Below are 121,896 nucleotides of genomic sequence, written 5' to 3'. Positions count from 1 at the left end.
GTTTTGTCTCTTTTACTACTGCTGGGAATAAAGTAAAGTACGCTTCACTGCTGGAATCACCGAATACTTATGAAGCACTATGCATGTTGATGAAGAGGTAAACACAATGCGAACATATAACATATATTTATATTTAAAGCTACTATTCAGTGGGCACATTAAGGACGGTTCATACTTTTCCCATCCACGGGAAAGCTCTTGCTTTCTGTGCATGTGCAGCTCCGAGCATGTGATCCCTCGCTGGCTTCCCACCTGCAAACACGAATGACAACGTGCTTAAAAAAAAGGCCCAGAGGTCAAAGTTACAAAGCCTTTGGACATTTCCGTCGTTTTTTTTTCAAACCGTTAAAATCATTTTACAACAGAGGATTAATAATATATTCATTTTTTATTATTAAATTATACGTCTATACAATAGATCCTTAATAAAACTGCAGCTATACAAATCAATAAGAAGTACCCACGCGATATTATCCATTGTAATATAACCTAAACACTCTGAGAGGTAATGTATTCATTGTCTGATACTGGTGATCTAAAGACGATCAACCATTTGAATGTTTTCACCCCATTGACGTCATAAAGCATGACCAGGTCATTACAACACCAAAGACAGATGCTCCTGTTTCAATAGTTAGTGTATTTAATATAGTAGGTAGCGTTTTTAACCCCCACTAGTTTTCCCTAAACCTAATCAAGTAGTTTCTGTCCTAACGATGACAATTATAGTCTGGCACATGACAAGAGCCTACAGAGCTGACTAGGAGGTGCTAACCCATATCTACTCTAAATGATAAGTGATATTTGCCATTTTATGGGGTGATAACATTCAAAGCATCTTGAGACATACTTAGATTACAAGAACATGCACAGATAGAGTCCAGAGGCTCAAGACCCTATCTTTCAACCACAACCACTCTCATGTGTCCCTTTCAGTCACAAAATCTTTAGTCATGGCAGCTGTTGGGCTGCAGTGAGGGCGATATATTGTTTGTCGGCCTTTTCATCCATCAGTCCATCGGAGTATTGGTCCAAAAATCGGAGTGAAACATCTTCACAATAGCTAGATTGTTTTTCTTAAATTTTTGTACAGATATTTAGGATCGCAAGAGAACTAATTATAATGACTCAACCAACACTTTAGTTCATCACAGAACACTTAAAAAAAAAAAAAAACACTACTGCATCTCTGTTAGGGTCAGATTGAGTTTTTCTTTGGGCTTAACCCTTGTGTTCAACCTGCGAAGCTCAACCTGCCTGTGACAATGAGCTCAATCCCAAGCTCGGTTTGAAATTCAGCAACACTGGTTTTACTCTGGCACTACCTGCAGGTCAAACTTAGTATTTTTGCTCCACTAGTGGTAAGGATCTAAAACACTTGTCTCCATTTTTTTTTTTATCCGTGCTGTAAATTTGTTGTTTGATGTGTGATGTGCAGTACAGGCTTCCAGGATCTATAGGTGTATTTTTTTTTTCTCCCCTCTGGATCTGTGTCAGTGTATATAAAAATTATTCTGCTTGAAATACATAGAAAACACCACTTATCCCTGTTGTCCAAATAATAAATAAATACATAAATAAATGATGTCAGGTAACATAGTGGCCTTTGCTTGGTTGCACAAAGCTCTAAGCACTGCTGGCTGGTGCTGTAGAATAACGGATGATCTCAACTTTTGGACCAGATCTTTTTGAGTTTGGTATATGCTGATTCTACACTGGTCTGTGAGCCTAACGCTCAGTGAGCCTGACTGCAAAAAGATGGACTTTTTTTTGTCCCTGTCAACTCGGCCTACAAACAACACACAGACTGCGGTCGAGTAGGTCGTCACTCACGTTTTACCCCGAGAGCTCGGTGTAGCTGTACAAGCCCCAAACACTTGCTGCTGTGACTGTTTCATACTTCCGCAGTCTTGGCTCAAACCACATGAAGGTTACATTCTCCTAACTTCTGTAAGAACCTGCTGCATCCAGTGCTTCCTCTACGTACACTTACCAATCTAAAACTGTGGCCAACACACCAAACAACTCCAAAGATACTGTGTGGGAGCTTTGTGGCTGCTCGTAGACCAGTATCCATAAATATATGCAGTGGTTTCCAGCCTTGAGATGCTATTCCTGGCTCCTTGCAGAGTTTGGTGTCACTCACGAAGGCAGTTCGGTTGATAGTTAAACCCCTTTTGATGTATTTTTTTAATGGATATACTACAATCCTCTCCTCTAATTTCTTATCTCTGGTACAATATACACAACTGTTCTTAGATTTCTATGCACTAGAAAGAAATACACAAAGAACTTGCACCATTAAATAAATGATTTCATAAGTTATCAGCTAAAAACAGCCATTGATTTTTCACCGTTCAGGCCTACATGTGGACTGGATGGTGAAATCAAATTAGTGAAAGAAACATTAGTGAGATGGTCAACTGGCGGACGCTGTGCATGACTGGGAAATTCCAATTTCCTTTTATTCTGTTGTGTGGGTTGCAGAACTGAATGACAATAAGCTCATCTCTATGTAAATGCAACTGCCTTTGTGCAGATCACATGAATAAGTTCTAAAATGTTAAAATAAAAACTCATATGCAAATTAGGCACTCATACAATATAGGCAGTTTTGACCCCTTTTTCTTCTTCTACGACATTCACCACCACTGAAAAAACAAAGACAGCAGCGAATGCACGCATATCTTACAGGCCTGGCCTACATTTCCTGACTTGCAAGTACAATTTAGTGAGTCCCGCTGAAATGTGGACAAATTCAGCATTTGGGGGTTTCAAACAAAATATCTGAAGTTGTGCGCATTCAAGATGGACAGCAGCGTTTGCTCATCGCACTCGTTGGGTTCCTCTGTCCGCCCATCGCGAACAGCAACCTTTTTCTTTACACATTTTGCGACGACAGAAACCACAGCAGCTGGATTTGGACAGTTTCACCAACATCAAATACACGAACAGCTGTAAAGGTTCAGCCACTTGCTTGTACTTGAGCTTTAAGAGAGTGGACTTTTTGCAGTGTTCCTGCGAGACTTCCAGGGCACAGAGATGGTTTGTTGTATGAAAAGCTGCATCGGCACATCCATCTGTTAGTCCTTCGTAAGAAAGAGGTAAGTTTGCCACTTGGGCTCACAGAGTGCACACTGTATTCAGATGTAGTACTCCTTCATGTTGTCTCTGACTGAGTTGTGGAGGTGCAGCTCTGTCCTGTAGTCTGTGTACATGCTGTGCCTGTGCTCCTCTTTGATGCTGCTGCTGCTCCTCTTGGCCCGCCGCTGCTGGTAGAGGAGGCGGCTTATCACAGCCAGAGCACACACAGCGATAAAGACCACAGCTGTGACCACACCTGAGAACACAGCAGAGAAAATGCATCAGTAGGTATCAGTGGACAGTGCTGTCAACCAGGGTTACTCTTTTTTTTTGACCTCTGCGCCTGAGCTGAATTGGTTACAGTCGACCTGGTTGTTGCAGAGTTTTAGTTGTGCAAAATTTAAACCTTTACAGACAAAGTCCAGGGAACAGATCTGAAGTACCGGCCTCTACGTCACATGCTACCTCATAAGTCGTGCAGTGTTTAGGTGTCATCAGACACAGAGTTCATTAAATCAGTGTCAACATTAAATCAACATGTGCTTGTAAACACATCTTGTTACTCTGACAAGCCGCCTAGCAGAGAAGCATAATTGGTAATCATTCCACCACTGGCATACAGAGGGTCTGTTAGTTTATTTAAAGTGGGGCTTATTTTTTATGTTAACAATGTAATTGCAGTGGACTTCAATGTACTCCATTTAAGATAATTACAGAAAACACAGAAGAGATAAAATATCAAATGTTTGGCATACAAATGCCAAATGAGGCACGAACATACAAATCAAATATCAAAACAAATGAACGAGTACTCGGGCTAACACATCCATTTTGAGGATAACACAAAAAAGCTGATCAAGATCCAATAACGTGGCTGTTTTAAACGTAAACACCACAGGTTGGTACCGAAATTAAACGGTGAGCCAATTTAGATCAATTAAAATATGCCTTGATCTAATCCTTGGTGCCGAAGAAACAGTTTGGAAATGTGCTCAGTACATGTCTTGCTCCAGTTGCATTATAAGATTGAGAGCACACTCATGTCTTCATGGAAGATATGGGGGCCAGTTACTTCGTCTGAACTGGTTGCCTGGAAACTGGTCCCAGTCAAAAATACTCCTGCACATGAACCCCCTAAACACAGGAAATTTTTCACTTTGGTTTTTCTTAATTAAACAAACAGAGTCTAAAGTTTAAAGGTGCTGGTTGGCTAATTTTGTAACCGGCTGGCAGTTTTTCCTGGTCCTATAGAAAACCTCTCTCTTTTGGCAAGAAATCAAATAAGTGTTTTTAAGTGACAGTATATTGCTCTTATCAAACACATGCGACATTAAACAAAAATCCATGTTACATCTATTCACTATGTTATAACAGCAGGTACAATGTGTAGGGCTTGGAGGAATCTTTCTACAGTAGCCCAGAATGGACAAACCAAACCCTGGCTCCAGACTGGAGCTTCTGTTTTAAAGCATATTTTCCATATTGCACCGTTAATGTGTTGAAATATCACAGTGTTGAATGGATATTCACTAAAGCAGCAGGTTGCAACTCTTCACATGTTTTAATTCAAATTAATTATTGGGTTTTGATTTGTGTAGACTAAGTGTACTTTAACCTATTCTGGGGCCCTGACCAAATAAATTTCTGCCTGGACATCAGTCCATTCATCAGGTCCTCAGGCTGAGTGATGAAAACTAGTCCCCCTTCCCCACATATATGTAGTATATTTATGTATCCTCACATTTGGGGTTAGATCTGAAGTGTGTTTACCTGAATTGACAACCTTCCTTAATCTGTTCCTTTAAATGAGTTTACTGGTCTCATACTGATCTTTCAAATGAGCCTGGGGCTTTGCTATTGTCAATAACAATACAGTTCAGACTTAAGGAGGAGGAAGACGCTAAGTAAAGGTCCCCTGCTTTGACAGCACACAGAAATCATTGAAGATTGTCATTTAATTTCACACAGAACTGCAGTGTCGCTGTGAAATGATGAGCTTCAGCTAAGACTTGAATTATCAAGACGACAGAAAAAATAATTAAAACCGAGAAATACAAAGACAATGACAAATAAACAGCTGGGACTCATCTTCAATTAACCAAAGAAAAAAAATAAAGCAGCAGAGAAGAGAGAAAACCAGACCTGCTATCACAGCCAAATCCTTCTGGGTGCCACTGCCATGCTGCTCCTTATCTTTATTGGCTGTTACGGCTTGATCTGGACAAGCAGAAAGGAGAAACAGACAGATCTGTTAACATCACTATCATACAGACAGTACAAGAATGATGTCAGATCTCCAGAATCTCTGGTTGCCACTTTTATCAGTGAAGTGTGCTTTAATACCTTCACTGCTAAGCTGCAGCTTTAAACAGCCAATTTATTACCTGTTATTACAAGTTCACTTTCAGTTCAATTTCTCCCTCTCATAAGCAACAGCATATCTGTTGTTTTACTCTCTCTACATTTTCTGGTTCCTTAGATGACATTTAAATGTCATCAGCATCATTAGATCTCAATATCTTTGATTTAGGTTTAAATCCCTATTAGAGACCGGCGGCCACTCAAAGCCAGGCTCAGTCCGGAGGGTGGTGATGTGTGTTAGCCCACGTCAAAGCGGCTTCGTGTGCTGGGCGTGAATGAGGCTTGAAATAAGTGGCTGACAGTTGCATGTTTCCAAAACTACATAAATAAACAAATACATTTCAATAATCCAGTGGTCAAGAGAAACAGAGCCAACTCCACCTGCACAGAAAAAAATTAAAATTAGATTTCATGTTGTATTTTTAAATCCTGTGTGCTGTGAGAATATGGTATAAACTAAATGTGGACAACACCCAGAATCGATCTGTTCCTGAATTGTCTTTGCTTACCCTAATGAAGATGCATATTGCACCTTATTAAAAAAACTCTAAGCATGACTGTGTGTGCTATTATAGTGCTTCTTTCAAATAAAACAACACAATTATACACAACTGTGTATAATATAAAAACAGCGTGAAAACATTTGTGTTGCTGTTAGGCAGCTGGTGACAGCTCCATCAGTAAAAATAGAAATAATGCATCTGTTCTGTCAGTAAGAGGGCTGGAAGAACAGCTGACATGCGTCTGCTCTACACACACTGTGTTTTCCTTAATTTACAAGTCACTAGTTCAAAGCAAGTTTTAAAAGCAGTAGGAGTTAAACAGGAAGCGGGTAAGACTGATTGTTATGCTTCGAGGTGAGATGCTTATTTCCAGCCTAGGGTCTGGGTCAGTTTTGAGGCTGAACTAAAGTTTTTTTTTTTTTGCATCACAAAACCAGATCGCTGTCAAACCAGAATTCACCACAGTACCTCATAACTTATCCAAAAGATGATTCAGTGTAAGCAGTGGGTTTGGACTTTAAATGTGTTTTATTGAATCTGAATCTTCCAGTCCAGCAAGCTAAACTAATTAACGTGTAGTTTCATGAAAACATGACTGAAGATATGAAATGTTGATTGTTGTAGCTAAACCCGCTACTCAGTCCAAATAACGAAGGATCAGGTTCAGAATTATGAGGCTCTAAATATTGATTTGATATTTTTATGCATCATTTATGCAGCACCATGTGTACAGAAAGCTGAACTTGGATTCTCCTGCATTTAATGTTGAGAAGAGTCTTCACTGTGTTTCAGTAGAAAACAAAAACCCTCTCATGTCTGTGGAGTGATGTTGGATGGAGCACATTAACCAACAGACCGTGTTGCTCTTAAGAAAATATTAATTAGCTACAGCTGATGTATTGGACCGTTGGTGGCATTGGTCATTTTAATTGCTGAAGTCAACAGTCAGTGCGAGCTATAAATAAAAAAGCCTGCAGACTGGTCAACTCTGGTCTTTGCTGGTGAAAAATAATGAGCAGAGAGAAAAGGTTCAATAAGAGATTTGTCAGTTTAACAAATCTTTTCTCCATTGTAAACAAGCCAGCTTCCAAAGGCGTGTCTTCATGGTTCTGACACAGATAAACAAGTGGCTCCACTAGATACTATCTACAAGATCTACTATCTACAAGAAATATTCTGAGACCCACACCTACAGGATTGTTTCCAAGAAGCACAGCAACAATAATACAGAGGCAGTGATCATCATACACCGAGACAACGTGCGGAAAACAGCAAAGCAGCTAAGTATTAGTGACAAGTGTTGGCGAGTTTTATTGTATGATGTAAGTACTAGCCCTGCCATGTTTGTAGTTTTTCTTTAAATGGAGATGTAGTTGTTTTCTGTTCTCACAGAGAAATTTGTTTAACGTTTCTTAGAAACTGCTGGGCTGGATGTCGGTTCATCTACTGCAAAGTAAACTCCAGGAACTTTTGAGAAAGATTGATGAAAGAAACACTGAAACAGCAATGCAATTGGAAAAGATACAGATCACAAACTCTGTTGTTTTTTAATGTGCCAGCTATTCTTTGATTAATTGTTATGTCTATAAAATGTCAGTCAGAAGTTAAAATCTCCAAAATACTGAGTGACTAAATTCAGTTTAGAGATATTTAATGTAGAATGATACAAAGAAAAGCAAAAACATGACATTTTTGGTGAGCAAAGAACTGGAAAGACCAATTAACTGTGAATGATTTATGCAATTTGTCATCAATTAAGAAAACAGAGCAGTGTGTGAGTCTTTTACCTTGCAGAGTGTGCGAAGTGGACTCCGCCAGCGCTCCACAATTCGATTGGACCAATGGACCACGGATGGTGACCAATGAGCTTCCACGGTTTGTCAACGCTGCCTTCAGAGGAGCCACGTGATTGAACTGGACCGAGGACAGGCAGCCAATGAAACCTTTGGAAGCAGCTTGCATTACGTCCTCACTGAAGGTCTCCCTTCCTACACAGAAACAGTTGACCGGTGAAAACATACGTTGTTATTGACGGTGACATCTTTGATTTTTTTTTGGAATCACGTTAATGACACGAGAATGACGGCAGGAAGTGATTAATGGTGGGACAAAAGCGCCATAATGGGGGGATGACATGAGAATTTTTCAGCAATTTTCCAAACATCATGGGAGCACTTACTGGTGACTTTGCCCAATGTCAAGGATCTGATTAAGATCAGCTCTGCATCAGATGACAGCATGTACTTTCTGTGGATGTCCTGGTCGATCTGGTTGAGTGGAGAGAAATCAAATAACAAGCCAATTACAAGAAATGTGAACCGCGGTAACACCAGCAGCTGCAGCACATTTCAATACATTATAGATTGAGAATCGTGTCCTCTGAAGCTTTACACCAAACCATATCCGCCCACGGTTAGCTCTGAAGTGGTTTAGACCTTTGGCTCCTGCTCCACCATGCTGACTCAGATGGAACACTTAACTTGATGACATGCAATTGTTTCTGCAGGATTTTGGTTACGTCCACTGCTGATTATAAAATGCCTGCAGAGGTACATCTGCTGACCAGCTGATCAGCCTCTTTACTACTGAGTGTTTGGATCGCAGGTAGAATTTAGGTCCGTGCTGATGTGGCATGTCGTGTCATTACGATTTGTTATTATATGTGTTGCCTATTGTTTGTTAAACTTCTTTGTTGTTGGGTTTATTAACCTAGTATCTAGTAGACCTTCCTTTTTTTTTTTTAATAGAAATTATATGAGCTACATTGCTCATTTCACATAAAATATTTTATTGCTGACAAAAGCTCACATCTATCAAACATGACAAAAATATTCACTCAAGCCTTCCATACAACTTATTATCATCTCTTCTTATTCTATGATCAGTTTAATTGCTCATAGTCTTTTTCTCCGTTTTGTTGTGTTTCCCATATTATTTCCTTTCGTATTAACTCATCAATCATCTGTAAAGCACGTCGAATTGTGAAAACATGTACAAAATGTGCTATATAAATAAAGTATGACTTATTGATGGATTGATATCTAATGGTCGTCATCAGCAGATGGAGCTCGCTCAGCTGTGGTGCCTGTGAAACTTCGGGCATGTGATAACAGATGGTCCTGCACGTAATTTCCAGTCCTCATGGAAGGCGTCATGTGTCCTTTCTCACCTGTACATAGAGGTTTTTTCCCACCCGGTGGATTCTGATTCGATGAAGACGTCCATCTGCCAAGTTGCCGAGGGCAGGGCTGAACACATCCGGACTCCTGTCTGTCTGAAGCTGATACCAGATCTGGAGACTCCCTAGATACAGAGCAATGAATGATGTAGTTGTCTCCTTTAAACAGATCTCCAAACAGAAATCCCCATCTGAGCTCTTTAGGACAACTGATTCAATATTATGCTCCAGTCCAGTCCACTACTTAATAAACCCATATTAAAATAAAGATATTCTACTTAGATTACAGGTCTGTACATTGCGTTATAAGCAAACAATAGTATCTATTGAAATGATGTGGCTGCTTATTTATAAATAAGTCACTATATCTAAACATGTTCGACTGCCTTTGACATATACACATATTTATCTCTTAGCTCTTTACACCTACACTGAATAAGTCAATATGTGCTCAGTGTTCCCCCCCACACACACACACAGCCACCAGATCTAAGAATCAGAAAGCTATGCATTGTCAAGTGAGGCTGGGTCAATATTACAATTCCCAGTCTGTAGGTGAAGGGCTCTGTGCTGTGATTCATTTCAAATCCTGTGAGTGCTCCTATAAGATGAAGGTCAGTGTGGATGAAGTGTTCCTTCTGCCCTTCTGTGTTTACACAGACCTGAGGAATGTGGGCGCTCAGATTTAACACAAGAGGGTAGTAGGATACTGACTCTGGCTAACAACTGCACATTGCTGCCACTCAGTGTGATTCTCCAAAGTTTGGATCCAGCTTGAAAGCTGTCAGCTTAAAGCTTTGAGGCTTTTTTTGTGTCAGAAGCTGAAAACACTGAGGCACCGTACTGACAGCAAGAAATATTCTGTAAAGTGTCTCAAATGTGAGGCCCTTTTTCTGAGCATCTCTCCAATTTAAGTCTTCTTATTATCTTCTTCTTCTTCTTCTTATTGTTATTATTATTATTATTGCATAGGACAGAGATTTACCGCACTATAAGACAATGAAGAATGAGTCTTCTCAAAGATGCAGAGGAGGAACCGAAGTGTGGAGGGTATACAGTATCTGTTCATTAGCCTATAATCAGCTTGCACAAGGTTGTGGGGGAGGCTCCAGTTTTATATTAGTGCTGCTAATATAAAATGTATTAGCTGCCTGAAAATAAACTTGAAAAAGAAAATACATAGTAAAAATTTGCTTAATTTAAAAAATAAGTAAAAATAAGATCCTTATATTATTATTATTTTCAGGTCAGCATCCTGATAATTAAAAAAAAAGGTACTTATTACTTTTATGAGATCTTTGCTTCCACTAGAAAAGTTCTATAAGGTGCAGTGTTGTTTTGAACGTCTCCCATGGGCGACTGTAGTGCCGCTCATGCATGATAACATCACAGAACAGGACATTCAGTTTATTCAAAACACATTCTTGTACCAATGACTCCTGTCACATAATTCTCGGTGAACCATGTCTCTGTTGGGAAGCAGTTCATAGTCAGACAGGGGAGGTTAAACACAACTGAACGGTTCAGTGCACTCGATAAGCCACAATAACTTCTTCTATATTGGACTCTTCGGCTTCCTGTTCCCTTAAAGGTCAGATGCTGCCAATACAGCTCGTTACTGGCCACTGGCATCGCACCAATTCCACATGTTTTGCATACCACACCTCTCCATACCTTTCTTCCTGTCTCTCTCGTCTGCGACTGTCAGATTAAGGTAAAAAATGGTCTTAAAAACAAGAAAATGATCAAAAATTGAGCCATTACCAATAAAACCTTAAAAAGTGGTTTTAGCCAGCGAGCTCGATGAAATGATGATTGCTCACCCCACATACTGGATGAAACCCTCCAAAACAAAGCAACACGTCGTGATTTTCAGTATGTGCAGCCATATAATGATGTGAATTATACAGCATTTTATAGGATTTTTACATTTGATGACCCATGGTCAAAGAACTATGCAGGTATTTGGGTTGAGATACATGTATTTATGTAAAATCTGTGTGTACCGTTCTTGGCCAGGATAACAGCGATATACTGCTGGCTGAATGTGCTGACAGTCAGCAGCATGGCCGGCCTCTGGGAGGTGGCGAAGCTGAAGGCGATGTCCTCTCTGGCCCTGCTGCTGCTCTCTGTGGAAACACTGGTGGCCTGTGAACTTCTGTTCTGCATCACTGAGAAGGGCTCCTGGAAGGTGTAGGTCACTGAGGACTCTCTGTCGAAGGACACCGACACCTCTGCACACACAGGGACATAAAAAGGTGTCAGTGAAGGAGGCTCTTCCTGAAACTAAATTTAAAAAAACAACAAAAACTGAGCTCACTGCTGATGGAAAGATTCTATCTACACCGCTAGATAGAAAGATTCACACAACCGTTATCCAAAGTAGGGTGAAAACTGCATCCTGGATACAGCTGTCATTCGACTGAAGGTTTTTAACACTGAATAATGTTATTTTGAATGTCTCATTAGTGAATAAGAAACCATTTCTGCACAGGTGCTGTTTTTTCCATTTATTCTGTCATTCAGAGCAGTGAGTGCAATGTAATCGCTTTGCTAGATGATTTATGTTGTATTCACTATCAACAGACCCCACCACTATCAGAAACATAAAACAGTTCTCACCGTCCCCACGTGGTAACCCGTTCACACCAAAGCCTGAATGTGCAGTTACATTTTGCAGTAGGTATAAAATTGTAGCCTATTGCATGCACAAAGCAGCCATAGGTATAATGTAACCTCTTAACAAAGAAGTATAAATCTAGCCTTAGTATCCAGGTCTCAGAGCAAGGCTGCAGCAAAACGTGTTACAGTATTTTATGTTATCTGTGGTGTTTTCAACACTTGAGGCAGTTTATCAGACTTCACACAGCTCCCCCTGAAGTCACAAAAGGCTCTACACACCTTTTTTTTGCACTCCCCAAGACCGGTAAACAGACTTTGATGTGTAAAAAGTGGTGGAGTTCTCCTTTAAGGCAGCCTGTCCTCCCAGGTAATCATACCATCATAAAAGAGCACCAAGCCTGTGAAGATGTGATGTCCTACGGATAGACGCCAAGAACAAAGTCCTTCCCTTTTCTCCACGTTGTTGAATATAAAATGTAAAGGTATGTTTAAAAAAAAACAAAAAAAAAAAACTACATTCATCTGTGAACACACCTCTACACACACACACACCGAACTGCATGGTTAAACTTCATCAAAGCTGAAAACAGTGACAAGCTGCTGGAAGAGGCACCTCGTAGACAGCAGTGACTTCAGTTCTGTTGATGCCACTCAAACCACTTTTACCTCAAATGGTGCTGAGATGTAAAATTTCCTTTACAGGCAAGCTGGTCATCTGTGTGTTGATGGGTGAAAATGTCATTTTTCTAACTTTCACATTAAATTCTGGGGGTTAATGGAGTGTGGGCACGATGGAAGCCACATTTTGCCAACAGACACCATTACACCAGTGTCTTGCTTCACACTGCTGAAACAACACATTCACAGAGAGTGCCTCGATAGTCTCTGGTGGTAGCACATCCAGTGAAGCAGGTAATGTCTAGGCTACTGCAGCTCAGCTGTATATCATTGCTGGGTGCTTTGTTTTAACAAAGCTGTTTGACTTTTGTAGACTCTTTTCAACATTATATCAAAGCTTTAACAGCACACAGCTTTGAAAATACAACTAGAAGCGTTTATCTAACGTCGCATTTTACTCCTGAAATTCTGTGAAGTTCGACCTGCCTCAGAGACCTGGATCCAAAGCCATAAAGAGTCCATAACCTACAATCCATTGTGACTCTGCAGCACCATTACGACACAGCTGACTGGTGAGATCCAAGTTGTATTAAACCAAAAATATCTTCGAACAGCAGTTGGATTAAGTGTATCCTGGCTTGAATGCCACTTTCATGTTTGATGAACTGAGCAAGAGGAAACAGTGTAAATAGCACAGTGTGGACAGCCAGATTTCATCATCTTCAAACTATTTCTCTCTATAAACAGTATATATGTGGCTGTTTGTTCAGCCTACTGCTGTTCTATCCGCACAAGTGTTGCACAAGGTGGGTTTGTTTTCTGTTCTGTGCTCACATATTCCAAGAGATAATTTGGTCTAATGCATTTTAAATGTTCTTGGAGTCTGGAGTCAGGACAAGTATTAATTGCCTCTTGCATTACATGCATTTTTATTGGTGCGCTGTAATGGAATAACCTTGACAATGATCGATTGTTTGTTACAATCAACATTAATCTATTAGGAGAATTACATAAAGTGCAGCTTTTGCTTAAACACAAATTGCCCAGGACTCACCTTGGTTACAGGTGGTTCCTCCGTAGGCAGACTGGGAGCAGTCGCAGACGTAGCCGTTGCTCTTTTCTATACACCTCCCTCTGTTGTGGCAGAGACTGCTGGAGCCGCTGCAGTATCCTGGACAACCGGAGCTCACCCCCGGCGTCATCTTAGCCCTCTCCTCCAGGTCGAAGCTCACGCCATTGACAGTCAAAGTCCTGATGCAGCCCAGGAAGCCTCTCTGCTGGGAAGCCGTCCCCCCTGGGAAGAGGATGAGCTTTAGTCACATCTAATGCTCACTGGCTGTGCTAAAAAGCATCTTTGATGACTTACAAGCATGATTCCCTTCAAGGCTGATGCGGATTTACGACAAGCATTTACTTAATTCCAATGTGCATCTAGGGCAACTCAGCAGGCACTTAAGCATGTGAAACCTCATTAAGACTAAATATACAATGTAATGGACTGGACGGGTTTCCAAGAATCGTCACTGTAAGATGCACATAGGAAACAATGCCTGTTAGCTGCTAATGCACGTTGCATAGAGCTGGAAGACTTCAGATGGAAAATGCATCATATTGTTATCCCTATAATTGATAAACAAACCCATAACAGGTGGGTATAATAATAATAAAAGAATGAATTATTTCTTTGGCCCCTGAGGCTCTTAAATAATGCTTGTTAAATCCTGTATTGTTGCAAATGAAGTGAAGTTTTGCCTTCGTACGTTGCAGGGATGTTTAGCTCTTGCATTTGACATCTGATACTATATGTGAAGTGTTTTGTATATTCTGATGGCAAACACAGTGGGGATTCCACATGCACTAATGGTGTGACCGGGAACACCTAGCAGGAGAGGTCTACTGTAAGAGGGTCTCTGTGCTCTTAATCCCTGCTGGGGAAAAAAACTGGCTATCATACATACCAACATTACTCGGGGTAATATATAGTGTGAGGGTGGCTATTAACCTGGGAGGCACACAGGTAATTTCTCACTTGCTGAAAGAGCTCATTTCGTGTAGTCTGGGTTAGTGTTATTAATGCTGCTAGATGCTGTTTTTCACTGAAATTGCCTGTGTCATGTTAGCTAGCTTTAGCCAACAGATGTCTATCACACTGCAGGAGTTTGTAAAAACCTTTTGGAAATGTTCAGGCCAGGTCAAATTTACTCCTGAAATGAGGCATCTTCGTTCTGACTGTGCATGCTGCAGAGTTACGTCTGCATTTGGTTGGTTGCAAACCTGTCTATATGTGGCGTTGAACACTGCTCGGGGCTCTAACCTTTTAGTTTAATTAAACTGTAATTAAACAGAAACATCTGGTACCTGTAGTAAATGGAGAGTTTTTAAAATAAACAATAAAAAGCCCATCTGTGTTAAATAAAATACCTCAGATCTGCTTTATTTTCAGCAAGATCTCAGCTATAATCATATGTCTTAATGTTTGTTTGGTTTCCTTCCAATATATTTGATTTTCACACCAGTTTTTCTGCTTTATGGAAGTACGTGCTAAACATCCTGAGTTAGATCAAACAGATGGTGGAAGCAGCACAATGTTATTTTTGAACCTGTGTGGTCAAGACAAATGTTGATCACAGGCAAAAATCACATAATCTATATAATATAATGTGTTGTCTTATACATAATTTCAATCATCTGTAATTTTACCCGTTTCATTTGTGAACTGCATTGAAAGAGTCTTTTTTGAAAGCCTTTATAAAGCTGTGGTTTATACACTTTGTGTTTTATAAAATATAGTGTTCCTCACGGCCGATTAGTCAAAAAAAAGTTTGATTTCCAACAGTTCTTCCATGAAATGACACCTTTGTACCTTTTTATGAAATTTAAATCTTCACCTAATGACACATTTTTCAGAGAATTATTGCTTCCATTAGTCATTTCATTCCTCTGATAAATAATTTCTTAAAGGAAATGATCCATTAAGTGCGTGAACTATGGCCTAAAATGGGAAAAACATGAAAAAAAACAAAAAAAAAAACAGTTTTTCTCCCCTGTATCTTCCACAGGGCTGGTGTATTATTAAAGAGACACATTAAAATATCAGAGGGGAAAGGCCTGTGAAGAAATGTGACCAGAGCAATAATGAAATAGCAGCTTAAAGGTTAGATTTGTATTTTTTTGAATCTACATTAAAGAGTTAGTGTTAGCTATAATCGCATGCGTCTGCACTGTGAAGCAGAGATGAAATCCATATTCTGTGCTAAAACGCACTTTAAAGTAATATTAATGCCATTATAAGTTCATGAAGCATTTGTTTTATTCCTGTAATGTTGCATAACAGACACACAGGACTCATCTGGATGATGTAATGATCCTATGTACAGTATTATTTCAGCTTTGCCACCACTGGCATGGAGAAGAGGTCAGAGAAGGACATTTGAAACACGTATATTAACATCTCATTATATTTAAAAACAAACCTCCACTGAATTTGCAGATTTCACCTAAAACTGGCCCCAAATCTAAACGTGACAGCTCCTCTCACCTTGTAAACTAACTCTTCAAATCACAGTATATAGCATATAAGCATTGTGTTAAAAATCTGAGCCATTTTTAAGAGCTACACTAATTAATAGTTTTATTATAATGGAATAAATAAATAAAAATAATAAAAATAAATAACTAGGTGCAGCTTTGCAGCACCCTTTGCTGTCTTTAGGTCACTGTTTTGGTTCTAACAGTCCACAACATAACTGTTTTGGTTCACCCTTATCACTTTCATCAATTTCATTTCAGTCAGTTTCACCTCAGTAAATAAAACCTCTTACAAACCTACTCTACTATATCTCCTCAGCACCAACAGCCACAATACCCAGCAGTTAGCTGAACACAGTGGATCCTCTCGTAGATAAAGAGCCAGAGTTTGCCCTCAGGAGTTGGAGACCAAAATGGAGAGTCAATATTTGATTAACATTTATCAGGAAACTGGAAACAAACTCATATTTCTGGATGAACGCTAGATGTGTAAAGAAGGCACATACATATGGTAACTTGTTATCCACATTGAGCTTAAAAGGTGAAAATACGTCAATGTTTTGTTTACGACTTGCTGCACAGCAGCCAACAAAAATCGATAGATGCAGGTTTAACTAAAGCCTTGTTAGTGTGGAGGTGCAGTGAGTCTGATGATGAGCCCACCTATAAAGAGCTGGCTGCTGAGCCGTAAGCGAAGGTGTCCGTCAGTCGGAGCCTCCAGGAAGCGGAGGGGAAGCTGGTCGACCTGCAGGGAGGCCTCCTTCACGTTGCGCTCTGCCCTCACGTAATGCCACTGTCTGTCATTCAGCGGGAGGTGGGACTTTACGGACAGGGTCGCCGGACCGTTGCCCACATCAAAGGAGAAAGTCACCACCGAGGGAGCTGGGACACACACACACACACACACACAAACAACAGCTATGACACACTGAATATGATATGAGGTTTCTTATGTTCCTCTCCGTCCTCGCTTTCTGATGCAATGTGATACAATGCTGCTGGGACCTGAATAGATTTATGAGAGGGCTCAGTTGACAGCTCGTCAATATTTCACAACGTCCCTGATGCTGCAGTAATACGTAATGGCTCCAAAAACCCAAAGAACGTCTCCTTCAGGTTTTTGAACAGAACACACTGTAATCAACAATTTCACATCTTTTTAACACCTGAAATAAATGAACCTATCAACTGCAGAGTGAACTACCACTCAGTGGAAATCTACTCCATGCTTTTCAAAAATGCAAAACAAAAACCAGAGAGTGTTACTTTATTGGTACTCATGTCAACAAGCAAAGAATTTTATCTAAATTTATCTTCCCTGCAGCTGCTTTTCTGTCACAGTAAATCTACAGGGTAATATGATTATGTTTGGCTTCTTTATCCACCCAAGGACTTCGTCTTCACTACATGGGTAATAAGGAAATGCTTTTAACATCCCCTCCTACAGCATGACATCGCTGTTGACTGTGTCATTAGGATTACATCATGCTGCGCAGACCTGACAGACCTGCTTCTTGAAGAAATTAAACTGTCAGCTACAGTACAGATGGCATTTCCATCTGAAAAACCCAAAAATATATATATCTCGACAGCTTCTGTAGGTGTTCTCACATATGCCTCTTTTTTTTGCCCCCCTCCCCCGCTCTGTGTGCATGTCATGTCCTTGTCATGTACTTTCTGCATGCTGTGTTTGTTCAGGTCTGAATGTTGACTCACAGCTGAGCTCCACTCTGATGAAGTCCTTGAGGCCTAGGTTCTCGAGGAAGACTCCTGAAGGAGCGCTGGTCTTGAAGTAAAAGGAGATATCAGAGGCGAGCTCGGCCTGCAGGGTGGGGAAGTACAGGTAGGAGGATTCCTGGTAGAAAGACGCTGCATTCCAAAGAGACTCTGAAAGAAGAGGAAAGAGAAGAAGGGCTAGTGAAGTAAAAATGAAACACTCATACGAGGGTGTGTGTCGAACATGGAGAGTGTCATTTGTCTGAACTTTATTCTTATTTCTCTTATTTGCATCTTTTCCTCACATTCGCAAAGATGAAATACAAGAAAGGAGGGCTTCAGTGAAACGTGACATCAGATCTGTCAGCAATATATCAAAAGCAAACTGTGATCTCTGGTGTCAAAATTTGTAAGCCCAACCGTTTGTCTCGACCTCCTCCCCGAGAGGTTTTGTGACGGTAGAACAACATCACTCTTTCCTTTTCCACTGAAAAAGCATGGCCATTATTCACAGAACTGCAAGACATCCACTGTCAGCAAGGATCTCGTCATAAGTTCAGGAGGTGAATGAGAAAAGTAAGAAATAAAGAAGTTTTTTGGGATGATTTAAAGAAGGTTTCATCGCTGTGGCTCTTTCATGACATTGCTGAGTCGTGTTTGAGCAAAGTGAAAGGACGGCCACAGAATCACAGGTGTGATTTACCTGCAGCAGATATATAATTCAAACAGCAGCACACCACCTACAGCTTTTAATGCATTTATTTTCTCATATCATGCTTTTGAAAATACTCAACTTCAAATATAGAACAGTTTCTCTGATTTATATTAATTTATTGTAAAAACTCAGGTTGAAAATCATGATGGAGCTAATGGTTTCAGGCAGCAAATAAACACACAACTAATTTGTGCTGGCAAAGAAAAAGCCACGTGATGGTTTAAGCTTTTTAACTACTAGAAACAACAACCTGTGCTGTTGTTTTTCTATCTAACATGAGCATTTTCACTAGATGCCTGTGAGCACATTAAAAACAAACTTTCATTAGACGAGCTCACTGCTGTGGGGGCACTGATACCAGGGTTAAATGATAAGGTGAAAAAAAAACAAACACAGTTATAATAAAAACAAAGTCATATTTTAAGATAATACATTTTTTCATTTACAGAATACACATTCAGTACACATACAGTATATCAGTCCAGAATGTGATAAGAGTGTGGAATAATTGGTCAAAACTCTTTAAAGATATTTCACGTCATAGGTCTGTTGTTTTTGGAAATACTGCAGGTGTCTTCTACATTATTTTATTATCCATAATTTAGCCTGACATTTTGGTGACATTAGGAAACTTTAGTATCTCCACTTGAATTTAAAACAAAATCACGGGGGACTGAACTACATTTGAGTGCAGATAAGCTGCTAAAAATTCCCTGCCCTGTGCACGAGGCTCACTGTGGGACACGAAGCAGTAAATATCTACACTCGCTTTCATGTTCCACTGTTGCTGTCCAGCTCTGCCCCCCTGAGCTTCCCCCAGTTCTGGCGCCCCTGCCTGGGTCGGTGAGGACAGACTCACTGGTGCTGTCGGATCCAGCAAATTTTTAGAGGTTATGATAGTGAACACAAACGGTGTCAGACTTACACAGAACAGATGAGGTTTAACTCTTTATCTATGGGTAAACACGAAGGAACGAGCCATAACTACATCATTTGAACATGGTTTGTCTCTGATCAACACTAATCCTCCATCTGCAACCAAATCTGGCATAGCAGCTTCATCACTGAGGTGATCACCTACTGTCTCCATAACAACGCAGAGGACCGATGCTGTAGACGGCCTGAGAACCCGTTCTGTTGGTGTCTCCAATCACTATCTGGCTCACTGGTAGGTGGTCTTTATAGGAGAGGATTCCTGTGTCATTAGTCCTGCGAGAGACAAAAAAAGAAACAAATAAATAGCAACACAGAGCCCTTGGGCCTGGATGCCGTTATGGGGGTCCAGATAAAGGCATCCATTCTTCTACATTAGCACAGAACTCAGAGTAAACACATTAAAAAGGGAGCAATTTATCACAATGCAGACAACTGCCTCTGGAAATATGCAAACTGAGCTGAATCCAGAGCTGTGGACTGGATTAACACACAGAATGCAAAGACTTTCAGAATGTCTGAAATTGTAAAGCAGTCTTTGTTTCTTCATTTCAGTCCTTAGAAATTATGTTTAGTGTGATCATAATTGTAAATCACAATTCTTATTATAACTTGTAATAATAGGTATGAGCTCTAATTAATCATTTCGGAGCAAACGCTGAGAAATGAAATCATAAACAGAACCAGTGAACCCATCTTCAGAAAAACAGATGATGAGCCCTAAAGGGGAGTGGGAAAACAACAACAGTAAGACACATACATTTTCATATAGAGACTTTCAGAAACATACTGTTTGGGTCTATTGTGTCTTGAATTCAAACAATGCAAACGAAAACCACTGCAGTCTTGGCTGCTCTAAGTGCACTGGGAGTGATTTCAGCAATTTAGTGATATTGATTGTTTTTTGTTGAACACCAATCAATGCAATAACTAATTAGTCATAAATTATATTTCTCCTGTCGTTCTGTGGATTGCCTTATTGCAGTAGTTCATGGATATATCACAGAGCAACTATGGCAGACCATTGATGTTGTTGATCTTTTTTTTCTCTCTTTTGTTTCTTTTATAATCCGGACGGGCAGCCTGTAAGTGTGGATTAGATATGTACTCAGTTGCCAGTTTATTAGTTAGAATAGTTCCCTCTAATAGAACATCCCTGTAATAAATCCCCTCTTTCTGAGGTTTATAATGTTCAGATTTTGTTAGAACCATTTCAGAGGTGATAATTCAATTCATCGTCAGGATGTAATTTGTGGTGTTGTTAAACTAGACTCCAGTAAACAGAGAGCTCTTTCTGTTATTTCTCCTGCAAAAAGGGAAAGAAAATAATCTTCCTCTACTAGATCTGTCAGTTTGCATGTGTTTATGTTATGTACCATGTGTCTGTATCAGCGTCGCAGTTGCAGAAGTAGTTCATGTCCATGCAGTTCTCCTCCAGGCTGCAGGAGCACTGCTGGACTCCAGGCAGGAAGCCCCCCCAGTAACTCCTCCTCTCTCCTTCCCGGTCCAGCCACCAGGACAGCGGACTGCCATCTGCAACAATACACCAGACCGTCAGTCACTGCCACTGCTACAGCCTGATACCTGCCAGTGCCAGTGCTCTAGCTCAAGTAGGTCAAGGTCATGTGTTATATTTGGAGGATTGCATTGTGCTGCTTCGCTGGCTTTATCCTAAAATACGACAAGAATGGAAGTGAACTGAAGAAATAGATAAACACCGCCAACCCGACAATAAATACGTTGAGGAATACTCTTCTGTCAGAGGTTTAAATATTATGATACATGAGCAAATGAAACTGGGAATAAATGAGTAAAGAAAAACAAAGGGAAAATTCAAGTCTTTACATTATTAGGATTCAGTCATAAGTCAACAGATCAAATACTGGGAAGCAAAGGGAAAAAACAGATCAAGCAGACTTTGTTATTTTGTTCTTGCATGTAGAGAAATGAACAAAATGTAATATGCACATGGAGACATTCACTTTAGCTACACACACACATGTACAGAAAAAAGCTTCCTGTCAAACTCAAATCAAGATGAAGACTATACATTACATATGAATAAATGTATAAAGGAATAGCAAGTCAGAGGCACAATTTATTACCTCCCCTGTGAGGTTAAGTGGTTCAGCTTCAATCATCTGTCACACAGCGTGACCCTGCATTGGAGATGAGGCCAGCGAGCAGGGAAAAGCCCATTAAGCTACATGTCACCATACATAATCAAGTGTCACATGCTATGGTGCTTTCCTCCTACTTGTAAATTACAGCTGCATTAGGCAAAAGTTTCTACATATGGATACACACATCACACTAGTGTATGTCATATTGTTGGGCTGAGACAGCGAACGATGTCAGATGCCATCAGTTCATCAAACAATGCTCACTGGAAATCTCCAAACAGTTTAATGCCAGTCAGGTATTATTATCACATTGTATGCAACAGTGAAGCAGAAGCATCAGAGGAAAAAAAACAAAGCTGACCATCTAACCAACATCTGCATTATAAAGGCTGAAAATAATACACACTTTATTTGTCCTTACTCCCCTACCCCTGTGCCTGCACTCACAAAGCACACCACATGCCTTCTCTTCTGCTGCGTTTTTAAAACCACTATTCAGCCACTAAACAGGTACACAAATAAGAAAAGGCAACAATCAATACTTCTTGAAGGAGAGGTCAGTCTCACTCTCTCCCTTAAATTGTCTGGATATTGACAGGACTTATTCACAGCAAGAAAGCAAACGCACCGTTCTCCCTCCTATTTTATTTTTCACCTGCTGCATAAAAGCCATGCCACCAGCCACAGCACAAAACGCTGGGAACAAAACACAAGGTTGGTGCTAGAGGAGCACTCATATGGTTAAGAATTGAGTTTCAGTTGATAAGTAAGATGTAACATGACAACACTTTTGTCCAAAGGGATTCACATTAAGCGCTAAGGTAAGAGCTAGGTGTTGTGAAAACCTGGCAGTGCAGCGATCCCAAACTATCAATTAAGAACGCCACAGTCGGTCTTCTTCTTTTGGGAGACACGTCTCAAGAGCCACTGGTTGCGTAGGGCACCATCATCACTCTTCTGGTACGCCGCATGTCCAGCAAAAAAAACAACAGTGAAACATAAGCACGAGATCTGTTTTCTAATTCTGTCGCTGTCATTTTGAATAAACCACAGCCGACCGGGGCAGTCAGGTGGACAGAGACGAGTGTGTTGGGGACTTTAATTAAGGTTTTTCCAAATGCCAAGTTTCTTCATGCAGTTTTAAATGATTCATGCAGAAAAAAAAAAAAAACTGGTTTCATGTAGACATGAACCTGAATCGGTGACCACAGAAAACACAAGCAAACAGACAAAACATAAGCAAATTAAGACGAAAAGAAAAAACACAGTGCAAATACTGAAAACACAACCAATTAAATAAGACTGACAATAACAAACAAGACTGAAGAATGACCATTATACCACTGCAATCTTCATTACTGCACTGCAGTATTAAAAGCAAAGCATTATCTCTAACCAAATTTAATTCTTAATGTCTGTGGCTGATTTGCGTTGATAAACGACAAGGACATTAAGTGACTGAACATGTGTGAACAGTCGAGACTGACATGAGGGAGATCTTGGCATATACCCGCATCAGGAAACCCAGTTGGCTGCTGTTGTTGTTGTTTTTCTCTGTTAATTAGCCTGACATGTGTAATTCCATCCAATAATTTAGTGGAATATACATTTAGGTACATTTGTTGTCAAAAGGGATATTGTTTGAATCTACACCCTCAAGAGAAGTGAGGTGCAAAGAGACATTTGATCCTTTTTCACAGAGGTCTGTTCTCAGACAACAAAGGGTAACCATGAAAAAAAAACCCTGTTTCTGCAAGAGTCATGCAGCCATAAAATAGCTTGCCTTCTCTCTTTGAAGTCTGGTGTGATAATGAACTTGTTTGTGCACGCATGGCACCCAGGGAATGGTGAAATCTGGGACTTCATGAATGTTTCATGATTTAAGAGCAAATGTTTGGATGTTTGGGACACCACAAATGCCTGAGCAGTTCACGATGAATTTGCACAAAAAGATTGGAGACCGCCTTTCCAGTATTTATGAAAATATGACAAGAAAGGCGAAGCAGAAGGTTGGGGGTGGGGGTATTGATGGGGCAGCAGCTCCCAATGCGATGAGGCTCAAATAACCTAACTTTCAATTTACAATGCAACCGCAAACACTCCCCTGATGCTGTACTCAAGCTATGTTCAACCTGACTTCACCCATGAGTGAAAAAACAGCCTCATCACTCATATGAATGTGGTCAGTGTGGCCAGGGCAGAAGGTTTCATAAAACAAAGGGGGGTCATAGAACCCACTTTTGCCCAGACACATCACAATGTCATTTGGAAAGGCACTAGTGTGACAAACAAGCTTGTGCAACTGCATATTACTGTTAAAGTACTTTGCAACATGAATACTGAATTTCTGCTGCCACCCTGGTCACTTTCAATCTCAGTACTATAAAATTTCCTCATAGTGTCTGTACCACGGGGGGTTTTTTTTTTTTTTAAGGCCGGGCTCTCTTTGACATTTAAGATAATAACCTTTTGTATTAAAGAGACGGGACTTCCTGCAGTTGTACACCACGTCCTGTTGGCACTGCTCTGACCCGGATACGATGGCACGGAGCTGTGCGGCCGAGGTGCTGTAGTTGAACGTCATGATGTGAGGTTTCTGAAGAGAGGAGCTCTGGACTGTGACTGGAGCTGTGCTATTGTGTGTCAGCACTGTCCACACCTTCTCCTCTGAAAGAAAAAAAAAACTGTCTGTTAGCATAAACCCCCTTTTCAAAATACACACACCTTGTTTATCTACACTAGATAATCCATAACAAAGAGAAAATGTGTTTGTAGAAATCTTTGAACATGTATTCAAATTTAAAAAACTTAAATCCACAAATTTACAAATATTTAGACCCTAAATTCAGGACTCTGTAGAAGCCCCTTTGGTGCCATTTACAGGTCTGAGTCCTCTTGGGTAAGACTATTCCAGCTTAGCACACCTGGATTTCAGCGGTTTATCCCATCCTTCCTGCAGATCCTCCCAAGCCCTGTCAGACAGGATGGGGTGTGTCTGTGACCAGCCATATTCAGGGCTTTACTTCAGGTCTACTCAGACTGTGTGTGTTTCAGGCTTGGCTTTGGCTGGTCTGCTCTAGGACGGTCAGAGACATCACTCCAGCACTCCAGTCTTCACTTCAGTCCCAGGTCATATGCACTTTTGTCCAAAGTGTTCAGACCTGTGAATCTTTTTCCTCATGCTGTCAGAGTCCTGACTGATGGACAGCTGCTGACAAGGTCATTCACTTGGCAGCTTCTCTATCAATGAAGAGAAAATCTGCAACTTCATCAGAGTGACCGCTGGATTCTTGTCTTCCTCAAGGCCCTCTTTGCCCGGTAACTCAGTTTGTCCAAATGGCCAAATCTCAGAAAAGTCGTGGTGGTTCCAGACTTCGTCCACAGTTACTGAGGCCCTGTGCTCCAGGGAACAGTCAGAGCTTCTCTGATCTATGCCTCACCAGAGTTTGATCATGGAGGTCGACAGAGTTTCTTCTTCATGCAGTGTGAATTCTGGTACCTTATATACACAGGTGTGTGTTTTTCTGTCAGTTCACTTTGTCACAGGTGAACTCCAGTCAAAAACAAACAGGATGCACCTGAGCACGATTTGTGTTATAGGAAAGGCTCTGAATACTTTTGCAGATGAGAGATTTCAGCTTAGGACTTTTAGCAAATTTATCAAAATGTTTTCACTTTGGCATCATGGGCTATTGAGGCGCAGTGCAAAAATGGAAGGTTTTCCTATTTAGAGATAACTCTATAAAAAGGTTTGAGCAGCTTCTGAAATCCATGTTAATGGCATCTTGAAACCCACAGTTCATGCTTTTCACTCTAAATAGAAAAAAGTCTGATGGCCTGTTAACAGACCCTGAGGAACACAATGTCCTCACAATGTCCTCTAAACACAAAATGCAGTTTGTTAGCATCATCAGTGCACCAGCAATTTGTAAACACAAAACATGTCCCTCTGTTAGCACACTGCCTACATCTAATACAGAAAAATTGTGACAACAGGTCTGTGTCTGCAGAGAAGGTCGTCTGGCTTGGGTTTCTCTGCTGGAACCTCGAAGTTGCTCATTTACAATCTGAAATTCTGTCATTCTGCTGGTCCGGACTGTAAATCTTCCACATGTTTTGTGCACGACATCTATTGCATGTCCATTCTGGAAGAGCGATGTCTCCTCTGCTGATCTACGAGGGCCTAACGAGCGACGCTGTTCTGTGCTGCACAGACTGCAGAGTGAGTCAGTCAGTGAAACCAATGGTGTTGATCTTTGAAATTCTGCATCACTGCAAACCTCCTCTGTGCTCAATATGTGAACATCCTGGAGGTAAACCTTACAGTTTCACCAGACACGGCAGCACGGCTCTTTTTGCATCGGTGGCTTCCAGTATGAGACACTTGAATTTGAATGGCTGTTGATTGACTGCCTGATTTTATACATTTACATACAAAAGGGAATCAAGAGTTTATGCGATTAAATCAGATGGAGAATCCATCCTTTCTATCCCCAGCCGTTTTTCATTATGTGGACGTTTACCCTGCCTTACAGTAAATCCCTCTCCACTTTATGATTATTCACATTAGGTTGTGAGGCTTAGAGTTATTTACATCTCTAATAGATTCCTTAATTGAGGTCGAGTTGAGGCATAGCTGCTGCTGGTGTGTGTGGGGAAGACTAAAAACGCAAAATGCCAGAGCCAGACAGCAATGGATGGCAGCGCTCTCCTCTGTAATGGCATCCTCAGTACATTAACCTTGCAAAGGACACAGTAGCTGGGAAAGTTGTGACAGCTAAATGATGAATATTGTCTCCTGAGTGTCAAAACTTAACCGAATATGTTTTGTCCTATATGTCACCAGGACTGTGGATCAAGTTGTGTCCCTGTCCCTGTCTGTCAAATGTCACATCTCAGGCGACAGTCCAGGTGATACAGAACTCCCTGTGTTCAGATTGTAATGGTACAGCAGGTTTGATGGAGCGGGTCTCCACACTGAAAAGGCTGTTTGTTCTTCACCAGTAACATGAAACTGGTTGCAGAAATCCAGCTAATGAAATTGGTATGGATGTACATGCTGCTCAGAGCACAATTTGCAATGATTTTACTGACTCCTTATGCTTTGCCTTCCCTTAGTCAAAAGGTCAATAAATTCTCCCTGAGCAACACATAAATATCAGTACATGGTCTTTCTAAAATCAATAGGCCCATCTCAGTGTAATTCACTGTGGTTATTCCTGCTTGCAATGTGATGAATACAAACATTTTGGGGGAAAATTATTAAAAATTGACTTTGGCACCACAGTCAGGTCAGAATCACCACTTTTACACTTATGATTTCCTGAGGATAACAATGACATATTAAATTAGTTCAAAATGTCAGCCTTGAACAGAAAACTTCTACCTTAATGGCATACTGCCATGAAATTTACTGAGCAGATTAATGCTACCAGGGGGATTAACCCTTTTGACTTTAATGACCACATGCATTAATGGAAACTGCAGCCTCTAGAGGCCACTGGTGGGGCTTTAGACTAAGCTTGTTAAGTTGTAATCTTTGCATGACAGTTCTTAATTTGAGAAGTCATAACTTCATGGCTGATTTCAGTGAAACTTTAAAGTCACAAGAGGCTTCATACGGCAACATGGAGCGAAGGTCTTAATGCATTGTTTGGTCAGAGCTCTATGATAATTCCATCAGACAGAATGTGCATAAACATGATCAATTGTCATACTGTTGCTGCAAGGTCGTTTCCACCTGTTTAAGGAAAATAATGATCCAGTAATAGATTAAATGACTATTTAAGATACTGGATTGATGCAATGTAACCACAGGGGCATTTACAAAAGATACTGACACAGATAAACTCTCAGGAACTGCCCTTAGTGGCTGTAATGATTTCTTACTGGATAGTAAACTGTCAGAGCCATTGTAGTATGGATCAATGCAGAGTGATCTATAAGTGAGTGGACTCCTTACTCTGAACTTGCCGCCAGTTCTCAGCGAAACACCGAAAGAGTAAAAGTGACAACATGTGGACCGAAGTGATCTCACCTGTCATGTTGCAGTATACCTGCGTGGGCCCCAGGGGACCACTCCCATCTGGATCAATGGAGAAGAAGCCAGAGGAGCTGCCAAGCAGCTTGTAGGCCTCGCAGGACGACTCATAAATGGCTGAAAGAAGCAGAGTGGGGACAGACATCAGTTATTCCTCCAAGAATCAGCCCACACTCCACCAGCGTTCGCACAGCTGAGTCATCTCGCCGCACATAGTCTATGTTTATTCATGAAATGTTCATAAGTTCATGTTTTCAGTATTGCTGTATATATAGACGCATTTTAAAAGCTGCTGCTTTGATGCAGATTATGGCACCTCAGCTGCTCTTTTTTAGATGCTATAGTTATTTATACAATATATGACTTCTGAAAACAACAACAGAGCTCTGCGCTGTCCAGGATTTGAACTGGACGTATAAACCAAATGTAAATTTCTTGTGGGGCTAAGGGACAAATGATCTTCTGGACCGAAACCAAACTGACTGTATTTGTGTTGGCTATCTGTGTGTTGTTTTTGCTTCTTGCTCAGAACATAAGCAGTTTATAATGACAATGGCAGCAGGTTTTTTTTTTTTTTTTTAACCAACAGGTTAATGATTTAAGACAAATTCCGACAAAAGCTTCTGAGATTTAGTCAGTTTCTCTGTTTCTTTAGGCAGAAAAAATATTAGTTATAATTACAATTTAGAATAAAATCTACATTTCCGTTACACATTTGCTCTTTTTTGACATTTGGGAAAGCAGGACATATGACTGCAAACTATGGAGTGCCACTGGGACTACAGTCCAATGGTCTTTGGTTCCAAATACTGAAATTCAAATACTGAAGTATGAGCCGTAGCTGGAGAAAGTTATTTTATGTGTTTTATTGGGGATGTTGATGAAAAGGGTCTATTTTTAATTCTGAGATGCTTTTTTTTCTGTCCTGTTCTCTCTGACGTGCAAAGAGAACTGCATTTGCCTGCATACAAACAAGGAATCAGTATTCTGGGGGAGGGGGAATTTCACACATAGTGACATCAGTTTCCACAGCAAATATCAAGGCAATGTTGGAGGATGTCAAAAAATGACACCCGCAAGGAAAATCTACGCGTAGAGTCAGTTTAAAGTCAGCCAGTCTAAAGCTATTTAAAGATATAGCAAATATACAAAAATCTGAAAGCAAGAATAGCAGCGATGATTGTAAGGGCATGTCAGGCTGAAGCAGGACAAGTTTTTGCTTTGCCTGTAAAGTGCACAAAGCCAAGAAAGCTAAGAGCAAGGCAGACAAAGATTTGTGTAGGGAATCAAATGACACAGCTCAGTAGACCTAGAACATATGGGGAGGTGCAGAGGCTGTAATCGCAGGTTTGAGACAAGGTGAAGAAATGAAAGTGAGACGAACGGCTCACAGTTGTGACAGGTTGCTCCAGAGTATCCTGTTCCTGAGCAGTCGCAGGAGAAGGAGCTCCATGTCTGAGAGCAGTGGCCGCCATGTTCACACAGGTTTGGGAGGCATCTGAAAAACAAACAGCATTTCTCACTTCAGTTGTTCTCCAAACTGATTCATACTGTCTTGATTAATCAACATCTATTAATTGTTTTATCTATAAACTGTCATCAAATGCAGAAACGAAACAATAGAAATGCTCGTTTTGTTTGACCAATCGATTAAAGTAAAAAAAAAAAGATGTTCAATTTACACTAATAAAAATGAGAAATGGATCGATTCTTCATATTTAAGAAGCTGCAGCCAGATGGTGTTTGGATTCTTTGCTTGTGATTGAAACGATTAATGGATTGGTTCATTTTCTTGTCCAATCACTGGTTCAGCTCTAGTTTACTCCCAGTATCTCCCCAAACTTTGCCAATTTTCCAGCACTTTGATTCATAAAAGAAACAAATGAAGCTTTTAGGAACAGCAAAATTACAGCAGGTTAATGACAGCAAAACAAAACATCATACAAACCTCTGAGGCATTTCTACCAGGTATCAGCAGATATGTTTTTTTTTTGTTAGTGTTTACAAAGCTGATCTTTTATTTATCAGGTTTTATTTATCAGACCCCTGCTCAAAGTTCTCTTTATTCTTTTGTCTCCTGTTTGAACATCAGTGCTGGAACTTACCCAAAAACCTAATTTTCTGTTTATACATGCTTTTTGAAGGTGCATTAAAAAGCCCAAACTGGCAAAGGATAGCATCTCATACTGTGCCCTTGTTTGAATTTGACAAAGCAGACACATGATGGTGTTTCTGTAAAAATAAAAGCGTTACTGTCACCTTCAGACTAGAATGCCTGTTAATGGGATTTCACCACAATGAGCACTTCACAGAATTTTTTAAACTGCACTCTTCTGATTAATAGTCCCTTCCTCAAGCCTTCTTCAGTTTCACATAATTGCCAGCCTTTCAAGCATGCATCTATAATTTCATACACTTTCATCTTTCACCTATTAACTGCAGCGGAGTGGGCCAGCCACAACACGGATAAGGTTGCACCCATTGGTTTAATTACCATCAAGCTATTTTCTGTTGTTGTGTTCATCACTGCCCTTACAGGTCATTAAATTACAGTAGCCAGCACACGTAAGTGAACATCAACCACAAATTGAGTCACAAAGTTTGAATAGATAAAGAGAAAAGAAAATTACCTCCCTAAAAGTTAATTTTCCTGCACTCTGGCGTTATTAATAGGCAGCGGTATGTGAAATGAAACCCAACATCACTGCAACAGCCACACGGCCGCCTGTGATGTCTGCACACCAGATTACAACACAGAGACATCAACTAAACATAAAAAAAAAAGCACAAGGAAGCATGTGCATAATGGCTCTGCATGCGTTTTATTGTGCTATATACGCATATGATAAATAATATACACTGTAGGTGCAATCTGTTTTTGCTTTAACAGTAGGGTTTTGTCACCCCTTAAAGCACCACAGTTAATACTGTTTTCTCTTTTTGAGAGAGAATCAAAACCTCCTTACTCATCAGTTTGTGTTTTATGACACAGCATTTTCCCGTTTAGGGTCACTGTCTTCATCAACCTTGTTTCCAGCAGCAGCTGTTTTCAGCACAAAAAAGCTCTGATAAACCCCTGTGCAGTGCCTGCCCAGCACCAAATGACAGACAACCAAAGTTAGCATGTAGCTGGGAAAGAACGAACATTTAATGACTAGAGAGTCAGATATTTTGAGAAGGACCTGGCTGCAGCCCAGGATGATGGATTGTGGCAATGATTTGCACACTGTCAGCCTTAGTCACAAGCTGCTGGATAAACCCAGATCCTGACCCTGACCCTAATTCTGCCCGTTAACTTCCAGCTAATATGAACTTATTCCTGTTGAGGTCCACACTCCACGATTTTGTCTGGCAGATATTTGTCTCAGGTGTTGGTGGAGACAAAAATCAGAGTCAGTAGAACAGTGAATATTGGATTAAAATAATCATCCATCCATCATCTCTACCTGATTAGTCCTGTTTAGGGTCACAGGGACCTGCTGGAGCCTATCCCAGCTCTCTCTGGGTGAAAGGTACACCCTGGACAGGTCACCAGTCCATCACAGATTAAAATAATCAACTGTTTGCTGATATGTTTCTCATTTTAAATACTATGTCAATGTTGTGTTTATTGTCTAAGTAGAATATAGGAACTGTTTGCTAAAATGTTGGTCATTATAGTTTTATATGAGATAATATCATTGGGGACTTCTACACCAAAATGACCAAACAATGATCAGTGTTGGTTAAAGGATTTGTCTTTTATAGTTAAAATAGTTATAAATATGTTTTTTTGTTTTAGAAAGTTCACCAAGTGTTTTTTTTTTTTTTATAATACAACTCCATTTTACCCCAGATGCTGCACCAGCTTTGCACTCATCCATTCACGTATTAGGGTTTGGATAGAAAACAGAATACTTATGGAAAAGAGGTATGCATCTCAGCTTGGGAACAGAAAACATCTCATTCCATCATTCTGTCATTTCCTACAGTGCATGCTTTCGCCCACTGACATAACAGACTGGCAGCACTGTTGTGTTTGCATATCCTCTGACAGCGAACAATCTGGACTAGAAAGCAGGTAGTTTGAAATCTGACAGGAGGGATGCTCCTCAGGGCAAATAGGAGGGAATATAGAGGTTTGTGTATTTGTCTTTTTCCTTTAAATGCTCCAAGCCACATAGAAGCATTTACAGAGCTCGAAGGTCTGCTGTTCCTGTGCACTGGGCCCACAGCTGTGCAGGGTAATGAGGGATAGCATGCCACACAGGACAGTGGGGAGCAGCTTGTTAGCATAGTCCTCTGCCAGAAAAGGTGTTACTAAGTTTCTGTTGCAATTTAATTGGATGATCCTGTCAGCATGTTTGTCTCTATAGGACAAGATGTCAGTGACTTTCAGGCTGCTCTGCAGACAACATCCACAAATTAACAATGTGGGCATGAATAACTCTGCTGCCAACTTGAATAACGTTTTACAGATTTTTATGTCTGACCTGTTTTGATTGTTGAATGGGTAAGTTTGTGTAAGATCTCTGTGGGAATTGTCCTTTAATTAAATAAAAGTGGAATAAAAAATAAGAAACCCCAAACTTCTTTACCTGTCTCTAATATTGCAGGTGTCATACTGAAGCTCGTTATAATTTCCCAGCAGTCCTTGCTGCACATGACTGAGGTCCATTGGCTGGCCATTGATGAATATGAGCCGCATACACCCCTGGAAGGTCGGAGTCATCACCTGGCAGTCTACGGTGGGACAGCCTGGATGGAAATGATTAAGTATGAATGATCTACAGACACAGTAAACTTTAAAGACATATTCTAGCTGAGTGTGTGTTAGAGCTAAATTCAGATATGTTAATACTGCAAACACAGAGTGAGAATCCCCTAACCTCCAAAGTAAAAGTTGCCTCTTGATTGCAGTTGTTCCCACAGTTCGATTGTGGAGGACGGCTCATTATCCACAGTCAAAGTGATCTGTAGATTCCTCGTGTCGACGCTCACAGAGTGCCACAGCCCATCGCTGACTCTGTGACCTGAAGAACATTTCACATTTTCAGTTTAGTCAGCTGTAGGACAAAAAGAGTTATAGGTCTATTTTCCTACAGACCTGGAGGCTGTGAACACTTTCTAGAACTGCATTAAGTTTCAGCTGAGCGTGATATAGTCGTAGTCATTGTGTTTTCTACGCATCCAGCAGTTTTTTCTTATCAAGGCAGCACACAGCAAAGAGCCACATGAGACCAAGGCTGCTGATTATTAGCTTCGCTTCTGTCTGGCTTTAATTAAAGATACACTTTTTATACACTTTTAGTTTTGGATTAGCTGCCAACACTGTCATCAAATCCCCTCTATTTTCTCTTAGCACACTTCCTTCTCACAGCTGTTTTCACATCACTGACACAGGAGACAGTCACAGAGCTTCCAGCCTCCTCCAACACACTGAGCCTCAAACAAAAACTCTCCCTCCTCCGCTCTGTCACTTGTCAATAAAATTCTTGCTGCATATTTTATCATCTAGATGAAGTTAATGTGCAACAGCTGCAACACTACAATGCTGCTTGCATGCGAGTCCCTCAGCAATAATAATAATAATAATCCAATATTAGAATAAACAACTGTCAGGAGCTATTTTTCTTGCATATTCAACACTCTTGACACTTTCAAGTGCATTTAAGATAATTTCTATATACTTTTCCTTCCTCGTACTGATTATTGCCATAACTAGACTGGTGTGTTAATATATGAGTGCACTGTGTGTTGGTATAGTTTAGATGTGAAACACACTCGAATTCCTACCTGGTGCCATGAATGTGCACATTTTTATCCACATCTAAAACAAAATCACTTTAAATGTTTAATTATCCACATGTAATCACCCTCATGCTCATTGGGCACATTTCCTACCTGGTGTCTGAAAACTGTTTTCACAAACCTGCAACAATTTTTAAGGTTCTTTCAACTAAATTAGTATTTTTTGAGGGCCTTTGCTAAATATGCTTTGATACCAGGGAACCAAAATTATTCTGAAAACCAGATGACTCGGCTTGATCCACAAGGCATTACAGCTCGTCTTCACAGAGGTGTAGCTTTCAACAGGACAACAGCACAATGGCAGCTGTTAATGGAAATTACTGAGCTACACCTCCGTTCTCACTGTGCTGATCTCAGACCAAATTAGCAGCCAGACAGAGCTGTGCTGTGGCTTGGGAGCTCAGAGACGACCAGCTGGCCATGCAGAAAACACCCAGGGAGTTCTTTTAGTTAGCTATAAATCAGATCTGTCCCAGCTCTTGGGAAAACTTGAGAATTTCCAATGATGCCTGTCACTTGTAGCCGAACCTTTTATCCTAGAAGTCCATGAGAGCCAAGGGCATTTTTTCCTCTACTCCATTGACTGTCTCATGGAATAAACAGTGTAGTCGCTTGGGACTGCTGGTGAGCATCGACTCCCCCCCCCCCATCAGCTCATATATAGCTACAGCACACATCTATACATATATGTGTGTGTACACCAATGTAAATTGTTTGTTTCACACATCAGTGATCTGCATAACTATTGTTATTGTTGAGAAAAACATCCACCTATGCTTCTTATGTTTGACACTACATGACTGAGCCCCACTGTTGCCTCCAGGAAATACACAGTTTCATGTGACAGTTTCATGTCATTACTGCACCGAGCTGCAGTGGCAGCCGCCTCGAGCACTTGACAGCCTTAACTGGCAGTAGATGCAGGGGGGAGGTGAATGAAACAAAACACTTGCACGTCGTGGTTTGAATGTAAGATGAAGATGTTTGATTATGTGAAAATTAAAAACCTGTTCTGTTGCTGAAGATAAATTCTGGGCTGAACAGAGAAAGGCAGAGATCAGCTTCCGCACTATGCTTAAGTGTAGCACTTTATCAAACACTGTCAGTAGCATTTCTCCTCAAACCGTTCTATTGTCTACATGCCACACTGACAAAGAAACTCTTTTAATAAAATAGATGTTTCTAAAAAAAAAACAAGAAGCGAGAAGAACAGAGTTAAATATGGAGAAACTACCTAACATCCAACAACTTTGGTGAGCCCTACAGCTCGATTTAATGATTGCACTGAGATTCCTCTGCTGTGCTACATTTGACATTGCTATGAGGTATGTGATACTGTGGTACCTCGGGAGGAGAGTGGTGAGAAAGGTGAAAACGCTCTAAAATCTATTAACTTGACTTACTTTTAATTAAAATCTTCCATTTGAGATTCACTTCATCTTTTTTTGAGGGGGGTTGAAAGACATAGAATAATGTAGACATTTTTACTATTGATGCAGCAATTTTCAGCTAAAAAAAAAAAGATAATGTTCCAAAGAGGCATCAAGAAGTAAGTTTTAACCTGCAGTAACCCTAACCAACTAGCACCACAGGACCAATATAGATTTACCAGCTTTCAGAGTCCAGTTTTCTCTGCTTGGATCTCACTGCTTGGTTATGATTTAGCACATCGATCATAGATATGATTTCCAGCTGTTCCCAGTATCACACAGCCTGTCACATGTCACACTGAACTAGCAGTTCTACTGGTACGCTGCTGGATTTTGTGCACGTCATCCTGCAAATAGGGACTTTTGAGGTCAACATGGTCTTGCGGTCGCCTGTGTCTCAAGTTGCCCACGACTAAAATGGAAAAAATGCACCGGTAGCTTCATCTTTAAAGTCAGCAATTTTCAGCTAAAATGAAGATAATGTTGCAAAGAGGCATCAACAAAAAAGTCTTTTAACTTCCAGTAACCCTAACCTGGCACAGTATGTTCATGTTTACTGATCCAGCTGATCTTTGCACACCACAGGACCAATATAGATTTACCAGCAGTGAGTCCAGTTTTCTCTGCTTGGATCTCAATGTTTGGTTATGATTTAGCACATCTATCACAGGCAAGATTTCCAGCTGTTCCCAGTATCATACACCCTTTCACACTGAACTAGCATTCTGCTGGTACTCTGGTGTAATTAAAGAATTTACCCCCTGTGTCTGCATTTGATGCAGTACTTTCACAGAGGATAAGTCTCAGATTTACAGACTAGATCTCAAGGATTATCTCTCAGTAAGTTTAAAATGTTAATAGTCTCCATGCTGAGCAGCTGCATTAGCCTCCTGAAATTGTGACCGAGATGCTATCTGTGCTCCTGCTCAATAATAATTTTAACTGACCTCTAAAATATTTACCAAACAAGAAGGAAAAAAAAAAAATCCTAATAAATAACCCAATTTACTGAGATGTCAAATTATATAAAACTAATATCAGATTTGCTTTTATACATAAACTAATTTGCCGTTAAGAATTTCCACATTATTGCAAACAACAAAAGGACTTTAGGTCATACTCCTCATGTGCTACAGCTCTAAGGTCCTAATGCAGCTAATTTAATGCATCTTGAGGAAAATTATATGAAAGAAAATACTGTCCCTTAGCTGTGGTTGTCTTCTCCATCTATATTTCCCTGAGGCCCACCATCTGCTGAAAGTCTGGCTTACACAACCAATCACAGTTATCTGTGTTATCTCTGCTAAGCAATCCCATACAGAGAATTGGTTGATATTTTTCTCCAAGTAATTCCAAGAAAATAAACTTTTTTTGAGTTTATTGAGGACAAAGGTGATAAAAGTAAGTCGGATGAAATTACTTGCACCAGCTAACGCACTGTGTCTCTAGATTTTGGATTAGGGTGACACTGTCTTTGTCTGCCTCAGTAGAGTGAAGCACATAAACAAGCAGTCTGGTGGATTTTGTGCATTCTGTCATCCTGCAAACAGGGAGTTTTGAGGTCAGCATGGTCTTGCGGTTGTCTGTGTCTCAAGATGTCACAACTAAAATGGAAAAAAAAAAAAAAAAAATGCACCAGTGGCTTTGTATTAAAGTTTAAGGTTAAGTCTTAGATTTAGGGTTAGGGTTACATTATGCCACGAGCCAGACTTGACGAGGTGTTTAAGTGATGCATAAAATAAATCAGTGATTTCCTTAAAGGTGCTCTGTGGTGTTTTCATGTAAATAAAGATTATTTTTACATTTAGTCAAAGGTTAAGGTTACGTTTTTGTGAAATATTTCTTCTTGTCGTTCTTTGCTGACACACTGCAGCCTTAAAACCAATTAACATTCAGTGCAGTAGTGTGTAACCACATGTGCATGTGCATCCTTGTAGGTGTGAGACTGTCAGAAGGAGCCTTTAATCCAACAAACATATTAAGTTTCATTTTCCCAAATAAAGTACTTTCTTTACTAATATAAATGGAAAGTTTGACAATTCACTGTTTAATACCTGATATAAATGAACCTCAGTCACCTACTCACAGTAAAACCTGTGACCATAATTATTATTTTTTCATAACAGATCATAGACTTTTTAATCAGACATACTTACAAAGTATTAAATACAAAGTAGACAGTGTTACTGTGAGAATTCAGTCTGCGAGAGTGAAGAGAGTCGGGGTCTGCACAGCCACAGTATTTCAACTCAAGTTTCAATTAGTATTTCATGTGTCTTTTGCATGTGTGTGTGTGTGTGTGTGTGTGTGTGTGTGTGGGCTGTGGACGCACCTGCAAAGACCTCTGATTTCTGTCGTCCTGTGCTGTGGAGGGTCAGGTGTAGCCGACTGTTTCTGATTTGCAGCTCCAGTCTCTGGGGCTCCGGGTTGAGCTGCGCAGAGAGCAGCAGCCCATCCGGGTTCCACGTTCTGAACTGGAAGCGAACAGAGAACCCCCCTGTGGCAGGTGCAGCTGATGGAAGAGACAGGAAGCTGCTGCTGGAGCTCAGGAAGGTACAAGCCACCAGCTGGGGCTGTGTGCACGAGAAGGTCACGTTGCCCTGGAGGATGACAAAGCCAAGGACACAGATTTACATGAATTTTCATCTAAATTAGGAAAGGCTGGTCTCATGTGACACTCACTGCGATATGTCTGGATATGCAGCAAAAAAAAAAAAAAAAAAAAGGAACAGATGGTTAAAGAACCATGAACAAAGCTGTAACCCTAACCCAACCCAAACAATTAACTGGAACCTTTAACCAGTTAGCCTGTTGTAAAATAACCATCATCAATTTTCACTGAGACTTGGATGAGAATATCAATACAATTCTCCCTATGATCCGTTATTATTAGGCACCTTCAGAGCTCACTGGTTTAAACAATATATGTCCTGTGTCAAATCTGCACTTGTCCTTTTTTACTTTTCTGTTTTTGGATGGAGTAAACAAACGAGATATAACGTGTTAACTTGAGAGTTTGATTGTTTTCTCTTTGCACAGTCAGACAGTCCCCCCAGTGTCTAGTCTGCTTTGCAAAAATAAATATATGAATAAGGATATTTCCCAAAATGTTGCACTATTTTAAAAAATGTCATATGGAACTGGGATCACAACAAGTAATTAAATAAACGGTCTCTTGTAGTTTTTAACGTGTTTTCTGTGTAAAATGAAGAAGCCCATGTGGCTCGGCGGCTGTGTAAACTCTAATTTATAGAAGTATAAATGCAGAAATAACTTTATTCAGGATGAATCCATGCAATTATTCAGGACTGATTTGCTCCAAAGAAACTGGCAGAGCAGCCAAGATAAAATCCATTTAAGCTTACATTTCAGTTTAATTCTGTGTGCTGCAGAGGTTATGTTAGGTATATTCAAACACAGACTGGTCATGTCTTCTGAGGTCAGAGTCCCATCAGTCCCTGTGCCTGCGGGGCACCACAGAGTAATCACAGCTCTTTGACTCTCAATGTGATTCCTCCATCAACCTCAGGAAGATTGTCCCGCTGAAATTCCATTACAGCTTCCATCTTGACGGTGTCCCTCTCCACCTTTCTGCTTTTGTTGGCAGTGAAGGCCTTTTAACACAGCAATCAGATATTAAATGCAGGGGGTGTCTCAGAAGAGCTGTAGCTTGTGGCTCTTGGTCAACCACTCAAATTTGTGTAGGAGGCTGAATCTCTAAATGAATCCATGCACACACTTGGACTTAATAATAGCAATTAGGATCACAATGGATGTACTGATTGTTTTTCATGTTATTCTCTCCTGCCAATTCCTGACCAGAATGCCTGAAATCTGACTAATCAATATGGCCACGAATCAGTGAATCAGTGAATCAGTGAAAAGCAAAGAAGAAAATGAATATGAATGATCAGTTTAGTCTCAGCAGCAGCATGGAAGGTAATGTTGGTTGGTTTGTTACACATTCATGGTTCCCAATGATGAATACTAATAACTTGTTGACCCTGACGTTTGCTCTAGCGCCCTCATAACAAATTATCATCAAATTTTTACATTTGTCCAATTCCAAATATAAAAACCAACAACATTCCCATCAGCCTCAGCTCTACTGTGTGTTTAGTGCTAATTAGCAACTGTTAGTATGGTAATATGCTAAATTAGGATGTCACACATAGTGCACATTATACCTGCTAAACAACACCATATTAGCATTATCAGTGTGAGCTTGTTAGCCTGCTGATGTTAGCATTTACAGTAGCTCAATACACTTGACTGACTTGTCAGTAATCTTTCTGTGTTGAGCCCGTTTACATAACCTGGGTCTCGTTTTCTAGTTTTAACCAGTGTTCATATAATTTAGCTGAAACATCCAGTATTACAGATTGTACTGAACCAGGATGAAGTTCTGCAATAAACTGTGCAGTGTATGGCATGTTATTCATTTTTATTTCACTGAAAACCCAACATTTACCTTTTTAAAAATCCTACTGGCCTGTCATACAGCAGACATGTAAATGGACATATATTGAGCCTACATTTATTTATACCAGACAGCTGTCACAAGTTAATGTCTTGTTGTCATTCAGAGCTGAAACTCCAGTCTGCACTGTAGCTCAATACACTAAACCGCTGAATTACGCTGAAATACAATATATGATTACCACATTAAGCTAAGTTACAGTTTCACTTTTCTCCTCTCAGTATGCTCGCCCACTTTCCTTCGCACGCCCACATGTGTGCTTTATGTTTCACTCCCTCTTTCTTTAAATATCATTACATGAATTTCCATCCCTAATAGTGATGCTCTGCACTGTGAGATGGCTTTTAAATGGCAAAGTGCTTTCTCACATTTCTGAGCTGTTGAATGCAGTAAATGTGTTCTGGGAAGAGAAGCACAGACAACACTGAGGTACAGGAAGTCATTTGGACCGGCTCAAGCTGGACCTACGGGGGGAGATTTTTTTCTGACCTGGTACAAAAAAAAGCATTTTGTTCTGTTGCAAACAGAGCCAATACTTCCACATACTGATGTTGGCATGTCATAGATGTATTAGCATGTATGCCAATGTAAGGAAATGCAAAACACATATTAGAGGTAGTTTTAATAAAGTGTTCAGCTCTTGGAAGCCTGGTGCAGCACATTTTGGCATCTGATAATCAAACCTAAGATATATTTCCAGTCACATGCTTCTGTAAAAACTGAATATTTGTCAATATAATGTAATCAGATCTTTAATAACTCACCGATTTCTATACCTGTCTTAATAATCCAGTATCCATTTGGCTCTATTCATCCAACTCAAGCTTTTATGGTACATGTGCACGGAAGGCAGGCGGACTTACCTACCACCTGAAGAATAGTCTGCAACACTGCCTAAAAATCTAAACTCTGGAAATATATACCACTCACCACACTGTGAATCTGTGGCTTGCGCCTCTTGGCCAGGTCTATGATGTTGATTCCGTTGTAATAAAGGTTCTCCATGCAGCCGTGGAAGTTCTTCCTCAGAAAGGTGCCAGGTTTACCAGGCAGGGGTATGCCTCCAAAACTCAGCTTTGATGAGGAGAAAACAGAAGCAGCAGATGCATCAACACTAAAGTTGATCCAACATGGACAGGTAAAAAAAAAAAATTTTTAAAAATGCATATTTCCACGTTGTTTTTATTATTTGATTTTGTACTTTTGTGATGGAGAACACATACTGGCACCAAATGTTGCATTGAGCAAAAAGCAAGAAAACAACACCACCTCCCAACATACACTGTACAGCAACGGTGCTTTTCTCGACTGGGGCTGTTTCTCATGGTTATGTGAAACAGAGGGAACTCTTCATGCTACAGTGGTTTGGGGAAAGCCTTCCTTTTTCAACATGACTGTCCTCGTGTTGGATCTATAATGGAAAGGTTTTCTAACATTGGTGCTTAAGAACTTGGCAGGCCTGCACAGACTCCTGACCTCAGCTCCATCTAACTCCTGTGGGGTGAACTGGAATACCAACTGTGAGCCAGACCTTATCACTCAACACCAGCGCCCGACCTCACTAATGCTCTTGTGGCTGAATGGGATCAAATCCCTGCAGCCAGTTTCCAAAAGCGTTTTGAAAGGCTTCCCAGAAGAGTAGAGGCTGTTAGAGCGGCGGATTAATGCTGCTTCAGAATGACATTATTCTAATGTTTGAGTGTCCACATACTTTTGGTCAGGGTCCAGGAGGATGTATGTGTGCTGTAGCACAATGCAGATTGCATTTTTGATGGTGATGCTTTTAGAAACTGGCTCTAAACTGGTCCCCTTTCATTTCTATTGCTCCCTAGCTGCCGTTCAGAATAACAGTGACCCTTACCACTAGAGGTACTTCAGAAGTATTTTTTTTTAACAAGGGATTCTTGACTTGAGAGAGGGGTCAACAAAAGCAGCATCAGTCAAGTTTTGTTGTGTTGTGTCTGACAATATTTTGCACCTTTGCTGTTTTAGAGGTTTTTATTACCTGCTGTATTTGTAAGGTGATTCTATCATTAGTGGCAATTTTTCTAACCCTCCCTCAGTTGTACAGATTCAGGGAGATGAGAACTTGTCTTAATCGGCAGTCATCGGGGGAATAATGTTAGTGTTAGCCCCAGAGAGAGCTCTGAATAAACATGACGGAGTCAAAACATTTTTCAGGGGGTTTCAGGCAATCCTTCATAGGAGAAATTACACTGTATGTTAGTATACACTTAAAATGTCCTTACATCTTATTTAAACGACATTAGAGTGTGTATTAAATGCTAATATACTGTTTATAAATGCTAAATGGAGGGGCATACAGTAAAGTGTTACTGGACCTCTAACTTCTCTAATTGGACACACTGCACTGTATAATCTCTTTTGGTGCTTTCACTGTGTTTGGACAGTAAAAGTAGAATAGAATTACAATGCAAATGCAAACTTTTATGCCTTAAAGGAAAATGGCCTAGTTTCCACAGCTCCAGTGTAGAGTCACATAATGTTAAATGTTGTGCAAAAGTCTTCAGAGGTTGATAATCCACTTGGCAGTCTGTTATTCCTTTGAGACAACAAGAATACGTTTCTGTTTATTAGTTTTCATTCATTATGGGCACAGTGTTACAGGCCCCTTCATCCCTTCTCTCCTTGTCCTAGACTAAACTCTGTTTACCATTGTGCTTCAAGGCTCATTACTAACTCCACTGCTCATCAGTGTATTATTAATGATAGGGTTGTCTGGCCCTCACCGGATAAATTCATTAGCTGGCACACTAACATTTACAAAGCTGTTCTTCCTACCTCATCTCCAGTTTACGTAATTTAATCAACCCATGGACTCACCTCATAGTCCACCTCCAGTGAGTGTCCCTCTCCTTTGGTCTGGAAGTGCTGTGTGTGGGAGTCCACTGTAAGGTTGACCTGCTTGTTGAAGCGTTCTATAAGAACAGAGTGCCAGTGCTGGTCATCCAGCAGACTGCCCACAGTGACGGCAACACGGCCGCTGCTGAACCTCAGCCTGCTGTCGTCTGTCGAGGAAACAGCAGGAGCACAGTGAGCGGCTTAATGTGTAGGGGCAGAGCTCAGGTGTACACAATTAGGGAGATGCATACTAAAACAGAAACAGGCAAACTGTAGGACTGTAGAGCTTAAAATGTTATTCAGACAATAAATTCATGGTAAATAATATTAACTACTAGTAACGGAGTAAATGCTGAAATGTTTTAGAGCAAAAATGTCAAACCTTTGCTGGCTTTGACTTTTCAATGTGTGTTTATTTTCTTCTGATCTTGTTCATATTGTGAATTAAAGGAAAAAGAGCAGGCTGACCTGAAGATAATTAAACTCCAACAGCCTTCATTTTTTAAATATTTCGTCTGACAAATTTAGCAAGTTGAACACATAACCTTAGCCTCTGGTGTATTGTAACGTGCCGTGACGACTCTAAATCATGACAACAACCTCTAAAATTCAGCTCTTGTAAACACATCTTGGATGAGAGTTTGGAAAAACAAAGTTCACCTAAGTTGATGTAGAGGTCCAGCCTTCCTCTGTGGAGCTCCAGGGTGATGTAGTCTCCTCTCTGCCCCTCTCCGTGCAGCAGAACGCCCTCGGCCTGGTGGCTCTTGAACCGCAGAGAGATCACGTCCTTCACCGTTGACATGGACTTCTGGTTGAACCGATACAGCAACGAGCTTCTGCCGTCAAAATCCGCCACGTACGACTCTAGAAAAAAAAAAAGTGTAGAACAACAAAAAATGTGCTGCATGTTCAGAAAGACTGCACTGAATTTTACTATTTATTTACTATATAGTTACAATTTGGTTTGGTTCATTTTCAGTGACCTGGACCATTTTGCAAATCTGGTGGATTTTATTTATTTTTATTTTTTATTTTATTTTGACACATAAAGCAGCTTCATTGTATTAGAAAAGGAAGAAAATACAAATTACAACTAAGTGCATAGCTCTGTAAATGATATTTCATTACATTCAGTGTTATTCTTTTCTATCCTATTGTTAGACATTATACATATTCGTTATGAAGTCTAATAAAAATAAACTGCCAACATAGGTGTAAAGTTGGCTTACACTACTGCTAGTACTGTTTGTGCTACTAGTACTGCTCTTCTGGATCAATAAATGCTGCCAAAGGGAACAGGTAATAACACGGCTGTGGCAGCAAACAGTACAAGAACAAAAGGAACACAAACAATACACGGGTTATACCAAACGGTAAAGCTCGTGACGTGTCGGTGACAGCATTCTGGGCAGTGATTAGGACAGCTCATTAATACTGGTGTCCCATAAATGTGTTTAAGTAACAACACAGTGAGTCCAAACTGGAGTCAAGGGGCCATTTTCATGGCCAACATTTTGACTTGCTAAAGCAGGAAAAGCAAAGATAAGATGAATGACATGAGTGATGGCTAAATTCTCTTTGGGTGAGCCACTTCCAGAGGTCTGGCACTGAGCATGCTGACATGGCTGACTGGGACACCTAATGGAGCAGAGCCATCATTAATTATTCATACCTGCGCTTTTCCTGCTTTGACAAGTCAAAATGTCTGCCGCATAAAGTGTGGATACCAGCTAACTGCACCAACGTCACAGGTTGATCCCTCGCGACACATTCAACCCTGTTAATGGCTGCGTGCAGCAGCACACACTGTTAACCAGCAGTCGAAATGTATTAGCAACAGTGATGAGGTATTTTCTGTTCATAAGCATTTCTGCTATACTCATTACAACCACACCGGCATCTTCACTGCACAATGAAGGTGAACTCAATCTCTTTCACCATCTCTCTGTTTCATTCTCCTCATTCACACACAGTTGATTCCAGGGAGTCCTGATAATAGCTGAGATCAGGTAATGGTATGGGCCACTCAGTGTCACCTTTATATAGTCCTGCTTCAGAGAGTCACGCTGGCATTGTCCCCAATGCAGCAGATTGAGCTGCATAGAAACATTACCCGCCTGTGACGCTTTCTCAGTTTGTCTTGGCACATGAGTAGTTTCTCTAACTTTCATTCATTAGTTATATGGTAATTCATGTGGTATTTTCAGTAGTTTATATGCATACGCAGACACATGAGTCCAAAAATATATTAAGCAATGGAGAAGTATATGAGGTAGCATTAGTTTTATACCTGCTTTTCCAACATTAATACATTTTACTACTGCATGGTGGTTGGACATCATAAAACTGCTCGCTGTGGGATATTCTGATGGTGTTTCACTGTACTGTAATTCACTGGCTCATCTCGTTAGTGCTGCTTCATAACGTGTGGGGGAGGAGTGTAAGCGAATCCCCATTACATGTATTTTATTGAGGACTGCTCAGGATATTAATTTCCCTATGTGTCTGAACAGCTTTACCTTTTATCATGCACACCGACAGAGATCCGCTGTTTTTGCTTCTCATTACAACCACAAGGATGAAATTATATTAATGTATTCTTTTAGTATTACGTCTTTTAGCCCCGTTATTCCCAAGTAATGATTTAATAATGTTATTTTGAGAATTATTAATAGCAGTCAACCAAGCATTAAGGGCATTACACATTAGCAGCATGTGACACGCTTTAAAACACATGCACCTCAGGCTAAAGCTAACGAGACCTGTGAAGTTGAGGGAAAAAAAAGGCTTGAAAGTTTTCAGGCTAGAAAGCAAACTGTAAAACAGAGAGAAAGGTTCGGATTTTCTTTCTATGTCTTTTTAGGATGATTAGCTCAGAAAACCTCAATACTAAGGAAACCACAAAACACCTAAAACAGTTTGGTCTTTGGAAAATCTACTAGTACTAGTAGTAAGATCTCTTGCCTTTCTTATTCCTTTTAGTTGGTTTATTATTTACTATTAATTCATTATTTTATACATTTAAGTTTGTGAAGTAAAACGTAGCTTTACCACAGCAAATCTCACAAAATTCGAGACTTGAGCTCTGCTAAGCTCCAGTGGTCGCTCAGTTTGTCAAAACAGATCTTTGCCGATAACTTCCAGGAGAAAAATCACAGACTTTGGCTTTAGCTAAAGCAAACTGCATCTCTCACAAGCCAACTTTCCCTTTATAATTCCGCTGTCTTTCAAACCCGAAGCATCAGCAGATGTTCCACCATTTTATTTAGAAAGTGTCAATGTGTTAATGTTTCACACCCTGGCTGTCAGGTTTTTGATTGTCACTGCTATGTGGTGCACACAGTGCGTTGAAATCAAGTGAGAATAGTCCTTATTACTTTACATCAGTGATGTATCTGCAAACCTGCACGTATAAAAGAGCAAATCCTTCCAGGTGGTGGGCTGTTCCAGGATATGATGTGCTTTCAGTGTGATATGTGTGTTACTCACTGTAGGAGCAGCCGTACACTTCCACTCTGAGGCCCATCCATCCACTGGGGTTCCAGTCCAGAGGAACAAAACGCAGGAACCGTGTTCTCACTGGGTGGGACAGCTTGTTCTGAACAACAGCTTCTGAGTTCACATTCCCGGCAAAGCTCTGCAGGACCAGAGACAGGCCGTGGTTACGATGGCAGTAAAAAAAAAAAACAGACAAATGGAGGCTGCACGAAGAAACAGTAGTGAATAGTACCTAATATTTTCACCAGGAAGAAGAAAAGTCAGCTTTTAGCTGAATACATGAAATATAAGCAGAATAAAAATCTAAATCCTTGAATAGCAAAGTCTGTAACAAAGTGCTGACAAGACTATCCCAAGGGCAAAGTCTTTTTCCTATCCTTGAACATAGTATTTGATGTAAAGGGATAAGAATCATCGCGTGGTGTGGAAATATGAGAATATTCCTTCAAACAGGTCCATGTTAGATGAAGAAAAAGTGACCAGTGAGGCAGCCAGAGGCTCAGTAAGGGCTCTTGTGTTGTGTTTTCTCCCAGCAGAGCTAAAAACAAAAACCTCTGAGTACAATTGTGAGGTATCTTCTTTTTCTTTTCCACCTCTCCTCAACTTTCAGTCTGTACCAGACAACACCAGGGGGACAAATGCAGAGAAACGGAGAGAATGAGGGATAGATACAAAAACAGGAGACAAACAACGTCTCCTCTCAAATGACTGATTACCAGCTTCTTCATAACCCATTCTAGGCAGGTGACATATCAAATCAATACGTACTACTACTCTAAAAAAAACAAAAAAAACAAAAAAGATAGATCATTGACAGGGGAGCTCCAGGGTTTTGTGAATAGTTCAACACAGTTAGACAAGGCCAATAATTCAGCTGTCTTTCTGCATCAACAGAAACACAATGACCAGCGGCACAAATGACCGCTGCCCGATGCTTGTGGAAAGCAAAGCAGAGGCATCATTAAATGCACCAGGATGCTGCTTCTTGGTAGATAATCAAGGCAACAGTGTGACTTTTCAAACTGTTACTGTGATTTATGGTTCAACTTTCCCATTTTGAGCTATTTACTGAGTGTGGCCGACTCTTAAAACACATACAAGTAGGCTAATTTATACATGCGCAGTAATTCTTGTCTGCATGGGGAGGGATTACCAAATGGCAGTGGTGTTTTCGCATTTAGTAGAGGAAAATGTATTACTTCTGCACCGCAAACAGCATTTGTACCAAACTAAATAAAAGAAATATGTTGGTCTGACAAAAAGAGAATAAAAAACAAGTCATTCATATGCAAAATACTTGGGTTTTGTAAATGCGTTCAGCCAGAAAATTAAATATAGTCATTAGGATTTTATGGGGAATCAGGCTGATGAAAACATGATGCTCTGCTTGTAATACAGGACTCCTGGCATGACCCTTTTATTTCCCTGGCTTTGTGTAAGACACACTGCCTTGGAGGACTGTTTGCACTGCTTTCAAAAGCTGTTATTTAAAGGTCTGGAAAATTTGGTTTCAGATCTTAAGTATTTACTTACAACAACTTTAATATAAGGTATTCACGAGCAGATAAACGAGCAGAGGAAAAGATCCTCAGGAATTATTTATTAGTTAAAAACAGACTGATCTTCATTAGGACTCGTTGGGTGTGGTTCAATCCAATTTGCTGGTAACATAAACACAAACATGCTGCCACCTGTCACTGAAAACATTACATCATCTTTTTCCAGCTGAGACCTGCCCATTTCAGACCCATGTGAACAGCAACAACAAAAACAGGAAGATTAAAATCTCTTGTGAAATAAAAGAAAAATCTGTTTTCTGGGCCTTGCACAAATGAAGAAGTGCTTCTCTTGTCTTCACATGACAGCACACCATCAAAAGCACAGTAATGTTGGTGTATTACTACTATTTCTATTTGCTGACCAGCTGAATGTCTGTAATAAACCGAATGAACTCTGACTGAGGTTGCAGTGCAGTGTTCCTCACAATCTATCAGCCTCCAATACTCACACACGTCAGCGTGAGTCATTAGCATTCAAAGGCAGCATCACTACAGGGACACCGCTGAGTATATGACGTTTGTGTTTTTTCCTCTTTGGAAAGTCTGACAACAGTACATCCTGTGTGTTCCTGCTGGGAGAGGAGGCACAGTCACTGACTAAGGGCCTGAGGGTGCAGAAGATTCTCCAAAGGGGCCACAGGGCTGAGGTTGCTCCTTATCTGCATAAACAGTCCGAACCCCACAGTGACTTCATTATTTGTATTTATGTTTCTGTCACTGTGGAACAGTCTCCCTCCCATTCATTAGGACTCTTTACTTCCTCTCCAGTGATGAGCTCCCTTGTGTCAGTTTTACTTTATGCTGCATACAGCACAGGCACATAAGTTTATTTTAATCAATTCACTGGGGGATAAATCCTGCTGCTGGCGATGAAGATGCTACAGTATATTCCAGGAGGTCACTGGCCAGTTAAACAGCCACAGGGAAGACACGGTGAAGAGAAAGCTATGAGTACACAACCTCACCATGGGTGAAAAGGCTGCTGCAATCTCTGATTTCCAGTCAGCAAGGAGTTCCCTGACCAGGATCAACAAGCCCTTAGCTTTTTCGTCTTATCTGTTGTTGAGGACCTTATAGATACGTCTGTTTTGTGGGATAAAATGAATTATTTTATTTTGCGTATGTTAAGCTAAATGGAAATTGCTTCCAGGCAGCACGGTGGATTAGTGGTTAACACTGTTGCCTCATAGTAAGAAGGTCCCTGGTTGAAAACCCATCAGGGGCCTTTCTGTGTAGAGTTTCCATGTTCTCCCCGTGCTTGTGTGGGTTTTCTCCAGGTACTCTGGTTTCCTCCCACAGTCCAAAAACATGTATGTCAGGTTGATTGGTGACTCTAAATTGCCCATAGGAGTGAGTGTGAGTGTGTGAGGTTGTTTGTCTCTATGTGGCCCTGTGATGGACTGGGGACCTGTCCAGGGTGGACCCCTGCCTTTCACCCAGAGAGAGCTGGGATAGGCTCCAGCAGATCCCTGTGACCCTGGTTAAGGAATAAGTGGGTATAGATGATGGATGGATGGATGGAAATTGCTTCCCATATTATGTTCATACTGTGAATCTATGATGTGATTCATAGAAGAAGGAAGAAATATCCCTCGTCTGCTCCTGAGATGTCTTTCCCATTTTTCCCATTAAGGAGTTGTTGTGGGGGGAGTTTCTCTGGTGCTGTACAGACTATAAGTCCTTCAGGCTAATGTGTGTTGTTGGGCTAAATAGATGAAATTTGACTTTACTTCAAAGACTCTGTTCAATAAAACAACAGTCTACAGTGATGGTTGCGACTCCGTGAGACTATACTTAGGCTCAGTGATGCTTTGAGCTAAATGCTAACATCAGCATTGTAACTCTCACGACCCTTGTCCGGATTCTGGTGCCTCCCTGATGCTTCATGACATTGGTACCAGGGGCCTTAAACCTGCTAGTGTTCACTTTTCCCTGACTGTTCTGGTAGTTGCAATTTTTGTGTTGACTTCAGCAAAACATACATAAAGTTTCTAAATTACTGAAGGCTGAAATTACACATGAAGTGTTTTCTCTCCTTTTGTGTCTTAGCATGCTAACATCTACGTTTAACAACAGATGAAATGTCAGGGGGGACACCAAATTCAGAGGGACTTATTCTCTGGGGACCACAAAAGTCTCAAATCCATTCCTTAAGATATTGCAGTCAGGCCCAAAGTGAGAGGCCATTAGACCCACTGACAAACTGGCATTTCCATCCCTAAAGCACTGCAGCTGAGATGGCTGAAATACCTTAATTAGCCCAACTAATTTCTATACGTAGTGACTGAAAGTGTTTACTTTTCCTCTAAGATCAGGCTGTATAACATTACAAGCACCATCAACATACAAGTCCAATCTGAGGTGCTATTGTTATTAAAAGAAGTGCCACTGGGAGCAGAAAATTACTTTTTGCACTCATGCAAACACATTTTAATCCTCGTTAGAGCCCCATTTACCTGAATAGCTAACATGCAAGAGAATTAATGTTTAAATTTCACCCTTAAGGAGGAGATCTTGTTTCACGCATTTATTCACAGTTGCATTAAAAAGAGACTTTTAAATAAGGTCTTCCACTGATAATGATGGTAATCTGGACCCCCTGCTAAAATACACTCCTCTTCTTACCTATGAATATTTGCAAAGACCATTCAGCTAATTTACCAAGGAGTAGACTGAATATATTACACAGAGAATTAGGGTAGCAGGGCTCTGTCACTTTTGGAGAGTTTAAAATAAAAGTATTATCACATAAAAACCCTTTTTCACATAAGGAAAAATATTTAAGTGTAGTGTTTGAAGGTCAGCCATAAAACTCCCACAGACAGAAGACTGACGTGAATGGATGGTCAAATCAGGTCCGAGAAATCAGGCAAGTCAAATTTTTAAAAAAAAGAGACTGGGATAAACAAAATGAGAACCTGTAGGTTTTTCTATGTATCAGAGGTTAAACTATTTTTTGGATTTTTTTTTCCATTGTTGATATTTTACTTGAGTGTTTCAATGCCCTGTGGTGAAGTTTAAGAATGAAGATATCACCAAAACAAGTGGCCACGTTGCTGTGAAAATTATGTTAATGGTCCTCAGCTGCCGACTGGTATCACCACCGACCACACAAAATATTGATAAGAATATTAATATTGATAAGAATAGTGGTCATGCGCCCAGGTAGATAAACTAATGACCCCATGGCTTTCCTGCTAGTGGATAATCCTGACATATTAGATATTATATATCAAAATTATCAGTATTTCTTGATTGTATAAAATTTCGTTTTTAAAATGGGGGAGCTTCCAGGGCATGATAGGAGTGTCGACCTTTATCCCAGTTTTTTACAAAACTAATTTTTCTATGGATCTAATTTGGCTCAGCATTAGCTCATAGTGGCTGAGATCTAGCAGTCATATCAGCAGCTGCTGCTCTTCATTAGTCCCCCACAGCTCAGTTTCTGGCAGTGAGCCGTTACCTTTGAGCTTCACTTGTTAAAATGCCAGATGGATGTGAGCTAGTATCATCCAAAGGTCTTGGTGAAAGTTGTAGTTAGTCATCTTAGGTGTGAATTTCATTTGTGGCTGCAGACTAATTGGCTTCCGTTTATCCTGCTCTATCTTAAAATCCAAGTTCACATGAACACAAAAGACGAGCGTGGAGGCGTGGGACTTAAATTGCCTGTGTGAGTGTACACAAAGCAAGTAAAGCTCAATCATGCCTGCGTTTAATTCAGAACTAAACTGTTATTTTGTTCTCGTTTACATAAACAAATTAACCTTGGGTTAAAAATATAAAATGACAAAAAGACCTGCAACAGTTTTTCCAGATGGTACATGAAATCTTTAACGCTCAGTGTCTGGACTTAGGCATCAGAGCAGCTGCTGTTTAAAGCCCCATGCCCATAAGGGCCCCCAAAATGGGCGAATCACACATATGAAAATATTTAAAACCAACATATTGAAGACGACTATATTGTTTTATTTATTCACTCCAAATTTATTTAAGCAATCTGTATTAAAGTTCACTGTTTCAAATGTAATCAAAAATGGTTAATTAGTTGTTTCCAAAGACATTGAAGTGCTCATTTGAAATGAATTTTAGGACTTAAAAATGGCTGGGTAACAAATAGCTCTGACGCAGGGGAGTAAATAGTGTGCTGGGGACTACTTTCAGATGTGGATTAATACATGTTTGCAGTGTTGGTGACAGCAACATTATTATATTATTATTGCAGACAGTATATATTGTTACAGGGCTAGTGGAGGACTCTGACTTCAGCCTGACTCAAAGTTAAAACGTTTTTACTCAACCTCATGATGTTTAATTTCATCTCCAATTTCTATATTATAATGTACTTTTGATAATACATTTTTAAATAGATGGAGGAAAATAAATAATTCAAAATAGCACACAGTACCAGACAGCACTCAAATCTCTGTGCTTTTAATTTCAGCACAATGAAAAAAGATCACTTTGCCGCAATGACATGCCAGTGGGCAGCTACACACGATGCTAATTAGACTGCCAAGTAGAAAACACACTGAAAAAAACAATTTAACATCTTGTTAGCAGCCTTTGACATAATTGGGGCAAACACAATAAAGAATTAATGGCATGTGCCACCGTGAGGCTATTTTCTTCGCCTGTGAGTCCTGGTACAGGCTAACATAACGTGTTGTGACATTGCACAGAGGATAAAAGAAAGTAGTACAATAATTGGCATCAGACACTGCCCACACCTTGAAATGTGTCAGAAGATGTGAGAGGATGTGTTATCTGACACTGACCTGCAATACCATCAATAGACTGGTGAGTACAAAGCCCAGTCCACGAAAAAAAGAGATTGTATCTTGTGACATCTTAATGTCAATACTTGTGATCTCAATCTGACCATAAAAGTCCTGCAAAAAAAGTAGCATCTATGAATACAACCTTATTACATCATTGACTGTTCTTGTTAATTTGGTTTTGTATTTTTAAAACAAACAGCTCAACAGTTGAGGAAAAAAATTATTTGCTTTCTTGCCAAGAATTACACAAGAGGATTGGGAGGCTATCACTCTCGTGTCTATGTTAAATATAAAGCTTGACTTAATAAGCCATTGGAAGCAGGAGAAAAGAGCCAGCCAAAAAAGAGTTCCAGCACAAACTGCCTGTAAAACCAAAGGTTGTCATTTTTAAAATTCAGCTGGTGCATGAATTAAACTAAGAAGTTAATAAATGAGCTGTGGAGCTGTGATTTGAACAGAGCCTGGCCATATTTTTCCCTGTGTTTACAGTCTTTATGCTAAGCTAGGCTAAATAACTCAGGGACCTATTGCTTTAGCCATAATTAGATAAACACTTCCACACATGCCAAATTTCCTGAGCAGAACACGAATGATAATAGTTTGCAGTAGACAGCAAATCAACAGCTAATCCAGAGTGCTAGAGAAAGCTGATCAAGTGAAACCGACTCACCCCTACACCGTCCTCATGCCTGTACTGTTTCCAGACGCGACCCGTGTCACTGTACAGCAGCAGGTAACTGCTGACCCAGTCCCAGCTGTCATAACGTCCCTGTGTGGCCACAGCCGTCACCTCCATCTGCTCCCTCAGGTCCACCTGCAGCCAGGGCTCTTGGTCGGTCACCAGTGGAGACCAGCCGCCTGCTCCTAAAGGACAGCACAGAAACATTTAACATTGATCCTGTCAGTGAATACTGGATTGTTGTGGTTTATGTTCAGGCACCGGGCTCAGATTGCAAAAATGTATAAAGTCATGATGTGTCTAAAGAGGAACTCCAGCATCCTCAGCTGCAAACTAACTCCAAAACTCAAAACTATGTATTAAAGCACCAGCTAGAGACATTTTAGCACTTTGTCTACGATCTAAAAATAATCGTCCTGTTAGTATTCTCCAACTGAAGCGCTGATTAAGATTTGATGGCGTATGTACAATAGTATGCGTTCATGGGAGCTGTAGTTGTTAAATGTTATTTATTCAACAGCAGCTTCCTTTGACAGGCTATAAATTGTAATAGAGGAGTGACTGAAACCAAATCAAAGCTGTCAGACGCTTCCGTTCCCTTATTACTGATGCAATTTTTGAAATAGCCACAGTAAAACATTTTTGATGGCATGTGTCTTTTAATAGTTCTGTATTTCCTGTAGTCATGAAATGATTTGCTGATAGCACTTGACTCCTCAGGCTGTTCAAGAGGGACCAGTACCCTCTGACAAAGATCCCGGACTCCCCCCGTGTCTCCGCTATGCAGTAAACTTTCTGTGAAAGCTCGGACTCCCCGTTTGATTCATGACATCGTTTGAATAAAAAAAAAAAAAAAACACTTTTTGACATTTACCATTCAGTTTATTTTTGTAGTGTTACTCTTCAAATTTGACATTTGGTTTCAAACTTATTTCAGTCTGTGAATAAATACACACAGCCATCTCTTTCCCATCTCTTCAACATAGTGAACAAGTGAAATGTGGTAAATGCAGCAAGTCTTCATACCGTACTCATAGCTCCTTTGTCACCAACAACCCACATGACGCTACAAAAATGGTTCACATGAGCGTTTTCTGGCCAGCTCTCTATTGTTAATGTTCAGAGCTGCCTCAGCAGGTGGGCGGTGAAGGTGTGAAGCATTTAGAAATACTAAATCCATACAGAAACATCTTCTCTTGTACTCACCATCTCTTCTGTTGAGCTTGGCGTTGTAAGCAGCAAAACTGACCGAGGACTGAGAGGAGCTCTGGAAGGATGAATGGGGTAACGCTGATACCAGAGGACCATTGCAATTATCTGAAAGCAAAGAGAGACAATGTAGTTTCCGCTTCATTAACTTCACAACATGTGTGTTGTTCGAATTTGCATATATCTCCTACAATTATTTGACATGAGAATGTGAGTATTTGAATAACTGTTATGAAGGGGTCTCACTGCTTGCCACACTTGGATTTATTCAGCTGACTGATGTTGGTTCAAAGGGCATTTTTACCTGTCAGTGGTGGAGTCTTACAGCAAAGAACTGAGGAAAATAACAGGGCTGCCTCACTTATCCAGTTCTCAGATGCCTCAAACAGTCTATTAACCCATGTGGTGACCCTTGAAAACAGCACAGAAAACGTTATGGCTCCTTTTGTGTGTATGTGCGTATGGGAGTGTGTTCTGTTTAATCCCACAGTGTGAGCTTACATCACGTCCAGCAGGGAGGAACAGATTAAGAGTCCAGTGATGTAAAGCTGTCAGTCCAATCTTGCTTTCATCCACCCTGCCCATCACAATAAGAGCAGTGAGTCATACAACAACAGCTTTTCCACTGTTTGGCTTCACTTGAATGCAGAGCAGCATTTAGGCCTGTATCTGAGAGCATAATGAAAACTGGCACCAGCCTGATTACAATTATCCCTGTACTCTCTCCATCAGCCTGCAGTTCACACTTTTGAGTGCAAGAGGCTTTTTGGTTTTTGGAAGCCATTGTAGTTGGAGTTCAGATAGATTCTGAGCACATCTGGAGTGGCAATTGGTCGTCCATCTGGTCGACAGGAACACAGCAGAACTGACAGCCTGAGCCGTTCTCCTTTTGGGCGTCTCGATGAATTTCGACTGACCTGATTTAACTGCTCTCAGATCAGCTGCCAAGAGATTTTTCTAATCCTGATTTCAAGTGTGACTAAAGTGGATCAAGCTGTTTTGTCCAAGACTCAAATTATGGTTGAGCTGCAATGCAGTTCCAGATGTTTACTGGGTAAATGTGAACCCTAGCATGGCATCTTAATGCACTACTATAAGTACTGGGGTCATTATGCAAGCACAGCACACTTAATCTGTCAAAAGTCTGCCACATCCTTCTTCTGATCCCTAAGAGAGACTGCTCACTGCTCTCATCTCCTTTTCAATCTCGACTCATTCATACAAAATTCATCTCTGGCTCTTCCCTTCCATCGTCACTTTACACCTCCATATTCAGCAAATTAGACACTGACAGTTCAGGCTAAACAACAAACAGTATTTTGATGATATATTGGACGTTTTCAAACTAACAGGTGAAAAAATAACTCACTGTCTCTGTGAGCAGAAAAAAGTTTCTCTATGTGCAAAATGTGTGTCTTAAGGACCCAGACAGTTGTTGTTTACAGACTTGGTCTTGAGCCAGATGCCAGGCTTTCAGTCAGGAAGACTTATGGATGGGGAATGATTTGTGTGCAAAGCTGCTCCTTGGTCCGTGGGATAACTGAAAATCCTCTGACGCTTGCGATGTCTATGTGAGTCTCAAGGGCTTGAAATTCATAGTCAAATGAACCCATCCCTACATCTGAATGCATGGACAGAACTACCAGCCGAGATGGAACACCTAATCTCTCTTCAAATCATACAGTAAGTACATCAACTGCTATAGAGCAGGAGCTTTCAGCTGCAGTCAAAGAAGCGTGAGATTTTCTGTATAGACAAACAGAAGGCAGGCACAGAAGTGTCATGTTGACAATCCTGAGCTTATTGCACACCAGAGGTTATCACAGATTGTGTTTGGGATAAAAATAATAGATGAAAAAAAAAAAAAGCAGCGTCTGAACACTGACACCAAGCCACACACACTTTCGTGTAGGTCAATCTTCAAGATAGTTCAACCAAAATCAGAACATTTATATATCAGTGGCTCGGAGTCACTGCACAGTTACATACATCATTACAGGACAAGACAGTCGTTACAGCGTTGGGTATATTTTTATATCCTTTAGAAAACCAAACATAACAATGTGTTTGTCATATCATTAGTACTTCCTGACCCTTCTCTCTTTGTGAAGCTAAGTGTATATAGCATTTTATACTTGAAAAAGATCAAGCAATTTCCAGCTGGGCTCTGGAGTTTTAAGCAAATGTTCTTTAAACAAGACTAAGTGTATTTGTTGGTGCCAACTTTCAGCGGCGGATGAATAAATTTGGTGATGTATTTACTGTATGTTAGATCAAATCAAAACTTAAACACAGTGCCTGTGCTTCGCATAATGAGAGAACATGTCACAGTTTAGCTCATTAATGTAGTTTTAATAGTTTCTGGACAACACTGGCACAGAGGAATCATCTACAGTACATCAGACTTGTTTATACAGACAGTATTGGATCAATTCTTTGTTGATTTTGGTCTTCTCAAGGGATCACAGGCAATAAAAACATCTAAAACATGGCCATCCTTTATCTTCAATATTCTTGCATCATTTACTATGCTTTCATTATAAAAACAAAAGATGCTCTACTTCTTAATATTTATTTCCCCGTGGAGACTGTAAACATGCTTAGAGTCAGCATGAACCTTCACTCTGCTCCTTGACCTCTTAGATGTACCTCATTTAATCAAAAATGTCTTATATAGATGAAACATGATTTCATGCAAAAACAATACAATGTGGAATAACATGAGAACCTTGAAACTACCAACACTTCATCATCAGCTATATATTAAACTCGGTGACAGCACAACCGGCTCAGCCATACTGTGCATACAGCCCTTTCCTCCAAGCCTCACCTCTGTTCATTAGCAAGTCTGACTTAACCTGAGTGCACAAAACAGATGCTGCTCCACAAGAAATCAATTATCACAACAAAGCGCTTTTTGTTGCACACATGGGCTGGGATGTTTTAGACTCTAAAGCAGCAGAGGCATCTATGCACCTGAAGACGAGTACACACCCAAATCAAATAAACACGATTCACTAGATATGAGCAAGCCTGGATTTTCTCTTGGATATCGAGTCTCTTAGAAAATGTACCAACAGTTGCATATGAAAAAAAGATGCCGGAGAGATTATGTGAGAATCAAACATGCAATAGAGCTAGGCAGTGTGACCTCATCCTCTTCACTGGGTGAAGCAAACACATGTAATTAAAAACAATCTGCAACTCACATACGTCGCTTAAAGGGACGTTCAGTCTTCCACACATTTTACTGAACTATTCCAAAAAAGCAACTGGGACATCGACAGACTTCAGCAGTCTCTAATTAACACAAACAATAAAATGTGTTTTTCAAAGAGGTGTGCATGTGCTGCCATAATATATACTATTACTTTTGTGCTGCTGTTGAACTGTACTCCATTATTCGAAGAGCTGGTTCTGTTAGCCTAGCTTCACTGATAAACAGGGCTGGACAAAAAAATAGAAATACCTCTCTCAACATAATGTAGTGCAACTCAATAGCAGCACAAACTACTCAACAAAAACTGGAGAAATTAAGGAGATAATGTTATTCTTTATGCTAAGACTGGTTCATTTTACTGCACAGTACTACTCTTTTACTGTTTAAATTACATTTTACTGATAATTCCTTTAAATTGGTTCATGTATTACTGGTATCTTTCAAATTCTGATATTTCTTAAGAAGAAGATTTGACTTTTTCTTCAATCACTGAACTCCCCTGATAAAGATAGACACATGTTGATATTGGTTAAATTCAGGAAAAAACCATTTATGTGCAAATAAGAAGTAATATGCTTTTAATAAAACAAATCCTGTTATTAAATAATTGTTACACATCAACAAAGTCGATGTTTTCAAATAGCTTAATATTTCAGGCAGAGCCCAAAAAGAACCTTTGTTCACATAGAAATTATTTCATTCATATTAAATGGACTGTTTGTATTTTTTACATGATACATTAGTTAAGCAATTTATCAAAGTTGTCATCTATTAATGTTCTGTGAGTGATTATTTTGACTCATTGCGTCAGTAAGACCGAATAAAGTCTGCAGGCCATTAGAGGAGAATATCAAAGGCAAGAAATTAGTAACTTAGCTATTCTCCACTTTGGATATCATGATCATTTTCTGTTCCGGAGTTATAAAACCATTAAAACAATATGTGCAGTAGCCTAGAGCAGCTTTAGAGCAATGACAAAGCCCATGACAACAAAGGCAGACTGCTGGATAGTGCAGTGAAGTTCAGTCAACACAGACCACAGTGTCAAGAATATCAAAGTTTACAGAGATTGTATCTGGGAACAGGGCGACCTCAGACCTCGCCGTGGTATTGATAAAGCTTCATATGATAGCTTGCATGGCCTATCAGGGTTTGGGGTTCAATGACCTCTGCTCAGCGATAACAGAGGGATCAGTTAACAATTAGTCCTGGCTGAATTCAAGGAAGCAAACATCAATACAAATGATTGAGAAACACAGCCTGGTTTACTGTAGGACTTCATTTCTCTGAACACTGCATATAATCTAAAGGGGCCTATAACCATTTACAGGCAGTCTGCGGGATAATTTACTGGGCTATCGACAGCTTTAGTGATTATACACATCTGCCACACATGAAGTATGCAGCACTCGTTCAGGAATGTAGTGAAACAGGATTGGTGTTCATGTTCTGCTGGATTATAGGATCCTGGCAGAATATTACAACAGGCTGGTCACAACAAACTAATAATGGCAAAATATTGCGTTGAAAATAATAACGTGCAACAATTACCAAGGGAGTAACTATTATGGACTAATAGCTTGGTACTGAAACCGGTAACAGACCAACTCGTACTGCGTTTACTGTGTTGTTTGACTGCTCATATCTTACTTCAAAAGTGGGCAGCTTGCTTTTAAGTGGCCCTAAACTTAAGTGTTTAACTGAGATTATATCTGTGCACTGTCATTTGGTTATAAAGCTATCTATAAAAGCTCAATTTGCTTTCAAGTCAAAAGATTCAATATTGATTTTGTAGATTTTTAGATCTTTGGTTTCCATGGAGTGGCACAGATAAAAAGAGGCTTTCTGAAGTAGCAGAGGAATGGATCACAGGGGGGAGTTTCACACCAGCGCTATACATAGCATCTGGTGGGCAGTCAGTCAAGACAAGACGCGTTTATGAATACAATGTCTGCATCACCGTGCTGCCCTCGGTCTGTTCTGAAATATTTACAGGTTCAAAGCTGCTGCAGAAGCTGAATAAGGGCTGAATAAGCTCAGAGTGAACCCTATTCATGCACAGTAAGAATACAAACTGCTGCTTAACTTTCAGTGCACACAAGCTCTCCAAACTAAACCTCAAAATGCATCACTAGTTCATACAACCTCAAATTTTTTAATACCTTAATAAACATTAAGTGTTTGCTTCTGACGACCAGTATTTATTTAGGCAGAGAACAAATAATAGTGATGTCCAGATTTGTGCATATTTTCACTTTATTGTCTATGAGAAATGAATTAAAATCCAATTCTTCTCTGTGTTTTGTCCTACTCAGCCTACAGCTCTTCTTTACAACAGCCTGACAGGTTTCTAAAAACAATCTTAATTTGAAAAATTATATGGAGATAGTGATTGATCCCCGACTGTCAAAATACATGGATTAACTACTGATATAGTCGCGTCACAATGTTAACAAGGTGATGACAATCAGCTCACATCAGTCTGAAACTTATAACTGTGAGTCGGAGATAATCAGCAGGATGACTGTAAATAGGAGTTCAAAATAAAAGCCTATATTTACATATATAAAATTAATTCAGCTAAATGTATAAGAACTACAGTATACTGTACATGTTTTATATTTGTATCTGGTTCTACAGATACAGATTTTTTTAAAAGTCCCAAAATCAGATAATTTGGTTGTTTAGCGGGTGTGACTACAGGTTAGTATTTAGAAATAGCTTGGAATAATGCTTTACCACACCTAATACTGGGTGTTTTTCTTGTCCTAATTCTGCCAATAGCTTGAAAGCTGCAAAAATTCCAAATGGTAAACACTATAATTAGCAAGAAGCAGCATAGAAAACTGCTTCTCTTTGCTTTTTGACCATCACTTTCTATAGTGGCCCCCGAGAGGTCAGTGCACTGAAAACACAAGCTAATGGACAACATAGCATTGACCACAATGCATTGCTCCAAAGATACAGAAATACAGAACATATAACACAGAGAAAAATGGAAATGTTTCCAGGAGTAAAATAATATAAATCCATATATCTGTATGTCCACCACTTTGTATTGTATCCCTGGAAACACAATTATTGCAGTAGCTTGTGATGCACAAGGTTACCGGAGTCAGTGACCACTGTGGGTATGAAAAACAATTAAAGTAAGTTTTCCGATTATTTATTTTAACTTTGCATTGTTTATCTCTGCTATTAACCTAGTGTTACCATTCTGCTAATTATTAGCCTTCCATTTGTGCAATTTGCACTATGGCTGTGTTTTCTCCTTTTGCTGTTTTCTTTTTCTAGATGCAGTGCCTGTGTTGTCAAATTGCTGAAGCTGTTTAATTTGCTTGTGTTTTTTTCTATTTGCATGTGTTTTCTTAAGTTGCAGGGCACTGAGCTCTCAGGGGCACCTCCACTGAGAAAGTCCAAATGCAGGGGTGGGAGTTTATATCAGCTGCTGCTAATTAATTCTGTGAGTGACACCAGACAAAATTAAACTTGGATGCTTCTGGGTTTGTTTGCTCTTTGGTGTCTGTACTCAGCCAAAGATTGTTCATCACCTGAGAGAGGACTGAGTGTACTGCAACAGATACATCTTCTTCTCTAGTGGATCACATCACATCAGTTTCAAAACTCACATTCTCCCAGTTAAACTTTCATTCATATTATATCAATAATTTAGGCTGGCAAACTTCACAGTCTTGAACCAGAACCTTCAGCATTCGGATCAAGTGACTCATGAAAAACGAGGTGAGTGGAATTTAGAAGACTGCAGTTGTTGTTATATCTGAAATGAATTGAAAATGAAATTGATATCTCTGAAAGTCCAGCTTCATTTCTTTACCTCTGTGTGTTGATCCTGTGAAGCAGCATCTCAAACCACTGTGTTTTCTTTCCCCAGTTACATATGAACAAAATCGATATCAGATGATAAAACGTAAACATCGGCATGTAGGTCTGATTCACAGGTAATCACACAATGTAATTGCATAAAATTATGACCTGTATGATGCAGAATGTGAAATCTGCTCAGGTAAGCAGCAGACCTTGCCATTTTTTGCCTTGGTGATTTAATGCCCAATTTGTTCACTCTGGAGTCTGGATGTTCAAAACTGATCTTTTGTATTTCATTTGTTGCCTCATTTTTCATCACTGTAACCATCCCTTGCTGATTATTGCATGCATCTTATTGGCAAAATCAATAGAAAGTGGGTGTTGATATAATCCTTTCAAACCCTCTGCCAGTAACACTGAGAATAAATAGAGGACAAAAGTTATAGACTCTATAGCGATTTGAAGCATATTCATTGCACTCTATAGATTGGGAATTGGTGTAATGTCACTGAGTGACCAATACAGCTGAATGGGAAAGGCCTCCACTGGCGCCACATTCATCATGAAAGATTTTTTTTTTTCTGCTCCTGAGAGACCAGACAGAAATTATTTCTCTAAATAGTCTCATATCATGTATCTATTGCATTTTCTTCTTACTCATTACAATCAAAAAGCATTTTGTCCTGTACACCGAATCTGCAATCTGTAAGAGCTTCCTTCTCCTCCCTCCTCCTCTAGTTTTACCCATAGCATGGTACCAAACCCATCATGTCTCTGGAGGAATGAGACAGTATTGTAAATCAAGACCTGCTCAAATCTTTGTCTGATTTTGGAGTCAATGTCCATAGATCCGCTACTTTTTTCAGCTATTAACTTTATTAGCTATAAACAGACACTACTGCCTCATTATTTTCTTAAATAAAGGAAAATGTATTATATTACAATGTATATTGATGTTGTGGCATAAAATTACATATGCCATGAAACCACACTGATTGTTGAGTAGAAATACAGTAAACAACATTTAATGCACTCACTGAACGGAAACCCTGAATCAACAGTATAACAACCGTAATTGTCTGTGTATCATCTCAACATCACACAGCAAAATAATTCATGGATGAAAATGCTTTCACCAAAATAAAGTACAAAATATAAATCATTCATTTCATGTCTTCACATAGCTGCAGCCACTTAGAGAGCAGGTAGAGAGCCCTGAAATGCTGCATTTACTCAATTTAAGCAAACAAACACAGTCCTCTGCAACACTGCTCTTGATTCAACTTCTGCTTCATTCTGCTGGAGATGGATTGTGATGAAAATATAAGCCTGTTAGTTTTTCACATGACGTAAACTCATAATTTGACAACAGCGATCTGTCTGGTCGTCCCGCACTACAACTGTGCTGGAAAACTGGCGTGTAAAAGTTTCTGTAAGAGAGATTATCTCATCAAGATTTAAGGCTTCTCATGATAACAACCAGATTAATGAATTCATTTAAAACTTTTGCAGTATTAAATACTTATTTTTCTGTTTAGTTCAGAATAGGGTAAGATTTTTCAGTGTATAAAATAAAAACACAGGGCCAAATACAAAACAAAATAAATAAAAAAAAAAACAATCAAGTTGAGTCTACATTTCACATAAAATAGCTTTAATCCAAACAGTCCATATCCCTGTGGGATCATCACTATTTATCGTTTCTCTATGTGCTGCGATTATCTTGTATCATATGTCATACATGACAGTCATATCACCAGATGTTTAAACTACATATTCCCTCCAGTTTGCTTTGTCTCAATGAAGAACTGTACTGTATGTTTAAATATGAAGAGAAGTGCCTGAGCTGTCACACTGCAGTGTTCTGCCTCATTTACCTTTTGATAAATTCATCAGGCCTTGAATGGATACAGTAGTAGGTGTTCCTTGAATCCTTGCCTCACATTCATTAGCCGAGTGAATTTGCAGCTGCATCGTCTCCATCACGTGCATACGCACGCACGCACGCACGCACGCACGCACGCAGTCATTTCGGCTGTGATGCTGAATGCCTGCTCTGCTCAAGCACGTTCAAGGTGCTTTAGATGGGAGATAATTAGTTGTGAAGTATCTGCCTGCTGAGCTAACTTGAAGCATGAAATTTTAAGTAAATATGTGTGTGTGGCGCTTTGCTACATGGGAAACAGATTCTAACTTATAAAAGATGAATGCCTGGTGCATTGGCCTCTACCTGCTGTGAGGGAATCATTGAAATCGTAGCAATATTCCTCTCACAGACCCACAGAGAAGCAGGTCATATGAGCTGGTAATGAAAGCCTTTGCTGTTGCAGCCAAAAGCAAGCTTTAAAAACTCACATTTCCACTCCCAGCAGGAAACATTCCCCTAAAAGAAGCCTCACAATGGCCTATGACTATTTCCAATACCATCAGAAATATTCTCCATATTCTGTTAAACAGACACAGAAATGCATTAATGTGATGTATGGTAGGACACAGTGCAGCATCAGCAGGTCAGTTATGATACATGCAACCGGTGACACAGGCTGGAGGCTCGGCTGGGGGAGATGGCAAAGGCCAGTAGGAATATAGAAATTTGTGTTTTGGGTTCAAAACCGATGATGCCAGTGAGCCAGGCAATAAAACTGCAGGTTTTTGCATCTGTGCTTCAAATGCAGCACCAGAACAAAATCTCAGCAAACCAGGATAACGGTCACTGCACAAAACACTGAAGTGGTACAAATGAGGATCCTTATCTTTAGAAACATTTGATGATGAGCTACATGTGCTAAATCATTTAGAGCCACTACATTTTGGGGAATTTATCCAAGTATATTATTCAGCCTTTTTTAAAATTTGCTTCAAATCGAGCTAAAGTATTAACGTTTGATTGGCTGTGTGCACCTTTAAATTAAGAGGGCACCGCTCAGCCAACAGGCCGAGTTTGTAGAGTTAAAAAATACTGTACCAAAAGTCATGAAACTATACAGTTATCCTATTATTTTTATTTCACGTGTTCTGTATTGAATATTTGTGAAATCTTAGCTATGTCAAATTGTTTCCAATATTCCTTTAATGATAGAAAAGGAAAATTATAAATTAAGTGAATTCATTTCAGCAGAAACATTATTTTTGAGCCTTTTTTTCTATTTGATTAAATATTTTTATATAAATTTGCTTTTTGAATAGCAAAGACTAGTAATTAACTAATTAAAATTACTTTCTCTTAACCTACATGGTCCAACTCTGTCAAACTAGCTTCATAACAACTGTAAAGTTTACTCATATCCACATGTCACCTCTTCTATCGATGGAGAAGCAGTAAAGCAGACACTGTGGTTTAATAAGCTGCCACACTACAGTTGCAGTTTGGAGGAACTGGTCTTCAGCAGCAGCTCTGCAGGAGTCCAGTCCCCACATCGCACCAACCTTAGGTTGAGTCATTTACTTTTGTTCGTTCGAGAAATTAAAACCAGTTAGTGCCGTTTGACATCATTAGCCATTTTGAGTATTTTGAAGCTACAGCTGCCACCGTGCTTCAGCTGTATGGTCACCATGGCTACAGATTTTGCTCTCATCCACCAAGGTTGATGGTAAAGTTACTGGTCCACCCACACAGTGTCCGTGTCACTCCGCCGGGCAATGGTACAACACACCGATTCTCCTCGATAAATACTAAACTCTCTGTCCGAGCAGAACCTCTACCTCTTCATCCCTAACGGTCACCTGTTCTCTGCTCTGCACAGCAGCTGGGCATCAGAAGCTGGATCCACTCACTTGTTCATGAAAACTGCTAACCAGCGCTGACATCCACAGCTCACATCATCCTGTTAGCTTCACCTTTTAAGAAAGGCCAATGCTTTTTCTTGCAGGTTGGTCCTCGCGTAGCTCTTTGCTTCATATTGTCAGATATTTTAGTGGATTATAGATTAATTTAGTTCATAAATCAGTTTCTTCCGTGAACATCGGTTAACAATGCTGCATTTGAGATAGAAGTTAACAGCGGTGCAGCAGTGGGCAGGGGAGGACATGGTTTTATCAATCAGGAGTGAGGCCACATAATGTGTCTCTGCAGAGGCAGCGGGTCATCGATTAAGACTTTGAATTAAAACAATAATTAGATAATTTCCCCATTCACATCTTTCACATTATCATTTAGTTATTAAATGAAAAACACTTCTCAGTTTTTATTTCCATAGGGTCCTCTGTAGTTAGTTTTAGCCCCTTTAAGAAAATGTTGTTCGGCCATAGTTTGTGTCATTAAATTTGCTCTGCGCTAAACAAAGCTGAGTGTAGGCGTAGCAGTGGCTAGCAGAGATGTAGAAGTGTAAATTAGATGACGTGGACCTTACAAGAAGGTCTATTACTCCTCCAGCTTTAACACCAAGCTACACTAAACTACGTCCTTGACCAATCTGTCACTGAGACAAAACTGTGACAACACAGCTGAGTGAGTGAGCTTCAGTAACTGTTACACTACTTGTTACTAAAATATATTTAATAATCAGATTTACTACTGCAGTGTCCTAATGGACGTGGCTTTAGTGTTAGACAGAATACGCATTCAATTCAACATGAACCCTCTCAGGCAGCATTATGTCTGACCCTCACATTTCAAACTGTGTATGAGCTTTATTATCAGCCCAGTGGAAAACACTCAGTGAATGTGTGGCCAGTGTGACAAGAAGTAAATGACAGTGAACACTGATTCAGACACTCCCCTTGTTTTTTTGTCTTGTTTCTGCAGCGGCGTTTGCTCTCAGTCACTGTATCAGTTTACTGCATCATTAAAGACGGCATGTTTTTAAAAGGCCACATAAACAGTGGTTGGGAAATGCAGTGGATAGACAGAAATAAAGGACTATTGATGAATAGATGCATGAACATATTAAAATGTGTAATTGGCAACAGGGTTGGTGAGAGGCTATTGTAAAAATCTAAACTATATTTAAACCAATTGTTTTTTGTGGAGTCTTTGGTTGTTTTATATTTCTCTGATTTTTGATAATTTCTTGGGCTTAAATGTGAGTTTACAAGACAGAGATGTAGCCAATGAGTGCGTCTTAAATATTTAAAGTGTGGGAATTATAAAATCATATGCTGACTGGTTTTGATGATCATCTTAAATTTGACATAAAGCTGTTTTTGAAGCAGGGGCAGCAGACAATTCATCTCCTCCACAAACGAAAGTCCTTTTCTGTCAGCCCCGTTTATCCCATCATTTTTATCCAGTTTTATTGAGAGTTGTCAGGCTGTGGCACTAAGAAAAGCACAAACAGTAAAAGACAGAAACAGCCTGAACAGCATTTTTAAAATCAGTTCAGCGATCAACAGTGGAACAAAGGAACTGAAATCATTTTTCCAACCTAGAAATCTTCCAGAAAGCAACATGTATTTTAACTTTATCTGAACATCTTCTAGTAAGTGAACCGTCCCTGTAGCCATCAGGGTGTTGTTATGTTTCATCCACTTGTAGAGCTAATTGTTATTGTAAATCATTTAGTCCCTCTGCAGTCTGAGTGCTGATTCTCTGCAGGTCTCACACTGTCGTCGTCGGTGACTTTCACACCTGAACTTTTATATTGTATCTATCAAGCGTATGTAGGAGTCTTATTTGTGGTTTTATTTATTTTTTATTCAACATACAGCTCCCTGGTGTTTTCTTACAGTCCTTTTGTGTACTGTATATTGTATTATTTATTTGTTTGTTTTGTATGTTATTGTGTTATGTGTACGTGCTGCTCCAAACAAATTGCCCCTGGTCGGATTAATAAAGTTATTTGTGCTGCGCTGTGTAACCGTAAAGGCCATGACACTATGTGGTGAAAGACAAGAGGCTAAATGCTGATCTATTCAACGACACACGTGTCATTGTCTCTTTGCAAAGAAAGTGCACGACGAGCCATTAGGGGTTGTGCATCCGCCGCTCGAGAAAGGCCACACAAACCAACCATGACACATCCCTGCTCCCCTGCTTTTGTTTCTCAGTGGTAAATAAGAGAGCAGCTTTTTGACCTCCAGGAGCATCTCAGCGTTTCATCTCAGCAGAGCGTGTCAGGCCTGATCACAGCACACATTTGAGAACCACAGGACTGTCATAAATGAGTAATGCAGCTGTCAGTTTAGCTCAGGCCCTCGACTTAACATAATGTGCTTAAACTCCAACACAAGCCCGGTGTCACACTCACCCTCAGAGAGCAAAGACAAACCGATCAAGTGAGGTCATGCCTCTGATCACTTTTACATTTCAACATGACAAGAAAGCAAAAAAGCTGATCCCATTAGCTTTTACAACTCACAACACCCAAATGTTGCTTGAAATGACCAGAGGTTTTTTACTATTTTTAGTATTAGAGCTTGGCATGAGAACTAGCTGCACCTTGAGGATACTGTAGCTCACATGGCCAGTAGAATAAAACATCAAATGTGCTCAGCATAAACACTTCAATCTGATAATATTATTCTCAAGTTAAATTTGTTCTGTGCACAGTTGTGAGTTTTTCCGGAAAATGGACTCAGAGGAAAATGGAAAGGTTCACCCTCTGGGGTGCATGAATGTCCCCTGCAAAATGGAGAATTCGGGCTTTTAATATCCACAGGAAGCTTCATGGAAATGTGACCAGTAACTCACAGAACAAAGACTCAAATACAAGGCTCATTACTTTGCTAAAACAAAAACACATATTTTACATTAAAACAGCACGTGTCCCACAGTTCTCTCTCTCTCTCTCTCTCTCTCTCTCTCAGGTAAAAAAAACTACAGCTGCCAGGAAAATCAGATCAAAGTATTAATCTGAAATAGGCAGGAGCAAAACATACTGACATAAAAACGTCAGAACGGTCCAGCCTGGCGTGGTAATAAAAACGCGTTGTGGCGTCCACCTTTCCATCTGACAGAACGAGCTCTCAAATCATCAGTCGTTCCATGTCTTAAGTCTCTTCTTATGCTGGTGCTCTGGACCTTAATTACCACTGGTTCTTAGTACACTGGCATGTGCTGCCTCAAACTGAAGCTGAAACATTTGTTTAATGTACATTTACTGTAGTAGTCCAGTCAATTCCAGACCCTTCTCATGTTGCTGTGATTTCAGGAAATTTCACTTGGAGATAGTGTTTTATGGACATCTGGTATTTACTGTAAAATCAACAAAAAAAGGCCACTGAGTTGCCAGTTTACAAGGTCCAGCAGGCTACCATAAAACTAATGCAGTCTAACGATCAGCCCTGCATTCAATCCTGCACTCATTTTTGTTGAAACTGTTTTAGAGGTGCTGATTCAACTTTACGGTCATTTTGGAGGCTGCAGTTTGTGTTGCTTTTTAATTGTATTGTGTTAAAGGTGTTCCTAATATTTTGACCACGCTGCTTACAGCATATCACTGAGGACAGAAACACCTCAGCTGGGTGTGTTAATGAGAAAATACACTAGAGACTTTTTTTTTAACCTTTTGTCTGGAGGATCATGATGATGTGCATGGAAATAGATTATATAACCAACACACACATTTTCCTGAACAACACTACTACGGTTACCACTATTCGGCCTGTAGTAATTTTTAATATATCTGCTCTTTTTATTTTCACTGATTCATTTATCATGTGGCCTATATGTTTTGAAATAAATTGTCAAATATACCAAATGTGAGTTCAAATTGCTTTTATTTCCAATATTCCCAGTGATATTCTCAAGCAGAGAATTTCTCATTGAGGCTAAATGACTGATGGATGATTACAATTCAAATCTCCACAGATCAACTCATACATCACTGGAACCACTCCTGAAATCAAATACGAAACCGCACAGCTTCAATTTGAAAATGGAAAGCCCGAAGCGAAAAGCAATCTGTCTTCAGTGGGAGCTCCAGCAGCCTGTGTGTGTTTTCACATAGGAGTCGACCAACACCAGCAGTGCAGCTGTGGACAGTCAGCAGTTTCTCTTCACCGACACACATCAGCAAAACATGTCCAAAGAGCGAACTTAAAACCAGCACATGGAGGCTTTGTGCGGCAAATAGCCGCGGGCTGCTGCGCAACGAGCGCATCCTCTCCAGACTGCGTTTCACTTGTGAATGAAAAGAAACGAACCTGTTTGCTTGACCTTCATCGCACACACGCACACACACACACACACACACACACACGCACAGTCCTCTGTGCTCAGCACAGACAGAGGCGAGGACATGTCAACTTGCTCATCTGCATCACACTGCCACACAAAAACGCGTGCGAAAATACGCGTCCAAGTGAAGTTGAGACGGGCAGCAGCGGCGCGGCTTACAGCAGAGCAATGCTGCAACAGCAGGGGCACAAAGGTAGCAGCCAGGCGTAAAACTCCGCCGGTCTGAACTGCTTCCAGCAGCCCCGCCGCCAGCCTCACTTGGCAAACTGAGCGGAGAGGAGCTTACAGGTGAGCTTAAGGTAAAATACTCACAGTGAGAGGCGGCGGATGCTCCGCTAAAGACGCTCAGAGTATACAGGGCAAACATACGCAGCAGAAAAACCATTTTCCCAGCCGTGGTGTGGTTATCCGTGTGTCCGCAGAGGCAAAAACAAGAGGACAGGTTCCTCCTTGCTCCTCCAGCACGGAGGGATAGAAGGAGTCTGATGTGGAGGAGCAAACCGCTCCCACGACGACACTCCCTCTCTACAAGGTTCAGCCCACCTCTCTCTCTCTCCCTCTCTCAGTTTCAGCCTTTAGTGGAAGAACAGAGTGTGGTGATGCTCAAGGATTGCTGTAAAGATGCAGAACAACAGCAGCACTGTAACCATCAGCTCTAGCTAATTCACATCATTTGATTTGATAGAAAATAAGTAGCAGAGGTAGACTAGAGCAAAGTGCTCTGGAAACTTGATACAACATTCATTCTCACTACTACTCTGGTTTTCTCATCTTCTCATGTTCTGTGCAAAGACCAGAAAAATCTACTGGTCTTTCCATCTCAAATCCAAATGGTCTTAAGTGTGACTGAAGTCCAGAAGTGACGATATGGCACAATGTAATAGATTAGAGGTAATATAATGTCTGAATAAACAAGGTTAAGAGGCTGCAGCCTTGACTGTAGCATCTCTAAAAGGCTGCACAGCAGTACTTTACACTAAATGCTAACATCAGCAGGCTCACAATGGGTGTGTTTACATGCACGTCCATGAATGTCTGCACAGTCTGTCAACCCCGAATACAACAACAAATAGTTTGCACACACTAGGTCACATTGTGGAACATGGAACATTGTGCAATAGCATACTCTACTAAAAGAATAGAGATGAACTAACACAAGTGGTGGAAATAATGAGAACCATTTACCAGGAATAATAAAACACAAAAGAAGAAGCAGACGTCTTAGTGCAGTTTTACTTGTCATGGTCAATGACTAGTGAGTTTACCTGCAGGTCTGAGAGTCTTGGTATTTTAGTTGTGTTTAGCTAAAGAGCATACTTTATCCAGGCTGCAGTGTAGCATGGCAGTGTTGCTCTGTCTCTGCATCTTGCTGTTGGCAGATCTGACTGTCTGTTTTCTCTGGGTTGCCAGGTTTTTCTGTGACAGCCAGTCTCAACAGCCAATTTGTGGTCACTTGTATGGTCACTCAGTCTTTTCTGGATTAATGTCTCAGTTTCTGATTGCTCACACTGCCCACACAATGGACCACTCTGTATTGTCTGTTGAACAGAATTAAAGTTTACTCTGAGATTTTGTTGCAGATGTCCAGGGGCTGGTGCACGTTTCTTTCTCTGCAGCCCATCTGCTGCAAAGGAGGGACTAAGCATCATGACCAGCTGGTTGAGGGACGTTCTCTCCATCTTCTTTTGAAAACGTGTAACTTTGTAATGGTAAATTGTTATTTTTCTGTGGCACTTACACGTGACTATTTTTTTAGCCTGGGTCAGTTTGGTAGAATAAGCTTGGAGCAGCAGCTGTTTGGCAGGTTGGTACAGTCCTCATTCCTATTATGATTGTTGGTGACTTTTTGTATTGTAATTTGGCACAAACATACAAATAAACTGAATTGAATAGTACAAAATTGGTTACAAAACAGAAATATACTCTGCTTGAAATGTAACTGTTTGTGTCTCGGATTGTTTTTCTCCACTGAAACGTTCGTTGCTTCAGCAGATAAATGTGAAAATGGTCTTTCAAAGTCTCCAAATACGTCAATGAAGGTCAAACCTCGGTGTCAAAGAACAATAAGCAGAACACATTGTTTTGGTATTTCCTCGAGGGTTGAAGAAACTCTTGTCATGTTTGTCTAGTAGCAGAAAATCTAGATCTTTACACTTTAAATGAGCTTTCTTGGCATTGCTAATAAACATAAATGCACAAAAGGTAAGTACAGACAAACGTGCAGGTGAATAAGGTTTGCAAAATATTTTGATTATTTGCTAAACATTATTATCAACACCATGTGCACAACTATTTACTGCTGTCAATAAGGAAGAAAATCCTTTGAATATCAAGAAGGAAACAAGATCCGATGAAATACAGTTCAACAATGGCTCGTCTATGGTGAGAGCTATACAAAGAGATCAAATAAAGGAAAAAAGAAGTGGAGGCAGATTTTGAAGAAGCTCAGTACAGTTTCATGTGTTGTTCTGGTGGTTTTCCCTCAGGCGCTGACACATATTGCTGTTTCCCTGGCAATGTCATTTTATTCCCCGAGTAAATGTTGAATTTCATTTTGGTCTGAGAGTGCTTTGAATTTGTGGTATTTCATATTTTATATTGAAAAGAAAAAAACAAATCATTGCAAACAAATTGTAAAGAAGATTAGATATACAGTAGCTTTACATTTGAGTATGATGAGAAACAGAAGAAAAGACTGTAAAAATCAAAAAGAGAAGCTCGCTCCCTGTAGAGCTTTTCAACACCATGGTGGCGGACAGACACACTGGAAATAAATACACTCTGTTTGACATGTTCTCTCTTAGAATTAGTGTGTTCTGTAGTTTCACAAATAAATAAAAACATGTATGACTTTTTCTGTAGGGGCCTCAAAAAATGAACCATCACCCTCCCGTTGCTATTGTCATGGGAACAGAAGCAGGCAACAGGCAGGAGGATGAAATACAGACACACAGGCAAGCGGGCGCAGTGAAGAGACTATTTAAAGACAGAGTGAAACCAAAGCTTACAAGCACGCAGGTCCAACCAAACAGGAATTACAAAAAATAAAAAACTGACAGAAAGAGAAGAGACCACAGAGGGCATGAAGCACCTAAAGGTCTGGGGAAAGAAGGCTGGAATATTTACTGTGGGGTGATGAGGGAAGGGGAAACAGGTGGGTGTGGGGAATTACATGACTGGGGAAAGTGGGAAGCAGGGGTTACTGCAGGGCAGGTGGAAGTCGGAGCCAGGAGGTTGAAACATGTCACAGAGTCAGGTGGAGAACAGAGGGTTGTAAAAGTTTATATGAAAGCAGGTGAGAATCTCAGCACATTATAAACTATTCTAATGCTCAAATCTACCGCACATGTACAGTATTTTTTATTTTACCGGATTCCTTGATGATTTGTGCCATTTGGAGCCATTTGCGCCACACATTACTGACTAAGCAATTTCTTTGTCGAACCGAATAACATAAGTCCAATCTTCACTCTCTTTTTTTTTTTTTTTTGGTCTGACCCTTTAGCAGGTAAATGCTCCATTAGCTACTTGCCGGCTTTGTGAGTGTGCTGACCCTGTAGCATGAAGTGGGTGTTTTTGGAGCATCTTAGCCAAAAACAGCTGCTTATTGTGGCTGAAGGTGCTGCTAATGAGAGTGGTCATACTGTAAATTTGTGGGCGGTAAAAACTAAACAATGACTTAACAGATGCTAAAAAACATAGAGCAGAGTTAGATAGTTGGGTGACAAATCTGTGGGTTTTAGCAAAAAAAATATTTGAATTACATTTGATGCATTTTTAAAAACAAATTCCTTTTGATTAGGGTAGTGACTTCTTTGGAGCAGAGCAACAGCAGACTGTTCCCCTATATTAAGCCACCTGCTTCTCAATGTGTAGCACTGAATAATGTGAATGATTATTGTGCAGTATGTTGTATTTATCTGCATGTGTGTTGCTGTAGACTAACCCCTGTTTTTATAGAGTACTCCAGTCACATTAGAAACTCTACTAAGTGATTACTGGGTGTGCAACAAAAAGAATAAGAAGAAATAACAGTTTCAACTCTTAAGCAATAAAACACAGCCCTGATTAATTTAATAGTCAGTGTCTAGCTGTATACAGCCTTTGCTGGTCACACAGTCTGGTATGACCAGCAGCTGGTGGTAGTTAATGTGAACTAATATTAGCAAACTTTAGCTAGACATGGCTGTTTATGTTATGATGTTTAGTATTTCTACTTTAGTATGCCCCCATCCTGCCCAGAACAATAAACAATAAACATCCACTGTAAATAATAGAACCATCTTTAGAACAGAAGCTGAGAATCATAATTTTAATCAGTAGTAGTTGCTCATATATGCATAGGTATATTACAAGCAAGGTCTTCTAATAAATTATTTGGAATACTTTTAATGGTACCAATTTGATAAAACTGGGCTATAAAAAGCAGAGTTATACCTAACTGTACAATATATTAATCCATTAGAAAGCAGCTTATGGTTGTAAATCGCTTGAGTGCTTTATTTTTTTCTGTGATCGTATTGGTTATTAAATAGGCCGATATTGGTGCTTCGGTTTGTCAGCTTTCTCCATACTGAAAAATCTGAATTTCACACTGAGCTGGTAATATACAAAAGATGGGACGACCTACCCACAGAAAAATACTCAGAGATAAAATAGAAGGGCACTACTTAGGATGGGAATTAAATTACAGGAGGACCGGTGAGTTTGCAGAAAAACAGTAGGTAATTTTGGCTGTAATTATTACTGTGGAAGTGGTCACCCCAGCTTTCCTGGAGAAATAAATCTCTCCTGAATGGGGCATTAGACTCAGATTGAATTGTCATAATGTTTTTCTGTATCTTTATGTGAGCTTTTCTGTCCACATAATGCAAACCTAGTTCTCATATTCAAAGTGCCTACAGCTTTAGTCATTGAAACAAATGTCCCTAAATGTTCCCCTCCTCTGTATTGAGCTCCAGAGAGTCATAAAAGGATCACAGGAGCATGTCGCTGCAAGGAGCCGAACATGAGAAATCCTACAATAGGAAACCGAAATGGCCGACTGACATTGTCAGCCACTTCGTTTTAATTGCATGGATTATGGAGCTCATTTCCAAAGCTAATGTTTCTTGTTTCATTGCCTTTCACACTGCTGCTTCATTGCTCTCTCAAAGCTTTTCTTCACACCGAAGAGCCAATAAAGTCCTGTCAAGCTTTCATTTGAATCACATGATTCTTTCCTATTCACCCCCAAAAAAATGTTCATGTGGGAAATGTGGACATGGTTGTCATTACTAAAAGAAACTGACTAGAGGTTAGCAGAACAATATCTCCTTAACAGAACAGCCATATAATTACAAAAATAGAAGTTCTTTAAGACTTTGTAAAAGTCCTTTGTAAAATAGCTACTATTTTGTCCATTTGACCACATTGTTTCCTGGTCTTGCCATTGCCAGATGAATCCTCTTCCTCTATTATAATCTGACAAAACGCCTTGATTGTACTCTTTGGTGGAGACAATATCAATTGTCGAAACAGTGTCACAGAAATAGCCTGAGGAAGTGTTTGAAAAGCATATCAAATTAAGATCATCCCTGCAGTCATTAAAGCAACGTTAGAGAGAACAAACTAATCAAATAATCACCCATAGCACCACACAAACATCATTAGAAGTTAAATTTTAGAGTTTCTCAGGAGTGAGTGTGTCTAACCTCAAGTTGTGTAGCAGTTCATTCCAATAGTGAGGTGCAGATATACTCAAAGCCAGTTTGTCCCAGTTCAGCCTTGCTATAAGAAAGCTTTGTCATGGTCATGGACTCTGAGCTCAGCTAAGTGATTACTGATTAAATATTGATAAATATTTATACTGAAGTGATTAAATATTTTGGCATCTTAGATGAAAAGGCCTTATAGATGAAGACCCAGGTATGCTGATGACTTTTAGACACCAGTGATGACCATCTGACCTTTTCCTATAGCTCACAGTAAGGAGTACGACAGCTGTCTTGTGTAAGGAATTGGAGGGCACTGTGGTAGGCAGCAGCCAGTGGTTTCAGGGCAGCAGCATGAGCATACAGGACATCTCCATAAATTAATGCAGACAGTATGGTGCATCGTATAATGGTTTTTCTGTTTTCAAAAGGACAAACATGTGCTGTTTCAGTGTAATTATCAAATCTGAATGTTTAATTTTTGAGCATGATGTTGACCAGCTTTAGATTAAACAGAGCTCTGCAGGTCATTAAAGGCAGCCTGTAAGCAGAAAAAAAGCCTGGTTCACAGTGGGGCTGGTGGCATAGAGGGGGGTTTCATGACCATAAAAACAGCCATTGCTATGCTGAGTCAGGAAATCAATATTTCTTATGTAGTGAGCAAACAGCACTGGGCCCTAGCATTGATCCTTGTGGGATACCTTTACCAATCAATTGGGAACTTGATTTGAAACCATCAGCAACAGCGGTTTGAAAAATATGACTGGAACAAATCATAAGCAGAAACATCAAAATCCACAGAAAGTTATTTATGTAACAGAATTCTGTGATAAACAGTATCAAAGCTTTTGACAGATCTAAGAAGAGTGCCACACAGGTTGCTTTTTATCAATAAACAATGTCATTCTCAACAGCAGTTGCAGCAGTTTTTGCTCTTATTATGAGCAAATCAAGTCTGACTGCTGAGACTGAATACATTATTAGGAAGACAATTGTGAGTCGACTGGGGATACAGATAATGTGGACAGATAGGCAGCATTGAATATAGGTTTGTAGCTGTTTAGGTCAGTTTTATAGAATTGAACCACTTGGGCGGCCTTCTTTATTAAAATGTGTAAAACAGATGCAGGTGTAGGCTCTGCAGTTCTTTTCAATACATTATATCTGACAGGTTTAAGTGAAATGTAAGTATGTATAGTATTATGTATGAACTGAGGACCAGGAGGGGGATCGTTCAGGGATGCTGCAGTGCTGCCTATGACAGTAGGTATATTCTATTAGCAGTGGTCCTGTTTTCACCATTTATCACTGATAGTAGTGGTGCAGAGAAGCTGTTCTCCAAGGATTTTGCTAATTTCCAGAATGCACTTCCATTACCCTCACACTTTAAAAAAGCAAACCGGTAATAATCAGATTTTGCTTTTCATATAGAGGTGATGACACAATTCCTCTGCTGTCTGTAGTTCTGCCAGTCATTCTTTGATATGAGGAGAGGGATGTTTAATTTGAATACAGTTAAAAACATGGTGGGCTCAAACTATCCAATTATTTCTAAATAAAAGGGAAAGAGAAACAGAAACAACAACATTTTCTGCAGCAGAATAATAGTTTTGTACTTACTATTCTTTTAATCTATCATGTCTTTCAGCCACTCATCAGTAATTCTCTATGTCTTCTTTTTGTTCACCTGACCCTGCATTCGATGCCAGGAGAGCAAAACAAACAAACAAAAAAACCCAATAATTTTATAACATAATAACCAAGAAACATGAACTGACAGGTACAACTAGAGCTGCTTTTTCATCTCCTGCCACATTGTCACAGCAAGTGACACCTGCATGGTTTCCCTCGGCTGTACAGTAATCATGGCTTGAATGTACGGCTTAGTAAAATGCCTGTATACCAGGCGTTTTTGCGAGTTTTTATGGCTGTAACTGGCTGTGGAGCTTTCATAACACATGGTTTACAATAAGTGAAGGTCAATTTAATCTTCAATATTAAATTTTCTATGAATGTGCTGCACATGTGCTTATTTCTTCCCTCCTTGACCTTGATTTTAGAGAGGGTAGCTTTCTATTTGCGCATTAAAACGGCTTTGTCCAGTAAAAATGTCTGTGATTTACATCACACACTCCAGTCTAACACACATAATGACTGTAGTGCATTCACGTAACAGCTAATTAAATAGGCCCATGGTACACCTCGCTCTCATTTTGATGGAACAGATATTCTTCACTGTTGTGATAATGATGTTTTTCATCTTTTGTTCACTTGTACAATATGTACTTCTGAATATTTTAGAAAATCTAATTGTTACTCATCAATGACCTCAGGAAAATTTCTTCACACAGTTTTAAACCTACTTATTATATTACAAGTGTCTGATGTTTTATCAGCTTTGGTTGAAAATCAGCATGTTATTTGTTTTTTTACTATTTGAAATTTACAGAAACATGCAGAACAGAAAGTCAAAGGAGGCAAAGGAGTCACAAGTGATAAATCAGGTTAATATGAAAAAAAAATCGGTTATTTAAAAAATATATTTTCTACTTATTTTACCTGAAATTGCAACTGCTTCACATAAACGTGTCACTTATGTCTAAGGAGTGAATTGCACAAATGGGCTCTGAGATAAAATCAGTTATTTTGCAGACTAAGACCTGAATAAATGCTATCACTCTAGAATAAAGCTGCAGTTAGGTCCTAATTCTGCCTGGGGACAGAAACACACTGATGTTGTGTAAGCTGAGAAACTCCAGTTAATTCAAGTTTCAATCCATTCATTGATGAAATGATGAAAATGCTGATTAAAAAACTTTATATTGTGAAAACCCTAAAATGAAAGCAGACCAGCATAAAAACAACATTTTAGGAGTTTTATTTTCATTCCTACAAACTTCTGGTTCTGTTTTTCAAAAACCGATTATCTGACATTCACACCCCCCTCACACCTTGACTGGCCAGCAGTATCAGGTGAAAAGGTCTAGCTATTTCTGTCACCTTTAATGTGAACAGGCAAGTGCAGCACTGTGAATGTCTTTCAAGAGGGACTGTGTAAAACTGTGCACCACTAAGCCCTTATTTAGAAATATCACAACTCCCTGTCTGTGACAGCCAGCTTCGCACTGTGGCCGTTTAGAAGAGCTACTTTTAACTTTACTCTTTTTGCACTTCAGTCAGGTTTAATATATTGTATCTTACAGATAGTGATGTTTGAGCCAATTGCTTTTGACTGTGCAACAGATATTCTCTAACAACATATTTGCACAGTCAGAGTCGTCTTTATTTGGCAAAGATGAATGAGCTCTGTTTGAATGATCTTTCTGTGTGGAGTCTGCATGTTCTCCCTGTGCTTGTGTGGGTTTTCTCCAGGTACTCTGGTTTCCTCCCACAGTCCAAAAACATGTATGTCAGGTTGATTGGTGACTCTAAATTGCCCATAGGAGTGAGTGTGAGTGTGTGAGGTTGTTTGTCTCTATGTGGCCCTGTGATGGACTGGGGACCTGTCCAGGGTGGACCCCTGCCTTTCACCCAAAGAGAGCTGGGATAGGCTCCAGCAGATCCCTGGTTAGGACTAAGGGGGTCTAGATAATGGATGAATGGATGTAAAGATCCAGATTTAGTTCTTCAGGTACATTGCTAGAGCTTCCTATAAAGAATTCCTTAAACATGTAATATATTTGTGACTCAGGGAGGCATAAATAAACAGCTTTACCTGAAGATAGCTTTGTTTTACAATGTTCTTGTTTCCAAAGCCATCTGTGGGTCTTGAAGTCTGGGGCCTCAGGTGTTCTCAAAGGATTTGTGCAGTCGTCTACTCCATGGTGAGTGAGTAGTCACTCACTGTTAGCTCAGTGTTACTCAGTCCTTAGTTTTATGCTTGTTCCTTATATTCAAAGACAAAACAAAATAAATACATGTAAATACATAAAAACAGAGAAAACAATATTTACTGTATGTGTGGTTTCCTCAGTCTTTTCAGGTTTCAGCTAGTCTCCAGTCTGAAGTTGAATTAGCAATTAATTAATAAGAAACTAAATAATGGATTTAAAAATAGCTGCTTCAGTGCAGTTCTCAATAATCCTTCAAAACATCCGAGACTACTTACATGCTGAGTCCACTGTCAGGTCATGGAGATTTTGTAGGTATTTCCACCCATAGGTGCTATGCTATAGTTATCAACATAGTGGTTATAAATAGTTATATAACAATCATATTTCTGCACTGACACTAAAAGCCTTCAGCTTTCTGCAGCAATGTAAAAGTGATTTCAGCCAATCACATGGTCCATGTTATCACACAGCCTTTCATATGCTTTTTATAACGGAGCCTTTCACCAGCACAAGAGCAGCTTCTTGCCCAAATTCAACACCAAGTCATTTTTGCCTTGACATTTTATGGCTAAGCTAATTTTAGCCTGATAACAATTTGAGATGAGCCTGGTACAAAGTGTACCAGGATGTTTTGTACCACACTTGTTACAACCACATCACATTATTATTTTGGGATTTTTTTCCCACATAATTTCTCCACTGGAAAGTCAGAGTCCCTGAGCTTTGGGAGGAAAATATCACCTAAAACTGAGTTGCTACTGGAAACTGCTGCATGAAAATGAAGTGTTTAATGTGAAGGTGTCAGATGAGAGCCTTTATTAAAATTAGACTTGTTAGTGTTACAGTTTATATAAAGTCACATTGCTTGCACTCTCATTCAGAAGATATAGTCTTGGACGGCACTGCAAATATCTGAAATAATTTCTCTGTTTTCTTTCTTCAAAGTTGATCATTTTATAGTTTTTACCAAAACATCCAAGATTTAAAACTTTAAATAAAAGGTGTTTTTGTTTACGGTGAATTTCACTTATATTTGATTTGATGTTTCCAGGCAACATGGAGTTACAGTGGCTGCCAGAGGAGGGTATAAAAAAACCCGACTCATCCAGGCCTGTATTCAATACCCAAGGTCATGTTTCACGCCACTAGCAGAAAGATGGAGACAAAACAAGAAAGAAAAATAAAAGTCTTCTGTTTGTGGATGCAAAAAAGCATTGGATGTTTATGTTGCATTTTTCAGAATTAAAATCTTGTGTTTGATTTATTGACTGTTATTAACTGCTTTAACTGCCAACCTGTATTTTCATGCTGCAAGAAAACAGCCAGATTACCTGCTAAAAATAATGTCATATTCAGGAGAAACTGTCATTTTCTCAAGCTGATAATGGAAGAGGCAGGTGGACGCAGCTGCTGGTATCATTCTGGGCCACAAGGCTCCTATCCAGCACTGTAATATATGGCAAGCATACTCTCATTTTGAGGGAGATTTGTCATAATACCAAGTTGGCCAGATGTGTTCCCCCAGTTGAAGAAGCTTTTCCTTGCCCACTGGGTCACCCTGTCAAACACAGACAAATATACTCTTTGTCATACTTGGGCTCCTACCATCTTACATTAACAGGGGGAGGGAATGGAAACATCTCAGCTGAACAAGTCAGGCTGCAGATTTAGCTCGTGCACCTAAGTATGGGTCCATGTGTGAGTGAATGAGTGTGTGCGGTCCTGCATTTGGGTGAGGAGGTAAAAAGACAACAAACCCGCAGTGAATCAGGGGCTTTGTTCTCAACATATATCTTCACTTACCCCCACAAGTGTGAATAGCAGTAATTGTTCTTATCTTGTCACCTCTTAAACCTTAAAGCTGCTGAAGAAAACCGTGCCTGAAAAACAGAGAGAGATGCCCAAGTAAAAGGCTATATTCACAGGGATAATAAAACATTTATCATTACAGGCTACAGGAGCAGTCATTTGGCAGCTAATAGAGAGACAGATAAACAGATAGATTTGATCGGATTGATTTTTCTAATGAAAACATTCTGACTCAATAATAACCATAAAATAAGGTGTAATTATTGATTTTAGTTGGCAATTATATAATGGAAAGCAATAAACCATTGACGAAGGTTAGCTTTGGAGAAGGGGCGTGTGATTTGATGAATAATTCTGCTGACCCACTAATTTTTCCGGTGATGTAGTGGCACTGTTTCAGTTTATGGGTCAGGTGATTGCATTCCTGCACGACCACATCCAGCATCATAAAAATACCCTTTGTGATTGAGTCAATAGCTTGTTAAAAGCTCATTATCAGTGCGATGGCGGCTGACTCATGTCTTACTCCTCACAAATTTAGGACCCGGTTTTAGTGTTGAAATGCTTTATGTGTTACCCTTAATGTGAGTCTTAAAGTTTCAATGGACTTATTCATTATTTTTAGAGGTTTCTCTCTAACTTGGCCAATTAGAAGCTGCTCTCAGTCTTAGGATGTTTTGTGAACATGGCACCTGACCTGTCGGGATAATTAAGAAGCGCTTGATCATTTGAAGACGACCCGGTCTGCCGGTGGACTGATGTGTGCTCTTTGTAAGTGCAGCCAGACGGTTTCTACACCCACCAAGAAGCTGGTGGCTGCGTTGTATTCTGCTCCGTTTCCCTTTAGTTTCTATCATCAGCCTTTTCTCTTTGATTCTGCCTGACTGACAATAAAATCTGATGTTTACCACAATTATCATAAATACTTCACAAGGTTATCTACAATGTGATGTGACAGCCAATAAATGTTACCCTTGTGAAGCTTCAAATGTTTGCTTTTTATGAGCCGAGTTCAGGGTCATGTTAGCTGGTGTTAAATTGAAAAGTTGGACAGATGGACAGACTGGTGGGTGGGATGGACGTGTGGCAGCATTACACAGGTTTGCTCAAAAAGAAATAAAGTGTCCAGTGATTCTTCTATTACTACTCTGCTTTCCCTATATTCACTATGATCTTTTCACCTTTTCAAATGTAAAAAAGATCTGAAATGGATTTGTGTGTCCTGATTTCTTTTTCCATTTTCAGCATGTGTGTTTAGGTTCGTCTGAAAATCACCGTCGGTATATTAGAAATGTGGAGAGAATCCGGAGGCCCTGGGACCAAAACCTGATATTTATATTACTCTGATGGCTTCAGCACTTGAATATGCATCCATCCATCTCCTGCTGCTTCTCTAGTCCTGTTTTACAGTGGCAGCGGGCCAAAAAGATCTGAATAACAAACTTCAGTGTAGCTCTCAGTGGGATTATGTGTAGCTGAGTTGTATTGATGCTAAATAATCAGACTGTCAAAACCCAAGCAACAACAATGTCAGCCCCAAGCTCAAACCTACAAAGTACAGTGTGTTCAAGCCTTCAATATTTCCTGACAGTACTGTAAGTTGCCTCCGTGATGTTAGATTAATGCAGAGGCAAATCCCCATGCACTGTTCAAAATTACCTAACAGAAGAGTGAACATGGGGCTTGAAAAAAGAAATCACTTTTACACTACATACATCCCCCTCCCTCATCTAGGGCCTTTATAAAGATCTTTACTGCCACAAAACACAGAATAATCAGTTTTCGGGGTGATAAGCAAGGAATCATGCATGTCTGAAAGACAACAAACAGAAAATCACAAATTTCATTGTTATCTCGAGGACATGCATGGATTCCAAAAGCATTTTCAACCTGTAAAAAATGTGCAGACACAGAAAATGTGCTGGTGGTGTGTTTTGTTACCTTAGCTATAAAGGTTTAGCATCCTGGGACTTCATAATTGTAATTAAGAAAATTGAACACCAGTGTGCTCTAAAACCTACTTGCTGATGACAACTTTTCAGATGGCATTATAACTTTATAAAGCGTGCAGTGTCCTACAATTTTCTTCATTTTACAGTCTTCTGTCATAGGGGTGTAGAATAAAACCCCTTTCAGTGACACTTCTGCCTTTTCATTATAATTTCCTCTGTCTCTGCTTGAGGACAGGGAAGAGGTCAGTGTGAGTGCACTCAGCCAGGAGCAGAGCTACAAAAGCTTCACATAGAGGCTAATTCACAGTGCAGCCCTCCACCATCAAAGTGCTCAGTTGTGGATTTAATTGAGAGCAGCTAAGCTCCCAAGTGGGGATTCTACACCACAGCCAGCTGACACCAGCAAATCATACCAACTCTTCATAACTGAAGCTCTCATTTTGCTGAGACAAAAAACTGAGTTTATAGTTACAATTACATTCTTCAACATAATTATTCCCTTCTGAACATCTCAGAAACCAAGAAACTGCTGTGCTGCTCTAAACCACACTAGCATTGACTTCATTTCAAGCAGGCACATTTTTATCTTTGAATTTTTCAGAAATTTTGCCGCTAAAGGAGTTTAGAGATTTAGCCCCAACAGAGTTCCAGCCATAATCCAGCCATTATGTACTGTATGTCCCTTATCTTATTGAGGGGCTGTGGAGGGGGTGGAGCCAATGCCAACAGACTCAGGTGAGAGGCCAGGTACATCCTGGACAGATCACCACTCGCACCCACTGACAATTTAGAGATGTCAATCAACCTAATCTGCATGGATTTGGACTGTAAACAACAATAACTTCAATATTCAACTACATGCACATGACTAGACGTTTAAAATATGACTTTTGAGAAATCATTCATTAAATCAATTCATTTAATTAAACAATTAAACATACAACCATCTTTAGAGAAGGTTTAATGCAGCCTGCACATGATCATCCAGCACTGGACAGACATTATCCCATCATTACCAGATTCATTCTTGCTTTGAGAACACAAAGCTAAAGTCCTACACACTGTCCATCACATGCGCTCACTTTGTTACAGTCATCAGGCAAAAATTCATCAAAACAGCACCACACAAAGAACAACATGTATATATTGACAATGAGGTCTGGAAAGATGCCACCGGAGGATACCAGCCAAGCCGGCTGTATGCATACAAATAAAGGTCAATGAGCTCATTAAAATAAACAAACATGGAGCTCCTACCAGAGTGAGCACACACAGAAATTCAGCTAAACATTCACATTACAAAATCTGCTTCTCTAAGGACATTATATTTCATGTTTACAAGTTAGATCCACAATATAGTTCATAATTAGCAAAAGTGACTAAAAGCCGAAGCTAAAAGCAGAAACCAGATGACCAGTAGTGCAGAATGTCCACATGGGAAATTTAGAACAAAAAGGATTTTCTAACAAGGAATACTAAAAATATATTTAAAAATCTATTTAAAAATTGTGGCTGCACATCTTCAAACCTCACAATAAAAAGCCTAAGTTACAACCGATGCATAGCCATTGTTTCTAGTTTTCATATCCCTCTAGCTTGTTCCATCTTTTCATGATAAGGTCAAGGTCCCCTGCCTGAGGTGGGTGAGATACTTCAATGGCACGAAATCTCAAAGAGGAAACATCATGACTCACACCACAGTAATGTGGCATGACCATATAGTCGCAGTCATTACGCCTTAATGGCATTTTAATGTTCATTGATGCTGTTCTGTTTATGCTTTCCGGTGGTTGAGCCTGCATATCCACATGGGGAACACGCCAGGTAGACCACATATGTGAAGGCACATGGGACGTGTGTTTATCCAGTGTGTCTTTTTAAATTAAAGCATTTTGAAGTGTTGCTAGATTGTGAGCAATCTTGGTATAGAAAACCATAGAGAAGCATTTGGACTGTGGTATTTTGAAAGCAATTAGTTTGAGCTAGGCAGTCCCTCCAGCATCTGATGCTGTTTAAAAATAAAAAGAAGGCAGGTGAGCAGTCCAGCTCTGATTTTAAGATATGCCAGTGCTTCTTAAAAAGTGACTTAATGGCCTGTGAATAAGAAGAGAAATTATTTATTCAGGTAATTGAAAGCATTTGTTTTTTGTTTTTTTCCTCCTAGGACTCAAATGTTAAGTTCTGGATTTATCTAAAGTTTGATTAAAAGGCTCATTTATCCAGGTGGCAGGATGACCATGCTGCGAAAATTTCAATTTCATATTTCTGGCATTTAAAAAAAAAAATAAAAAAATCTTCAGAGGAAGCAAATCGCCTTCAAAGCCTATAAAACTCACATTTCTGGAGAGCTTGAGGCCAATAAAAGGTTATTTTTATCTGCATCTTTTCAGTATATTGCAGTAATGAAATGGCCGTAAGTTTTTATAAAGCACAGAATGTCCACATATATTTAACAGTGCAGCTTGGTCCTCTGGGTTCTTGTCATTCATCAGCTCATTGAGCACTTGTTCATTTGCTGATAGATTGTTGGGAGTATGAATAAGGCTGCTGCACTCTTCGTCAGGAAGGCGACAGAGAAGCATCGGGAATATAAAAGCTGTCACTGTTGTTTGTTTTTATTTACGGTCATTCCACAATCGTAACTACATGTTTATTATAGGAACCATGATGACTATGCCTGTTTTAACTGAAACCATCTGTCACTGGCCTGAATCAAAACCTAACCAGTGTGTGTGTGTGTGTGCGTGTGTGTGTGTGTGACAGGCCTGCCTGTGGGACTATATGAGACGGTAGTGTTGCAGGACTTCATGCATTCATGTTTAAATATTCCTCTGAGCACATTAACAGTGTCCTCATCGCTGCCACAGTTTTTGGTGCAGCAGAAGCTTCGTTGGATGTTTGTTCCACTTCATGTACATCAGTCTGGGTTTCACTGTGGCATATTTTGCTTTTATCAATACACCAACTTCCACCTCAGTCAAGTGTTGTAAACCTGAGGTTTTTGTTGGATTTCTGGTATTTATTTTTAATGCTGATATTGAAAATGCACCCACCCACTCATTTCCCCGCAGGCACCTGTTTTTTCCCTGTCTGTGAGTTTTGGTTTGCATTCAGAAATGACTGGCACATTATTCACATAACTATGCTTTGCTTTGATTAACTTCCTTACTGCACTGTTCATTTTTTAACTTGGTTATATTGTCTGGTTTCCCAGAAGACTTTTTGTTTTTGTGACTTCTGTAACTTAAGACTGCTTTCTTAGTTTTTCATCTAACACAGGGTTGGTTACTGCTGGGGAAAATCCATCCAAGTTTCAAAAAATGATGTTTCTTAAATTACTTCCATCAGTAAAATACCTAAAAAAAATATTTTTTTGTGGAAATAGTTCTGTGTAATTTGATATTTCTGAGCTGCCAGGTAAATGTGCCATTTTGCACATTTGTTGTACAAAGCCATTTGCAATTGCTCATTACGTTTGTCTCACAGTTTGTCAGCTCAGAGGTTTGTGTCAGGGCCCCATCGCTTTTGTCAAACAGTTGCTGCGAAGTGTTTCTAGTGGCCTTCCCCATTTCCCACCCCAGCTTTCTCCTTCTCAGCCTAGAAATATGAGATCAATACCAGATTTACTTCTAGGCATTGACACCTGCCGTGGTTCACATGAATATCACAGCATCAATGATACATACTGAGGTGACATTCAATGTATATATACCAAACAGCTGCCTCTGGCAAACGTTCCTGTCAGGAGCGCCAACTCTCACACGTCTCACAGATTAACAGGTTCAGCATTGAAACTCAGATGGGGGATGTGAATTCTCATTAAAATGCAATGAAACTAGATAATTAAAATCATTTTGTTACATTTGTTTGCATCTGTGTGTGGCGCCAGGTGCACCTCTATTTTCATCTTTACAAGCAACCATCAGGGCAGCCGAAGGAGCTTAATGGATGCTCTGGGAAAAACAGAAAATGTTGCTTCATTTCAAAAAAGATGTAGGTAAATGATTTTAATAGAAACAATATCACCTGTGTACATTCATATGGAGTAGGTGCTTTTATTCTCTATTCTCTGTTTTTATCCTCTAATGAGTTTCTTTAGGTTATTAAACCAGGACTGAACATGTAGTTGGCTTGTGGAAGGATTTTCATTTTAGATGCAGCTGAGTGAAAGTGCTAATTGGTTTCATCTTGCCAGGTCCTGCTGAAGGGCTGTCACCCGGTGCCAAGTTGAGGGTCAAAAGGTTGTTTGCTTGGTGCAAACACTTTGCTGCATGTAAAATCGTCAGATATCAGTTTCTCAAGCCGTGATCTTGAGAGGTAAGATTTCAGATTCTGACCAGCTGAGTGAGGGTCCAGACACTGTCCACTTTTGCACTGTGCCATCTTAAAACTAATGCTGTTCACTTCAGTTCAGTGGGTCATTACAGGATAAACGTGCTGGCGGCAGCCGCAGGACATCTCTAATCTGACACCTTACCTCTTCAACTTTGTTAATGCTGGAGAGAGTGAAAACTCATTCCCACAAGGGATGGTGTAGACTGTAAATGTCAAGGAGTGTGATATTGCCAATAACAGCTCCGTGTAGAGAAATAGTTTAAGCCTAAATGTGATTATACACTACCAACATCATCATTGACTTCCTGTCTGTGTAAGTCTGCTGCTTTCTGAAGGAGATAGCCATACAAGCAGCACAAGGAGCATCTGATCTCTAATTCTTACACAACATCCCCAGGTCGTTTCCGTCCTCATTACAGCAAACGCTTTTCTATTTCCAGTCCCTGATTACCACACGCAGCAACGAGACTGAGAAAACATTAATGGAGTCAAGAATGGGGTCATGTTTAAATAAGCGTCGGTAAAAGATAAAGCGTTTGTTTCATTATTGACACACACTCGATAAAGAGAAGCAGAAAATGACCACAGATGTTGGGCAAACACAGAAAGAGGGTCTAAAAACTTTGGTTATCAGTGCTATTGTCATTTAGGTCATTCAATAATAACAATACTACCTGACAATATGACATTATGGACAATATGACTTGATTTGTCTGCATCAAATCCTAGTTTTATTGCTCCTCCTCCTACTGTGCCCTCCCTTCTCTCTAATGCTTGTCTATTGATCCTCCAGCCTGTGGTATGTTTGAATTATGCTTTTCTAAGGTGTTTACCGCAGTGGAAGAATGTCACGACAGATTTTGATGTACAGACGGAAAATAGAGAGCAATTAAAGGACAGATGGAGCGATGATTGAAGAAGGTTCAATCATCCCTATGAGCAGCAAAGAGGTGGAAAAACAGGCCCCCTGCTTCCTCTATACTCCAAGGAATAAACTCTGTGTGGCATTAATTCAGTCTTACTAAAGCAATGTACCAATTTCTAGTGATAAACAGACTAAAGCCTAACAGTCTCCAGAGGCAGCAATGTTAATTTGACACTGCCAGTGAATATGCTCAGTAAGTTTTACTGCAATCTCCCCATTAAATCAGAGGACTTCAACCATTCTGGTTCTGAGGACTGAGGTTCAAACCTGGTGTTTGCTTCACAGAAACAATCTGTGCACACTGCTTACACATAGATCACAAATGAAAGTAAACATGCCTGAAGGCGCCAGCTCTGTCAGAGCAGCTCCTCAGCAACGCACACACCTGACCGATGTCAGATTAGGGGGGCTGCGTTTGACCATTTCTCTCTCACACTGACAATCTGACATTCACACTTCACTCAGTGATTGACTGAGCTGTGCAGAGGTGAGAAAGGAACCAGGGCTTGAACTTCTCTTTGGATCTTCTTTTCACTCTTGGCACAGCTTGTCACTTCTCATGTGAATAACCAAATGCAGCACTATAAATGACTTCCAGCAGAGACTGAAAATCTTTGCCATATTGTTATTAGAGTATTTTATTACTAACCTGGATCATCCTCTCTCAGTCATGACAGTCACCTTCTCACTCTGGCTCTGACTGCGGCCTCTCAGATCACGTAGAAACGTGATTTCGACTCTGAAACAGACGAGTCAAACAGATTTTTATATAAGTTGGCCATAAAGCAGCATTCGCACAGACTCTCACTCTGCAGCCCGTCTCTTTCATTTGAATGGGGAAGTGGGTTGTACGGGACTAGAACCACGGGGGGCATGATACAGCATTATGTTTGGTCCTGGTTCAGCTATTTCTGCGGTGCAGTGATGGCCAATCATGTACAGCAATCCACATTGCTGGTGGATTACTCCAACATAAACGCGTAATGTCTGCTGTTTACCTCAAAATAAAACAGCTGCCACCATGATAACTTTTCAGGGCTGTAAAATCCTGTCTGAGTATGACAAACCACCGTGCTGTGTTTTGGCATCTAATAATCTTTAAACACATAAATCTGTTGCTCCAACTGGATTTCCCAGATTGTATTTCATTTCTCACCCTACATGAAACAACACACCCCCTCCACCCACTGGTTTTATAGTAGAGCAGTGGTGTGTCTGAGTGCAGCAGAGTCTGAAGTAGCTCTGGATTAGGCACAGCGGTGCTTTGAGTTGTAAACGCCACTGTCGACATGCTAATATGCTCATGAAAGAAACGGCAACGTGTTGATCTTAAGCAGGCAGCTCATGTGTAAATGTAGTTTATCATGCTAAGGTTTGATAAATAGCCATAATGAATGTTGACACAATGACGATACTGCTGTAGAGAAAAAAGGGTTATCAGCTGCTTTTACAGTGTTTCTCCCTCATTTCCACTGTCCCCTGTGACACGGTGTCAGTCCATGTTAACGTCACAATCAAAGGTCCACTGATTTTAGTCTACTCAGTGTGATGCTCATGCAGTCGGAACACCATGCTGAAGCACTGTGGCTACTTTTCAGGTTAACCTTTGTACACCGGTGTTCTCCTTAGCACAAAGCAGAAAAGAAGCCAAAATAGAATCAATTCCAAGCAGGCAATGAAAAAAATGGCTTGTAGAGGAAGGGATCTTCAGGAGTCCTTCTTACCCAAGAGACAGGGCTGGTTTCCTCCAGAAGGCACACTCTGAAGGATCACAAGAATGCTCCTTCTTTCTTTGATGTCTTTCTGTGATGAGATATAAACCCTGATGGCAATAACAGACCTCTTTGAACAATAAAAAATTGAATCTCAGCGTAACAACACCAGAGGCAGCGAGGCTGTGCTTTTGTAAACAAGCTGTTCCCTGGAGTGGAGGAGGCTGCATCTGCAGGGCTGCAGCAGCAGCTGAGCTGGATCACACAAGGAACCTCCACTGCCCTGTAGGAGCACTTGGCTATTGTTCCCATATCAGCAAAAATATTTAATAACAATAATGTTACACAATATTATTAGCCTGCTGATAACATAATTACCGTCATTGTGTTAGCTCTGGACTAGTGCTGCAAAAATGCTGTTATTTTCCTGATATATTGTACATCCCTGACTGTTTGGTGGGGAAGAGAGCCAGGTGTGCACATATGACAGAAAGGATGGGCTTGTATTTTGTGGACTTAACATTGATTTTTGCTGCTAATTTAGTATAGCTCAACAAAGGTCCACAGATACTAGGCTGCACAATGAGCACTGAAGAAAAATATAATGTGCACAGCATTGTGTTTCATCACAACATACTTGTAAAGGAAATTAGCTGCGGAAAAAAGCATTTCGGAGGAAATCTAGCTTGGCTTGAAGCTATTAGAAAGGATCAGTTTCCATGCTAATGCAGCTCAGGTTCCTCTGCAGAACTCATGATATAGGCCTGGTATTCAGACTTAAAAGCCTGGTCTGACCTGCTTTAAGGACTGCACCGATGACACTCGAGCAAGATTGAGCCTTTAATTCAGTCACTGCCAGTAATTATGGTTTTCATTGTCTTAATGTTTTTGAATTTTAAAGTCTGGTTTATCCTCTTACAGTTGAACTGAAGCCTCACCACGTTCACTGCCTTGAACTCAGTCTCAGATGATGCTTGTTTGTTTTTTGTCGTTCATTTATCACAACACATTTTTGCAGAAATAATCTACTAAAGCTGTACTGAAGTTATATCACAATGACTGTGCAATGGTTCATCTGGGGTGAACGATGCTTTTACTCTTTAAAGATTTACTGCTGGTTTGACGCCTTTTGCATCCATTTACTGTCTCATCTTGTATTGCAGCTGTGGAGCTTTAGGTTTCAAGGTCTGGATTTATTGTAATTATAAATGAAATTTTAATCTTTTTGCTTTTACTGGCTTGTGTACACAAGGTGCTAGTACAAAACACACTTTAATGTCAGCACCAAATAAACGTTGAATAAATGAAAAAATTATGAGCTCTGTCTTTTCAGCGCAGGCTTGTACTGGCCTGGTTCCCGACCTCCGATTGTTGCCTTTTCTGATTTGTTCAGCATTTCTATGAAACTGAATAATAATTTAGTGTGTTACTCACTCTCAGTTTGAAATGCATGAAAAGAAAGTGGATGGCATTGCTTTTGAAACAGCCTAAATGAACTGAATTCTCACAGTGGGAAAAAAAAAAACTGCAGTTCTTTTAAAATTAATTTCATATGACAATAATTATGTATTATACTTCAGTTACAATTTAATCCATATAAAATTTACTGGAGAAATAAATAATTCATTGTCCTTTCAAATCACAACAAGCGTTGTCATGCTTCAAAGCTGCGTTGGCTCACTTCTGTTATTTATTATATGCACCAGCATTATGGCTGCACTTGCCTCTGAAATACTCTGATGACACTGATGACCTGAAGGCACCAGCATAATATTCTCTGACTAACTGAATGATGTGACAAATGATCTGGTCAGCCCCCGGAGTGTCCGTTACCTCCAGTGTCAGTACATATTGTATAAATTAAACAAGTGTCTTCCTACAAATATCTGGGTGTCACCTTATCCTGGGCTCCTCACAGCAGCAGCAGTGAGGAGCTTTCTTTGCAGGTTCCCTCAAGTTTCCAGTCAGTACCATGCTGTACTGCAGCGTGGCCTAGTTTAGCAACCTGTCTGTGAAAATTAAAACTAAACTATATAATCAACTGAGAGTTTGTTCAAGGATCATTGGCCAACCTTTGGAAATCTCTTTTTGAGTAGCTCATAATTTAAGCATGCTCAGACTTGCTAATAGTGTCTCCTCTCACTCCTTGCATGTCTTAAATGGAGAACACCAACGTCTGATGCTGAGTGAGCTCTGAATCCAGAGAATATGTTGCTGTTATAATGTGTTTTGTATGATCAGGAAATGTGTCATGTGTGTTGCAACATATACATTTTAATGCTGTGCCTATTTCTTGGATGGACCTGCGTCAGGATAGAGAATGTATTTCTGACAATAACGTGTTGTGCCATGCTATTAATAAAATTGAATTAACAGTTCAAAATACTTACATAAATGGAAAAATAACTTAATTTCTACTTTTCTAGTGTTTATTCAAGCTGTTAAATAGGGACAACCAGCATTTTCAAATAAAGTGATTACAGTTTATATATATATATATATATATATATATATATGCATGCTGTACGTTCTAAGTGCATTACATGGGTAGAAAATGACTACATTGCAGGCACAAACAGAGGCTAATTTTATTACTGTACTATATGCTTTGCTGTGATCTAATAGAGCGTTTGTTGCACTTCTCAGCACTCCTAGCATTCAGTCAGAATGATGAGTGCCAAGAGTCCCGCTCTCCCCAGCTCACTGCCAGATGTAACTGTGTCACAGCCACTTGCTATGTCAACAGGCTTGCTTTCCATCATCAATATTTATCAGAGTGTCTGCACACCACAGGGACTGCTGCACCCTCCCACTACACTCAGCTCATACGTCTACACACTGTAACTGTTAGATGATGCTGCACGCTGGTCATCCACAGAGAGTTTCCATTATAAGTGAGGGCAATCTGTGCATGCAGTCTCGCAGATTGGAGTTCCACATGACTGCACACTGATTTTTATCAAAAGAGATGAACTAATTTGAAAACTAGACAAGAACAAATCAAAATATATCAAACATACAGCAACTTCTGCTCTATAAACAGCCACAGGAATGTGTCCATATCATTTAATTTCTGAGTCAAAAGCCTGGTGGTTATTTTTTATCTTAATTATTAAAACAAGCATGTGCAGAATAGATTTGAGATGTGAGGTGAATTATATAAAGCCAATAAGGAGTTTACAGGGTTAATTTCACCCATCAGGTCTAGTCCAATACTTCAGCAGCAGTCTACTTCTGTGTGACCTCCCTGACCTGGATTTGTGAACGCTGTCAGGCTAGATTCAAGCGGCTCTGTTCATGTGCGATGTGTCTTGGAAGAAGCTGGCACGGCTGCATCAATGAGCAGATGTCTGGGGGAATAAATTGGCTGGAGGAAGTTTTTCAGGCACCTGTTCAATCCATCCTGGTAGGAGACATCAGACAAGGCTCTGCAGAAACACATTTTCAAAAGGGTTTGAAAAATGTGGGTTTAGTTTTAATGTTGTGACTTAAAACTTTTTTTTAAATCACAAGAAGCCAGTGATTATAGGCAAAGCTTTAGTACCATGTTCTGAAGCCCAGAATTGTTTATCTTAATGAAGGAATATGTCGACCTAAACTCCACCAATTTTACACGCGGTTGCTCATTTATATTTTACACCTGTTAGCTGGAGCTGAAAATTTAATGATCCCCAAATAACATAGTGTTTTATGATCATGACTTTTCTCAAAATGATCAAATTCAGTGTAAATGATGCTCATTTATTTTTTAAAGCTTCTTACAGAGTCTAAATCACGAGTCATATTGTTAATTATCACAATATTTTCTGTTTACTTACCCCAAAATCTCAGTTACTTGAAGTTTACTCCTTCAGGCTCAGATTTTTGTTTCCTTACAGGAAAGTCTCTCTCTCTCTCTCTCTCTCTCTCTCTCTCTCAGGGCACAGAGGAGTGACTCCATTATATAACTCACGTAAATGGACCATGAAACACAGAAGCTCATTAACTCAATTAAAGGCTCAATCTGTGGTGTGGACGTAAACAAAATAGTTAAGGAAACTGTAGGGCAGCCTGTGTGTAACCTGGGTAAAAAAGCCTGTCTAAATTTATTTCACTAATATCAGCTTTACCACTGTTGACCCTCCAACAGCCAGATCAGAGTTGCATCAAGTTACTGCTAATGCAAACCAGTTATTTGTAATGACAGCTGTGTTACATTAAAAGCATTCAACTGCAGAAACAGGAAGCAGTCAACAGAAATTAAATGTGTTTGTTGCTGAGTTGAAAGGACGATATTAAAGAATGCAACAAGAAACAACAGTCACATCGTTCCCTCAGCAAGGTGACCAACTTTACTGCGCCTTCCTGTTGATTAAAGTTCATCATGGAACGACTTCCTTCCTTATTGAAACAGTCCTGGTTTGTTTGGCTGCACAGTAAACACACACACACACACACACACACACACACACACAGAAACACAGGAGCAGTGTGTTTCTAAGTCGCTGCTCAGAAAGTGTTTGTTACTGAAGAGCATTTGCTGTTACCACAATAACTAATGAGACGGATTATATGTTTTAGAGAATTACATGGAGTTCATCCTTGACCATCTTAAGTTCAAGTTATTTTGTTAAGTATTGAGCCAAACAAGGAAGAGAAAAATATTGGGTGTGTATGTCAGAAACTGTGTGTTCACTGGACATTACAGAGAGTTTGGCTAGTTTGACTTTCCATTATCCTGCAGTACATGAACATCAAGATAAATGTATCATTTGCTTTCTATCCCTAAACACATTCTGTCAATATCTGAGGAAGGTTGTTTGTTGTGTCTTCTAGCAGGCTTTTAAAAAATGCTGAATTTAGACGTTTAGTCACAGACGTCTGAAAAGCCCTGTTGGGAAGTACAGTAGATGACACTGATGTTAAAATATCAGATTAAAAATATTGATATATGAGCTCCTTCTCGTGCGCATGAATCATTCCTTTAGCTATTTCAACTTTTTGTCTGTACCAGCAACAAAAATATCCAGCCCAGCTGCTCTTCATCTCTGTTTCTGAGGCTTTGCAGCAGCAAGTGTGTGGACCATGAATAATGCAAACCTGTCAGCGTTGCGTCTGCTCTGCATGCTTTAAATGGTTAGCCCAGTTTAAAAGTCAGCTTTGAGTAATCTATTATTTATTGTATTGCTCTGCTATTGTCCTGAACTCTGCTGAATGCTCTTGTCACATTTTCGGGAAATGTTTTCTAAAATATGCAGATGGTTAATATGCAAATCCTGACAGCATGTGTTTTGCATTTTGACCAGTGTGCTCTGAATACAAATAGCAGCTATGCTTTACATCATTGCCACATACTCTAACATGATTAAACCTTGATACCAAATTGAAAATAATCCATGTACAAACACTGAGTTATAAGATTGCCTATGGTCTTCCTGTTTAATTTGACAACGTTTCAAATAAAGCTTTTAAATGAGCTGCTAGTTCAACCCTATAATCTATTAACCAGTTGATTTAATGACTATTATGGCCACTCTGACCACATCTCACTAGATTTTGTCATGGTAATTACACGCTTTCTGTCGGCATTTGATCAAATCCATGTTTTTTTCATCATGAAAATGAGTCATACTGTGGTTATGCTGGGAATGTGACCACATACTGGTGCTTCAAAGGCTCAGAGCAAGTCTCTGCTGCTGTAGAGTGTTGATGTGACTGGGGTGAAATATAAATCCACGCAGTACAATGGTATGGTGATGGGAATAATCTGCATAGATGGGCTCCACACCTCTGAATGAATGCCCATATCTGATTTTTTGCAGCTATTTATAACAAATAAAAAATGAACTGAAATTGACAAGAAATGTCAGTTCAGTCTAATTAGCAGGTTTGGGAAAACACTCAAGGTTTGCTCTTAAAGTAGGTCAAGTGAAAGAGGCATCAGGTGCACCAGGTTAATCAAGATTCAGATGAAAAATCCACAGCATTTGTTCAGTGACACTATTTAACTTCCAAATGTACAAAAAGCAAAAGTGAGATTTACAAGATCTAAATATAACGTAAAAACCCACAACAGCTTTTACACGTGACTGATATTTGTGGCCTTGATCCAATATCCTGTTTTGTGAGATGGTGGATTAATTTAATTTCTAATTTTTGGATTAATGACCAATGTCAGAGCTTTATACAAGAATATCATATGCAAGTTACACAAACTGGCTCCCGGTGTTGGTGTGAGTTTTTTTCTGTCATGATGTTTACTGCCAGATGCATCTATTGCTTTCTTCATTTATCAGCACCTTTGATGAATTACGTAATTCATCATTATGGCCGCTCATCAGCATCTTATCTCATAAATATGTAGTTTGCCTCTTAATCAACTGAGCTAAGTTTTAGACGACTGTGCCCCAGACTGTATTTTTAACTCAGCTCAGCAGCAGCACAGCTACGAACATCACCGCATCACATCAGTAGAAGTTTCTAATGGAGTGTGGCCCTATACTGTCAGACATTTGTACTTGAGCAGGGATAATACTAGTAACAGTGTGGGCAGAAATATTTGCTGTGACCATGAACGAGACAAAACGAATGTCCTCCCAATCTGAGAAATGTATGTATATTAAAGAGAAACGTGTTTTTACATTTATGCTTATTCTGTCTTGTTTAGCTCCAGCAGAGCAGCAGAGACCTTGTGTGTGTGTTACAGAGGCTAGAAAAACATGAAAAACACTGATGAAATAGAAAATGTACAAGAGCAGAGTTTGTAACCAAATGCTGAAGAGAGACTGTGCTGAACTGATCAAGGCCTACAGCTTTAAAGATTTTCAATCAACATCATAAGTGGACTTGGTCCAAATTACATATTAATTTCATTCAGCTGGTTTGCAGCATTAGATTTAGAAGATTTCCACATAGCATCTCAATTAGAAGAAGCTATGAGCTAATCAGGTTCAATATTGCGGCTGATCTGCCTGTGAGTTTGTTTAATTAAATTTATCTGTCAACTAAATTCATTTGAAAGATGAAATAAAAATCATTTTCTATGTTTGTAGTATCTGTGACCTCAAACTCATGACAGTGTCTCTGGGTGAACATAATGTAATATAATGCAAGAGAAAGTGCTGTTAAGTGTTTGTTTTGCTGCTGACAAACTCACTGTAAATTTCCTTCATCTGTGCAGTGGATAGTTTTTGAACACTGGAAATGTAATCATCTCGTACATCCCATACATTTTGCCATCAGTGTTTCATTATCCTGTCACTTATGGAGTGAGCTTTTTATGATTCAGTGTGGTGAAGGTTACCAGTAGTAGATCAATCAAGGCAGCTCCTACAAACACGGCTCTGTGTTGCTGGATTTTGATGAAAATGTTCAGAGTTATTCAAGAAACTCAAATGGACAAAAATACAACCAGAGTGAAGTCGGTAAATAAATCATGGTGCATGGATGGAAGCGCGCTCCATGATCACATAATTCTACGGCTTTTAAAAATGTAGTTTAGTTTATTGTTGAAAGGCTAATGAGAATATTCTCACTTGGAGAGTTCATGAAACCACAGTATCATGTTTGATGTATAAAAGAGCAGATTCATGCTCTTTAGCTCTATTTTTGGTCTTTACCAACTCCAGCGCTTCACTATGTTCAACAGCTTGAAGCTAATGTTGTTTGGTTTGAGCAGGTCGTCTCCATAAAAACAGCTGTGTGCTGCAACTGAGCACAGCTCTGTAAGAGAGTGGTGACAGGGAAAACAATGAAGTTGCAGCCGGGCAGTTGGTGAATGAGCTGAAAGTCACTTTAAAGCCCTGTAAAGCCGAAGGGAAGCTGAGGTTTAATTCTCCGTAGGTTCATTAGATTGTCACACTGACATATGACGCAGTGTTATTATAAAAATATTTATTATAGCTGCATTATCACAGCGGTGCTGCAGCGTGACACAAAGAACACTATTAATGCTTTTCTGGGTGCTCACAATGAGCACATGCCATTGAAATGAAACGCTGTGAACTTTAATGCCGTGACAAAGAGGTGAAATGTTGTTGCTGCTATTATTTGTAAATACATTTTGTCATACCCGACTTAATGAAAACGAAAAGAAGCTAATCTCTTCACATTTTACCAATAAGATTTAAAAACATTTAGGACAAGGAAACTTTGTGATTATAACTAAATTTATTTGTGCAGACCTCATTAATTCCTCTCAGATTCACTAATTAAACGATGAGACTGGTAATGTTCTGTATTATTCTTGCTATCAACATATTTCCATTGCAAAAAACAAAAGCAACAATGCATTTATCTTACTCATGCTTGTTTTGCCAAAGCCTGATATATCTTATTCCTCCGTGCCACAGAGCTCCATTGTTGTCCAAAAACAATACAAACATATCACTGAGCCACACCACTGCACTGGCTGCCATGTTTCTTCATTATGATGATGAACAGGGGCGCTGTAGTTTATTCTGAATCAATCTCATGCACTGTACACTGCCCTGCTGCCAGAGCGACCTACGTGAGCATATTCTTCCACAGATAAAAAAATAAATAAAAAATAAAAAATCCCCAACAAATGCTCCATTTCCTCCTGTGGATTTCCTGCTAAAGCTGCAGTGCCAAGCTATTTTTAGGACATTACCTTTATCCATTTTAAGAGATGTACATCTTCAGTGAGGCGAAACGTACTTACGTCTGAGTGCCACGGAAAAGGAAAGTTCAGAAATGAATGGCAACTAGACTTTTTGTTGTTGAGTCGAAACATTTCATCACTCCTCCAAATGGCTTCTTCAGTCGGAGGGAAGCTGGTTAGAGATCTCAAATGGATGCTCCAGCTTGGTTAAGTGAGAGCCTAATGACTTTCCATCTTCCCGTTTACATAGTCCACCTGAGAGCCTATTCGGGCTAGGTATGACGTGAAACCAACCAGGAGGATAAATTTGAGATCTCTAACCACATTCTCTCAGACTGAAGAAACCACTTGGATCAGTGATGAAATGTTCTGATTCAGAAAAACAGCCATAACTTAGACTGTAGATTCCTGGGTTTAGTCCTTTCATGGGATTTGCTGAGGGCAAAGAAATATTTAATGTCTCCGGCTTTATCTTTAAACCTACAGCTGCTTAGTACATTTTCACTACTTGGCTGTGATCTGAAGCAACCTTTTAAAAACTGGCTGACCTTTTCTCACCGTAGCCTTTGTGAGAGCCGGTTTATTGGTTTCTGTGCTCTGTGAGCCTGTTGTCTGTCACAGGGAAGCTGACCTCACTCTATGTTTTTCAGCCCTCTAACAATAGGCACTACAACCACCCCTACCAAGCTGTGCTTTTGCTTACTCCTTTTGCAATAAATGAAAGGCACCTCAACATCAGGTCCCGTGGAAAACTGCCAGCACCATTTTGTCAGCTTTGCGACACAAATGTCATATCATGAAGTGCAATCAACGTGCGCTGGGGAGAAAAAATATGAATGTCTCTCGAGGTAGTATTTGGACGGGGTGACATTAACAGCAGCTCTGAAATGACCTTTAAAAAAAAGAAATCCTACCAAACCCCAAGTTTGGGAACTTTTTTTTTTTCCTGAAATGTTACCGCTTAATTCTCTGTTGATTTTTTTTTAAGTAGCATTGCCCAGTAGAATAGAAAATGGGCGACATGAAAGTTCACTGGCTGAACCAAAGCAGCAAAGATAAGCAGATTGTCAGGAAATATCTGGTACAAGCCTGTAGAGATAAAAACTTAAAGAGAAACTAAACACCAGGCTGGTAAGCGGTGTTTTCACTGCCGTCTCCGCTTGAAGGCCTCAGTTCTGCTTCACCTGACCTGATGAGTGATGGGCAGCGAGATGAGAAGACCAATAAGCTGAGGCGGCAAGGTGAGAAGTTAAATTACCGGAGGTCAGCAAAAACAAGATATTCATGGCCTGTTAAGTTATTCCTTAAGGAGCAAAGTCGGCATTTCAGCAAGAAATATTCAATCACCGAGTTTAAAATTCTGGTGCAGATTCTGAGGGAATTTTGGATGATTTTAGCAACTGTGCTGTTTCTCTGTGTTGTGTTTTGCTATTGGGAGTTTGGCTGCCATACACTCAAAAACATAGCTTTAAAATTACAGGAGTTTCAGTAAAGTAAAAAACACTGCACTGTACATCCTAGAAAAGGATCCCCAGTTGACGGTAACACACTGAAAAATGTAGAAATGCGCCAACAAAGGCAGAGAAGAAGACCGACAGCAAACAGACGCGGATATTAACAATGAACAGGTTTTTCAAAAATGTCTCTGCAAATGATTGAGGAAGGAAGAGAACTACCAAACAAAGTTTTATTTCAGAACTACAATGACAAAACATCACGTCTTATCTTAGAAATGCATTAAATACAAGATGTACACAGTGTAAATGGACGCTTTATTTAAAAACTCCACAGGCTGCCCACAGTTTTTAGCTGCATTAATGGATTTTTGGCCACTGGCTCTCAAACCAAGCAGACGGACACACAGTCCAGACATATTGTTGCTTTATCTCTTTCATAGGTCAGCAGAAAATGCCCATTTGCACACACAGCAGTAATGTTTACGTTCATCTGAAGTTGCTTCTGTCCAACGTTCACTTCCTTTAGTGCTCACTTTGGTCTCCATCGCCTCCTGATGTACAGTAAAAGGTATATGTATCTGCTAGATGGTTTTAACAGCCTCGTCTATTTATTTTCCTGGATTTTGTTTTATTTTCTCGCTCCATGTAAAAACAATTTCCTTAACAGCCAGAAACAAGTCACCTCAGTGACTCACTTCAAGCTGCTAAATTACAGTATTAAAAGTGATTTAAGCAACAAAAAGAACTTTCGCTTTGGAGATAGCGGCTACATGCTGTTACTAGAGCATCAAAAACAGGAGTAAAACCAATTTGCCTCATCACTGGATATGGCTGGAGCAGAGGAAATGTCCCTGACCCAGCGACAGTCAGAGGAAAAGAGCGCAACAGCAGATGCTTGTGAGTCATTTATCTCACTTGCACTTTGACGTTGAAGCCGTTATTGTCTGGCTTCTGCACAGAACTGCTCAAGCCTCTCACATCAAAGCAGCTGCACCGAACAACTCATAAATGGAGCTATTTTAAAATGAGAGTCTGATTTATGAATATTAGCTCCATTGAAGTGCGGAGGAAGGTTCAGATCTTTACTTTTTCATGCCAGAGATTCCCCATTGAGAGAAACTTGACCAGAGAATGTGAGTTCAGTAAAACAACAGGTGAAATGGGTTAACTGCAGGGTTAAGTAACAAAAAAAAAACCAAAAAAAACATCAACAACTATCAAAAAGATTTTTCTTTTCATAATCAGTCTTTTTTCCCCACTTTGTAACCTGCATCATGGCTGTGAGCTAACAGTTCTCAACACGTTTGCATTTTGCATATCAGCAAAAAACACATTTTAATTGACTAGCTTCATCATTTCCATTCAGTATGTGATAGTGCACTGTGTCAGACAGAAACTCAAACATAATTTACATTTTCTCATTTAACCATCGAGGCTAGAAATGATTCTAATGTGCAGAATTGAACTTTTATGAAAGAAGCGCAGTGGTTCATTTTAAAGAGGCACTGTGCAGAATTCAAATATATCATCATTATTATCATATATTATTTAGATAAGGTAATAAGATTAATTACAACTCTACCCTACAGTACCCTATTATTAGCAGTACATTAGATGAAAAGTACAAACACAAATACCAAGGGAAATAAACATGTAAAACTGTGAGGTCAGTCCAGCCCAGTCGACACATGATGTCCTATGTTTTTTAATTAGCCAGCAAAAAGCTTCCCTGCTATTATAACTAATGAACCATTTACTAACCAACAGTCATAGTAATGTGACAACTGGTAATCATAGGAAAGGCACAGGCCAAATGACTCTAATTGTCCTGCTTGTAGCTCGTAAAGTAACTCAACTCAAACTCAGCATAATAAATGATTTCAAAGTCCACATTTCATCCACTGCTGCCATAACTCAGTGTTATAAAAAGATTTTTCACTAAAAAACACTTTACATACATGAGGACCAGGACTGAGGACTTATCATGTACATGTATTTAGTTGATTTGCAAGAAAAAAAAAAGCCAAAAAGGACCTTTGAGCTCACACACAAGCCTCTGACAGTAAACACTCTTCTGTGGTTGCTCACTCTGAGTGAAATGCACATGGAGTAGATGGGGCTTTAAGAGCTACATCAACTCTATCGGTAAACAGTTAACTCCAGCAGAGATTGCAGTGCCGGTTTTGCTAGTGCTTGCAGTGTGGCTATCATTCCTGAATGTCAAAGGCACGAAGATGAACTTGACACACAACACACAGACTGAGCAAAAGAACAACCTGTTCATGGGGCTTATGGGCAGGAACATGTGGGAATAAAGATCCACAAGGACCAGTGATTTGATTTGCTTGAGCAGACCCTTAAAACAACAGTGAATTCATAGCAGCTCCTGACAGAGAGAAATGTCCACAGCAGCAGATCGATTGTCTGAACGTGTTTCTGGACAGCTGCGTTACAAATATTAAAGAGGCAAAAAGCAAACCACAAACAAAGATCAATGACCTGGAGGAACATTTATGATGAAACAACACCACAACAGTGGTGCTACTACTGCCTGCCAACAACAGAGTCAACATTTTAATTTGGGAAGTTGTCTGTAATATAAACTGTATATAATTTTTTATAGTTTTTTTTCTATTGAACATATCTCTCATTCTCTATAAGTCACTTTTAAGGGCCCCATGGTACTCATCTCTAGCCGTGTACCGCAGCATGAGATTTGGTAGATGCTGACTCCAATCCCGGTCACTTAACAGCTGGCTGCAAACTGTCCCAGTGCACCCTGGAGGTCACCACATCATCTGCAGAGATACAATCTGTGAGCCACATAGAGATTCTGCCCATGTAGACGCTGTAGTGAGCGGCTGTGGTAAAGACAGAGCTGGACTGATCCTGAGGCCTTTTCAGGACACTTGCTGTAATTCTGCAACTCAGATTTAGCTGAAAGGAAAAAAAGATGTTCGGCCCAATAATAGAAAAATAAACAAAAGATGAAATGAGTCAGCAAGTTGGTATCATGGCACCTTTTGCTAACCAGACTAATATATTCTATCCTTTTATGGTGGACAGATTTGGACGTCAGATATGTTGATATAATCTTACAGAACTGTTTTACTTCAGTCGAAATCAAACAGTGAAAACTCTTTTTAAACTACCTGCAGTAAGATTCCACTTTGTTCCACAGAGTGCACAGCAAAGTGCTGTTCTGTTTATCACACAGTGTTTCCTCACAGCCTGCTGCAGTTATACATTTATGTACGGTAATGTCACGGGTAAAGTCGGCTCAGGTCTGATGGTGCACTGTTTACGGCTTACAGGGGACACTGAAACTGGGCCTCAGTCTTCCATAGTCCCCATTCAGGTCACCACAAACAGCCATAGTAAAACCATAAAACCCCTGAAATGTGGGGCTGGTAAAACCGACATCGTAAACTTACTTCAGACAGATGTCAAGGAACTGGCTGCACTTGTCAAAAGTGAGGAGAAAAATGTACAACACTTGAAGGACACTCGCAGACATGCAATTTTCCTATAATTGAACTACCTGAAGGGAGAGAGGAACCGAAGTCTACTTACTGCTAATGAAAGTTAGCTTCCAGAGGAGTTATTCAGCAACAGTACTGCTGCACTATTTGAATGGGTGCACAGAGCCATTCAGCCCAGGCCTCGGTATAAGACTGACCTAGATCTTTCCCGGTTAAAGGCCACTCTGCCAGGGAGTACTGAGACTTGCCAGAGAAAAGCACTAACTCAAACATATGGGGCAGTTTGCAAATTCACTTTGTAGTAAAGCTGCTCTGGTGACACTGGCACAACTGATACTCATGATAACCTTATGATCAGGTTCAGATTTGTGTTACTGGAGTGACTGTTACCATCCAGCTACTTGTCGTGGTCCATCACTTTGATCCAGACTGAAATATCCCAACATCTATTGTACTGACTGATGATTTTCTACCGCAACTTGATATATACAAATAATTTCCTGGGTCCCCTAAATTTTCCTTTACTGCTGCAACTTATTTGATTTTAGATAAAACATCATGACAGATATTGAATGGACTAACATAAAAGTTGCTATAAATATTGAAGGACCCACGACGCTAAACTCTAGAGATCTTGGTAATTCCTTTGCTTTTTATTCACCACCGTTATCTAGCAAAAAAGAGGTTTGCAAACTGGACTGCAAGTATCTTAGAGACCAGAGAAAAAAAACTTTGCAATCATTTCAAAATGTAATATTATAAAAATAACACTGAGTACTGGTCAAGCACTGGATGAATATCAGGTCAGCATGACTTTATTATTAGTTACAGTCATTTACTGTTGCACCGTGTGAGTGTTGAGGCTGACGGGATACAAATGGGAAATGTTCAGTGCTGGATCAGTTTGAGTGAGTGAGTTGGAGATTGGCCAAGTTTAACTAAAATATAGGTAAGAATATCAACGTAAGTAAGACATGTTCAAAAGATTATACTGGGCACAATTTTTCGATTGCTTGGGGCCACACATGGTTTTTATAAGTGACGCTTGCAGCTTGGATGTGATTATCATAGATTTACAGAAACTATAAAACGATGGTAATTCAAAAGCTGGAAACCAGAGAGGAACCATGCAAATCTGTCATATCAGTACAGTGCACAGTGTAGAGCTCCACTTACAGCTTGTGCTTCAAACACAATCACAGCCACGGCTATATTCATTATTTATATACAGTTCTTCCTCTTGGGTAGTTTGCACTATGTTGAAGAAATCCACTTTGCATCTTAACAAAGCAATACTTCATTACACTTAACTCTGACTTCTGTTCTGTTTTTCAGGCAGAAACATGGACTAAAACAACACCAAACCGAAAGTGAACAGTTAACACAGCAGTGTCAGTGTTTTTTAAAAATAACCGAAGAAATAACACTGGTACGCTGTAGTTGCTTGTATCTGCATCACCTTTTAAAAATATCTTTACCTAATCAGTTCAAAACTGTCTGCAGTGTGTCTGACCTGAAACTGCACCAGACCATGAAGAAAATCACATTATCTGCTTATTTTGGGCTAAAGATCAAACCAAGTGGTCGACGAAGTTGGTTTGGATTCTCCCCATGACTGAAACCGTGAGGAAATATTTTGACTGTATGACTGTATATTTCATTGTTGTTGTTTTTCTTTTGCGGACCATACTGTAACTACCTACAGGGTCAAAGTCTTGCAGTTAAAGAACACAGTAGATATCTGACTAAAACCTGTGAACACAGTCGAGGCAGAAATTTTGTTTTGGTCAAAACATACCTGACAAAACAAATCAGTAGCATATAAAAGATAATCACAAGGAGACAGGTTATTAGGCTGAATATTTCAGCAGCAGAGTGAGGTTGAGGCTGCACGCTCAAATGCAGTTGTGACACATGCTGAAAAATTAGCCATTGAAGTAAAGTGGAGCAAATTTTTCTCTGACTGAAGGAATTAAAAGTGGCCAAGTGTTGTGAAAAGGTTGGGCTTGACTAGTCTGTTCTAATTGCATAAGCCCTGGCCTTTCTCCAGGGGCCTCCCTTCACTTTATAAATCATATGAATGTCTGTTTTATACCACAGCACTGCAGTCATTGGTCATTTCTGCTGCAGGTCTTCAATCCTCAGTCCTCCAATATTACTTTCCTCTCTACCTAATAATTCATAACTTCCATCAATCCTGCAGGCCGATAATGTTGCACTCTTTATCGATTTGGAGGACGCAGCCACTGAATCATAATCATGGAACAAGCTTCTCTGAGTTGTAAACAAAGTTGAAGTTGTTCATGAGTGTGACTCATAAAGGTAAAGAATCATAGTGAACAAAGTCATTCTTTGTTAGAAACGTGTCAGTGATGGCTATTAGTTCAGAGCTCTGAGGTTGACATTGGTCAGGGGAAGGGATGGGGATGTCTCCTTTAATCAGAAGTCTCTTCGCATGCAATTCAGTGGCTGCCAGATCAATTTCACAGTTCTCTTAAGAAGAATTTCTCTGCCTGTTTTTCTAACAATGAAATCACACTACATCTAGAGATTCAGTGCGATTTTAAATTAAGTTCCAACACAGCAATTGTCAAAAAGAGCGATGGCAAAAATGTCTAATCAGCTTTGTAAATATGCGTCGTTTACGTAACGAACAAAAAAAAAAAAAAAAAAGTCTTGTGCAATTTCAAGATGAGATGAGTCAAGAATTGCAAGTGTGAAGGTTGATGTGTTTGGATTTTTATAAATCTGAAGGCTGGACCATTCATCTTTCCATGATCCATCTGACCAGGTGATACTCTATGAATCCAAATGAGAAATATGACGGGCTGAAGAAAATCTAACCTTCACAGGTCAAATCGAAAGGCTCTTCTTTACTTTTCTCTCGTGAGGAAAAAAAACTCACCATTCTCAGGAATTCCCCATGAAAGCTGAAGGTGTAGTTTCATTATATGCAATGAATCACTGTTTCTTGTGTATGAGCACTTTTCCCTCATGTTATTGTCCATCTACAACAAAAAGTTGTATATAAGAGGAGCAGGAATTGAATGCATCACACTCAGACAGCCAATAAACAATTTCGTATGGTCTGTACTATAACTAAAATTGCAGACTTTCACACAGTTTTATGCAGAGTTTCCCCAGCAGTTTTTGAGTACAATATCTCTAGAGTACTCTTTCCAGAGGATGGTAAATTGGTTTCACAAACCTTTGATTAGACAATCCCCCCTACTTCCATTATGTTTGCTGTCGATGAGTGATTGCCCGCATGCTGAGATAAAAGACTAGCCCGGGAACTGAGGCGATGAGGCGAATAGGACACGATAATGAAATGAAATGAGGCATGAACATCGTGTGTTGCTGTTATCACTTAAGAACATGAAGAAAGGGTAAAGGGACCTGAGAGATCCTGGCTCTGCCTAATTTTTTGCTACCTTAACAGGCCTTCTGCTGTCTGCTGAGGCTGGAGAGTTCATCAGTATGCTGAATACATTTCAGCACACTTTGACTCACAGCCTCTGGAGAGCAAAGAACCAAAAGAGGAAAACATTTAGTCTAGCCTTAGTTCTGTGTGTATGTAAATACATCAGCCCAGCTAACGCTTAACAAATTTAAATATCAAATGCTCGGATTTTCCTGCCTCCTGCTGTGTCACAGGGTTAAGGCAAGTCAAGTCACGTTTCAGCTTCACAGTTCACTGGACGATATACCAGCTCCACAGCACACTGCTGTTAAATTTATGTCTTATTTATTGTAACCTTTTTTTTCATATAGCTTTAATTATATCTCTGAATTTAAATTGCATGAAAATATAATATAATGTTACAGACAAGAATACTGAAAGGCAACTTAATGAAGCAGCCACTGTTTTTTTATTGTGAGCATTTAGAACTGGTTTAATTTATCATCACAGTTTATTTGTGGATAAGTCTTGTAGAGCATATATGCACTGATATTCTGGTAATAAGCAATATAAGTTAAGTTTAAGTTATATTTATTTTGCTGCACAGGACTCAATAGGATGACTGAGAAACTTAGAAAAACAATTGAAACAATTCCCCATTATCACAGAGTAATGCAGACAATATCAGGGAAGGGTCTAGATGAGACTGGCAGTGGTTAGTAAACAGCAGGCAGGAGCACCAGGCAAAGAGCCAGTGAGGCAGACAAAAGGCAAAGTCAAAAAAAAGCAGGAGGTCGAAAAACAGGCAGGTAAAAACTGGCAAGGAAACAGGTGAGAATAAAAAAATTACCTGAACAGAATGATAGACAATATGGCAGGGCACAAGTGGAAATGAATGGGTACGTATGCTAGTGAGCTAATGAGGGAATGAGGAGCAGGTGAGCAGGTGGGTGTCAGGGGGAATCAGGTGACTGGAAAGGCAGAAAGGGCCGGGGTTACTGCAGGACAGGTGGGAGAATTTGGGCCTGAAAGACAAGACAGTTAGTGAATGATGATAAGACTGAATGGAAGAGTGAATGAACTGTAAAGATATATGTGGTAGATTAAGCTTCATCCACCCTGACAGTTTTCTGTTTCAGTGGTCCAGATATAAGAACAATGTTAATGGGGCACAGGGTCATGCTGTATTACTCCAGTAATGATAATTCTTTTATGATTTAGGATTTATAGACATCTTAGATACCTCTGAAATTGTACGTCCCCTTAAATATTAAAATAAATAATGTTCTGTATGTGTTTCCTGAATGTATTGAGTTCTCACTTAGAGAGGGAGTTCAAATTGACACAAATTGTGGCAATCAGATGTAAAGAGTTTTTAAAGTGCCTTAATTGCCACCATGAACTGTGAATCACCAGCTACTGATGCTGCTGCTGCATCTGCTGACCATGATGACAAGTCTAATCACTGCGTCAAATTGCACTAACTGACTTCCAGCTGTTTTCACAACACCTGCACCTGTACCTTCCACCTCATGAAGGATCTTTGCCTCACCTCTCTCGCTCCTCGCAGTTTAAAATCGCCTGATATAGCACACACATTTTAACTTTACACCTCTGCGCTTTGACTGACACTCCAAAAAGAGGAAGAGAACTAATATTAAACCCATACAGTCCTGAATAATTACCCGCATATTCAATATTCATAGTCTACTCTGGACAAGTAGTGTCAGGCTAGCTGCCACTTCTGAAATCACACAACCTACAGCAAAATACAACAGATGACAACATCTGCTGCTGTTTCAGAGCTGTATTACGTTACTGCCAAATAAATGCTGGATTTTCCTACTGCTCCTGCTGCTGCTTCACATTGAAAACATTCATCCAAGAAAACATGGGGGGGGGGCTTTTATTGTGAAGCAGTCACAGGAACTTCACAGCAGTTAGTGCTCATGCTGTTGTTCATCAAGATGTGACTCCAAAGAAGACAAAGGTCACCGTCTGCTTTTTTAGACAGATGATCATTTTTTAAATATATGCAGAAAGAAGTTAAAGATAAAGAAGCTCAGGCCCTCACTTCACTGCTGGGTGAGGGACTGCTGAAGTTGTACACAGCTTGAGATCCGACTGCAGTTGCCATTATTTATGAGTGGCTTTTTTATTAAAATCTGAGTTTGTTTGGTTGCACTGTAAACATATACTCTGCTCTGTGCACTTGCAAAGCTGTATTTCACCAGCTGCTGAGGGAGTGTTGTAATGTTAAACTACACTTGTTACCACCAATAACAACAATGTTATCGATAAATCAATAATTCCTATGAATTACCACTTTAAAATTCAACAGAAATGTCTTTTGGATACCAAATAAATACACATTCAGCTTTGCATTTCAACAAGTATACAGTACAACAACATTAAATGAAATTTTCATACTTAATTCAATCTGTACATTTGCTTGGCAATGTCATCACTTCTCTGGGTCTGTGACATCGAGCTCACAGTGCTGCATTCAGTCAAGAATTTATGTTTACTATAAAGTTCAGAAGTTGCTATGTCCATCCCATAAGTGCTGTATGCCTGCGGCAGGTTTTCTAACACCATTCTAGGTAAATAACAGCTAAGCTGACACGTTAAAACCTCAAAATGAATATAAATATAAACAGATAGCCCTTTTATTTACGCTTTGTTCTTAAGTCACAGTTAGGCCCCAGTGTTGTGGGTACGCTTTGACAGGTAAACACTGCAGGGTACAGTTTGTTTTCCTTCTGTGTAATAAAGAATGTGTAATCATTTCCTTTATGCAAGCAAAGGCTTTCACATGTTACATGTTTTACCAGCTGTATTTTCAGCTGTGCCGTGTTTTATATATGGATGTGTATTCTCTTAAAACAATGCATGTGTATTATTGTGGAATATTGCAGATGATATTCCTAATGCATGTCTGATGAGCCGCTTCATTCTATATGTGATTCGAGCAGTGATTTATGGTGTCACCTTCTTATTTGAATAATAGCACATTGAAAACTGCATTACTGTCCAACTAACCATAAGTATTGTAATCTAGACCTTGAATAATTTCCCTTGATAATCAGTGGTGCAGTGATCCTGGTATGATTTATTATCGGCCGATAATAACTGGAGTGAAGCACGAATGCGTAGAAGAAGAGGCTGCTGCTTCAATCCACTGGGAACCCAACTAGTTTTAAATAATAAATCAAAGATTATAGGAAAAAGCAGAGATCTATTAAATATCCACCTAACAATAATAATAATTATTATAACTGTTAAACTTAAGGTTGTGATTGATGGTGTGTGGTGCTAACTCCTGCAAAACAGCTGTAATTCAAGCAGAATTTGCATCATGAAATTTAATCAGTGAATGGTCCTGAATATGTACTGTAGTTTTATCAACTGCCATGACTGGTAATATTACTACCCTGCATAAAACTACTTAGCAACTAACCGCAAGTGAAATTTTAACATTCCCTCTGTCCCCCGTGGGAATTTAACTGCTCTTAATTCACTTAACCAAGGCTCCAGTTCAACTGTCAGATAGATGCCAAACCCACAAATGACTATAAAAAAAGATTTATGGCATCATTGTCATAAATCTATAGAGCCATCGGACAGCAGACATCAGTCACCCACTGCCTAATATAAACAGTGCAGGACTGAACACTGTATAGTTCAGTGCGTGTTGAGCTATGCTACTGATACGTCACCTGGGGTTATCAAATGGGCACCTCTTGTCACAAATGTCACATTGAATTGGGTCAGTGAACTCAGTGTTTCAAGCATTAGGCCGAATGGTAAGAAAAGGATTTAAGCCCCAGAGGTGTCACAGAGGTAATGTGATACCCTCTCCTGCTTTGGACTCTCCAGTTTTCGAAGGCTTTTAAAAGCTCGAAACTCTCAAGGTGATTTTAAACAAGTCAATATCTCACTGCCTCTCTTACTGATGAGATATTTGTTCATTTACAACACTGTGGTCTGTTGGTGAATTAATAAATACATTAATAGATTAAGAAATATACCAGCAGTATTTTTATTTTATTTTATTCAGGCTGCACTTTCCTCTGATTACATATATTTAGTTGAACAAGGACTTTTTTTCAGTTTAGTGCAAAATAGTAAAACAGCACAATTTAGCATGTCCTCCAAATGAAACTCAACAAATGGCCTGCACAAGATTTGTCCTCATGTGTGCCAGGAAAGCTGTTGTATCTACACAATCTGATTTGGGTCCAGAATTCTGCTCTATATCGTTGTGTTTATATTTTTTCGCCTGTTTTACTGCTTTGCATTGTTGTGCTACATTTCCTCTGTGTAGCTGCAACTTTAAATGAAAAGTTGCTTTTTGCTATAACTGCTTATTACAGTGAATAAAAAAAAAAAGAGAGAGACAGCTCCTTGTGCCATGAATAGAATTTTAGGCTTATACAATAATGACTGCGAAACACTTCCACTGAGGACAATTAGGACAAAGTGTTGTGTAGGTGGTAAGAAAGTGCAGGGAAAAATCTTCAGAAGCAGCTATGTAGAACAAATGCACTCCCTCTGGACTCTTCTGTTAACCTGATGTCCACTTCCTCAATGGAGACTGGTTCAGGGTCAGCCGCCCACTAAATAACGGTCTAAAACCTGATGGACTCCTCTTCTTCAGGTTTCATACAAAAAAAACAATTTTCCCTGGTTGATTCATATTTATTCAAGACACCAGGTGTTCTTGCTAAAACTGTTCTTGACAGTTTTTCCACAGGATGTTCAGTAACTTAGTATAGGTCACATAGGAGACATTGATTTTTCTTGAAAGGGAGAAAGTAGGTTCAGTTAATTCTATCTCAAGAGTTTGGAGGGTGTTTTTCAGCAACTGGCACACTGGGACATGAGATAGGTCACGTCATTCCTTGAAATTGAATAATTATTGAGTGAGGTGAGCAGCCAAGGCAGTGGTGGATCAGAACCAATTTAAGGACAAACACCCATCCATCCATTTTCTATACCCGCTTAGTCCTAACCAGGGTCCCAGGGATCAGCTGGAGCCTATCCCAGCTCTCTTTGGGTGGAAGGCAGGGGTCCACCCTGGACAGGTCACCAGTCCATCACAGGGCCACTAAGGAAGAACAGTTCCAGGGTAAAGCCTCAGTTATGTTTGAGGGTGTTCACTGACGTTGTTCTGACTGATTGCCTCTTATTATTTTGCCATTGATTTAAAGTGCACCCCTCCCAAAAACACAACTAGTCAACCCTCTCTCAGAGCAAGTCAGTTTATATGCTATGAAACACTTATTGGTGCCAAATACACCAATGAGGGTGGAGAGGATGATGTTCGCAGATTACAGTTTTATGAATGAATGAAGCATCACATTTAGACACTACACTGGAGGCGTAGTTGGTGAAGGACTTACAGAGCATTAGACACCGGAGCCTGACTGTGATTAGGGTTGGGTGACAAATGTGCTTTGATTAAGGTTAAAGAAAGATCATGGTTTTGTTTAGGGCAAAATAAACATGTTGAATCTGAAGTCACTGTTAACAACTGTATTCAATCACTCCACAATCTTCTCCTTATAGGGCCCAAACATAACCATTAAAGGTTTCATAATACCACAGTCACAATCAGATATTTTGGTTGAAATAAAACCTTCTATGTTAACGATTTACTGATTTGTTTTGTTATTAGAAAATATAAATGGTAAATATAAACCGTTTTCTACAAAAAGTATTTGCTGTTGTAAATTCTTTCTATTTTTTCTATGATGAAGCTGTGTCTCCTAGAAATAACAGCTGATTAATACCAGTATTAACAGTATTGACAGGCTGCTTGAGGACACTTGATGCACCATCATCTGTGCTGCAGTTTGAATGTGCAGAACATTTTCTTTACAGTTAATATTGCAATTGCCAAGTGCCAAAAACTTCCCATTTAGAGAAAGATGAGGAGGGTTAACCAGTCACTTGACAGAGTGAACTGGGACAGCAATATATTTTCCATGAACATGAAATCAGAAAAAAAGAAGGGCTGGATGTGAGAAGCAAAAATAGGATGCTGAAATGTGGGAAGAAGCCTTATCCTTGGGTGCAGACAGGGTGATTACAGTGTAGGATGTTCGCGAGATACAGGAGTGGTTAAGGATTGAGGCGAGCAGTGCAGCTAGCACAGTGTCAGGACAGTCAGGACAGACTCTGCTCTAATCTTGTACTTTCAGAGCTGTACCGATTGATCTTAAAGTCTTAGAAAGAGCATTGGAGGGAGATGCTATATTTTCTCAAGTAAATATAAAAAAAAGAAAATAATAAAGTGCAACTGTCAGTTTCATTTTCTAAATTAAGCTGTATCCATCTGTTGCTCTTCGTGTGAATCATGTTCACCACTGAGTAATACCGACTCAGTTGACTAATGCTGGTTCTTGGCAACGTACAGTATGTAGCTTCTCTGTTACTAAAACAAAACAAAAAGGAGTGATGCACTGTAGTTCATTCTCTTGCAAACACAGTGCCAGTGACAAATGTAGCTTGAAGCACATGATTAAAGCTAATGTCCTTTTGTCATCTTCGCCATAGCTAAATAACGTATTGATCAATTCTTTGCAATTGTGAATCAAACGATGATGCTCGAGAAAGCACTTGAAGTATTACGACTGATTTCTGAATACCCTTGTGGTACAAAGTAAGGCAATTCATTTTGACACATGCTAAACTAGCATTTCTTCATAATGTGGTGCATCTACAAAGCAATACAGTTGATTAATTCTGCAATTACAGTCACTATTATCTTGCATACTAAGGACGCACTAATCATTTACTGCCTTCTGTAATGATTTTTATAAATATTTCAACTCCAGGGCTGTAGCTCTAAACATTGTGTGCACATGATCTGTCAGTTTTATTACTTCAAAAGTCACTCATGAAGTCATAAAAATGACATGTAGCTCTATCTGTTTTGCATTAGCTCGCAGTCAAAAATATACCGTGTTCAGACACATCTCATCAAAGCTCCGGATACATAAACATGTTATTGAAAGAAATGCGTTGCAGTTAAAACTGAGGTTGGAGGGAGGGGGGGACGACTCTAGGGGATAACATACAACAAGCCAGCCTGACCAATCAGATGCAACTCTTTTTTAAAAACATGTGAATGAAAAGCAGTATCATGCTAAGCTTCACTGAGCCTGGACTGGTTTTACATTCGCCCCCCCACCATGTTCAATCACTGGCTCAGGGGAAAGAATTGACACTCTTCCCTGCCCAGACGTGATGGATGCAATCAGCCCAGATCATCAATCAGACACACTGCACCTCGTTAAAAAAGCGGAAAATAAGCAGCAGGTTATAAAGAAACAGTAACACAAATTCCACAATTCCAAAAGGACGCTGAAAACCAGTGTGGTCTGACGCATCTTTCACAAGATCCCTGAAATTACACGACGTTATCTACAAAGAACGGTTACGCCGGCAAAATAAGTCCACTTTCTAAACAAGGTACATCAGCTTGTCAAGGTCACACACCAATGACACCAATGACTTAGCAACGACTTTTTTCTCTTCCCAGGAACACACCGTCAGTCACAAGGACAGATTTTGACATCAGGTGATGCTAGAGCCCCAGTTTCCAAAATACAAAAAGGATACACAAAAAAAATGTTGTGTATTCAAAACTCCCAATCCACAAAATTATACAACATGTAGTCTGAAAGAGAGTCTGTTCCTATTCAAAACCAAGGACGGCGGAACAAAAAAATAAATAAATAAATAACTCTTTTTCAGCTCAATTCATCAAATATTTATTTCCTGCAATTATTTAGAGATAAGTTTTTTATAATTTATGTATATATATATATATATATATATATATATATATATATATATATATATATATATATATATATATATATATATATATATATATATATATAACACTTTAGTGTTATATAATGTTTAAGCACAACAGAGCTAAAATTCTCTCATAGGCCTTTATGGTTATGTTATGTCATGGGTGAATGGTTTGTAAATCACTAATGTTCCTGGATCGCTGCGGAGGCGTCTACAATGCTACTCTACAATGTAATAGACCCTCACAGTGTCAAAGTTGGACGACTGCTGCCTCCACAGGTTTTACCACCTAATATTCACACACTCCCCAAGTCTCAGCTGCATTTTCTACTCTCCGTGCTTCGAGTCTATTGTGACACTGGAGGTGAGGAGGTTGGCAAAATGAATCCCAAATTGCTTCCGATGGCCAGGCCAGTGCTTTGCATGGCAAGTCTGCCACTATGTGTGCCAGCTGGGGAATGAGGTATGTTGTAAAGTGCTTTGTCCACTAAGTACCCACTCAAAAAAAAATCACCGGTTTAAATTTGACCCAATTTGGCTCAATAAAGCACCATTGCAATCCTGGGCTATCTTTAGCTCACAGGCAGAAGAGCACAAAATACAATGGGCTGTTTAAACCTACTGCTGGTATTATTTTTTATTCCACTACTTAGTTATTTACCCAAACTAAAATACGACATGGTGGCAAATTATAATCTCATCTGGCTCTATCCCATTTAGATGTGACTATTTGCTACTGATTATTAAAAACATAAATTCTGATTTTCAATCATGTCCTATTCCCAGTTTTATATTCATACACACACACACACACACACACACACACACACACACACACACACACACACACACATCATGTTGTACAACAGTACATTTGTGAGTTTTAATGTCAAACACTGTGTTTTACACCAACTAATTTAAATTTGGTACTGGGTGCAATATCAACCCAAACTGGGAAAATTGTTGACCTGATTTGAAGTGTGTAGAAAAGTGCTATATGAGCGCAAACTTTTTACCATTTGTTTCATAGTGAAATAAAAGCGTTGTACCACTGCATATTTTGATTGAGCTGACACAGAAGCAGATTTTTATTCATTAGGATTTTTTTTTTTTTTTGGGCAGAATACTCTCAGGTACCTAAAGCAATCTCTTTCTTTGCTGTATTTTCTTTGTGATTCAGCCTCACTCTGAGGCCTCTGAATTCATTTTGTATGATTAAAACACATTCAAGTAATGGTCAAAACATACCATATACAGGATGAAAACAAGGAAAGGTACTGTGACCTTAAACTCTCTCCAAAGTAATTTTTTTTTTTTAGTTTTGAATGATTAAAGGGCATCACAAAACAGCCTGAGAGATTGATGTGAAATGCATTTAGTGAATTTGGAAGGAGTCCAGCGAGAGTTCATCTGTTCTCTGAAGTTTGCCAGTTTTAAAGGTCAACAGCTTCTGTGCTTTTGTTGTCTGCTTCCACTATCAGAACTGAGGGCCATTTCTTTACATAATAGACAGCTGTAGGACACTTACAGCACTGCCACTTGGACCTGGAGTCTGATAAACCATATGATGGATAGTGGTGTCAGTCAGGCATGAATAGACCCCCAGTTTACACCTCTGTGCACTTCTACAGTGAAGCCAGGGACTATAAGCCACACTGTGCACTAGCCTCCCCTACAGCCATGGCACAGCTCTACACTTTGTGTATAAATGTATTATTCAAGTGATGATAGCATCTTGTCGTAGGTTGCAATATAAATACTTTTAAATCTCAAAATAAGAAGTGCCTACGTGCACACTGAAAGCAATCCTGTGTTTTTCGATGCAAGATTTAATAAATTACTGTATGTCTCTAGATTTATTTCCTGTTCTTTCATTTCAACAGGCCAACAGTCCTAAAATAAATGCACCAAATGCTGTGGAAGAATCTGAGCTATACTCCTCTCCACTGAAGTGTGAGGCTGCGTGTGAGGTGTTCTTGCTACAAGTACAGTATGTACTGTATGTGCTTCCAGTGCACGGTTTTATATGCCAGTAAAAAAGTAATTTTGCTCTTTGTTCTGTAATTGTTTTGGTGCGAGGTGTCATAATTTACCAACGTGACTTCATTTTTTCTTTCCAGTTTCTATATATTTCCAGAAACAGGGAATTGGGACTCGCTTGCATCCACCAAGCAAAAAGTCAAACATTAATTTTTGATGGTTGGAAGAAGAATGGCATCATCACATCTGCCCAGCACTGGGGTTGGGCAGATGGCTCAACAACAGCTGGTCAGATTGTGATTAATGCTGCTGTGGACACTATCACAGTCCCCACACAAGTTTTATCATGAGCCTGTGAAATTTCTTCAACTCACCTTGAAGACAAGAGAAAACTAAATCCAACAGGCCACGTTGATGCTCCTCAGAGGATGAACCAAAATGTCAACGTTGCACACGTACAATAGAATAATGGAATGCATCTTCAATACTGCAGTCTTTAATCACTACCCTAAGAACAAACTAACTTTACATTTTCAGTTCAGACCCAGGGGGATGATGGGATGCAAGATCAATATGTTTATGCTCTTCAGAATGAAAAAGGCAGCACACGTTTGCTCTGTAGTTCAATTATGAAACGTGACTGAACAAGCTCTTTATGCTCGTCCTTCTCACGCACTGAACAACAGTGAATAATATTTGCTTTGTATTTTCTTTTCATTACAAAATAACAACCATAGTTATGTTGAATCTCTGTCTTGCTTGTAGCTTTCCATTTGAGTTCCTACAGCTAAACAAGATGCCTTCAATGACCCATTTCACAAGCTACAACTCAAATGTGCATCTTCTAAAAACATCATATTACAGATCACTGCTATTGTTGGGCTTGGAGTCAGATAAACCATAAACCACCTCAGATTTTGTTAAGGTGTGGATAGTCTCATCTCAGCGTAAATTGTTTAAATTAACTACAGAACTGGCTGAAATCTTACAATCTTCAAAAGTAAAAGCGTAATTCCAGTTTTGGCAGTCGGTCTGTTTTCACATGACAAATTGTCACTGACAGAAAAAATCCTATTTCCTCTTTCTGCCTTACTACCATGTGTAGTAGAAAAGACTGACATTTTGAAGGAAACAGCTTAAAGATGGAAACAGCTGGTTGCTAAACATTAAGATAAGTCAAATTAAACAGCAAAGAGAATTTCTTTTCAAAGGATGGGCTAAATGAAGCAGCAGAAGACAGTGCCAATTGTGGAAACTAGGACAGAACTCACTGAGCCTTAGAACTTAAGCTCCGATAAAAGGTTTCCAAATGACTTGGTTTGTTTTGCTGCAAAATTAACTTCTGATGATAGGGTCATCCAATTACCCAAGATGTTTACGAGCAGGGCATCCCAGCATATTTTAATGAATTGAACACATAATAAAGACCATTGGCTGTTTGGGTGCTGACTGTTATGTGATGTTGGTCCAATATTGTCCGCAGAGAGAAGCTGTTTCCCTAATTAATTTACTACAGCTTCAGACAGACTTGTGAAAAGAGCCCTCTGGAGCTGTGGATCAGTGTGCTTCATTAGCTCTTCAACCCTCTGTGGGGCCATGTCACTGCAGTTTGTCTTTGCCAAAAAACTGGTCATGGCTTTAAGAGGGTTTGGCCCTTTGGGGGCAGATAATCGTCCCCCCTGGTATGATGCCAAACGTAGTTGGAGCTAGCCACTGGATACTATTTAGTCCCTCTCGTCTGTAAGTGTATTTCTGACTGGAATATGGTTTCATTTACCACAATAAGGACATGTTATTTTGCTATTGCTGCCTAAGCACAGACAGGATTCAAAATGCAAACCCCAGGGTCTGGAGCCACAGTCCTGCTCTCTGTATGCCAGCCACCCACTTTTGCCTCATTGGCTCTGAACATAATCCAGCCAGTGGCTATAATGCCACACACAACTCATATAGGGGGAGAGCTACTAATATATTTAGTAATACGCAAATGTAATTTCTAAGAGACAGGGTTCCTCACTTTTAAGAAAGACCTGCAATTTCCTGATTTTCTTTGAATTATATCTGTTTAAGCAACTGATCTTAGCCCCATGTAGATCATTGTTTATTTGCTATAATCAACCAACCCTACAACAACTATAGCTACTAAGTGGATATATTGTGTGGTTTGACTCCCATACCCTGAAGTCTGCCAACTTTTGTGTCTGGTTAACACAAAACGGTCAACACCCTGCAGCTCCAGCAAACTGTAACCGCCATCAACACTAAAATATGGAAGTTTTGTAACTAACAACCCGGTGATTTTGATATTTTCAGGTCGTTTTGACCGAATGTGTCCCGAAGGAGACGAGAGTGGAGAGCTCAGAGGCTCATTCAGCTCAGAAGTGTTCATCCCCTTAGAGGATGCAAGGGTTCATTCTCTGGGGAGGATGAATGTGCTGTGTGAAAAGACTGTGCTGAGGCGGGAAGGAAAAAGGAGTCACCCAATTCCTTTCAATTAGCAAAGACAAAGCAAATTAATGAAAGCTTTATTGGATAAAGGCTTTGGCACTGACCCCACCGCTTAAATACATTTATCAGGATGGAGCCATATAAACAGCAGCTAAACAGGAACACCAAAGAGAGCTATAAATGGGCAGCAGTGGTGGAGGGGTGATGGAGGTGCAAAGCAGCAAAGAAAGAAAAGAGGCAAAGTTTGGTAAATAACTTGCCTGATGAAAGTTAGTTTAGAATAATCCGCGGGGAACTATGAATATCTAACATCTGAGACAACAAGGGCAGTAGTTGTTCAGCACATGGGCCTGCAGCTTGCACAACAACAACAGCAGGATGAAACACTGTTCAGAAACAAAGCTCGACTACAACAACCTTTATGTAAGTGCAAAAAAAGTCAGTAAAGATCAAATCAACTGTGTAAGTTGTGTTTGTGGTAGCTTTAAGTCTTTGAACCACTGAGGCAGCAATTCTTCTGAGAGGTTAAGGAGAGGGGAGACGTGGTGTGCCAGGTTAAGATAAAGATGACAGTGAGCTGCCCGACATCTAATAGAGCTTGGACTGAAACGATCAGGTCATGACTGTGGGGGAACTCATCGAAACTAATAGACGTAAGAAACCGCCGCAGCCTCCTGGGACAGAAACTACCCAGTGGGCAAGACTGTGAGGATGCAAAAGCTCTCTCTAAATATTAGAGATAACACGTAATGAACACATTTAGCCACATAGTCAACTGTCTAGCAGAGTCACGCTGTCATATGTAGTGAGGCAGCTGTAAACAGATGCAGAAATAACAAGTTAAAATTTTAAGTGAGGGGGAGGACGAGATGTTTCAGGTGACGGTGTCTGTGTGCCATCCTGAAGAGGAATCTTTTTCAGTGAAAGCCAAGTGTGACAGATTTAATGATTTCTAAATTAGTTCAATAAAGAGAGATTAATTGGAAATGTAGAGTAATTATTGATGTGGCAAATAAAGGTTTGGGCAATTAGACTCTATTAGCACATAATACTTTGCAAAATGTAGGCCAATGAAAAAGACATGATTTCCCAGAGTCTATACACTGGCGGTGGTGGAGTAAAGTCAGACAGTGGAAAATTGAACCTCTTACCTCAGTCTAAATCTGAAGATCATGGTGCTGATGAGGGAGATAAGTGGAATAGCACGTCTAAAAGACAAGATTACAGAGATATTTATAGAGCAGCACCAATAACTGATTGGATCGTGAAAAGGGAGAAAAAGATATGATGTGGGACATTTTGTGATGATGGTGATGTGGGAATAAGGATTGGAGTGGGAAGAAACATAAACCACTCTTGTGAATTTAATGTTCACTAAAGTTTAATTTATGGTCCTCATTTAAACACTCTGAAGTGGCTTTTATTCCATTTATTCTGTCATCAATTCCATTTAATACAAACAAATGTGCATGTATGCGTGTATGTGTGCACACTTTTCACTGATCAACTCGGTTCTTTACAAAATAAAATAATTAAAGCTTTGGGTTTGATTAATATTTCATTTTCAGTAAAAAAACGGTGCAGCCTGAGTCAGTGTGTGTTTTCTGAAAGTATTATTTTAGTGTTATTGTGTGTAATGCAGGCATTTATATGTAGTGATCTACACATTCAGTACAGAAATAAATATGCAATAAATATAAATATCGCTCTAAAAACATTTAAAAATCAGATCCCTAAAAAGTATCTGAATGTCAGACGGAACCAGATACACTACAGCCACTATCCTGAAAAAGAGAAATCAATTAAGAATGTCATTTATAATTTAAAAGCACTGCAGCTCTACTACTTGTTAAAAGCAGCCTAGCCCATTCTCAGTAATCTCAGTTTTAGAGAAGGAAAGCCTCATGCACAGCTGTGTTTGATGTCATACCAAGGCTCTGCAGTCCCCTCCCTCCTCATTCTTCAGCCTCTCCTGTAAATGAACATTCACTGTCGGTGCAGCACCTTCATGATATCTACTGACACGGTAGATGAAGACACCGTAAGAGGCTTCGTGATTGTTTTGCACGACAAAAACAAATGTGAGGGAGAAAAACGTTGGCACCTATCATTCCAAACAGTTCGCCCGTGTTCTGGACAAAGTGAATTTGCATCTGGTCCCCAGGGGATTATGCTGTGGGTTGTTGCATATCCATTACCTCGGTGGTTACCGGAACCTTCTCTTAAGAGTATAACAACAGGACACCATACACTGGCTCAGCGGAGCAGGACGGAGTGGAGATGGAAATGTTTGTTGAAGTGGCAAGATTCCTGCATCAGTGTTGCTGTGTGCTATGTACTTTACAAGAGTAATGATGACAATGAAGAGATCCCCCACCAGCCCACAATCTATTAAGAATGCATTCTGTTTATATTTCTTCTAAGTGTACACCATAAAACCTTGTACTGGTGCTTTTTAATCCATTACACTCATTATTAGTCAATTTTCTTTTTAGGGACCGAATTTTATAGCAGCATTAGCTCAAATCAGGAATTCTGCCTCTCTGAAGACACAAATAAACATCTGTCCAAACCTACACAGAGCAACGCATTAGATGAGCTGATAAGCTGTGTTGCCAACTTAGCAATTGTCTTGCTCAGTTTGATGACTTTGAAGACGCCATTTAGTGACCTGGTGATTTTTTGTCAGGAATATGTTGCGGTGAATAGGCTTTCATGTGTCTGTGGCTCATGGATTAAAATGGCTGCATATATATATATATATATATATATATGTGTGTGTGTGTGTGTGTGTATAAAATTAAAGATAAACATACATACAAGCATGAAAGAAACCTCAGCACAAATGTATCTGAGCAACCCTCATACAGGTTTTCCTATGAGCACCCCTGAGAAGCATAATTCTACCTTAAGACAGAAACACCTCCAGTAATATCTCATTATAATTAGCATGAAGGGAATTACTCTGCACTACTGCCAGACTGTTCAAAGAGTCTCAGTCACAGGAGACAACACCTCTACTGCATTAGGATGTTTTGGAGCTTATTTCATTTAAATTATCTTAGAAAAAGGTACATATTGCACCTTTAATTGGCTATTATATCACTTTGCTGTAATAATTACTGCATAATTATCTTTCTAATAATATTTGTAATCATTAGAAATGTTAATATTAAACTGGAATAGACACAATATAACCAAAGGTCTGTGGTCCACTGAACATTAGTTCACTATGTGACTGTTGAACATGTGATTCCACAGGAATTTAACCTGCTGCTCAAACAGCATCCTCACTTCTCTGGAGGTTTTCAGGAGTCTGGCTGCAGGAGTCGGCCTTTCCACTCAGCTGAGGTAGGGCCCTGGTGTTGAATGGTAAGACCGTTCACTGACGGTGCATGTCAATTGGGTTTTAGATTAAAGCTCTTTAAGGTTATGTGAGTTCTACATCCAACTTGTTTCAACACTGGTTTTTACAAACGGTGTTGTTTAAATAGGGATGAAGCTTCCCCAAACTGTTGCATGAAGCCAGTCACTGCATCGTTGACTAAAATATCATAGTATGACCAAA

General features: G+C 39.7%; 1 protein-coding gene across 1 annotated transcript; it reads right to left on the bottom strand.

Annotated features, from left to right (window-relative positions):
* Positions 1 to 1,971: 1,971 nt before the first annotated feature.
* LOC113123407 (contactin associated protein family member 5) lies at positions 1,972 to 69,299 on the bottom strand. The gene is made up of 24 exons (XM_033325805.1): positions 69,180 to 69,299; positions 53,704 to 53,814; positions 52,489 to 52,682; positions 45,473 to 45,620; positions 42,644 to 42,847; positions 41,966 to 42,150; positions 40,052 to 40,195; positions 36,974 to 37,241; positions 32,290 to 32,433; positions 31,999 to 32,158; positions 28,813 to 28,919; positions 27,419 to 27,538; positions 23,848 to 24,048; positions 20,635 to 20,791; positions 19,407 to 19,534; positions 17,611 to 17,781; positions 16,558 to 16,776; positions 13,421 to 13,660; positions 11,133 to 11,360; positions 9,118 to 9,251; positions 8,128 to 8,215; positions 7,736 to 7,936; positions 5,227 to 5,301; positions 1,972 to 3,340 (listed from the first exon to the last, which is right to left on the bottom strand). The coding sequence occupies exons 1-24, from the start codon at positions 69,250 to 69,252 to the stop codon at positions 3,144 to 3,146; spliced, it is 3,897 nt and encodes a 1,298-aa protein (XP_033181696.1). The 5' UTR covers positions 69,253 to 69,299; the 3' UTR covers positions 1,972 to 3,143.
* Positions 69,300 to 121,896: the final 52,597 nt, after the last annotated feature.

This window comes from Mastacembelus armatus, chromosome 21 (genome assembly GCF_900324485.2).
Source record: "Mastacembelus armatus chromosome 21, fMasArm1.2, whole genome shotgun sequence".
NCBI lineage: Eukaryota > Metazoa > Chordata > Actinopteri > Synbranchiformes > Mastacembelidae > Mastacembelus > Mastacembelus armatus.
Note: the sequence above shows the minus strand (reverse complement) of the source record. Positions and strands in the feature narration are given on the sequence as shown.

Excerpts from the sequence above, each read along its gene's own strand:
- LOC113123407 (XM_033325805.1), bottom strand. The coding sequence starts at position 69,252 with ATGGTTTTTCTGCTGCGTATGTTTGCCCTGTATACTCTGAGCGTCTTT. Across the intron at positions 42,848-45,472 it reads AGTGTACGGCTGCTCCTACA|AGTCGTACGTGGCGGATTTT; the intron begins GTGAGTAACACA and ends TTTTTTTTCTAG. Across the intron at positions 19,535-20,634 it reads GACGCTGATACAGACACATG|GACTAATGACACAGGAATCC; the intron begins GTACATAACATA and ends TGTCTCTCGCAG.